Consider the following 144,179-nt stretch of genomic DNA (forward strand, 5'->3'; position numbering starts at 1 on the left):
ATAGACTCTTCCATGTCGTTTTTGGGATGTGTGGTTTTGTTTTGCTCATAGACTCTTCCATGTCATTTTGGGATGTGTGGTTTTGTTTTGCTCATAAACTCTTCCATGTCGTTTTTGGGATGTGTGGTTTTGTTTTGCTCATAGACTCTTCCATGTCATTTTGGAATGTTTTCCCTTTTTTTGCTCATAAACTCTTCCATGTCGTTTTTGGGATGTGTGCTCTTGTTTTTCTCATAGACACTTCCATGTCGTTTTTGGGATGTGTGCTCTTGTTTTGCTCATAGACACTTCCATGTCGTTTTTGGGATGTGTGGTCTTGTTTTGCTCATAGACTCTTCCATGTCATTTTTGGGATGTGTGCTCTTGTTTTGCTCATAGACTCTTCCATGTCGTTTTTGGGATGTGTGCTCTTGTTTTGCTCATAGACTCTTCCATGTCGTTTTTGGGATGTGTGCTCTTGTTTCTTCTTTCGGAGCAGGTTCTTGTAGTGCTGTACGCTACAGTAGCTAAGGCGTAGTTCCTGATTGCGGGGCTCATGGTGCTTTCTGTTAGATAGCTGTCTGAGGTCCTTTCTGGCAGCCGCACATTGATTATCAAACCAGATTTCATTTTGTTTTGTTTTTGTGTTTGTACCTTTTGTATTGAACATTTTTATTATAGTTTTATTTTTTACTATAATTTCTAATATTTCATTTATTTTTTGATTGCCACATTTAATCCAGTTTTATTAAGCTCAGATTCTGTAGACTGTGTAGATTGTGCTGTGTTTCAGCATCTCAGCATTGATGCTGTCAGGCCCACTTGCTTTTCTTGATTTGAGAGCCTTGAGTTTATCATTCAGCTCCTCTGTCGTGATTGGGTGTCTAGGGGGTTCTGATTGTCCTTAATACAGGATTCTACATTTTTTTGTTTTTCGCAACTGGAATTTTGAGTTTTTTGTTCTTTGTTTTGTATTTCTCTGTAAAGGTTTTCAAAATGTTTTTTCAAAATGTTTCCATTTTGGATGGCCAATTCTTCAATTTTTCTAAACATGTTTTTCAAATCTTTTACAGCGAATGTTACTCCTATGTTTGTGTGTTAATACTGTATGTTTTGAAATGTGAGTATTAGGGTTTCGATTTCATTGGCGCCATTTGCTTCTATGTATATTTCTGTTTGGAGCCCATCTGTAAGAATGATTTTGTACAGCTTACAGGGCTGTTTCTGTGTGTTGTTGATCTTCTCTGTTCTTTCTATGAACACAGTGATTTTGGATGTGATCTGATAGGGGGTTCGTGGTCTCTCTCTCTCTCTCTCTCCTCTCTCTCTCTCTCTCTCTCTCTCTCTCTCCTCTCTCTCTCTCTCTCTCTCTCTCTCTCTCTCTCTCTATATATATATATATATATATATATATATATATATATATGTGTTGTGTGTGTGTATGAGAGCAGATGCAGCTTTGCTGCAGGAATCTCAATGTTGTTTTTTTCTGGCACAGACCACCTTGCCTCTCGTGCAGTATTTGTATGCACCATTTTCTAAAGTGATTAAGTTGAATTGAGTTTCGCTCTGTGGTTTTTGCTTATGCAAACCAATACCAGGTGACATGCAATCTCAGTGTACCGCTCTTTATCACAGGATCACCTAGTTCCTTGACAGATCTTACCTCCTTTGAAGCACACTGACTGTTTTATTTATTGAAGTGTCATGAAGTCTTGAGCCTGAAATAAAATTAGTTCACTTGTCTCATGCCTCTCTCTCTCTCTCTCTCTCTCTCTCTCTCTCTCTCTCTCTCTCTCTCTCTCTCTCTATCACACACTCCTCTCTCACTCCCTTCCTCCCCACTCCCCAGCTGGACTCTGCTGATACCGTGTCCTGCTTTTGAGTTCTTGGGACCCTGTAAGAAAGTGTGAATACTGGTGGTCAGGGGAAGCACAGATTTGCATCCTGGCTGTGTGAAGTTGCTGGTCTTCGCTGGGGATCCCAGAGGGAGCGTTGCATGGGCTCCAGTGCTCCCTCTGGTTAGGGAGGTAAAGCTGCTCTGAGGGAACATCATTGGGATGCTTCATTTAATGTCCAGTTACCAAAGAGGCCTTGATTTTACTTCAGACATTCTGTTCTTTTCTCATATTAGGTAGTTACACTATCTGCTGATAGTCAGGTGCTGGGTTTACAGGGTTCAGCATAATGTTCAATCTCTTATTACAGTCTGCAGCCACAGCTTCAGAGCCTAGTCTGTCACAACAGTCTTCAGTATGATTGGTAGATTTCTTATAAGTAATTTATGATGAGTTTTGAAGTTGTCCCATGCTTTTTTCCATGTTTTATGTCATGCATTTACTTGCCATGTTTTTTTAATATGCTTTACATTCCCTTTTTACCGTGTTTACCTATGCATTACCATACTTTTAGAAATACTAAAACAAACTTAAATGCAATGACAAACTGAAGTTACTTTTAGCATCTCTAAATTCAGCACTATTAAGTGCTTAACAGTTCTGGATGATTTGGCACTCTTTGTTTTTAATCATTTCTTGGACCAAAGTTGTGCAACAGACCTGTGTTGGGCCAGAGCCTGTAAACCAGGCTTTCTGTCTTTGAATGGGGTGATGTGGAAGCTGGAAAAAGTCACGCTCCACTTCATCAATAATGAACGGGTTTACTGACACAAGTAATGGATACCTCAGACATTGCAAATTCTTGTATACAGTTTTGTTTCATTCAAATGGCTATACTGGTCTTTCGTTGATAGTATGTCACATACTTTGTTTGCACAAGAGAACATTGTAAGTTCATTCTGCTGGTGTGCGTGTGTGTGTGTGTGTGTGTGTGTGTGTGTGTTTGTATAATAGCCACACGCTTCTTAACTCTATGGTGTAATTAACACCTTGTCATTCCTTTTTACTGTTACAAATTATTTATTTATTAATATTCTTTAAATATTTTGAGATATATGGGTCTATTCACATAGCTTTAACAAATTCATGAAGAAAAAAGGTTTGATATTTCTGAAACTGTTCTTCGTTGTTGTTAATGGGCCCACCATTTGTCCAGAACATTTCAGGAATATCAGACTTCATGTATCAGATTTTATTCATAAAAACGGGCTTTGAAAAAATCTTATTTTAATGACTCCTGAGTTTTAAACCTTTGTGTATAGTCTGCCATAGCTTTTTCACAGGTTGCTGAATTAAAAACACACAACGCTCCTAGTAATGTAGAAATGTGTTACTATGTGACATAACTCTACATCTCACGAGTGTTGCTCCCTTATGGGTGAGTTAATGTCATTAATGTCACCAAGTACAATAAAGACACATTGAGAAGTGCTCTGCTTCAGATGAGGTTTACAGTTTGAAAGGGCAATGCTATCTAGATCTATCATCATTTTATTGATTACAATAAGAAATACCAAAAGAAACTTCAATTCAGACAAACTTTCCAACTAGAAGTCTAGAAGATACTGATAAAAACTTCTTGTCAAAACGTTTGTCATTGATTTAAATAAACCCAAATGTCTGAAAAGTGATGTGCTTTAACACAAAAAGCATTTTGCAGGGTGCTTTTCCCCTGTACAGCGCTATAAGGTAAATCAGTGTAGAGCATCGCATTCACACAAGAGAATTCCCATAGGCAAGGAATCTCCACTTTTGTTCTTTTGCTTCAAGGTACTATCACACGGCAATTCAAAAAGCACTACAAGACCGGGAAGAGGTTTAATTATTTATTGAATAACCAATCAAGCAGAAAACCTCTAGGGGGGTGAAGGGTGATATATGCCCCAGGCCTCTAGAATATGCTAAGGTCTGGGGGCAAGAGAATGGGAAGTAAAGGAAGAAAGAGCAGATTGTACAGGAACCAAGGAAGGGAATTGGGAGGATGGTGTTGTCATGGTGACATTGTGAACCACAGTAACACAGAAGTGGCGACCCAGGATTCAGCTTCACTGCGAGACCATGCCCAGCCTCCTTTAAATGACTTGGAGAATATGAATGTGGAAGCTCTGCGCTCCTGTCTCGTTTGGAGTGCTCCTCATGTGACACAATAGCTATGACAAGTGCCTGCCTGAATGCAGTGTTAAACACAATGAGGTTAGAAGCCTGTGATGTTCCAATGGAAGATAATACCAGACATGCACAGCTGATGGTCTGTGGAGGACCTTTTCTTGGCCTTTCGTTTTATGAATCACTAAAAAACTAGGACAGACTTACCAATGTTTGCACTGATTTTTTGTAAGTTTAATTTAACTTGCAACTTTAGACTTAATTCCTTAGCCTTTTAAAGAGTTTCCCAGACCTGTAAGGTTATTTTGGAACCAGTTTTTCACTCAGAACCTCATTCTTTTTAAGGGAAATAATACACCCCGTGTTCCCAGGTAAAAATGGCAGGGTTAGCTGAGGACAAATGACCTAAAATTACTCTTTAGGCATTAAGCTTTCAAATGATGTATGTATGCCCCTATTAGTACTTATGGAGCACTGTCCTTGCTGCTAGTCTACTAATATATGAATGTGAACGAGAGTGTGTGTCTGTGTGTGTGTTCGCGCGTGTGCATGTGTGTGAGTGTGTGCGTTATTGATTGGTGATAAGTAACTGTGTAGATGAGGGCAAGCTAGTGAAAGCTTTGTTACAGGCTTTATTTATTTACTTTATTAACAATTATTTGTATTAATTCACGATTTTCTCCAAATTTTGGAATGTCCAATTATTTTTCAACCTGGCTCACCACTGCAACACCCGCACTAACGCGTCCTCGAAATGAGTGCCATCAGCCATCCACTTTTTTCGCTCTATAAGTCCGTCGTGTAGCCATATCCAGAACTTAGAGCGTCGGAGGACCACGCAGTTCTGAATTGCATACAGACTGGCCTGCAGGTGCCTGGCCAGTCACAGGGGTCACTGGTGTGCTGTGATCCAGGGACTCCCCAGCCTACCTAACCCCTCCCTGCCCGGGCAGCACTTGGCCAATTGTGTGCTGGACCCTGGGAACTCCCGTCCATGGTCAGCAGTGGCATAGTTTGAATTCAAACAGGCGATCTCCAAGCTATAGGGCGCATCCTGCACTCCGGGCAGAGTGCTTTTACCGGAAGCGCCACTCGGGAGCCTTATGTTACAGGCTTTATTACATTTGAATGTGTACCTTACAATTTAAAATATGCTAAAGGGAAAAGCTTAAGGCCTGCACAGGCCTACTAGATACATTGTTAATATTCCATATCCTCCTTTCTCACTCCTCCTCCGTGCTTCCTGTCTCTGTCTGCCTCTCTCCTTCCTCTCTGTTTCATTTCCCCCTTTCCCTCTCTCTAGCTCCTCCCTGCTTTAGTCCCTCTCTCTGTCTCCCTCAGCTCCTCTACTCTCTCACCCTCTCTCTCTCTCTCGCTTGCTGGCCTGCTGTAACCCAGCAGAGTCGATAGCTGCCTGTCCTGACTCGCTAACGTAGGGCCAACTGGATCTGTGCCTACATGCCGCAGCCCCCACCTGCTGGAGACAGATTTATATTGCCAACGGGATGCCTTTCAACTCAAAAGGTCATCGACACATCATGGGCCACTTTAGTTTCCACTGCAACCATTTGGCCAAACAGATATGTAGCAGAACAGAAGCAGTGACATCCCATATCCCAACTAAAACAGAGGTCAGAGAACCACTGGTAAACTCAGACCACAACATGGTCTCATTTGAATTGATTTTTAAAACCCCAAAAGAAATGACTAAAGCTAAGGTTTACAATTTTAGAAAAGCAAAATATGAAGGTATGAAACAGAGACTAACAGAAGTAGATTGGAGTAAAATAGAGAAAACACCCACAGAAGAAGGATGGCTGTTCTTCAAAAATGTAGTGCTAGAGGCGCAAAACAATTACATCCCTAAAGTAGACAAATCTAAATGTAACACTAAATTGCCAAAATCGTTTAATAGATCAAGTAAAATATTCAGCGAGAAAAGACACTTTACAGAGCATTTAAAGGGGACCAAAAACAAAGTACACAGAAAGAGTGCACGGAACTGCAAACGCAAATCAAAAAGGAAGTTAGAAAGGCCAAGAGAGAAATAGAAATGAACATTGCTAAGGGGGCTAAAACCAATTCCAAAAAGTTTTTCCAATATTACAACAGCAAGAGAACATTCACAGAGAAGGTAAAATGTCTAAGAGATACAAATGGCAAAATCATAGACGAATAAAAAAAAAATAGCAAATATATTAAATGATTACTTTTCACAGGTTTTTTATAAAGGAGGATACGGACAACATGCCCCACATGTCATCCAGTTCCTATCCAGTTTTAAATAACTTTAGCATAACCGGGCAGAAGTGTTAAAGGGACTAGGAGCTCTTAAAAAAAACAAATCCCCTGGGCCAGATGAGATCCTCCCAATAGTACTCAAAGAAATGAAAGAAGTTATTTACAAACCGCTAACCAAAATCATGCAACAATCTCTTGACACAGGGGTTGTACCGACAGATGGGAAAATTGCAAACGTAATACCGATCCACAAAAAGGGAAACAAAACTGAACCAGGTAACTATAGACCAATAAGCTTGACTTCTATTATATGCAAACTTATGGAAACTATAATAAGATCCAAAATGGAAAATTATTAGGGGTTGTGGACGTGGGGGGTACCTTTGGGGGGGTGGTCACCACCACCTCACCCCCCAACCAACCACCACCTCACTCCCCAACCACCACCACACCACCCCCCAACCACCACCACCTCACCCCCCAACCACCACCACCTCACACTCCAACCATCACCTCACTCCCCAACCATCACCTCACTCCCCAACCACCACCTCACTCCCCAACCACCACCTCACTCCCCAACCACCACCACCTCACTCCCCAACCACAACCACCTCACCCTCCAACCATCACCTCACTCCCCAACCACCACCACCTCACCCCCCAACCATCACCACCTCACCCCCCAACCACCAACACCTCACTCCCCAAACACAAGCACCTCACCCTCCAACCATCACCTTACTCCCCAACCATCACCTCACTGCACAACCACCTCCACCTCACTCCTCCACAACCATCACCTCACTCCCCAACCACCACCACCTCACCCTCCAAACACCACCTCCCTCCAGAACCACCAGCACTCACTCCCAAACCACCAGCAGCACCTCACTCCCCAACCACCACCACCTCACCCTCAACAAACACCACCTCCCTCCAGAACCACCACCTCACCTTACAACCATTACCTCACTCCCCAACCACCACCTCACTCCCCAAACACCACCACCTCACTCCCCAACCACCACCACCTCACTCCCCAACCACCACCACCTCACTCCCCAACCACCCACCTCACTCCCCAACCACCACCACCTCACCCTCCAACCATCACCTTACTCCCCAACCAACAGCACCTCACTCCCCAACCACCACCTCACTCCCCAACCACCAGCACCTCACTCCCCAACCACCACCACCTCACCCTCCAACCACCATCTTCTCACCCTCCAACCACCTCCACTTCACTCCCCAACCACCACCTCACTCCCCAACCACCACCTCCACTCCCCAACCACCAGCACCTCACTCCCAAACCACCCAGCACCTCACTCCCCAACCATAACCACCTCACTCCCCAACCACCACCACCTCACTCCCCAACTACCAGCACCTCACCCTCCAAACACCACCTCCCTCCAGAACCACCAGCACTCACTTCCAAACCACCACCAGCACCTCACTCCCCAACCACCACCACCTCACCCTCCAAACACCACCTCCCTCCAGAACCACCTCCTCACCTTACAACCATTACCTCACTCCCCAACCACCACAACCTCACCCTCCAAACACCACCAGCAACTCACTCCCCAAACACCACCACCTCACTCCCCAACCATCACCTCACTCCCCAACCACCACCTCATATCCAACCACCACCACCTCACCCTCCAACCATCACCTTACTCCCCAACCAACAGCACCTCACTCCCCAACCACCACCTCACTCCCCAACCACCACTCACCACCTCACTCATATCCAACCACCACCACCTCACCCTCCAACCACCACCTCACCCACCAACCACTCCCCAACCACCACCTCACTCCCCAACCACCACCACCTCACTCCCCAACCACCACCACCTCACTCCCCAACCACCACCTCACTCCCCAACCACCAGCACCTCACTCCCCAACCACCAGCACCTCACCCTCCAACCACCACCACCTCCCTCCCCAACCACCACCTCCTCACTCCCCAACCACCACCACCTCACTCCCCAACCACCACCAGCACCTCACTCCCCAACCACCACCACCTCACTCCCCAACCACCAGCACCTCACTCCCCAACCACCACCACCTCACTCCCCAACCACCAGCACTTCACTCACCAACCATCACCTCACTCCCCAACCACCACCACCTCACTCCCCAACCACCACCACCTCACTCCCCAACCACCACCTCACTCCTCAACCACCAGCACCTCACTCCCCAACCACCACCACTTCACTCCCCAACCACCACCACCTCACTCCCCAACCACCACCACCTCACTCCCCAACCACCACCACTCACCACCCCAACCACCAGCACCTCACTCCCCAACCACCAGCACTTCACTCCCCAACCACCACCTCACTCCTCAACCACCACCACCTCACTCCCCAACCACCAGCACCTCACTCCCCAACCACCAGCACCTCACTCCCCAACCACCTCCTCACTCCTCAACCACCAGCACCTCACTCCCCAACCACCAGCACCTCACTCCCCAACCACCTCCTCACTCCTCAACCACCAGCACCTCACTCCCCAACCACCAGCACCTCACTCCCCAACCACCTCCACCTCACTCCTCAACCACCAGCACCTCACTCCCCAACCACCACCACTTCACTCCCCAACCACCACCTCATGCTAATGTCTTTGTAATTGTTAACTTGTTTGAAGTGCTTTGAACCTTGCGGCATGAAAGGTGCTGTATAAATAAAGTATTATATTATTCAGAAACAAAGCACATCCAAACACAGTACAGGATGCAATCACAGGATAATACTGTAGGAAAGGTTACAGGTTTCAGCAGGTGAAATCTGAGCACCAAAGCTACAGGTCTCAACAGGTTCGAGCCGCACTCTGGCCTCAAGATGCTGTCTGAGCTGCCAACATGATGTCGATGCTATGTCTGCATCACAAGGTTTGTTTCTGAGTGGCCTCAGTGTAGATGTAGATTCTGAGCCCAGAAACATTAGTTACAGACATTAATACACTCTAATATACTGAGCAGATTACATTCCACTGGAGAGCAGCATGCTCTCTCCATGACTTGAATGTTGGCTGTGAGTGAGTTCTGCATGCAGATACATACAAGCATACTGTATATCATTTTGGAACAAGAGGTACGGCTGTCTTGCTAGAAAAAAGATTGAAAAGAGAGTATTTATAATAACGGTGGCATCACTGGGTGGGGGGCAACAATGGCAAGGAGAAAGGAGACATGCCTGGAAAACAATGTGCTGATTGGAGATGCAAAAGACTGTTTAAAAAGTGCAATCAAAGGTGGGTGCGTACTATTGAAGATATGTTAATCAAGCAATCACCACCTTGAGGCAATGACTGTGAGATCACCCTCGCATCTCTCCCAGGAACCACATTATGCCGGTTCATAAAATACAGTCTGGCTACATGACTGCAAGAATAGTCTATAATAATTCAAACAGTACAAAGATATCCTTACACTATTAACAGTAAACAAAGTATAAGTCATTTAGTTTATGGCTGTATAATACACCATTATCCCAACCTAACTGCACACACAGAGAGAGTTAAATAATAGGACTTGTTTATGCTGAAGTTCAAAAGGACCAGCATGAGTTTTCTATGTCAACAAAAGCAGCATGCAGCTCCGCTCATGGTCCTAATCTGATCGTCTGACAAACATCCAGACCAGCCTATGTCACCTTTCAACACATCCACAATACAGCAGCCCCAGGGTACATCTACAGCAATGTAAATGTGATGGAAAATGGATTTAATTGCTCCCCTTTTCATAGCTTAGTGGAACTGTAGCAGGGCAAAAGCCCTGCCAGTGTATGGTGTGTATGTGTGTGTGTGTGTGTGTGTGTGTGTGTGTGTGTGTGTGTGTGCGCGTGTGTGTGCGTGTGCGTGCTCGTGTTCGTATGTGTGTGCATGTGCGTGTGTGAGGAGAAATCAATGTGGCTGGGATTTTTTATTTGCTAATGTGTTTTGTTTGTTCCTGTATTGTACTTTAAACTTGTGCAACAGCGCTTCAAACCTTGTAGCTTCTTGGTCCTGAGTTTCTCTTACTGCCAGTAAATGATAAGCTTTCACAGGACCCTTTCTTTGTTAAAGGTGGTGGTGCTAAGAGTTTAAAATCAATGTTCTTACCTCTGCCATTGTCACTACTCTCATTTTCATTGAATGGTACCCTGCTCATCACATTACAGTATCTATGTGAAAGCCTAGCCTGAATGCAACTGAGTCATGGGTGGTATGGCATTACCTGTCTTTTGTGGCTTCAAGCTTAAACCATAACTATTTTTCTTAACAATTTTTTTTTTTTTTCAATGAATTCTAATGATTTTTCATGGGTTTGGTCTTAATAGCCAATCTGATTGATACCAGGCGCGGGGGTGTTAGTGGTGAGCTGAGCCTGAAATAATACAATTGGCTGTTTCAAATTGGGAGAAAAATGGGGTAAAAATCAATTGGCAACTACTAAATAAAAAAATTTAAAAAATTAAAAATCACAGGACAACGGAACTCATACTGTTGCCATGGTTACCTAAAGTGCTGTTAAAAAGTAATGCTATTGAGGACTCAGCCTTGTCCAGTAATGCACACTTCTCTTTTAAAAATATATTAATAGTTTCTTTCTTCTCAGACAGTGTTAATGCAGATACCAGTGGAGATTAAGACCTATCAAAATATGACACACTGTCGCACAGCCGATAGTCTGGGCTGATTCCACATGCAGAGTGCTCAATTTGGACCTACTCTGCAGTAGGTTTATAGGGACAATCTGTCTTGTAGAAATTAGCAAAATAAAGACGCGGTCACCAGCACTTGACATACAGTAAGAAGATTTTCAGCCAGCCTGCATCTCCATGTGAAATTGATATATAAGAACAGTCTCATATAGTATTCAGTGCAAAGGATGCTGCACACATCCCCACTGACAGGGCTGTTTATGCAAGGAGGCTGCAGCTTTTTTCCTTTATCTACAAACCCACTTATCCTATTGGGATGAAACTTGCTAATGTTGAGCTGAGATTAAAAGCTCTAGAACCACAAATGTAAATGAACCCATCTCTTCTGCACAGTGGTTAAGGCGCTTGCTTGCAGTGGCAGAGTCGCTGGTTCAAGCCCAGCCTCCACCCATCTCTTCTGCACAGTGGTTAAGGCGCTTGCTTGCAGTGGCAGAGTCGCTGGTTCAAGCCCAGCCTCCACCCATCTCTTCTGCACAGTGGTTAAGGCGCTCGCTTGCAGTGGCAGAGTCGCTGGTTCAAGCCCAGCCTCCACCCATCTCTTCTGCACAGTGGTTAAGGTGCTCGCTTGCAGTGGCAGAGTCACTGGTTCAAGCCCAGCCTCCACCCATCTCTTCTGCACAGTGGTTAAGGCGCTTGCTTGCAGTGGCAGAGTCACTGGTTCAAGCCCAGCCTCCACCCATCTCTTCTGCACAGTGGTTAAGGCGCTTGCTTGCAGTGGCAGAGTCGCTGGTTCAAGCCCAGCCTCCACCCATCTCTTCTGCACAGTGGTTAAGGCGCTTGCTTGCAGTGGCAGAGTCGCTGGTTCAAGCCCAGCCTGCACCCATCTCTTCTGCACAGTGGTTAAGGCGCTCGCTTGCAGTGGCAGAGTCGCTGGTTCAAGCCCAGCCTCCACCCATCTCTTCTGCACAGTGGTTAAGTCCCTCGCTTGCAGTGGCAGAGTCGCTGGTTCAAGCCCAGCCTCCACCCATCTCTTCTGCACAGTGGTTAAGTCCCTCGCTTGCAGTGGCAGAGTCGCTGGTTCTTCTCTTCTGCTTTAAGTCCCAGAGTCACTGGTTCAAGCCCAGCCTCCACCCATCTCTTCTGCAGTGGCAGAGTCGCTGGTTCAAGCCCAGCCTCCACCCATCTCTTCTGCACAGTGGTTGAGGCGCTTGCTTGCAGTGGCAGAGTCGTTGGTTCAAGCCCAGCCTCCACCCATCTCTTCTGCACAGTGGTTAAGGTGCTCGCTTGCAGTAGCAGAGTCGCTGGTTCAAGCCCAGCCTCCACCCATCTCTTCTGCACTGTGGTTAAGGTGCTTGCTTGCAGTAGCAGAGTCGCTGGTTCAAGCCCAGCCTCCACCCATCTCTTCTGCACAGTGGTTGAGGCGCTTGGTTGCAGTGGCAGAGTCGTTGGTTCAAGCCCAGCCTCCACCCATCTCTTCTGCACAGTGGTTAAGGCGCTCGCTTGCAGTGGCAGAGTCGCTGGTTCATGCTCAGCCTCCACCCATCTCTTCTGCACAGTGGTTAAGGCGCTTGCTTGTAGTGGCAGAGTCGCTGGTTCAAGCCCAGCCTCCACCCATCTCTTCTGCACTGTGGTTAAGGCGCTTGGTTGCAGTAGCAGAGTCGCTGGTTCAAGCCCAGCCTGGTTCACCCATCTCTTCTGCACAGTGGTTAAGTCCCTTGCTTGCAGTGGCAGAGTCGCTGGCCTCCACCCATCTCTTCTGTTGCAGTCAAGCCCAGCCAGCCACCCATCTCTTCTGCACAGTGGTTAAGGCCGCTTGCAGTGGCAGAGTCGTTGGTTCACGCCCAGCCTCCACCCTGTTAAGGACATCTTTAAGTCACTGTTAGTCTAGTAGGATATGGAAGCTGTCAGCCTGCATGTCAATTATACCTAAAGAACTTCTTGTCCAATTCAGATGAAACTTGTTAAGGATATTTTTTTGGACAAGTATCAGAATCTTGGGGTGTATGGAGGCATCTGTCAGTGTTTCTGTGTGTGAAATGTACCTTTTTAAGCTGTGTATACAGTGGATGTATGGCATGGTGATTTACTTTTTCATGCTATCGACAGCTCTAACTCCAATTGCGCTCTAGATCTTGAAGCGGTCTTGAAGCCTTCTCCAAGCTATGACAGCTTCCTGTCAATCTGGCAAGCAGTCCCACCTGTCATGTCGTTCTTACATAAACTGATGAGAATGGTGTTAATGGAAAGCATGCTCAGTCAAACAGCCGCTCCGCAGTCATCATAAAAGACAACATGTGAGCTGTGATCAAAACTGGGAAGCTATCTGCCACATTCACAGTTAGAAATGTGTCTTTGAAATGGCAGACTGATATTATAGACATTGAAGGGAATGGTCAGGCAGGAGGTTCGTTCTGGTGGTTTGCAAGGGAATTGGAATTGTTTTAGCAGCTAAAGGTGTCGTCTGTTTAAACTTGTGTTTTTTGGGGGTTTTTTTGTGGTATAGATATTGCTGAGTGAGGTTAATCTCTCCTGTTGCTATTGTGGATTAGCCTGATGCTTTCAAGCCTTTGTGTGGCAGGGTGTAAGTGCCTTGTGTAAATCAGACAACACAGGGTTTCAAATCTCAAATCAGCATTTTCACAAAGGACAGTAGACAAACAAATGGATTACAGAGTGCTCTATTTAAATCTCACTCCTATTGTTCAGGTGACCATGAATAGGCACAGCCTTCGTTCCAGGGGAAAAGGGCTGATCAGAACACATTCAAATGAAGCGCAATGCAAGATAGAGCAGAAAAAAAGCAGCATTGCAATTTACGATAACCAAGTTCTTACCATGACTATATTATGATATATAGTGCCTATAGAAAGTCTACACCCTCTTGAACTTTTTTCACATTTTGTTGTGTCAGTGCCTCAGAGTTTCATGCATTTAAATGAGGATTTTTTTCCACTTATCTACACATCATACTCCACACTGTTAAGGGGAAAAAAGTTTTTATTGAGAAAGAAATCATATACTAAAAATACAAAACAGAAAGTCTCCACCCCTTGAGTTAATACTTAGTGGAAGCACCTTTGGCAGCAATTACAGCTATGAGTTTTTTGGGACAGGTCTCTACCAACTTTGCACACCAAGATTTGGCAATATTTGACCATACTTCTTTGCAAAATTGTTCAAGCCCTGTCAAGTTCCTTGGGAAGCAGTGATGGACAGCAATCTTCAAGTCATGCCACAAATTTTCGATTGGATTTAGGTCGGGCTCTGACTGGGCCACTCAAGGACATTTATCTTTTTGTTCCTTAGCCACTCCAGTGTAGCTTTGTCTGTGTGCTTTGGGTCATTGGCTTGTTGAAAGGTGAACTTCTGTCCCAGTTTCAGCTTTCTTGCAGAGGGAAGCAGGTTTTCCTCAAGGACTTCTCTGTACTTTGCTCCATTCATTTTCCCTTCTATACTGACAAGTGCCCCAGTCCCTGCCAATGAGAAACATCCCCATAACATGATGCTGCCACCACCATGCTTCACAGTAGGGATGGAGTTCTTTGGGTGATGCGCTGTGTTGGGTTTGCGCCAAATATAAAGCTTTGCATTTAGGCCAAAAAGTTTCGTCAGACCACAAAACTTTTCGCCACATGGCTACAGAATCTCCTGAGTTCTTTTTTGCATACTTTAAATGGGATTCAAGGTGGGCTTTCTTGAGAAATGGCTTCCTTCTTGCCACCCTACCATACAGGCCAGATTATTGGAGTGCTTGGGATATTGTTGTCACATGCACACTTTGACCAGTCTTGGCCATAAAAGATGTAGCTCTTGTAAAGTTGCCATTTACCTCTTGGTAGCCTCTCTGATCGGTCTCCTTCTTGCTCGGTCATCCAGTTTGGAGGGGCGGACTGATCTAGGCAGGGTCTTGGTGGTGCCATACACGCCCACTTCTTAATAATCATCTTGACCGTGCTCCAAGGGATATTCAAGGCCTTTGAATTTTTTTTATACCCGTCCCCTGATCTGTGCCGTTCAACAACTTTGTCCTGGAGTTCTTTTGAAAGCTCCTTGGTGCTCATGGTTGAGTCTTTGCTTTGAAATGCACTACCCAGCAGAGGTAACCTACAGGAACTGCTGAATTTATCCTGAAATCATGTGAATCACTACAATTTAACACAGGTGGAGGCTGCTTAACTTGGTGTGTGATTTTGAAGATGATTGGTTACACCTGAGCTAATTGAGGATTGCTATTACAAGGGGGTTGAACACTTATCCAACCAAGCTATTTCAGTTTTTATTTTTAATTAATTTTCTACAAAATTCAAGATTTTTTTTTTTCACTTGGAAGTTATGGGATAGGATGTGTAGATAAATGAATATATATATATATATATATATATATATATATATATATATATATATATATATATATATATAGATATATATATATATATATATATAATGCTTTTTTATTCCAGGCTATAAGGTAACAAAAGGTGAACATTTTGAAAGGGGGTGTAGACTTTCTATAGGCACTATGCAGTCTTTTGACACCTGGTTAAGCAGTGAATGAGCACCTTCACTGTTAATGTTATAAAAGTAAAAATTGCACAGTCATTTTGTAGTTTCCCGTGCTTTCTCCATGTTCATGCTACAAATGTATTGACGATGACCGTGCTGTAATGAATTGGGATCTCAGCCCGTTGAACTGGATGGAAAGGCAAGGGCTGGACGAGAAGCGCAGACCATGCGGTTCAAAGACGAGTGCTTGACATTCAGCTAAACAGCACGCTCTGTAGTGGAGAGGTCAGTACGGCTCTTACACTGATGTCAGTATTATTATTAGCTCCTCCGCCACTAGGAGGAGATGCATTACAGTGCACACCTCAGGTGAGTGTCTCAACCACTGTATTAAACGTTTCTTTACATGAGCAGGTATAGAGCTTTTAATGCCATCTCACCAGCAGGGGTCAGGATCCACACCTTCAATGCATCACACAACCCCGCACCATGCTCTTTTCTCTTGTGATTGACCATGGTGCTGTGCTTTACCTGGCCTTCACTATGCTATGGTACAAACCTTGCTATAAATATCACTGTGGCAGTAAATCATTTCAAGGAGCCCTTGCTATCCTCAAGACTGAAAAACACAGAAGCCGCCGCTGATTAAATGCCAACTTTTGTTTTAGAAGTGACTAAGGTAGTCAGCATCAAATATTCATTACAATTGTGCATAAAAATTGAGCAATACATATTTCTGAAGCTTTGTTCTTGTGGTTTCTGGTATCACAAGACCTCCCCTATGAATTGCTCTTCCTTGTAGTTCACTGCAGCCCAGTCTCTTGTTCTATCAAGCCAATGTGTTGCTTGCATAAACCAAAAGAAGAAATTAACTGAACCAGGTTTGGGAAATGTGTAAAGCTGCCCATTTGTCAAATGCATTTGTTTTTATAGCTACAGTACAATACCAGTGTAGACTAGTGTACAATATGAAAAACTCCTTTTCAGTGTAGGCTAATGGCTTTAAGAGTGAATGGGCAGTCCTCGTACAGCTGTGGGCGTGTCTGTGCGAAGAGTTATGAATGACTGGTGTTGCGAACTGGGGTGATTGACACATAGGGGCGGCTGTCGTCAGCGCGTTTCAGGCGGTGTTGAGTTTAGTAACTGGGCTACACAGAAAGCTCAAGAGGGTTGCAAGCAGATGGAAAACAGAGAAAGCAACAGGGAGGGAAGTAGCTGTAGATACACGCAGATCGCTGGGGAATATCTGAATCTCCGAGCACAGCAACAAAGACGACGAAACAAAATCAACGCATGGGCGTATGGAAAGGACCGGCAGCGCGAAACGACGGACTGTGTTGATTCGTCTCTGACTGTGTTGACAATGAATTTACAGTTATAATAATAATAATAATAATAATAATAATAATAATAATAATAATAATAATAATAATAATAATAATAATAATAATAACAACATACTGACACCAGTACCGTTATAATAAATGCACAAGGAAATATCAGTTTCTGTAGTGTCAGGGCAAGCTCTGCCTCTCTAAGGTATACAATAATAAACGTCACTTCTTCTTCACACTCGGGGTTGGGTTGCTGTTGCAGCCCTGTCTTGTATGTAATTTAAATGATGCATCCCATCAGGATACTGTGACACAGATACAACAACCTGCTTCTCATTGTGACACCTCGGAGCGCCGAGATCGGGTGCGTTCAGCAGCAGGACTGGCGTGCTGACTGTATAGGCGGGCGGGGATGTTGATCGGAGTTCGTATTTTTTTTCTTCCAAAGCAGGATCTGAAAGATTAAGTCTAGTTGTAATACATACCAGTGCAAAAGAAAGAAAGAAAGAAAGAAAGAAAGAAAGAAAGAAAGAAAGAAAGAAAGAAAGAACAGTTTGCAGATTTGGAACTAAACGGACCAAGAACTAAACCAACAAGCTGAGCTTGAAAACAACTGAAGGTAAGTTTACTATGTAGTAGCGCAGGCTGCTGTGTATTCTAGGGAGCACAAACTGGAGCTGGCTATCACTTAACCTGTAGGCGTTTATATCAATCTAAGGATATGCAGCGCACAGTTCAGTATAGTGTAGTCTTCCCTGCACAAACTTGTCTGTTTTGATTATGGGCCACCCGATGACAACCCTACCCGAACATTACTAGCGCGCTGCCTGTCCACAGCGAGCGAGTCAGCTGAGTTTGTGAAGTTCTGCGATTGCATCTCAAGCGCCGGGAGCCGTTCTCTTGTCGGGGACTGCTGTGTTTATTTGAAGAATTTCCTGTGGTACTGGAATTAGGTGAGTCTCCACACCTTGTGGTGTATTTTCTATCACAGCAGCATACCAGAATACTTTTAAAAAGCGCTTTGGGTAACCTTTATAAACGTTTACCTTAGTGACAGCATAGCAAAGTGAATTAAAATACATTGAAAGCATGGTGAAGCTCGGGTATGCACTGTAAAGTGCAGAGAGGCATGCTAAAGCATATTATAAAAAACAAACAAACGTGGCAAACTATGGCACACTCTGTTAAATGCATAGTACTGTACAACCATGTGGGAAGTGTAGTTGCAAATGTATTGTGGTAAACAGCAACAACAGAGGCGTTGCTTACATTGTGTTTCTATCAGAATTGTGCACCCCGCCAGCTATATAATGTGTCTTGTTGATGGTGGAGGGTATTCGCTAAAGTTTTGTTTATGACAGCCTCCTGATAGAATGAAAAGCAACACCTGTATCGTAGCAACCTGTATCCTCAGTTCATTGTCTTCCACAGCTGTAATATTTACAGCTCTGTGAGTTAAATGACCTACAATGGTCTTTTTAAATTGCAAAATATGAAACGTTTTCTTTTACCATTAATGAACACATACTCGATGTTTTACAGGCTGGAGAAGAGACACTTTAAAATGAACGCGTTGTGCGCCCTCTGTTCCATACCAGTTCTCCGTGTGTGTACATGCTACTGGTAGATACGATGACAACATGCGCGTTCCTTCTGAAACATACACTCCTTTGATGTTTAAAAATGTCAGTGTATTAGGAAACATTATTACTCCCTTTGTCTGCTGATTTAGTGCAGCAATAACCCGCCCTCGGAATAAATCTAAATCCGGGCGGCTCCATAGCGAGAAGCCCCTGAAAACTCCGCGTCAGTTTTAAAGGTTATCAATTCAATAATTAAGGGACTAATATCATTACAGAAGTTTAGTTGGTTCAGTTAGGTAAGGGGTTCGTGGTAATAAATGTCTCGGATGTAATTGTCCTCGCCTCACAGTGTATATAGCTATGGCGATATAAACTTTAAGTTTTTATTATTATTATTATTATTATTATTATTATTATTATTATTATTATTATTATTATTATTCATGGCACCTCCTTCACATTAGCTGTGTGTTTTGCTGCGGTAGATCAAGAACAGATGCATCATGTTTGTCTAACTAAAGTCTGTGAAAGCTACGTGACTTTTATATTTCTGTGCTAGAAAGGGCTTCGTAGTTACACTGTACGTCAATCCGATCACGGGCGTAGTTCAGTTGTTAAATCGGATTTATTATAGTATAGTATGTTCAGAATCAGTGTCAGAAGCAAGTCGGAATTACGAGGTTGAACTTGCTTAGTTATAGTACAGCCCCCCGGTTCTCAAACCTCACCGCACTGCAACCCCTTTCTGCATCAAAAATAACTACGCGACCCCCCACAGCCCCGTGTTACTGCAAAGTAGTTAGTATTGATATGTAAAACATGCATTGTAAGGCAATATCAACAAAATAAATATAATCATTGGCTATTTTTAATTCATAATACAAATCGTTGTTTTTGTTTTTGTTTTTGTTTTTTACAGCCAACAGTAAAAATAAAATAAAACGACATCACAACTTAATGGGAGGGGTGAGCTTGCATGAATAAACACGGACAAGGCAGGAGTGCTTTCAGAGCTGCAGGTGACAGCTCTTGGTATTCTTGTCGCACAGAAATCCAAAAATAAGCAATAGGTTTTTGAAAAAAACATGAGCTTCAGGTCTAGTCACAAGAAAGGTCCATTAATTCCTATTCCAATGTAAGTGACAAATTAGCAGTTGCAGTCGCTTCGGCAATAAAGTGGGTTCTGATCCACCCCTCTGCTTTCCGAACTTTTCGAGGGAAATGCTCTCGAAACTCAACCTGAAGGCTGTCCAGCTGGCTGCCGATAACAGGTTGCAAGTCACTCATTGGCAAGGCATTCTCATCTAGAAAGTTACCTCGTAAATAGAATGATTCCAGGTGCCAGCTTACGCGATCGTACTACATGGGCAGCTTTCTGACACAGCTTTCGATTCATTCACAGGAATGACCCGTGTGGTGGACACTTAGTGCTGGAAGGCCAGTTAAATTGTTTATTTTTCTAAAACAAATGATACGAATTCACGTTTTATTTGTACTTTGAACTCGAGATAGCATGTAATAGGTAATGAATGCATGCGACTTTTAGGCTGCTCCCCCTTCAGGCTTCAGAGAGTGCTGCCAGATGGGCGGTTTTCCAGACAAACGTGTCTTGTTTTGAAAGCGTCTAGTAAATGCTCAGTTATTTTTTATTCGTCACAAATTTAACTATATCAGTACAATTAGAATTGTTTTTTTTAATGTATTTTTAAATACTATCTGTTCTTCTGGACTATTACATTTTACACTACATTCTGAATACTGCATCATTTTTTTTTTTTTTCCTGGACCTACTGCATCTCATTTAGATAAAAACAAAAAAACAAAACAACTGCGGTTCTAAGATCGTGACATTATATACTATATATATATATATATAGATATATAGATATATATATATATATATATATATATATATATATATATATATATATCTTAATTCACAAGTAAACTCAGTCGTTCAATCTAAACCCAGGGTCTACTTTGGACAAGAAGCAGTTTCAGAGTTTATGGCCACAGACTGTCAGGATGCACTTTTGCGGTCTTCTTAAAGTATTAGCCTTCTTAAAGTAGTTCTCGTTCGTAGTTTCTGCAGAATATTTGCGTGACTCTTGACTGCAAACATTTAAAATAACTGCCGGTTATCTGGGACTGCGATTCGGGGTGTACCATCAAAACTGGTAGTAGGAATCGGACACTAATTTTCTTGTTCCTAGTGCGCCTATTCAATGAAAGTGAAACTGATTTCCTAACTGAAAATAGGCATCGAAATTAGACCGCTTTGGCGCCAATTGCTTATTTTCATAACACATTGGTAAAGATTATGAAGTTAATTCGTAAGTCAAGGTTTTACCTATAGAAACAAGTACCGGAACTGAGTTCCGGCGCGTTCCTGCTGGACTGCACTGGAAAGGGCTAGTGTGTCTCGTCCTTGGAGTGGCGTCTTAACAATATTTAAGCAATCAAAATATCTGCCAGGTAAGCGAGCAAAGCAAGCCATGTAGCACTTCTTTTGCTGCAGTGCCACTCGATTCCTCACTGTTCTTCGGAAAACTGTCATTTTTAGATATTTGTAAAGAACCTTTCTGAACTCCCCAGTGGTGTAGCTGGGCTCCAACTTAGGGTGGATGGGCAATGACCAAAGGTCTGACGTCACACGAAATAGTTTACATTGTAAAAATTATTTAAATCCCTTAAAACCGTCAGTACATCAAATATGTCCTTGAAAATACATTTAAAATGTTTGAAGTAGTAAAAAAATACATTTGAATGCACTTTAAAAAGCCAAACATGTAGCATCACCAGACCAGCGAAAACACAGTAATAGTACACTGAAAGCAATTATTAAATATAATGAAAGCTAGTGAATTACTTAACATTGCCTAGTTTGTATCCTCTCGTCTCTGCTCCAGCTTACAGGGTAAGGTGTCGGGGCTTGCTGCTGAATATTGCAATTGTAGAGTCACACTCCAGGGGTTCGACAGGTCTCTTTCATGTTCAAGCGGCTTGTCAGCACTAAGGCTGCTCACGGTGTAGGAGAGCTAAAAGTGTGTGCATATTTGGAAAGATAATCACATGGTAATCATCTCAGACTTGAATTCGTGTTGGATCACGTTTCCTTACAGTCAAGAAATATGATTGTGTAATGGCTGGTGGGGGCAGGTGGTCACATGATGTTTTGGGTCAGTTACCATGACACCCGGCCCAACAGTAGCCCATACTAATGTAGGTATTTTATTTAATATAATGTAACCAACGACTACAAAATGATATCTACTTAAGTCTACCTAAAGCCATAATAGTAGTACAGTATTTCATTTTAAATTTTAAAATGTCACAGTTTTTCTTTTTTTGTCAGTTTTTCGTTAAGTATATGGAAATCTACAAAGCGATTCATAATTCAATATGTTAATGTAAGATTATTCAGCAGGTTTCATTCGACTTTATGAAGCAATATTAGTTAATTCTACAGGGTGATGTCAAACCTTTGGCCATAGCTGTACATACATATATATGGGCCTATCATGTTACACTGACACGTAGGCTCTGTCACCAGATATATCAATCCAAATTATTTGATGCTTGTCCTCCCATTCAGTGGAGGCTGTAATATGATTTTGTACCATGGGTGCAGCTCAGTTGAAATATTATTCTCTTTGTTGTCAAGAGAAGCCGCCCGGTCTCCCCTGCACGTGTGAGTATATACAAAAAGAAAGAAAGAAAGAATACAACATCCAGACCCTAATAACACTTTCATGTACCACTGTGTTGTTATGGTTTTGTAGATGCTACGGATTTGATGAGACGTTCTGTGTTTCCACAGCTCCTGGCTGCCCTTTATCACCCCCTTGCATTTGTGTTTGGGTGATTGTCACAAAGACGGCCGGAGTGGGTGACGTCCGACCAGAAACAGAAAAATAAACAGAGAGAGAGGTGAAGTTTGGTGGAGCTGAGCGAATGCTTTTGCTCAGCATTTAATAAATAAACAGAACAGACAGAAAATAAACGGTTGTAACAATACAAAAACAGGACACGGCACATTCGCCAAAACAAAAGAGACAAACAAAACGAACTATAAAAACAAACACAGTGAGCTGATTTAATGATTATTCTTATTCTTATTCTTATTCTTATTCTTATTCTTATTAATACCTCCGTCTCCAATCCCGTTCTCCACTCACCAAACACACAACCCCGAGTGAGTGAAAACATGCTGCTTTTATGCAGCTGTACCGAGACTCGATTGCTAATCAGTCATTCAATTGGAGTCACGGTACAACTGCATGCGAATTAATAAAGTGCATTCCCCGTGCTCACATATTACTATGTTTTACTTGCACGTGAAGTGTTGTGCAATCCTCGTGCCTAAATACAAATATACATTTTAAACACTCGTGTTACACAGACCTGTTTATATCCCGTGTACCAATGACTATACACCAACATTAACACAACAGATAACATAAAATACACACAGGGGCGGGCACTTTGCCACAGTGATACAGAAGTGTTGTACAGCAGTCAGTGACAGGACCTGTTCCTTTCAGACATTCTGTTTTCTAAACAGTGTGCACCTGACTGTCTCGTGTTGATGCAGATGCTTCCAGGCAGCCTGGTCATTAGAGGAGCTCAAGCAGCAAGGCTGCAGATTGTCAGAGCGTTATTCAATAAAGAATTATATAATCATTACCACGTCAAAGGTGTCAGACGCCTGTAAGAAAAGTAGTGTTTCAGTAATGTGAAGCATTTTTAACAACCTTCAGATTTTTATATTGTAAATGTGGATGACAGGTTTAAAAAAAAGAAAACCTGACTACATTACAGTTACAAAACAGTTAAGTTTTTTTTTTTTTTTTTTTTTATGAATTACAACTGAGGCTGCCACTTTTAAATATATAAAAGCCTCAGTTTAGTTTACTGGTAAGAAACATTAAGAAAATCCATAAACTATAAACTAACATGAAGCAGCAGACGTGCCTGTGTCTTTTTTCTTCATGCAAAGACTGGCTGTAGTTGTATGTCTCTTTACATACTCGCGTGCCAGCACTAAGTAGCTTGTTAAGAAACTTCAATCCACAGGTCAACTGACCGGACTCAACTTCCTGCCAAATGAATACTCAGAGGCTGGCCTGTGGAGCGAAGTGGAAATTGCTTTGCTTGTTTATCATGATGCAGTGACAACATTTTTTTTATAATTTTCCTCTCTGTGTGGGACAGGAGACAGCATAGAAAAAGACTAGCGAATATCAAATTAGAGTTTTAAATGAGTATATCCTAACCTCTCATACGATTGCTAACAATTAAATAACATACAAGGTTATTTGTATTCCTAGTTTGCTTGTGTTAGCTACCTGTAAATTTGCAGATTGCGTAATAAAAGTGAAACAGCAGCTGGCGTGTGCTTAAGATTGTGCTTAATTAGCCTTGAGGTTTTCCCAATGCTCTGTGATCACCTGAAGAAGACATGGGAGCTCAACGCTCAAGAACACGATTAATGCTCTAAACAGAACACTGCAGAGTAGAGGCCTAGTCCCTAAGTATTTCTGTAGCTTGTACTGACGCCTCCTTGACTAGCATCAGACATCCTATCCTGACCCAACCTACGTGTGCATCCCAATAACAATGCCAGCTCAGTTCAGCAGTGGCCCATACTACAAGTTTGATGGATCCTCGTTCTGAACTCTACCACTCTGCTGGTGCTGGGCTTGTTTTTACTTTCCTAGCAGGAACACGGGGAATGGGGAGCTGATTTTTAAACAAGCACAGCAAACTTTAAGCACATTATTCCTCCTGTATGCTCTCCTTTTGGGAAATAGAAAATCCAATTCATGGTTATTGATGAAGAATTATAAATGGAAGGATATTGTAACCTCAGTCCTAGGAGACCGCTTCAACACAGAACTCACAAAGAGGCGCGCTTTTTCTGTGGAAGAGGAGACACCTGGTTGGTTCTGTTGAACACAAGCTGTCAGGGAAATAAAAGCCTAAGACAACTGATGTGAGTGCAGTTTTTCAACCGGAGAACAGCAGATTTTGCAATTTTCTGATCTATGAAAATACAGCATGAGGTAAAACACATTTTAATTGTTGGCAAAGCACTACGTAGTTCGCTGTAGGCGGAACACCTGCAATAAACAAATAAAAAAACAGCTCACAAGTTGTAGCTTCAGCCGTCACATGTTCAGGCTGCTCATCCGTCATGCGCAGGGTTTCTTATTGTATAAGGCTGTCATCTCGTATGTTGACTGTGAGAGATTTTGCTTTTGCGTTACAAATAAATCTAATTTAAACAAATGTACTACTGCCTGGGCGTTGAACACAAGGAAGACAAAAGCCAGGCCTAGTTTAAATCACAGAGTGCATTAATTGATTTGGAAAACAGGCAAGGTAAACATTAGAGCACAACAAGGAGCTCAGAACCCCGTCCTGCCAGAGCAAATCTTCCTACTGCTGCCGAGTGAGGCCAGCTGCAAGAACACGAAGGAAACTCTCTGGAAGAGCAGCAGCCTCCAGGGTCTATATACTGGAAGCAGGCTTGCTCCTTTTCAACATCTATTATTCTACCAAAACATCTTAATAAATCACTCACCTTTGTATTTGACTGGGGTTATTCTCCATGAAACATGTGCATTTTACAACAGGCTTTGCCACTTTGACAGTCTTTTCTGACCAGCTGAGCTGATGACACACTGTGATTGAGTGGGGCAGAGATACTGGGATCCAAAGTCAACAATAGGAAAGCGTCAGGTACGACTGACACCCGTTTCATTTGCCGTGATTTTCCTAGCACGGATATCTCCAAGCAAAGTACTTCATTGAGGGGTTTTAGTGTCATACCTAATATCACAAATAAAGGCCAGTATATTAATGGCTGTTTAAAGCAAACATATTTGTAGAAATGTAATTTTCAGTTCAGAGATTGAGGCACAGCATTGACAGATGCAGTATGAAATGCAGTGTGGGATGATTAGACTGATTGGCCCAGGATCTTGCCTTTGGGTCCAGAAGGAGCTGCCCTCAATCAAGAGTTAACCTCCTGCTTGATGTGGTTGCTTGATGTGGGAAATCCGAGAAAACCCAGCGGAGCTAAACCAAGTGTGCATAAAGTGCCGCGCGATCCAGGATTTGCATAAACTAGTAAGTATGCTAGAAATGGAGCTGGAAGAAGTGAGACAGCAACAGGATCTTGATGAACTGGCACACCCACAATTCATGGAAGTCTGCATCACCCCTAACAGACTGAAAGCCACCAGGGAGATAGAAGGTCAGAACAGCTGGGTTCAGGTAGGCAGAAGCAGGGAAAAAAAGAAACTTCGTCAAACACCACCACCAGAAATCAAAACAACCAACAGATTTGAGTCACTTCAGAATTTTGATGAGCAGAACCAACAACATGAGAATGAAAGGAACAACATCCAGGACCCTATTGACAGTGGTGACCAGACAGCAAAAAGAAGGGAGGTCATGATTGTTGGGGACTCCATATTGAGAAACACAGCAAGTTCAGTTCGCAGTTTGGACCCCCTTACTACAACAGTGTGCTGCCTTCCGGGAGCCTCGGTCAAGCACATCACTGAGAACGTGGACAGGCTCCTAGAACGAACAGGAGACGACCCGGTAGTAGTCGTCCACATCGGTACAAACAACATTGGAAGAGACAGACCAAAATCCCTGCAAAACAAATTCAGAGAGCTAGGAAGGAAATTAAAAGAGAAAACCAAAACTGTGGTATTTTCTGGTATACTACCCGCACCTTGCAAAGGACCATATGGACAGCTGGAAATAATTAATCAAAACGAATGGCTGAAGACGTGGTGCACACGGGAAGGCTTCACCTATCTTGATCATTGGACCACATTCTACAACGAGGACTATCTGTATAGACGGGATGGACTGCATTTAAATAACAAGGGAACTAGTCTACTCGGAGAAAAGATCCTCGAGCAGGTTCGGAAGCATTTAAACTAGAAAGGAAGGGGGGAGAAATCAACAAAAAAACAGAAGGGAGACCGCATCAAAACAAGAACAACAACTCAGGTAAGACAACCATTAAATGTATTTATCTAAATGCTAGAAGTATCAGAAACAAAATTCTAGAACTTGAAGCTACTGCACTAACAGGTAACTATGATGTGATAGGTGTTACAGAAACGTGGTTGTCTGAGAGTGATGGGGACGAATATAATATTTGTGGGTATACACTGTATAGGAAAGACAGGCAGGACAGAAGAGGAGGAGGGGTAGCGCTATACATAAGAAACAGTCTTGAAGCCCAGGTGTTAAACCTGGACAAAGAAAATAAAACCGAATCAATATGGGTCAGAATAACAGACAAAAATTCAAAAGGCATAATAATAGGAGCATGCTATAGACCGCCAGATTCAGACGGTGAGCAAAATAATCTGTTATACAATGACATTAGAAATGTGTGTAGCAAAGGAGAAGCCATACTAATGGGGGATTTCAACTTCCCCCAAATAAAATGGGAAAACCCGGTGGGTAGCGCGAAGGATGAAATAGAAATGGTGGAAATGACAAATGACTGCTTCCTAACACAATTTGTGAAGGCACCCACTAGAGGGGAGGCATGCCTTGATTTAGTCTTTTCAAATAACGAAGACAGAATAACTAAAACAGAGGTCAGAGAACCACTGGCAAACTCAGACCACAACATGGTCTCATTTGAAGTGTTTTTTAAATCCCCAAAAGTAATGACTAAAGCTAAGGTTTACAATTTTAGAAAAGCAAACTATGAAGGTATGAAACAGAGACTAACAGAAGTAGATTGGAGTAAAATAGAGAAAACACCCACAGAAGAAGGATGGTTGTTCTTCAAAAATGTAGTACTAGAGGCGCAAAACAATTATATCCCTAAAGTAGACAAATCTAAATGTAAAACTAAATTGCCAAAATGGTTTAATAGATCAATTAAAAAAAAATATTCAGCGAAAAAAGGCACTTTACAGAGCATTAAAAAAGGACCAAAAAGAAAGTACGCAGAAAGAGTACACAGAACTGCAAACGCAAGTCAAAAAGGAAGTTAGAAAGGCCAAGAGAGAAATAGAAATGAACATTGCTAAGGGAGCTAAAACCAATTCCAAAATGTTTTTCCAATATTACAACAGCAAGAGAACATTCAAAGAGGAGATTAAATGTTTAAGAGATACAAATGGCAAAATCGTAGAGGAAGAAAAAAAAATAGCAAATATGTTAAATGATTACTTTTCACAAGTTTTTACAAAGGAAGATACTGACAACATGCCCCACATGTCATCCAGTTCCTATCCAGTTTTAAATAACTTTAGCATAACTGAGGCAGAAGTGTTAAAGGGACTAGGAGCTCTTAAAATAAACAAATCCCCTGGGCCGGATGAGATCCTCCCAGTAGTACTCAAAGAAATGAAAGAAGTAATTTACAAACCGCTAACCAAGATCATGCAGCAGTCTCTTGACACAGGGGTGGTACCGACAGACTGGAAAATTGCAAACATAATACCGATCCACAAAAAGGGAAACAAAACTGAACCAGGTAACTACAGACCAGTAAGCCTGACTTCTATTATATGCAAACTTATGGAAACTATAATAAGATCCAAAATGGAAAATTACCTATATGGTAACAGGGTACTGGGAGACAGTCAACATGGTTTTAGGAAAGGGAGATCGTGTCTAACTAACTTGCTTGATTTTTTTGAGGATGCAACATCGATAATGGATAATTGCAAAGCATATGACATGGTTTATTTAGATTTCCAGAAAGCTTTTGACAAAGTCCCGCACAAAAGATTAATTCTCAAACTGAACGCAGTAGGGATTCAAGGAAACACATGTACATGGATTAGGGAGTGGTTAACATGTAGAAAACAGAAAGTACTGATTAGAGGAAAAACCTCAGAATGGAGTGTGGTAACCAGCGGTGTACCACAGGGATCAGTATTAGGTCCTCTGCTATTCCTAATCTACATTAATGATTTAGATTCTGGTATAGTAAGCAAACTTGTTAAATTTGCAGACGACACAAAAGTAGGAGGAGTGGCAAACACTGTTGCAGCAGCAAAGGTCATTCAAAATGATCTAGACAAGATTCAGAACTGGGCAGACACATGGCAAATGACATTTAATAGAGAAAAGTGTAAGGTACTGCACGCAGGAAATAAAAATGTACATTATAAATATCATATGGGAGATATTGAAATTGGAGAAGGAATCTATGAAAAAGACCTAGGAGTTTTTGTTGACTCAGAAATGTCTTCATCTAGGCAATGTGGGGAAGCTATAAAAAAGGCTAACAAGATGCTCGGATACATTGTGAAAAGTGTTGAATTTAAATCAAGGGAAGTAATGTTAAAACTGTACAATGCACTAGTAAGACCTCATCTCGAATATTGTGTGCAGTTCTGGTCACCTCGCTATAAAAAAGATATTGCTGCTCTAGAAAGAGTGCAAAGAAGAGCGACCAGAATTATTCCGGGCTTAAAAGGCATGTCATATGCAGACAGGCTAAAAGAATTGAATCTGTTCAGTCTTGAACAAAGAAGACTACGTGGCGACCTAATTCAAGCATTCAAAATTCTAAAAGGTATTGACAGTGTCGACCCAAGGGACTTTTCAGCCTGAAAAAAGAAACAAGGACCAGGGGTCACAAATGGAGTTTAGAAAAAGGGGCATTCAGAACAGAAAATAGGAGACACTTTTTTACACAGAGAATTGTGAGGGTCTGGAATCAACTCCCCAGTAATGTTGTTGAAGCTGACACCCTGGGATCCTTCAAGAAGCTGCTTGATGAGATTTTGGGATCAATAAGCTACTAACAACCAAACGAGCAAGATGGGCCGAATGGCCTCCTCTCGTTTGTAAACTTTCTTATGTTCTTATGTTCTTATGTTCTTATGTTCTTAAGATGTGACCTCCAATGAGGTCAGGGGTCAGCCAAGGCCGGGAGATAAAGATCCAGCTGCAAAGGAGGCGGGGGAGAGAAAGACTTACAGAACACTTACTTAAAGGTAGGCTTGGTCTATATAGTATTGGGAAGCCAATTGGGTTAGCATAGTGGGCTGAGCCTCACCCCGAGAATTACGGTAAGCCACCAATGAATTAGTGGCTGATGAATGAAGCAGTAATAATAGCAGCAGCTATGTGGTGAGGCACTTTAAAGATGTCTCCTTCCTTTTATTTTTCACAGAATGGATTTCTGAATTACTATTGCAAGTGCTTTACATGGTCTCTAACTGAAACCGAGTGGTTTGAGAAGCTCAGCTCAAGGCTAGCTGTCACTGGGGTAAAGTTCAGAATAATTCGTTTTTTTTACGTTTTTTGTTTAATGAGCATCGCCAAAATCGATCAAGTCTCGGTTTGTAGGTCTTGTTTTTTTTGGATTTGTGCTTCTGCTGCATAGAGATGGGTTTTGCAAGTTAAAATGTCTTGTTTTATATGAATAACCCTTAGGCTGATTTGTCATTATGAAACACATTTGTAACCCTTTTGGAAATGCAGGAACACTGAATGCTGTTTTCAAGGATACTGTGCACATTAACCCGGTGTCTTACTTTCATGCTGCATTGCCTTTTTATAAGCAAACACAGGCCTAGTTCAGTAACGCAGCTTTAGTGGAACATCAGCCACGATTTAAAGGTTAGCAAGGCTTTCATAAATCCTACCGATTTGCAATGGATTGTAAAGCTCAAGGGAGCTTTTGGTTCAGCAATGTAAAGCAGATATCCCAGTGCTTAGCCTGGCAATTAATAGACTCAATCAAGTATATAACCAGCCGTGAATCTACCTTAACAGGACAAGCACTGTGAATCTGGAGGAACTCTCTGGACAGCTAACTGGATATGGTCGCAGCAAATCTATTGGCTGCTTTCTTGGATCATGAATTTTATAAGGATGATTGATAAAGCTATCTTTGCTTCCCGTTGTTAAGTCCCTGTGTAATGCAGTGAACAGGTCTCTGTTTACAGAGCAGTAGCTATATTATATCCATAGTTTTAATCCCAGCAATGTAGCTTCCTGTTGCAGCTTCAGCCATCATGAGTCCAGCTGCAGTCAATTATTCCAGTGCTCCTGTGTCATCGTTTGAGTCAACAGCTGCGTTGAACCACGGCTAGCTCCTACTTCTACTGTATTGGTTGCAAAACCTTTTGTCAGGGTCTGTAGGAGGGTACAGGGTAAGGGGACCCTTTCTGTTTACAGCAAACACAGTCTTCTCAACGTCTCAGTGCTTCTGTATGTTGACTTTTACGTTCCTGCTGAGTGCAGTCGGTCCGATGCCATGTTTTCTGCACAGGGTTGATTGACAGGGCTGTCACAATCGCCTCTTTTAGTTTGTCCATGTTGGCTGTGCAGTGGACTTTGTGCCTGTATCTGTTTTATATATTTACATAGACTGAAATGCTCTAGCTTGTAATCTGAGTGGAACAGTGAACCTCAAAACAATAAATACAAAAAAAGCTACGAAGCGCAATTTGCATCTTAGGGATTTATTTTTAAATATATACAGTATCTGAGATATTGAGCTTCTTCAGTCAGTAGAATGGAGTTGCAGAGTCCATAGACCCCACAGTAATCTTTGAAGTGAGATGATCGTGAATTACAATGTAATGTGGTTGTTGTCCAGCAGGTGGCTGGGATACGGGTGTAACATGCTTAGCAGAAGCGAAGGCTTCTTTCAACTGGTTTTCTATTGAGACACATGTTGTTAAGATGTAGAGTGGATGGTATTAAGATGAGGGCCCTGCCAGGTTGATATCGACTGTGTCAGTGACTTCACATTATGTCAGAGTAGCCACTATCTGGAGAAATTACTGTTAAGAAATGATAATGATTAAATAAAGCTTAGTGAGGCCACTGCAGCACCTCATGCTAGAATCTCTTCTTCTCATTGCCGCTTTTCCTACGATTCCTTCATCTGATCTCAGCAAAAAAATGTAATAATAATAAATCCTCATCTACTCTGTCACAGGTCTATTATCTCTGTGCTGTAGATTAGACAGCACTGGTAAGGTACAGATAGTTTCCAAGGCTTTATTTTCCCTATGTAATGCTAATAAGAGGTAGGAATGTTTTTTTTTAAGCCATGGCTTTTACCAACTCAAAGCCCTGTGACTGTATTCTCAGGGCTGCAGGAGGTTTTGATGTCCGTTTCCCCTTAAACCAGTACTCAATGTCTCAGTGTCCCATCATGAGTTGAGTTGCTGTTGTGGTCGTCATTCAGGTCAGGTATTATACGCTGGGTCCCTGTTTATTTTGTGGACATATCCCATATGTGAACAGAGCCAGGATATCAACACTGTTGAAATTATTCTTGCCGCCTGACAACATTTTCCTTTGTTTATCAATCGGATTTCTGAAATGTTTCTGAAAATATACTCGCATTACAGACTGCCCCAGAGATTTTGCCCTATGGCTGAGTCAATCTTTTCCAGGCACTGAACCCACAGTTTTTTACATGGAAGAGGACCCTATGTTGACACAAGGTTCACTCATTTGGTCGATTTAGCAGCTCTAAGCTAATTGGCAGCTTGGCCTCACTCCAGTGTTTGCTTTGAGAATGGAGGAGTGATGCCATGAGCAAACAGACGTGTGCCTGGTTTCTGAGCAAACAGCAGCGGGTCTCGGAGGCACAGAGCTGCGTCTGTGAGGCACAGGGCAAGCGTCACAAGCCCCCAACCAGCCTGCCTGAGTCTGAGCCTGCCCGGAAAACAGACTGCTCCCTCCCTGAACGCCTGGTAGCAGAAACTAGCTGGGGACTCGAAGATCATGCCCAAACCTGTCAAGAACTGAGCAGGAGTTAAAGGGATGCTTTCTACACCATCTGCATTTTCCCTTGTTACATTGGGGTAAAATTTGCTATACTGTAATTACTTTTCAGTTTTTCGTAAAAACATTTTTTACTTTATTTTCTTGCATCTTTTTTAAACAAATAATGAATTGTACTTTTCCCAAAAATCAGCAATTCGTATCAGATGGATTATTCATTCTGCTTTCCAACCAAACAATATTTGAACAAGCTGCGTTCGCAGAACTGGAAATACCTGCATATTTAAAAAAAACAAAAAAAAAAACACCTAACAATTGTATTATATATCTTTCTACTTTGGAGAAAAAACAGTCCCTCAAACAAGGTTCCATTTGTTGTAAACATTAAACTGGAGGTTTTCAACGTTTCCATTGATTGTGATTAATTAAAATGAATGAAGCCTCCGCTCTGGTCTCTATCTCTCTGTAAACAGAGCTAATATAACCTGCAATGTTTGCCTTGTTAGTGACCAAGCATTTAAAAATGCCAATTGTGTTTTTGTTGATAATGAAGATATAGAATAGGAAGCAAAGACAAAGTTCGCTATCTACGCATTACAACAATACATTATTGACGCTAACAGGCTATCATTGCGGATTATGTCAGTACTGTTTACAGAGCGATTGAGACCAGCACAGAGACTAACATAACAACATTGAGTAGCCTACTCTTGACCAGTCGAATTACGCACTGAAGCATATAATCAGTTTTTTTTTCCCTCTGTAAATTCGTTATGAAAAGTAAACTAGAACCATTCTTTAAAACATTACAACAAAGAAAGGTAAGTCTATTATAGTGATTTTTTTTTTAATGTGCTTATTTTTCAGTAAGCTATACTTTTTATTGTGTGGTCCGCCGAGATAAAAAAACAGTTTGAGAACCAGTGCACTCAGGGAAACGCCTCCCGGGTCTTTGTTCCAACCATGTTCATAAAACTTCCACCCAGCTCTTAAAGCAGGTTCATTATTGGATTATACCTGTTATAGCAGGTGTAGAGTGGTCTTCCAGGACCAGAGATGCTGACCCCTGTCCTAGTGATTATTCTGAGGTGATATCTCTTTAATTCCTGGATTGATGTATATGACACACTGGTAACCCATACTGTTTGAACTGGAGGCTTACAGTAATTCTAGGGCTGAGGCTCAGCCCACTGCGCTAAACCTATTGTCTACCCAATACTGCATAGACCAAGCTAACATTTCACTAAAGGTTCTGCAAGTCTTTCTTCCCCTCCTCCCTCATGCCTCCTTTACAACTGGATCTCCCTTCTGGGGGGTCGGTGGCCCTCCACCACCCAGCCTTGGCGGACCTTGACCGACGTCGAAGGTCACACCTCAGTTGAGGGCAGCTCCTGCTGGACCAGCAAGTGAGATGCTGCCCAAACAGTCTAATCACCTCACAGGACATTTCATACTGCAGCTGTCAAAGCTATGCCTCCATCTTTGAGTGGTAGTTGGAAAATGGACGAATACATGGATTTTAACTATGCTATTATATTAGCATTTCAGTACAATGTGTAGTAAAATAAGAAATCTCAAACTGGTGCTCTGTAATCAGATCATTAATCTTGCGCAGTTATCGTCATTAAAATATTTGTTGCTTGCAAAGGTAACATCAGTTGATCGGCCTCTAATCTGATACGAATCAAAGTTTAAAAATGCATGAAACAAAACAAACATTGGACAGCAGAATCAATTTCAGCCATCACAAAGGGCTCCAGATACCCCTAGATGGCTCTGGCAGCGCTGGCAGTAGCTGTTATAAATACTGACTACATTCCTGGGATAACACCCATGCTCCATGTGAACTATCTGCTGTATTACAATGGGCGATAAGAACCTCACTGAGCCGACTGTGCACAAAGCCTGAAGTCACTGCAGCACCCCTGGACTGGAGGCTCCACAGGTCCAATACCCAACACTACCCAGCTTCAGACAGAGCCAGTCCGTATTCTCATTGTCCATTAACACAGTTGTAACGCAGTAAATTTGCAATGTACATTTTGCAATTTGCCATGCTTGTCCCATACTTTTAATATGCTTTAGCACACTTTACTATGCTTTGACCATCACATACCTGCTATACTTTTTCTGGCTTCGCTAAGTTATTCATTCTAATAACAAACCATCTTGCAATCGGGTAGCGGGACCCTCAGTACGCTGCACAGATATTGTCAATCTGTCATAACTGATGGAAAACTCACCAGCTTCCTGGGCCAGGAAAAATCGATCTGTTTCTAACAGGTATGGGCGATGGGGTTTCATAAAATGGGGTATTATGTTATAAGGATTTAAGATTCTGGGGAAAAAAAAAGAATTGCTTGCACAAATTATGCTGACTGTCGTCTGAGCCTTGCAGACCCAACCCAGGCATTTATTCTGTAAGAATGTCTCTGGACAGCACCCAGCTCAGACAGCCAGACTGGGCAGCACTGCAGTCACTTCATTCTCATCACAATTGGATTGAAGCTGTTTGGTCGGCGCTGAATCAGCCTGGTATGCAAACAGTGCTAGAGGGTTAAAGCTCAGGATGTTCACAGGCTTCAGAAATGCAGATTACAAGAAGAGTGAGTTTAGTATTCCCCTCATCCTGCTTCTTAGTAGACAGTGTGGGGTTCTTTAGGACGCTTGTATAGTAAACCCCCTGCCTCCCTCAGACAGGCACAGTTAGTTAGTGCTGAAAGTAAGCTCTCTAAGATGATTATACTGTATTCACAATTTGAGACCAGCAGTAACAGTGCACAGAGGCCTGTGATTAATGTACAGCAGGGATTTGGTGGTCTCACGGTTAATTGTTGAACCCCACAAAAGTAATCTTTCAGTAAGCATGAATAAAGTGCCAGTAAATTATTTATGACTACCCTCCTGGCTGGGGTACGGAGAGCTGTTGGGTTTGTAAACCCCCAATTTGCTTGCTCTCGTTCATTAGCACATGGATTAAAATGCTGGTTTAAGAATAATCAATATGTAAGGCCAAAGCACGTTGGATAAATGCTATTTGATAACTGTCCACTGTCCTGCAGTTAATAAAGCATCTATTTTGGATATCTGCAGTTGCTCGAATCCCACATAAAGTAACTGCTAAACAAGTCTGACTGCTGTGTGTTTCACGAACATTCCTTTCAGTCCCTGGAGTCCCAGATGAATCGCTCTCCGCTGCCAGAAATACCAGCTAGTTTAGGAGTATTTTCCCCTCTCTGCTGCCAAAGCCTCAGTGATTTAGCATGGGCATTTAAAACACAAAGCCGTTCCAAAGAGGCTCTTTATTATGTGAAATGAAATGCTGCAGCTGCAGTGTTTTAATTTCTTTGCAAGGGCAGGACAACAGCCCAGTTCACTCACTGGGGTTTTCAATCTGAACATGCTGGTGGATCTCAATACACCCACTTGTTTAAATTAAGACAGTGCTGAGACAAAGACAGGAATATTCGAACAAATGCTGCTTGAAATGTATTTGGTGGCAAACATGACTGTGTTCGTAATCTATCATATAACTGAATTTATAAACAACTGTATCCAAAATATACCATACAAAAGAAAGCAATGGATGGGTGATGTCTGGAATAAAGAATCCACATTCTAATGCATGGGTGATGTCTGGAATAAATAACCCACATTCTGATGCATGGGTGAGGTCTGGAATAAAGAACCCACATTCTGATGTATGGGTGAGGTCTGGAATAAAGCATCCACATTCTAAAGCATGGATGAGGTCTGGAATAAAGAACCCACAGTCTACTGTACAGAAGAGTGTTTCCCCTTTCTCAGGTCATCAGCACTGGTTTAAACAACTAACAAAAGGCTGAAGTTTATGAACATCAAACACTGAGCAGGGCATGTTTGTGTGTTTCGTTGACACATGTCGTTAAAAATATGAAAAAAAGCCCTCAAACTGTTTTGAAAGAAACACATTACTATACCGTTGCTGTATCCTGTGTTCTCCGTATCACAGTGCTATATCTTCACCACAATTGTGATTATTTTGATATTTGTATTCACTCTTCATTGGTAAATGAACTTGGGAATTACAGTTGGTTTATGAGCCCTGATTTGATACAGACAACAGGACACAGGAAAGGTCAGCATGGGCCTCAGACTGAACAATATCCCAGCACTGACATGACTGTTTTGCAGCTTCCCGGGATTATATTACCGCGTGTATTCCCTTTGCTTTCCCTTTGCTGTGCTCTGGGATAGTAGGGTACTGAAACCAGACAAGTATGTCTTGAAGCAGGAAGCTGATTTAAACACAACAGAGACTTGACCTTACAGCTGTGTTGTTTTTGGAACTGGTTGTTTTGTGTCCTAGATATTTTTAGTGTTTGGCATAAACATGATAGCTACAGAAACACATAAATAAAATATTATATAAAACTGTGTAATATAATACAGTGGCAAGTGAAAAAGGAGCACCTTAGGAACGGTAGGATGGTATTATGTCACAATTTACCTTTGCTTCAATTATTAAATGGACATTAATTTTATTAATTTATTTAATTGTGGCTGTCTGGTGATGGAAATTGTGTTTATTTGAGTGATTGGAAAAGGAATGTGGCCAGGTGGGAATGGAATGATTGGTTGCTAATTACCCCTGGTCACGCCCTATAAAAGAACAAAGGAATGAATGCGTGGGGAGGGTTGTGTAGGAGAGTTAGTGTGCTGAGAGTAAAAAGTGTCCAGCAGCAGAAACAGCAACCCAGACACGGGAACTGTAGATCATTGCTTTCTGCACACCTTTAATAAGCATAAAACGCAGGAACAAAATAACAGCTTGAACAAAAACACTCCTAAACACCCAAGCATAGGTATCCTGGTGTTCCTACTCACAGCACACTTCTTCTCTGCTCCTAAATCTCCTACACAACCATCCACAAACATTCATTCCCTTGTTCTTTTATAGGGCGTGACCAGGGGTATCCATTACACCCACGTGCACACAGGTTTTTTTTTTTTTATGTGTTTGATCTGCTTTTATTGTGCCTGAAAAACACAAGCCAAGTTAGTATAAACAATTGGGGCAGCCTTGACCCCACCGCTTTTACAGTTGTGCCTATTTGCTTGGTGCTTGCCAAGCTTGCCCCAATGAGTTCTTGAAACTTGGCTTGTGTTTTTGATATCTCTACTTTGAATGGCTGGGCACTTTTGATAACTTGGGGCATTTTTTCACATTTCCATTGTGTTTTTGTTTCAGATATCAATTCTTTTTTTCACTTTATAACACACACACACACACAGACACACATTACAGGAAGAGTACATTTGTTCAACCTACATTGAGGCAATGTATTGCCGTTTGGAAAGTGTAAATGTAAATAGTAGCCTAGTCTGTTGAAAGGGTTAAGATGTGAATCTGTGTAGCACAGCGGTTATGTAGTTGGACTAGTTAGGGCACAAATCCTGCGTTTATCTCTCTCTCTCTCTCTCTCTCTCTCTCTCTCTCTCTCTCTCTCTCTCTCTATATATATATATATATATTGTAAGGTACCAGGGAGGGGGTTAAAATCCTTCCCTGCTAAAAACCTTGTGAGAATGCACATTTGGGTATTATGGGGTTTAATTGTGTAATTGTTTAGTAATCCCCTGCACCTGATGGCAGTTGTAAATTAGAGCCAGGTGCAGGGTATTTAAGAGAGGCAGCCAGCCTGTTCCAGGCTGCTGAGAGAAGAGCCCGACTGTGTGAGTGAGCAGTCGTATCGAAGGTGAAGTATGGAGTGAAGCCCGTGTGAGTTTGTATTTGGTGTTGGTGTCAGGTAAACGGCTTAGCCGTCCTGAATGTTTAGTTAGGTTCCCGTTAATGTTAGTTAGAGCTCCTAGAGAGAGCTAGGTGTTTGTTTCTGTTTTGTTTGTTTTGTTTAATTTATTTGATTGGTGTTTATTAAAAGTGCGCATCAGCGCTAAAGCAATTCCATTTCTGTGTCATGGGTCTGGTCTTAAAGGGGCAACAAACTCCGTGAGTGTGAGGATCGTTTTACTATCTATCTATCTATCTATCTATCTATCTATCTATCTATCTGAGATAGCAAGGAGGGGGTTAAAATACTTCCCTGCTAAAAACCTTGTGAGAATGCACATTTGGGTGTTATGGGGTTTAATTGTGTAATTGTTTAGTAATCCCCTGCACCTGGTGGTAATTGTAAATTAGAGCCAGGTGCAGGGTATTTAAGAGAGGCAGCCAGTCTGTTCCAGGCTGCTGCTGAGAGAAGAGCCCGACTGTGTGAGTGAGCAGTCGTATCGAGGTATTGTGTGAGGGTGTGTTTTTTGAATGTTTGTGGCAGGTAAACGGTTTAGCCGTCCTGCGTGATAGTTAAGTTCCTGTTTATGTTTAGTGAGTGCTCCAAATAGGAGCTAGGTGTTTGTTTTGTTTTTCATTTTGTGTTTATTAAAAGTGCGCGTGAGCGCTGTTTCAGTGCAATCCTGTGTTGGGTCATGATTCAGAAGGGAGAAGAACCCGTGAGAGCCTGTGTGGCGAGCAAAAAGGTGACATATATATATATATACACACACACACATTGTATACTGCTGCACAATGAAAACACAAGTCTAAGTTTTACATCAATAGCTCATTGGGCACATACGTAATGTTGTTTGCAGTTTAAATAGTGAGCAGGTAGGCTTGATTTTCTCTGAGTAGTATTGGTCCTTGGGATAACAAAATACTGAGCTCAAGTCGTGTGATTTCATAAAAATGCCAGGTGCTCAGTGTTTGTTATGAGTTAAAATTGCCAAAATGAGTTTAAGAATCTGTATAACTAGCCATTCGAAAAGACATGATTTTAATTAACACAAGAACAGTGAAAGATATGACCGTGCCCTGCTATTGGCATGATTGAAGACAGCCTGATCTGTATTTTTAGTTGCACCTGCCAACCGGCATGATTGAAGACGACGTTGTTCTCTGCAGTGATGATTGCCTGGAGACTAGTGTTCTGGGCTTTACCTCTTGCAGGACGGCAGTGACAAGAAACCATTCAACAGAACATCTTGGAAGGCAGGACGGGCCACATCTTGGAAGGCAGAGGGTCACCACACCGCCCCAGGACCATTATGCTGACTTGCGTTGTTCAAGCTAACTGGTGGGGCGACCAGTCAACCTTCACCAGCTGGATGCAGCTGCGCAGGAAGAGCGGCGGAACATCCCACAGGACTCATTCCAGAGGCTGATCAGGTCTATGCATCAACGCTGCCAGGATTGTATTAATGCTCAGGGAGGTCAAACCCAATACAAACTTTAACGTTTTCATTTTGACAGTGTGCCATGTTTAGACTGAAAACTAATCATGATTCTTTGATCTGTATTTTTGTTCACATATTCTTGTTTCCTGGGACTGCTGCCCCCCTCCACACAGCGGGGCATAGGCTAGCTAGTACAGTCCCAACAGCAATCTTGGAGCTTGGCTGCTGTTTGGCCAGAGCAGGGTGCTGCAGTCACGGTGTGGGGCACTCTCTCTAGGGCGGCAATGCTGGGCTCTCTCTGGGGCTCTCTCTCTGGGGCTCTGTTGGTGCGGAGCTCTCTCTCTGGGGCTCTCTCTCTCTGGGGCTCTGGTAGTGCGGGGCTCGCTCTCTGGGGTTCTGGTGCTGCGGGGCTCGCTCTCTGGGGCTCTCTCTCTCAGGGGCTCTGGCTCCCTCTCTGGGGCTCTGGCAGCACTAGGTACTTTCTCTCTCTGGTAGCGCAGGACAGTCTCTTCGTGGCGGTGGAAGGTACTCTTTAGCTGGTGTCGCTGTGCAGTCTCTCACTAGCGGTGGCACGGTGTGCTCTCACTGGCAGTGTGGGGCACTTTCTCTTGGGCAGTGCAGGACACTCTTTGATGGCAGTTGGTGGAGCGGAGCTCTTTCACAACATTTGCAAGTAGTATTGCACTTATGTTACAATTTTTAACAAGATTTTGTAAATAATGATTACGTATTATCCCAATTGTATTGAAAGTTGTCATCCAATTTTGCAAACTGTCATAATAAGCTTGATCTGTTCATTTAGTATATTGTAACAAGATCATGTTTAGGAAGTAGTACTCAGACCAAAGCCGGACATATTTCTCAGTCAGCCTTGGTCTATCAACCTTACAGTATACTGTAATACAGTTTAACACAATTACGCAGGCTGGTGATTCCCAGTTCTTACATAAAAAATACCTTTACCGTTAACAGAATGCATCATTGTGAGTCTATTTAACAAAAGATGTTAAGCGTTTATATATGAACAGCATAGAAATAGTTTATTTCATACTAGTACTGTATTTGTAACAAACTATTGAAAATGTGTTTTTTCTTAATAACATGTACCGGTAAGTAAAAGGAAAAAATAGTCTTGTTCAAATCACATCAAAATGTGCTCACTCACCAGTGGTGCACAGTAGAGGTCACAAATTCCAAGTACCTGGCACATCATTTAAATGATATCTTTCTAATTCCTGTGACTGGAGGTGAGACGTGTGCTCTGTGGTTGCAAATACCGACAGTATGTAGCCTGCTGGGGTCGGGTGCCTGAAACCTCTCAATTGGATTGTTTACATCACGTGGGTCTGTTCATTGTATTCAGCATTATTCAAATGCTGCAAACAAAGTAGAATGTACAGATCAGTACTAAACAGTATATTTCTAATAAGATAGTGGAAATCGTTTAAGCAACTAATGTATGTCAAAGAAAATGTTATAGGAAGGTTGCTGTTTCTTATGCGTTTCTCTTACAAACCGGACATCAGGGCTTCCGGGCTTGTTAATGCCTGCCACACAGACACAGATGCCAATTACCGGACTGTCAGGTTAAACCCAGATAGGTGATAACCCTAACTCAGGGAGACGGTGTGAATTCTCAAGCGCTCTGCAACCCCCGTCCCGTTCCCCTTACAATTGATTTCCTTTTTGTCCAGCGGGGACTACAAATAGTGTTACTCTCATGAACCAGTATAGACAGAGGAAACCTTATGTCCTCGTGCCAGTAGGGACCACAGCACTCACAAGAAACCAAGCATTTTAAGAGCTCAGGATGAACATCTCAGAATGAGGTTGATGAAGGTGAATGGTGGCTCCAAAATTCTAAAAAATATAACAAAGTCTGGAGAATTCTCAGATAGCTGACTTAATGTTTCAAATTACTGCTTGTCTCAACTAATCGTGGAGCAGTGACAGTTATAACACAACATGCTTCAAACTGTGTTAAAGGTATCACCATGGTTCTGTCAGGACACTGCACTCTGATTGCATTGGTATTTCACTTATTTCCTTTAATATGTGTGGGGATGAAAATCCACATAACTGGTACAACACCAACTTTGAGTGAAGACAGCAGTCCATCGGAAAAAAATAAAAATAAGTGCACCAGCAAAAACAGACCCAACAGCTGATGAGGGACAAAGATTGAAAAAAAAAAAACTACAGCATGGGCTGGTTAATGTACTTAAAGAAAAATATGGACATTCATTTTATGGAAATAAATCCAAAAAAATCTCATCATAAGGGAATTTTATGCCAGTGCAAGAAGTTAAACTGAGGACCAGTATTCAGGCTCCAGTTTTATAACGCTGAGCTGGACTAAACACATATTTTAACAGTAGAAGAACATCTCTGCTGACAGTGAGTTTAAAACCAGCAGTAATGTATTCATGTCATTCAGGAAAACTCTTAAAAAAGCAGGTAACGACAAGGCCAGACACAACCCCCCGAATTACCGGCCTGGATTTTAAACATCTGCTGAAATTGGTGTACTGTCCCTTGACACCACGGTCGGATTGGTGCGTAAAGTCTGGTTCGATCGTCAACTTAATCTGGCACGACTTGGACACGAGGGTGTCTGACAAATAACAAAAACATATTTTGAGATCCAAAAGAATGAAAATGTACTAGAATATGTGTAAACTTTATAGTAAATGTTTGCATGAATCGAGTTCACAAACTCACTTCAAGATCCGGCTTCAGTCTTTAACGCAGCTGCTCTCCTGACTTCCTTAGTGTAATTTGAAACTCCGGCCATCGTCCAGTTTGTGCTCAGCCCTCTAGTTTCTAGCGAGGTGGCACTTTCGATGCAGAAATTCACAATAAACGAACATGTGCAATTTATTTTTAATAAGCGAACAATGAATTAGATAGAATTTGGGATTGTATTACACTGCGGATATATACACAGTAAAAGTTTCTGGTTTTGTCTTAATTTAAATGTGTTTTAATTATTTGTTGTTATTTTTCTTCCCACAAATGACAGGTAGCTATGTTATAAGCAGTACAAACCACTTTGGGCTGTGCGTCTCTGATGACATATACCACTTCTGGTATATTTCATGGGAACCGCACAGCCCGTCGTGATTTATACTTTACATACAGAATGATAGATGGACTTCAGTGAGTTACAGCTAAATAATTCCATGAAGGGTTTCTGTGATGTCATAAATTATAATTTATGAACTGTGTTTTAAAATCCCAGGCTTGTAACCAGAAGGTCACCAGTTCAAGTCCCACCTCTGCCCCTGACCTGACTCACTGTGTGACCCTGAGCAAGTCACTGAACCTCCTTGCGCGCCATACTGCGGATGAGATGTTAAATCAACGTCCTGTTGTAAGTGACTCTGTATATAATGCACAGGTCACAGCCTACCTCTGTAAAGCAGTTTGTGATGGTGAACCACTATGAAAGGCACTATATAAAAATAGATATTATTATTACATCATTTAAACGTATTCTCATTTTGTTGATTATTAATGAACATTTCTGTACTGTAACAACAAGACATTTTATGTTTGAATTTAAAGTGATGGTTTTGAGGAATCAAGTGGGTCAAACTTCAAGTATATTTTCCTCCAGAGGAATTACCACTTTTTGACGTCACCTTTTCGAATGGCTCAGGATGCAAATATAGTCTTCATCCATCCATCCATCCATCCATATATATATATATATATATATATATATATATATATATATATATATATATATATATATATAGTAAAACTGACTGCAACTCACACCGGTTTGTTGCCCCTTAACACAGGACCCAGGAATTTGAATTTTGTAGCGGTGACGCACTATTTTTAATAAACACAATACACAACAAAACAGAAACAAAACCTAACTCTGTTTTGGAGCGCTGACTACACACCAACAGGCCCCTGACTAACACGCAGGATGGCTGAGCCATTTACCTGTCATAAAACACTCGCACAAGACTACAGTTTTTCTATGTCCAGGCTCACACACTTACCCAGACAGGCTGTTTACACAGCAGCCCTGAACAGACTGGCTGCTCTCTTTAAATACCCTGCACCTGGCTCTAATTTACAATACACACCAGGTGCAGGGGCTAACTAATAACATTATGTAACACAATTTTGTTCCTGGGTAGTAAGTGTTATTTCCTAATTGCTTATGCCTCAAAAGTATAGAAAATGGCTATTATTCCCCACAAACTTTGCTTTTGTGACCAGGACAGTGATATTTCAAAATATCACTATTTCCAATGGGAAAACGGGCAAATTTGTGTCTTCGTTCACATAAAGTCAGAAAAAAACAACATATGAATCCAAATTAACATGTATTTATACTAAAGTAATACAAAAATGACTACAAAAGATTTAGAAGTGAGTAGTTTTTCGAGATTTACGATTATACTATAAATCACTTTCACGAATCAGCCTCCAAATGTAGTCTTCCATCATGTTCTCGTTATACTGTCCTTGGTAGCAGCGTTCAAAGTCCAGTATATCCTGGTGGAAGCGCTCGCCTTGCTCCTTCGATTACGCTCCCATGTTCTCCTTGAATTTATCAAGATGAGTATCAAGAATATGGACTTTGAGGGACATCCTACAGCCCATTGTGCCGTAGTTCTTCACCAGTCTCAACTAGCTCCACATAGTTTTCGACCTTGTGATTGCCCAGGAAGCCCCGAACCACTGCGACAAAGCTGGAGGAATGGCACCATTTTGAAGTCTCCTATGACCTCCCAGCCGTACTCATCATACTTCAAGGCATCCAGCAAGGTCTTGATGCTGTTGTAATCCTCTTTGAGGTGCACCAAGTGAGCCAGGGGAAGAGACGGGTACTTGTTACCATTATGGAGCAGCACGGCTTTGAGGCTCCTGGATGAGCTGTCAATGAAGAGGCGCCACTCATTCTGGTTACAGGCGATTCCGATTGCCTCGAACAGACTGGTCACATTGTGGCAGAAGCAGAGCCCATCTTGACGGGTGAAGAAGCTGGAAACATTTTCAAATTAAAAACTTTTACAATTTAAAAAATTTTAACAAATTTTATAACATAAAATTCCAAGCAACAATTGTCCTTTTTACCTTCCAGAGTTTTTTTGCAGTGCTCACAGGTGAAATGAGGTGCCTTGTAGGCCTCACACATCTTAGCAGATGCTTCCACGGAGTACTTTTTCGCTCTTGTCTTGATAAATTGGCCACAGACATAGCAAAATGCGTCTGCTGGATGCTTGCAGCCTCTTGATGCCATCTCAGAAAAATGCAGATATGTATCCACTTAGGCAGCTGGAACTAAACTGAACTGGTGGGCTTAAGGCCCCTGTATTTATACTACTATTTATATTACTGGAAAGTTCTAGAAAGTTCTAGAAGTTACTCCAAGTTTACTCAGCACTGAATCTATCTGGAATGTTCTGGAAAATAGGTAAATTTCAAAATATCACTGTCCTGGTCACAAAAGCAACGTTTGTGGGGAATAATAGCCATTTTCTATACTTTTGAGGCATAAGCAATTAGGAAATAACACTTACTACCCAGGAACAAAAAAAAAAAAATTGTTACACAATGTAATTAAACAATTAAAACAAATACACCAATCGTGCATTCTCACATGGTTTTTGGGCAGATAAAACTTAACCCATTCCCTGCCGTATTACTATATATAAGCGCCAGACGTGCTATCACACAATAAAGATAGTGCTGAGGGTCAGGGGCGCGGTACTATCTTTTCCAGGGCGGAGTTAAGGGGGAGGGGCAACTGATTGGCTCCCTTTATGGAGGCTGGGGTTGAGATGACACCCCCTTTTCTGGGTTGGCCGGGGATAGTTTTGGTCTGTCTGTTTCCTCGTTTGCCGATCAGCTGGTAACAATATAACACAGGCAGCAGAGAAGCAGATTGCTATGCTGGCACACGCTGGCTGGACTACAGGAAAGAATTAAGAGTGCAGAAATATCGAGAGAACACGCCAACCCTCGTTCTTAAAGGGGCAGAGCTTTCTGTCCTGAATGAAGATACTGCTGCTCAGACAAAAGCTGGTAGCTCTTTTAGCTGCGTCGGGAGCGCTGAAAAGTTTGCATTGGCTGTAAGACAGGATGCAGTGAGATGTTTAGTAAGGGGTTCAAGCACCACAAATACAACTCAAGGGAGAGTAGTGCCCAAGAAGGGGATATATGTGAGCTGGATGAAGGGAGCACTGGGGGATGTGGCTGAGCTCTCTGGCAATCACAAGGTAGGAACACTGGAGTCGTGTGTGCTTAATCACTCGGTGTGCGGAGTGATTAGAAAGTAAAAGTATGCGTGTCTCTGTCAGTGTGCGTGGATAGGGGGTGGAGGGTAGGACGGAGCATGTTGTTTTATGCATCTGCTGAAAACCCTTGTGTGTTGTGACAACCCCCGTAATGTTTTATACATAAGAAATGTTTGAGAACGTTCTGCCCATGGATGCTCGTTTGCCCAGCTAAGAATCGAGTTCCAGATTTTTTTTTGACTGATCCTAGTGTTTTACTGTCACTTTCTACCTGTTAACTTTTCAGCGTTTCATAGCCTCTGTAGTAGCATTATCCCTGGCCTACCTAATTCTACCTTTAGGTAAGGTAGACCACAGTTCGTGCTCATCAGCCCTCTGTGTAGTTGTTTGCTGAAATTACATTAAGCATAGATCAAATATCTGGATGCTGTAAACGATACAGTTTTGCTTTCATTTTTTATAATTTAGATTAGATTTCTAAATAATGAACGAAGCAAAACATCTGTGTTGTTTAAATTCTATTTTTCAAATCCAAATGGACAACGGTCTCAATTTGATAGATGACATAATAAATCACGTATGAGAAATCAACTGGTCACTATAAAGGGTAATAGGTTTGCCCTGTGTACAGGTGTTATTTCGTGCAAAGCCTATTGTCAATTGAGTTTCATTAATAACAATAAAACAAAGCTACTTTTTTAAAACATGCACTATAGCAAAAACAAAGCAAATTGTAGTAAAGCACAGTGAAAGCACAATAAAACATAGGAAGGCATTGTAAAGCTGTGAGAGTTACAGTATATGAAAAAAAACATGGCAAACTGATAAATGCATAGTATAACCATGAGAAAAAGCATGGGAAAAGTGCTAAATTACTGTCTATATTTACTGTGGTAAACATTTATAAAATGTGTGAAAATATGTCTTATTCTCAACTCCAAGACTGTGCACCATTGTTATCACTGTCTGCTTTTTCATTTGGTCTTATCAAAGTGTGTAACAGCTCATTCAAGGCTAGCAGAGAGACATTACACTATGCAACACAATTTTTGTTCCTGGGTAGTAAGTGTTATTTCCTAATTGCTTCTGCCTCAAAAGTATAGAAAATGGCTATTATTCCCCACAAACTTTGCTTTTGTGACCAGGACAGTGATATTTCAAAATATCACTATTTCCAATGGGAAAACGGGCAAATGTGTGTCTTTTCGTTCACATAAAGTCAGAAAAAAACAACATATAAATCCAAATTAACATGTATTTATACTAAAGTAATGCAAAAATGACTACAAAAGATTTAGAAGTGAGTAGTTTTTACAGTATATGTATTTACAGTATAATCGTAAATCTCGAAAAACTACGCACTTCAAAATCTTTTGTAGTCATTTTTGTATTACTTTAGTATAAATACATGTTAATTTGGATTCATGTGTTGTTTTTTTATGACTTTATGTGAACGAAAAGACACACATTTGCCCGTTTTCCCATTGGAAATAGTGATATTTTGAAATATCACTGTCCTGGTCACAAAAGCAAAGTTTGTGGGGAATAATAGCCATTTTCTATACTTTTGAGGCAGAAGCAATTAGGAAATAACACTTACTACACAGGAATAAAAAAATAAAAATTGTTACACAGTGTTATAATTATGTACGATTTAACATTGTATAACACTGATTGTTTCTGCAAGTTAGTATTGCGTGGAAATTGTATTTCATGGGTAAAGGAAATCGCTGGAAGCCTGGAAGCAGTGTCTTGTGTCGGGAGGCTGTTAGTGTAGGAATTATTGTGCTGCTGCTGCTGTGCTGTTCCTGCACATGGGAGGAGGTTGCCAGCTGTGTGACACAGCTCCTCCAGTATTGTACAGTGATTGCATCTGCCTGCTGGGGCTTCGGTTTCATTCTCCTACACTGTCTTGCACTGCTGTGCCTGTTATATAATAGTGCAACAAAATGAAAACACACCGAGAGCTTGGGCTGCTGGGAAATCTCTCCCCGCACATGCAGGAGCACGAGCTGAGCAGAGGAGCTCACCTGTCCCCATCTCAGTCAGACACAGGGAGCCTCTCACCCCTGTCGCTCCCCCTCCTCCTCCTCCTCCTCTGGATATGGGCAGCTCGGGGGCTGCTGCACTGTGAACTGGCCAGAGGGAAGGTACTGTACTTATAACTTGCCTTTTCCACAGGAGAAGGAGTCGGGGGACAAGTCCAGGCCTGTCCAATAAAGCACTAAGCTTTTAGGGATCAGGAGCTTTGAGAGAAGAAAGCAGAGACTTCAGTTTAATCTATGATTTCTGCAGGAATAAATACTGGTCCTGCATTTAGTCTGAAGCAGTGATGAATATACAGTCTAAAAAAACACACCTTGGAAGTAGCATCTTTAGACTTTAATGAGATTGCTATTGAAAATAGTTTTATCTGAGGTTGAGTTTCTGTGAAATGGTGATAATGGGACCAGGTTCTTCTGTGATAGTCATAAAGCACAGCACTGGACACAGTGGAGTGGAGTGCACTGTTTAAAACACAGTAGTAAACACAGTGGGGTGGAGTGCACTGTTTAAAACACAGCAGTAGACACAGTGGAGTGGAGTGGAGTACACTGTTTAGCCTGAGGGACTGGAAGTCTGTGGGTTTCATTCTTGTCCAAATGGTTTTCAGTGGCAATGCAGATAGACAGTGGTAATGTCAACTCATGGCTGCATTGGTACCACAGTGGTCTGACCAATGGTGGCATCACAATATCGTGCACTGAACCAACACCCATTGCAATGCCATATCCATACCATAACATTATGTGTATACAGCTGATGCATAACTTACTTGATATGCATTCTGGTGAAACATCATTGAAGATCAGAGTTGGAATAGGGTTTATTTTAATTGTGTTGGTAAACACACTGCCTTTGCTGCTTGCATATTTTGGAATCCACATCTTAAAATCCAAACGTTTCTATTGTAATCCCTGACTTTGATGTAGGGAGCCTGAGGTTGGGCTGTATGACTGCGAGTGAAGCACTCAGTGGGTAGAACACTCACAGATTCGATCTCCCTTGTCGGTGAGATGACACAAGCTTAAAAGCTCTATAACCATGAATGAAGACCAGCCTGACTCTGCACAGTGGTTATGACCTGCGCTTCTTGTGTAGCACAGCGGAGGCTGAGCGTGAACCAGCCTCCTAGCACACCACAAGCAAGTGCCTTAACCGCTATGCAAAAGAGTCAGGCTTGTGCATTGTTGGTAGCTCGGATCCGTAGCACTTGCAGCATAGTGACCTCTATACTAACACCATCATCGGGCTTTGTTTGAGCACACGCTCAGATGGAAGAGTGCCCCCTATCAGGCCTGATTTTCTGCAGATCTAACCTGGCCTGTTACAGTACCACTGACTGCCCTGCCCCATCCTTGCTTAGATTCTTATATAGCTGATGAGATCGGACTGCAGGTTCTGTGAACTCTGATCTCCTTGATGAAAGAATAAAGAATGTGTTATTCATGAAATCTGCGCATAAAAAATCTAATGGCTGGATTCTTGAACTGTTTGGATATTGTTGGAAAACATGGATCAAGAATTGATTAGGAGTTTGCTACGCATGTGGAGTGGCAGAGCTATACTGGTGTTCTTTTCTGAAAAGAGACTAATATTGCAGATAGCAGACTGTTTGGTTCAAATTGCATGTACTGCTAACCATTGATAGAGACGCTGCGTCTACAAACTGCCCAACAATGACTGCAAGCTAATGAGATAACAATGCTGTGGACTAGAAGGGAACAGGTTCTAAAGACTTCAGAGAGATCAAAAGAGATAATCCCACTTGCATCAAAGGGGGTCGCAAGGAGATAACAAAAGGCAGATGTATGGACCTTTTGTCTCCAGGAGTGTGAAGAATGCACTGAGTTCAGAGGTTGTCACACTAGACTACACACACAGACACACACACATTAACACTCACACAATAAATTAAATTACCTTGACCATTGGTTAAGTGTCAGAGAAAGGGGAGGTGGACCATCTATACAGAAGGGTATTTAATGTCATGCAAACATTGTAATGATGAGTATTGTGTTTGTCCTGTACCTGGGACCAGACTCCCCTCATATTTCAATAAACCTGGCAACTGATTGAAGAAAAGGACTCTGTGCATTTTCTTGAATCTACTTAATCACCATCATTTTTTGTAAGTTACTTCAGATATCTCTATCCACTGATTGGTTAGATTTCTTATTCATGTGATCTCCATAGTTATTGTTTTTTTTTTTTTTTTTACAAAGAATGCTCCTGCCAGTTGGCACTATTTGACAGGTTTCAGGGTGCTCCTTAATCATAACTATTGCCAGGAATTGTAAAGGGTGTAAAACTGAACGTGGAGAGATTTGGAATAAGTGTGGTTTATTCTTTTTATAACTCCCCACTTTCTGAATGAGTCTGGTTGATCTGTACTCTTCTGTTAAAGGGAAAGACTCATTTGAGCCGCACTCCTCTGCTGTTCTTTGATTTGTAACCTTGACTGATCTTGGTTCACAAGTACTACCAAGAGGATTCATTAAAGACTGGCCCCAAGTACCCAAATAATCAGATATGTTCTCTGTGTAAAGTTGAATGGAAATACAAACTAGCGCTTTAGCCTTCTGTTTTTAAGGTTAAGCCATGTTCTATATGGGGTAGTTAAGGATGGGAGATTGTTGAAGTCTCCTGAAATACCCGTGGATAAATGTCAAGTGGGATAATGCTTATTTAAGTGTGTGGTCTTTAAAACTCTCAGAGCACTACATTCTGACAAATCACTGTGCCGTTTGCCAGTCCTTGAAAAGATGTTGATAGATTGAGAAAGGGATCTTTTACAGCTCTGCAGGTTGTATATCTGCACTACAAACAAATCTTATTCAGGTAAACTACTGCAGTAAACCTGATAATATTGCTGTTGTTCAGGTTGCACTGCCTGACAGTTAGGCAAGAATCCAACAAGAAGAGGTTATATACAGTGCAGTGGAAGTGTGTTCGGAGGTGATTATGAAGTTATGTAAATTGTAGCTCTAAAATGAGTGTTTTTGCATTCCTTGTCCTAGTTATAATTAGCTCTAATTAGCTGCATTGCTAATTGGACCCTGCTTTCAGATCCTGTCACGTTGATGCCAGCACACTCGTTGCTTGCAGAGGCGTGTCTGCGTCTCTAAAGCAGTAGTTCTAAAACTGCTGTCGGGGACCCCGGGGGGACCCCAGGACGATCTGGGTACTTCTCTCTTTTTAAAACAACATGTCTTTCATTTACAGTAAACGTTTAGTCCTCTGTTGTGATGAGATGTTATTCTTCAGGACAGTATATACAGCATCTGCATTACTTCCTTTTCCTCAGTTTTCACTTGGATGCTACGTAGTTTTTTTCTGCCAAGTTTCTAGATCTTGGCCAATGCTATGGCTGTTATAAGCTTGTTGTATACGTTCAGATGTTGTAAGTGTATTTTATTATGTGGAAAAACATTTATTTTCATCCAGTTTGGGCAAGTGAATCATGAGGTGGAGCTAAGAGGTTTTGAGTGGTCAAACCATACTGAACATATTAACTTCTTATAAATCCCAAAGATTTATTAAACAGTATTTTATTTGTAAAGGATTTATAATGTATACCAGTGTGGGACATATATTCAGACCTCTTATTCTATTCCTAACCCTGACCTTAAAAAGGGTGGGGAAGAGGGGGCAGGACAACATAAATATATAATGACCCAGGGGAGAATTCGGAGGTGACAGTGCAGTTAATTTTCAGAACAACCAGAAATCTGCAGTTTACCCAAGAAGTTTAGTGCAAAAGCAAATCCACGTGGAGGCTGCAGGGGGCTGTAGTTCTAATTATTGCCTTAGGGATAGGGTGCAGGTTAGGCTCTGCCAGGATGGAAGGGTTAAACATGCTCCAACCACTAAAGGGAAAAGAGCCAGCACTGAGTGAATGGGGTTCAAATTCACCCTGGCAAAAGCTTTTCATCATTGCTGTGTTAAGAGGTAAAGGCCAGCCTGAGCCCACACTCTGGAATATGGTGTGTTAGCACATACCTTACAGATCCAGGGTTGTAAAACAGAAAAGCACTGTCAGAAAACGTCGAGACTTGGGCGCAGTATATTAGCGAGGCAAAGAAGCCTGCTTCTCTTTTTTTCAAGGCTGAGGCAGTCTCTACTGGCCGTTCATTGAACTTACTCAGTTTCCTTTAGTACTTGTACCGTATGTTTAGCTTTATTGAGTGTTTAATATTAATGGTTGACCATTTAGACTAGCAGAGACTTCAAAAACACTGTACTGTTCTCTCTTAAAATATAGTTTTGTAAATCTGTAGAAAGATGCCAGATAAGGTATTACTAGCCAAAGTCTCCTTGAGAAAAGTTTTGCTAGATTGGCCGTTAGGCTCCAGTCATCTAGTGATTCCTGTTTGGGATGCTATGTGGTTCAGAGTGTGTCTCTCTTGCTAACAGACAGTCTCTCGATCTCAGTCTCAATCTCAATCTCAATCTCAATCTCTCTCTCCCTCCCTCCCCAGGGTCCTCTCCATGGATATCGACACAGACTATGAGCGGCCGAATGTCGAGACGATAAAGTGTGTGGTGGTGGGTGACAACGCGGCAGGGAAGACGCGACTGATCTGCGCCAGGGCCTGCAATGCCACGCTCACGCAGTACCAGCTTCTCGCCACGCACGTGCCAACTGTCTGGGCCATCGACCAGTACAGGGTGTGCCAGGAGGTAAGGGGACAGCAACTGGAGGCTCTAGATAACTAACTTTACATTGTCAAGAACTGTACGCGGGTTGAAATAGTTGAAAATAGTCAATCTGTTTTATCTGTTGGTTTTGATCAGCAAGCACAAGACAATCTCAGTGCAACTTTGCAAATATGACAGAGTCAGAGAGAATACAAATGTTTTGTCAATGCAGCTCTGCATTTATTGGAGACAGAATGCACTGTGCAGTGTGCCAGAGTACTGGACTGCTCACTAGCTCTCCCTCTCGTGTGCACTTTAATCCTGTTCAGGACAAGTAGCGAGTTCTATTAGTAATCAGTTTGGTTACTGTGTGTGTGTATTAAAACCTGCACTAAAACCACTGCAGTAAGTTGAAAGATTAGGAATTGGGTGCACAGTACCTAGGCTGACTTGTCTCAGATGTTGTGACTTTCATATGATAGACACAGGAAATAAAAAGTTCACAAAGTCGGCTTGCCGTAAACAACAGGAAACGACTTTTGTGAAAGAACTATCCAGTATCAGCTTTGTGCTTTTCATTTGATTTCACACTGGGTCATTGTAGATTTTTCAGCAATTTCTGTCTTGATCTACTACAGTATGTTCTTGAAATATTATGGGTAAAAACAGGACAATATGTCATTTTATTTTTGACCTTTTCTTGTAGGCAATTTCTCCATATTGTAGTCCCTTGCCCTTAAAGCCAGCATAGTTTGAAGGGGCGCTGTCCTATTGGATCAGCCAGTCAACCAATCAATTCCAATCAATGAAATGTAACCAGACGGTGCAATCTGAGAACAGCTTCTCTGGAGCAGGGAGAGGGGAGGCTAGTTGTTTTTTTTTCTTTACTGATATGAAGAGTGTGCCTATGTGTTAAACCACGGCTGTCAGATATCTGTGTTGTGTGCAGGTTCTGGAGCGCTCTCGTGATGTGGTGGATGAGGTCAGCGTGTCTCTGCGGCTCTGGGACACCTTTGGAGATCATCACAAGGATCGCCGCTTCGCTTACGGCAGGTATGCACTCGCTCTTAACCCTCTAGAGTTTGTCACAAAACTTTACAGACAATTTTTCCTAGGAAGTGGTGGGCCGTGTGTTCAAAGCTATTCCTCCATTCTTTAATTCCTCATTTTTGAAAGGAGAACAATTCATCTTAATGCTACAAAGCGAGAATCAAACCCCTGGAAATGCTTAACAGAACTTGAAATATATAACTGTGCTTTGTTTGTTTTGTGTTTTTTATAATGTGACTGCAACAGGGCAACCGATGGTCAGACAGACAAGCAGGAATCACAGAAACAGAAGACCAAGGCTGTGCTGTTATTGATAATCAACTAAACAATGCTCACATTTTAAAGAAGTAAAAACACTGTGGAGCAGCACTTTAAAGCCACAGGCACACACACACACACACACACACACACACACACACACACACACACACACACACACACACAGTGCCTTGCAAAAGTATTCAGACACCTGACAAATTCTCTCATATTACTGAATTACAAATGGTATACTGAAATTTCGTTCTGTTCGATATTTTATTTTAAAACACTTAAACTCAAAATCATTTATTGTAAGGTGACATTGGTTTTATGTTGGGAAATATTTTTAAGAAAAATAAAAAACTGAAATATCTTGCTTGCATAAGTATTCAACTCCCACACATTAATATTTGGTAGAGCCACCTTTCGCTGCAATAACAGCTTTAAGTCTTTTGGGGTATGTATGTACCAGCTTTGCACACAGTGTCGGAGTGATTTTGGTGCATTCTTCTTGGCAGATTTGCTCCAGGTTGTTCAGGTTGGTTGGACAACGCTTGTGGACTGCAATTTTCAAATAGTGCAGCAGATTTTCAATGGGATTGAGATCAGGACTTTGACTGGGCCACTGTAGGACATTCACCTTTTTGTTCTTGAGCCACTCCAATGTTGCTTTGGCCTTGTGCTTGGGATCATTGTCCTGCTGAAAGTGTGATGCAGCTTCCACTTCCTGATTATTGATCCAACTGTGCTCACTGGGATATCCAAACACTTGGATATTATTTTGTACCTTTTCCCTAATCTATGCATTTGTATTACTTTATCTCTAACTTTTGTAGAATGCTCTTTGGTCTTCATTTTCCTTCAGATTCACAACCTTACCAATGATCCTTCAACAGTGTGGTTTTTATCCAGAAAATGTGACAGCAACTTTAATGGTTCACAGGTGGAGGCCAATGGTAAGGTAACTGTATCCTCGTTAGGGCAATTTCTTTCATCGTTGCAAACTGGGAGCTTCCTCAGCCCCGGGGTTGAATACTTATGCAAGCAAGATATTTCAGTTTTTTATTTTTCTTCAAAATATTTCCCAACATAAAACCAATGTCACCTTACAATAATTGATTCTGAGTTTCAGTGTTTAAAAATAAAATGTCAAACAGAACGAAATTTCAATGTACCATTTGTAAATCGGTAATATGAGAGAATTGGTCAGGGGTCTGAATACTTTTGCAAGGCACTGTGTGTGTGTGTGTGTGTGTGTGTGTGTGTGTGTGTGTGTGTGTATATCTATATATATATATATATATATATATATATATATATATATATATATATATATATTCCATATATTACTTTTACACATTACTTAAGATAATTACCTGCTTACTTGATTTAAAAATGAATGTTGGAACTGAATTGCTATGAATTACTTCCAAATAAATAATTATTTCCTGAATGTGCAAATTCTTTTTTTTTTTTTCATGAAATTAAATCTTTTCTCGGGGTGAAATTCTGCTGGGTCTTATTTTAATGCCAGTACTGGGTACTGTGATTTATTTCATCTGCTTTTCATCCAGCACGCTTGCATTCCGTTCATTCACACTAGCGCAATGTTTCTCAAATGCTCTTTCATTCAGCACGGGTCATGCTGCTAGCATTCTGTTTCCTCATACTGCCTGTCTCTTAGCTGCTATTGGTCACAAATAAAGTCAGTATAATCACTGCATGTTGATTGGCCGAGATTTTCGTGGACTGTAAATGTACAATGCCCTCTTTTCTACAGTTTAAGTTCAGTTTGAGTTTGCACTTGCGTGTCAAGGCATACGTGAACCACAGTAATGATATTACTTTATGAACATGTGTAATTTGTCACTTTGGTATTGTGTAGGAACCACAATGCCAGGGATTTAAAAAAACCAAAACAACCCTGATGTCTACTTTTATACTGTTTCTGTCTGAAATATACTAATCTTTTTCTGGAATAGATCATGGCATAATTCATCTACACAGAAAAACAAGAGCAAAGCACACAGAATATACTGTATGATAAGTAATGGGTAATAAATGAAATAAATAAATACCAGGGATCTCTGTTCTAATCCAAGGTTATCAGTGTGGCATGGTCAGGTCCTGTAGGTGAGCACCAAGGGTCTGGAAAGTACAGGGAGGATTTCAGAGAATGAAATGGAGATTGAAATGGCTGAGTCATTTAAGAGTAGTGCCTGGCACATAAAAAAATAAAGTATATTTCAGCTCGTATTACTTATCGTTTCACTTTTTGTTCATAGCTCTGTTGTTTTCTTTATACACATTTTGTTTAACATCCCCCTTTTTTAGGATATCTTAAGACAAAACTCTCTCTACAGCAGTTACTGCAGTGTAATATTTCTTAATGCTTGTCGTTTAAATTTTAACTTGTGTGATATTACAGTAAGTGACTGAGTGATATATGCAGTGTGTACAAAGCTTTCAGTATTTTCAGCTTCTTTGTTTATGATGAATTGGTTATGTTTTATCAGCTATTTTTTAAGGCTTATTTTGTATTCATAAATGTGTTGTGTGCCGGCTGTGCCTACGAGTACATGCAGCGCCTCTGGAAAGCCGCTAGATATTTAGCAGCATTCTGAATATCCAGCTGGTCCTTCTAAAGTTACTGAGTTTTGTGAAATGGATAGAAGCATGTTAATGAGTTAGACCCTGCCAGATGCTTAAACACTTTGTTGAGTCAGCTGGGTGTGCCGCCGCCAGTCCCAGCGGCTCTGTTTTAGAACACACGGAGTGTTCCTAGCGACTAAACTGTCTGCCACAAGTCGTCCAACAAGCTGCTACCTCTCTACCCAATCACCTCGCAAAGCTGAAATGAGGTGGCTGTGAACAAGAGCTCTTTAAAATCCCTTAATCCTCCCTTAAAATGAACAAAATAATCTGATCTTCTCATTGAAGAGGATCATGAGTAAACCATGCCGGAGGGAGGGACATGGGGAGAGGGTGAGAGGCATGGACAGAGAGAGAGTCTAGGCAGTGGCTGAGAGTGTAGAAGAATGAAGCAAAGGGAAGTGGATGTGTGCCGATAGCATAATTACACTGCAGGCTGATTGCAGCGATCCAGGATTCACACCACAATGCAGCCATCTTCGGTCCAGCAAAGGAGATTACTCTCCCTTACAGTGCAGCCGTACCATGGCATACTGGCGATGCCTTTAAAAACTGGGGCTTTTTCAAAGTGAACTAGCCTACTAAGTTTTTTCCTAATGATCTCCAGTGATGGAGCTGTTGTTCTGTGCTGAGAAGTAAAACTACAGTGGTACAAGCTATTTGGTGGAATCGTGGCTCGGCACCACATCTTCGTAATTCCACATAGCAATAGTATACATGGGTAACCCATTGGAGTTCCATACCAGTACCGGACAGTGCGCTACTGTATTAAGACCATTGTGCAGTGTTTCCATTGCTTGTAATGCTGTGGTCTGTGACTGGTTGCACTAGGGCTCCTTCAGTGTATTTCACTGCGATTAGAACAGGATCTGAATTAAACTTTTGTTTTCAAAATGTTCTGTTCCTGCCTCTGTGTAACAACCACCTGTAGCGTAGACTTCCACACACCTCTCCAGATCACACCTGGATGATTTGTGCGTGCGCTACAGACTTCCACACACCTTAGCAGATCACACCTGGATGATGTGTGCATTCTACAGACTTCCACACACCTCACCAGATCACACCTGGATGATGTGTGTGCCCTACAGACTTCCACACACCTCACCAGATCACACCTGGATGATGTGTGCACTCTACAGACTTCCACACAGCTCACCAGATCACACCTGGATGATGTGTGTGCCCTACCATCTCCCACACACCTCACCAGATCACAGCATGAGAAGCAGTTCTTTCACACAGGCTAATGTAGCTGGGGAAGCTGCATGGGCCTGTCTGTTGATAACTGGTTCCAAGTCTGAATTAATGTACAGTTATGGCTAAAAGTTGTGCATCACCTAGATTTGTAGGATTGAGACATAATAAAAAAAAGTATTGTATTCAACATCATGTAATCAAAAAAGCTACAAAATGATATCACAATAGCGAAAACCATAATAGTAGTACAGTATTTCATGTTAAATTTCGAAATGTCACATTTTTGTGATTCAGTGTTAATGTAACATTATTCAGCAGCTTACAGCAGACTTTGAAGCCAAATTAGTTAATTATATAAGGTGATGCATAACATAATATTTTTGTTTACTAAATTAGTTGAATTTACAAATGGTTCAAATATCCCAAATGTCTTTGTGAAAATTATTCTTATTAAGATAAATCATTTAATTACTAATGTTTATTAAATAAGAATTATTTCCTAAAATACAAGTTATTCTATTATGTTAAAGTAACTACAGTATGTTCATTATTATAAGTCATATATATAGTTTATTAAAACAAACTCGGAAGTCACACATAACACATCCTGTTTAAATACTGCAGGTAAAATGATGGTTTTTGTGTCAAGTGTGTTTGCATGGTGTATTATAAATAATTCACAGTAGATATTAAATATTTAAACCGGGACAGTATTCAGAGTTTCAGCAGCCTGTCTACTGTAATTCACAATTCCCCGTGACTTGATCCACTCCTATTTAGGCTTGTCATTCCATGGCTTTATAATCCAGTGTGCAGCGGTATTGTAACCACGTTACCAGAGCATTGCTCCAGATATGCAAACAGCTGCAGAGCTATATACAAAAGTCACTTGACCAGCAGACAGATATTCTGGGTAAAAGTATGTGGTTCAGAGTAGAGCTCCGCCTTATTGTGCTAGATCAGTAAACATGTTCGAATGTTTGTCAAATTAGATTGAGTACCATCTAAAATAGCTTAAACGTATACTCTGCTGCAGCAAGATTTCAGATTTGCTTGGGTTCCTGGCTTGGACAGACTTTAGTAATGTTGTTTTTGTGTTGTTGTTTTCTTGTAGTTGTGGGGGCTGGAGTCCAGCAGGGCTCCTAGTGGTCATCTTGAATTGTGAGTCGCAGGGCTCTGTCTTGTTCAATCACTCATGGTTAGTGACAGGCAGTGAGCAGTCTAAAGATAGCCAGCCAGAGTGTTCTGTGCTTTAGCACACGGTAAACTCTCATAAAAAGGGAACAGCTTTTGGTTTGCTGGAACAGTTGTTTTTCTTTCTTTTCTTTCTTTAAGTTCTGTTCATAGCCTCTTTCAGTGATGTGTCTGCCTTCCTGCTGCTTGTCTCAGTGGAGCATACTAACACACTCACTCTGTATCTCGTTCTAATCCTGCTGCTGTTTAGATGATGTTATTAAGGCTCAACCACTAGAAAAGTTATCCATAGTAAAATCATGGGGAATGTAATAAAGCACAGAGAGGCGTGGTTAAAGCATGGGGAATGTAATAAAGCACAGAGGGGTGTGGTAAAAGCATGGGGAATGTAATAAAGCACAGAGGGGTGTGGTTAAAGCATGGGGAATGTAATAAAGCACAGAGAGGCTAGGTAAAAGCATGGGGAATGTAATAAAGCACAGAGAGGCGTGGTTAAAGCATGGGGAATGTAATAAAGCACAGAGGGGTGTGGTAAAATCATGGGGAATGTAATAAAGCACAGAGGGGTGTGGTAAAAGCATGGGGAATGTAATAAAGCACAGAGGGGTGTGGTAAAAGCATGGGGAATGTAATAAAGCACAGAGAGGCTAGGTAAAAGCATGGGGAATGTAATAAAGCACAGAGGCTGGTAAAATCATGGGGAATGTAATAAAGCACAGAGGGGTGTGGTAAAAGCATGGGGAATGTAATAAAGCACAGAGGGGTGTGGTTAAAGCATGGGGAATGTAATAAAGCACAGAGGGGTGTGGTTAAAGCATGGGGAATGTAATAAAGCACAGAGGGGTGTGGTAAAAGCATGGGGAATGTAATAAAGCACAGAGAGGCTAGGTAAAAGCATGGGGAATGTAAAAAGCATGGGGAATGTAATAAAGCACAGAGGGGTGTGGTAAAAGCATGGGGAATGTAATAAAGCACAGAGGGGTGTGGTTAAAGCATGGGGAATGTAATAAAGCACAGAGGGGTGTGGTTAAAGCATGGGGAATGTAATAAAGCACAGAGGGGTGTGGTAAAAGCATGGGGAATGTAATAAAGCACAGAGAGGCTAGGTAAAAGCATGGGGAATGTAATAAAGCACAGAGGGGTGTGGTAAAAGCATGGGGAATGTAATAAAGCACAGAGGGGTGTGGTAAAAGCATGGGGAATGTAATAAAGCACAGAGGGGTGTGGTAAAAGCATGGGGAATGTAATAAAGCACAGAGGGGTGTGGTAAAAGCATGGGGAATGTAATAAAGCACAGAGAGGCGTGGTAAAAGCATGGGGAATGTAATAAAGCACCGAGGGGTGTGGTTAAAGCATGGCAAAAAGAAGATTGCCAACTGTGATAAACAGTGGTAACCATGGGAAAACCACAGGGAAACCTCCAAAATGCTATTTTTCGCTAATAAAGGAAAACCTTGATGATAAAGTCTGAGCCATACAAAGTTAAATATCTATTTCAGCTTGTCAGTAGAACAGCAGAGATTGAAATACTAAGCTGGAAAAACTAAACAATGGTCTCTCTTCTATCGTTAGGAGAGGCTCCTGTGAAATCACCCTCAGACCAGGCTTGATAAATATCACAGGCATTGACCTGTGCTGCCTGCTAATAGCTACTGAAACTAACTACTGCAGCTGAGAGCTCCTGCTTTACCATTGAACACCATAGGATCTCAGGAGAGACTATATGGAAATCTAGGATATCTGGCAGATATTCCTCCAGCTATCCCATTCTCTTTCTCTGTCCGTGGCAGGTCAGACGTGGTGGTCCTGTGTTTCTCCCTCGCCAACCCCAACTCTCTGCGCCACGTGAGGTCCATGTGGTTCCCGGAGATCAAGCACTTCTGTCCTCGTACTCCCATCATCCTGGTGGGCTGCCAGCTGGACCTGCGCTATGCCGACCTCGACGCAGTCAACCGTGCCCGCCGACCACTCGCCAAGTAAGGAGCGCCTTCACACTCCGCGTCTCCCAGCTGGCTCAGCTCAGCTCCCCTACCAGAACCCCGCTCTAACTACTGGACACACTGCTTCCATCACAGTCCCTCAGCTCCCCTACCAGCCTTCCACTCGAACTACTGGATCACACTGCTTCCATCACAGTCCCTCAGCTCCCCTACCAGCCTTCCACTTGAACTACTGGACACACTGCTTCCATCACAGTCCCTCAGCTCCCCTACCAGCCTTCCACTGGGACACACTGCTTCCATCACTGTCCCTCAGCTCCCCTACCAGCCTTCCACTCGAACTACTGGACCACACTGCTTCCATCACAGTCCCTCAGCTCCCCTACCAGCCTTCCACTCGAACTACTGGATCACACTGCTTCCATCACAGTCCCTCAGCTCCCCTACCAGCCTTCCACTCGAACTACTGGATCACACTGCTTCCATCACAGTCCCTCAGCTCCCCTACCAGAACCCCGCTCTAACTACTGGACACACTGCTTCCATCACAGTCCCTCAGCTCCCCTACCAGCCTTCCACTTGAACTACTGGACCACACTGCTTCCATCACAGTCCCTCAGCTCCCCTACCAGCCTTCCACTCGAACTACTGGACACACTGCTTCCATCACTGTCCCTCTGCTCCCCTACCAGAACTCCACTTGAACTACTGGACCACACTGCTTCTGTCACATGCAGTCTGACCAGCTATGTGTATATATATATAGCATATCGTTCTGTTAATCAACAAGGACACTTTTAACGGTACATACACAGGTCAACATGTAGGGACAGATCTGTAGCTATGTTCAGGGATCATTAACACAATGAAAATATGTAAACAACTATTTCTTACAGAAAATAAACAAAACAAATAAATATTAATTGTTATTTTGTCATAGCGAAAGGTTAAAAATAACAGGTAATCAATAAACAACGATCAGGATCAACAACATGTCGAGAGAGAGAGAGAGAGAGAGAGAGAGAGAGAGAGAGAGAGAGCGGTATATATCATATCCAGGTAAACATGTGGTGAGGGTGAAGGCAGTGAGGAAAAAGTAGCTCAGTGATCCTTGTCACATTGTCTGAGCTTGGGCCACTCGAAGGTAAATATTCTTCACTGATATTTTCACTAACACCTGATACAGTAGAAGAATTTATATCGGCATTCAATATAATTTCTAGTACTTCTTTCCCACAGAGCATTTCTCGCCGTTATCCAGACATTGTGTGACTAGGTTTGTTGTGCGTAATTCTGTAAATATCTGGCAGATGGCGCAAGAGACCACTACAAGGTGTTACAGACACCTAGTGTTACAATATCAGATTATCAGCAGTTTTGTAGCCGCAGTAATTCAATTTGAAAGCTCAAAATTTGCATAATGTACCAGTACTTTGGTACTCCCTGGGGACCATTAATTTAATGATGTACCGGTATGTTTGTACTACTCAAAGGGTTAATGTTCAGGAAAATGTATTAATTCACTTGGTGTTCTTAGTGTTTGTAGTCTAACGCTTGCCCATGGAGCATGCCACATATATTAAACTTATAAAATGCTGTTATGTTTTGTCCCATTCAGGCCTATCAAACCGACAGACATCCTGCCCCCAGAGAAGGGTCACGAGGTGGCGAAGGAGCTGGGGGTGCCATACTATGAGACCAGCGTGGTGGCGCAGTTTGGAGTGAAGGACGTCTTTGACAACGCCATCCGTGCCGCCCTCATCTCCCGCCGCCACCTGCAGTTCTGGAAGTCCCACCTGAAGAAGGTGCAGCGCCCTCTGCTGCAAGCCCCCTTCCTTCCGCCGCGGCCCCCTCCTCCTATCATTGTCATCCCCGAGCCGCCCCCCTGTGACGGGGAGGGGCCAGCCACCCTCTTCTCAGTGCCCCTCTGCGCTGACGTCCTCTTCCTTTTGCAGGGTGGCACCACGCACGTCTTCGCTCACAAGGCCTACCTGGCCACTTCCTGCTCCAAATTCTATGACCTCTTCATCATGGAGCGCGACTGGGAGGGAAGGGAGGAAGAGGAGTGGGAGGAGGAGTGGCAGCAGCAGGAGGAGGAGGAGGAGGGACAGGAAGAAGAAAAGGAGGAGCTGGAGGAGGAGCGCAGGGGAGGGAAGGAGAAGGCCGGCCGCACTAAGAGCCTGAACATCGACAAGGACCCTCTGGAGGGAGGAGGCAGTCACCACTTTGTTAAGAGGCATCTCTCACACCAGGGCACCCTGACAGCTTGCAAGAGCGACAATCCCCTCCCGGAGAGGGCCCAGGAGCCGAGCGGGGTGGGTGTCGGCCGGACTCTCTCTGGCTGGGGCCGGGGCTTCCTCAAGATGTACTTGGAGCGGGTGGAAGACCCGGTGACCAAGCGAGAGAGGGTGATGACAGTAGTGTCCATAGACTGCTTAATCCAGCCCCGCCCCTTCCAGGCCGTGCTGAACTACCTGTACACCGGCAGCCTGGACGAGAGCCGGGGGGACCTCATGCAGGTGGCTTCCATCGCCGAGCTGCTCGAGGTGTTTGACCTGCGCATGATGGTGGCCAACATCCTCAACAAGGAGAGCTTCATGAACCAGGAGATCACCAAGGCCTTCCATGTGCGCCGTGCCAACCGCATCAAGGAGTGCCTGGTCAAGGGCACCTTTGCAGGTCAGGGCTGCCCGTCTGTATGTCTAATCTGTCTATCAACCTATATTACCTGTCTGTTTATATCAGTGTTCATCCATCACCCTTAAGTACTGTCCAGAATATGGTTTCAACCAGCTAATTAGCATTGCTTTTCAATGCTAGTTAATATATAGTGTGCAAACAGTAATACCACAATTACAGAAAGAGCAGTCTATTAATGATTTGCACAGTAGCATATCTTAATGCTGTATTATGGGCCTCTCCACTCCAGTATTTTTATTGTATTCCGTCATACCTGTACAATAGAATAAAAAAACAAGGTAAAAACAAAACAAAGAACATTAAGATCTTTGTATAGTTTATATGGGGGCAGTAGTAGTGTGACTAGTGCTAATAAGAGGTAAGAAGATAAAGCCTTGGTTATCAGTCCTTTTAAAAGCAGCTTACTGCTTGATCAAAGAGATCCAGTAGCGCAGGGCTAAGCAGAACAGTTCCTTCCTCGCCCCCTTATGATGTTTTACAGTAAAGGTCATTTTCAGACAGAGCTGCTGAGTAGAGCAGATTGGCTTTACAGTGAGGTGATTTAACTGAAAGAAGTCTGAAGGGCTCTAAACAGACCACCCTGGGAGAATAGGCCATGCTCAGCGCACTGGACACAAAGAACCGAGGGGGTTGGAAGAGCACTTGAGTGGGTTATTTGTTAATGTAATTGCTAGCTAATTCTGTTTTTATAGATACAATACAATACACATGTAGCCTTTTACAGTGCTCTTCATGTCAAGGGATCCTGGGGATCTCATAGCTAATTAAGAAGCTCCAGCGATGTGAAGTGATGCTTGAAACAAATATCTGTGTCCGTCTGCCGGTCTAGCTGTCTGACTCTGTCTGTCTGTCTGTCTGTCTGTCTGTCTGTAGTGTCCACACTCGATGACACATGTGGAGATAGTTTTCCCTGTTATTTTAGATGTTGTCTTCCGATTGGATGATGGTCAGTTGCCCGCCCACAAGCCCTTGCTGATCTCCAGCTGTGATTGGATGGCAGCTATGTTCCGGGGTTCCTTTTTGGAAAGCTACGTTGAGGAGGTGGGTGTCGTTCACGCAGGGCTTGGGGGCTTCACTGTACCCGTTAGGGTTGGTGTCCTCTTTATATTATTAATAATTTTGTTAAATCATATTATCGTATTAGCCAAAAAGGATAAGCACCACTGAAGTCTGTCCATGAAGAGATGCTGGCAGAGGGGGGGAAGACTGTTTAGTGCCATGCATTTAAACTGGGCATCAAAAAATGACTTGAAAAATAGAGCTATTGGAGACGCGTGTACGGTTTGTACATCAGACTTCATAGTTTTACACATACCTAGAGAACCGCTTCTCCAATTGGTGAGACTTGGTTAGGACATTCTCCTGCAAGTTATTGAGAGAATCCGAATCTCACGGTTTATGGACACAGCCTGTCCATCAGTCTGTATGTCACATGTATATACTTGCCCATAATGCATGCATCAAGTATGCTGCTACTACACCTGCTGTTGCAATCTACAGTAGGTGTAACTTCACAAATGCTGCTTCCTTTGTAAACTGTACCATATATAGTGTGCAGCTGCAGTGCTCCAAAGGCTTGTGTTCTAGCTGTACAAAGGTAAAGAGTTATTCTGAGGCGAGGAACCCGGCCCTCTCAGTTTGTGCTGAGGTCTTGGCTCTGGGGAAATCTCTCTGTATAGTGTTACGTGTTCAATCCATGTTGGTGAGCTCACTCAAGAAATAGGACGCCCGTGGATGTAGTTGCAGGACCGTGGTTTTTCATATTGCTGAGCTGTGTAGAAACAGCCCATGAAAGATCAGCTCCCTGACGGTGCAACACACAGGCAATCATTAATAATTGATTTGTTTTTAGCTGGTGATTTTGAAATTGAGGAACGGTCCAAGCAGTCCGGCGGAGGTTTGACTCATTCAGTGCGAATGCCAGGCAATGTTAAACCGGTGCGTTACATAGTGTTTTATAAGCACCTGCCCGTTCTCCAAAACAGATACATGGATTGCTTTCACTGCACTGCAGTATTGTGGTATTACAAATCTCTGGAATTGGAACCCATTTGCTTTTTTATCCTGGTAGCTTCTTTGATGTGTTGTCTCCTTCAAATTGCAGTAAATATTTAAAGGCTTGCTAATCATCTGCCTGTGAGATGTATATTCTTGATGACAGAGAAGTTACCCTATAATATATAAGTCAGAATATCTCACAACACAGTATAAGTTGGTTTTGAGCTGTAATGCACAAGTGTCGCAGCCACGTCTGCATTGCGGCTCTAAACCAACTTGAGATATTTTTATGTGGTAATGTGTTCTGACCCACATTATTATTTTATAAGTTCTATGTTTCTTAAACCTGACATAGTGATTAGAACATCAGTATTTATTGATTGATTCATTGATTTTTCACCTGTTTTATAAATCTCATTGAGAAACAATAAATGCAACATGTTTTATTGTTTATTTCCATGGTTTCTATTATTGTTTAGTAATGACATTAATAAACTGATTAAATGATGCGCATTTCCTTAAGCTGCTTGTACGGCTGGTTCCCTTTATCTTTTATTCTTAAGGGGTTTCTGTTTGGCTGGGTGTGACCGAGTGCAGGGTGCAGATTACCTAAATATCAGACTCGGGAGACGGTCATTGCACTTCACGATGACAAAAACAAATCTTATCTTCTTACGAAGAGCCTAACTAAACTAACTAAACTGTTGACACATGTTTCCCTAACTAAATGTCAGGACTTTGTGAGTGTGTTGGCAGTCTGGTGGTCTATTTATAAAAGGGTTATTTGTAGCGTTTCTTGTTGTGGTCTGTTAGGCAGTCCGTGTAGTTGCTGTTCTGTCTCGATGGCAGTGCGCTGTGTTTATTCATTTTAGAAAGGGCAACAGTGATGCAGTGTGTTTGCAGTTTTTAATATGACAGTGTAGGTGCTGTGAAACTCAGGAAAGAACAAAAATGCAGCACTGTGATTTGCTGAAACACCTTCCAGCATGGTGATGCAGAGTTTTTATCGGCATGAGAAGGGATGTTTGTGTGGTTCAGTTGTGCGTCCCGTGTGAAAGAGTTCTGGGGGCGCACCTGTACATGGGTACGTTCACAGATAGAGAGACAGATAAACAGATGTACTGGCAATTCTTTTTTAAAACTAGCTGAATTAATTGGGTGAAACCTTTGCATTGCATTTATTACATTAGCAATAACCCTGCGTAATGCTGTAATCCTGCAGTAGTTTGGGGTCTGTGTAAAGAAGCACGTCCCTCCCTGTGTTAATGTAACTCTTACTGTAGAGGGTTCCATCCCCTGCAAGGGTTAATGTCTCTGTGACGAGGAGGCACCCATCATTGTATCTTGAGAATCGCTCATTTAATTGTAATGGTGGAATTTGGTGCAGTTCTTGGTTATGTTAGAATATAGGCCATGGTGACCTGCTTTTGCTAGAGCGCTAATTGGTTTGGATAAAAAGAAAAAAACACTTGCCACATACACCACTTGTGGTGTATTAAACTGCAAGTCTTAATACAGTACTGCACGCACGTGAACTATCAGGGCAAGCCTGCCATCCACAACCCCCCCCCTGCTGTACACAAGAACATGAAGTTAAAAAATGGGTAGACCATTCAGGAATGGTCTTAAAGGATCCTAGTGACTCAGCATCAATATCAGGGCAGAGTAACCCATTCCATGCCCTCACTGCACCCTGTGCACTGAAGAAGCATCTCCTGTCACCTGTCCTAGTCTGCATCCACTTTATTTCCAACTGTGTGTCCTCTGATGTACTGATTTAAACAGCTGCAAATCCTAGGAACAGCACCTATAAACCTTCTCTAACATGGAACCTTGGGTGCTGTATCTAGTGCTGTTAGTAAGGAGGTCAGTAAATCACTAGCATGATTTAAAATAGATTCCACACTCTCAGGTGAATACTGATCCAGTTCTCTCCTCTTCCCGACACACACACACACACACACACATGCAGTGAGTGCCTGGCTTTGTAGCCTATCAGATACCAGAGTGCTCAGAATTCTGTACATTCCTACACCCATGTGTGTGTCTGTGCCAGACAAACAGGGGACTCAGCTGAAATGTCCTAGTCTCATCTGACCCAAATAGTAGACAGATAGTTAGATAGATAGAAGGCAGACATGTAGATAAATAGATAGATGGATAGATAGATGGATGGATGGATGGATTTTACATCTGCATAGCATCACCTAGGGCTGCACTATTCAGTCCTGCCGTCAGACTGCAGATTCTACTCCCATCAAGGATTCTATCATTCAAACATGAAGCAGAAAAGCTGAAAAATGTTTTGGCTATTGTTTTTTTTTTCCATTTTCTTGAACATTAATTGAAAGACAAGGTTGACAGCATCACAGGTGACTTTCGTAACATTTAGACTGGACCAGCCTCTGTTTGCATTGGCCTGAGAGATTAGTCAAACTGACAGGGAACCAGTAGGTCAGAAATGTATGAAGGGCTGTGACCCTAGTTAGCCTTGTAGGTTAAAAATGTAAATTTCAAATCGCTGGCCTGACCTGGTTTTCGATGGCCTGACCTTTTGAACGATAATTGGGGGCCTTGTCGAACTTGACATTCTACTAATTGGCCCAAACTGCTGAGGCAGAGCATGGACACCTGTCAAGGTCCCCTGCTGATGCCCCCGCAGAGGGTAAACAGCCCCTGCAGGCGAGTGATCTTTATTGAGGCTGCTACCCTGCGGACCAGGGAGGTTAAGAGTTTTATTATCCTTCAAGAGAAGCAGAAATTAAAAAGATAAGCGCTCTCTGTCATATTGCTGTTCAAATTTAAGACACAACTTAAGTAAAATATTAAATTTAAAAACATTTTAAAAAACCACTGTGTGACAGGGTAGCTGTGTGCCATGTGGGGGCGTGCATTCGCTGTTGAGTGACAAGCAGGAGATCGAGACGGAAGTTGAACTTGAACAGGTGAACAGATTCTGTTTATGTAGACCAGGAGTGTGTAATCCGTAGCTTGCGAGCCACATGTTGCTTGTGAGAGCCCACTAAAGACTCAGGCTAAAATGTGTAGTTTGGCACTGACAATTTAATCACTGATCTTAAAATACGCATCACGTAAGCATCAGCTTGGCAACCCCCCCCCCCCCCCCAAAAAAAAAAAATACTTCCGCGCGCCATGTTCCTGCTGTGTGAGCTCATCCTTCACATGCGTATATCTATGAAGATCACACTAGGAGTTTACAGTAACATACGACCTGAGTTCAGAATTTCAACAGCTGATTAGCAGGTAGAAAGCAAGTGATCTAACAGTTTTATAATTCTAAAGACAGTCGTCATTGTGCTTGTGTGTCTGTGTGTCACATGGGAAGGCACTTCACTTTCAACAGTGAAGACGAAGGCCTGCACTAAAGAAAGACTGCTGTACAGTGCGGTAAAGACACCTCTCGAAACGGCACACTAACCAGATGGATGCATCATACATATTCATACCATTCCCATTTTTATACTTTTGTTTTCTGCAAAAGACACAGAACCTTTATTTTGTTTTCATGAGATAGTATTTATATTACAGTGGTTCATGCTGAAAGACACACACATTGCACTTATGTGTTTGTTGTAGTGTTTTTATAGCTCTTATGTTTTGTTTCCATCTCTGGCTGTGTTGTGCTGAGTGTTTGTTTGTCGGGTGTGTGAGTGACAGCGTGGGTGTTGTGCTGAGTGTTTGTTTGCTGGGTGTGTGAGTGACAGCGTGGGTGTTGTGCTGAGTGTTTGTTTGCTGGGTGTGTGAGTGACAGCGTGGGTGTTGTGCTGAGTGTTTGTTTGTTGGGTGTGTGAGTGACAGCGTGGTTGTTGTGCTGAGTGTTTGTTTGCTGGGTGTGTGAGTGACAGCGTGGGTGTTGTGCTGAGTGTTTGTTTGCTGGGTGTGTGAGTGACAGCGTGGGTGTTGTGCTGAGTGTTTGTTTGCTGGGTGTGTGAGTGACAGCGTGGGTGTTGTGCTGAGTGTTTGTTTGCCGGGTGTGGGAGTGACAGCGTGGGTGTTGTGCTGAGTGTTTGTTTGCCGGGTGTGGGAGTGACAGCGTGGGTGTTGTGCTGAGTGTTTGTTTGCTGGGTGTGTGAGTGACAGCGTGGGTGTTGTGCTGAGTGTTTGTTTGCCGGGTGTGGGAGTGACAGCGTGGGTGTTGTGCTGAGTGTTTGTTTGCTGGGTGTGGGAGTGACAGCGTGGGTGTTGTGCTGAGTGTTTGTTTGCCGGGTGTGTGAGTGACAGCGTGGGTGTTGTGCTGAGTGTTTGTTTGCTGGGTGTGGGAGTGACAGCGTGGGTATTGTGCTGAGTGTTTGTTTGTCGGGTGTGTGAGTGACTGAGTGTTTGTTTGCTGGGTGTGTGAGTGACAGCGTGGGTGTTGTGCTGAGTGTTTGTTTGCTGGGTGTGCGAGTGACAGCGTGGGTGTTGTGCTGAGTGTTGACTGGTGTTCTGCCTGCTCAGTAAACACTCTGTGAAAGAGCTGTTTGGTGTCTGCCTGACTCCTTTGCTTGATAGACCCGACACAGCACCTGTAAGCGCTACAATACCGCCTTCACCTGCTTGGGAACCGCACATACACAGAGCCGCTGATGCAATACGTTGAGTTAACTATTGACTGTATGTGGCAGCATAAGAAGGGGATGTTGGGCTATTTGTTTTAGCAGGGTGCTTTAGTGAAAAACAAATACAATATTAAAACCTTCATGAACTTGCATCACCGAGAGTTGAACATGTGTTGAAAGTGCCTGAGCTGGCTGCATAGTACTCATGCTGTTCTTAGTGTCCACCAGGTCACTCCGTTTCTCTCACTAGCCTGCTGTGTTGTTGTTATGGTGCATCCTGAATATGGCTAAATATGGGTATGGTACAAGCCTCACAGTGAAATCTTTTGTTGTGGTTCATGCCCAAGAAAAGGGTGGACACCCCTGACAGACGGACTCAGACAGCTCACACAACACTACCAGCAGTGGTAGCACACAGAGTCCATAGAACACAGTGTAGGAAATGCAAAATAAAGCCCTGGACAAAAAAAAAAACAATCAAATAAAAGGTGCAGTGAAAACAGTGTTCGCTACACATGGGTCCCGCTCATACATCTCGCTATACTGTGTGGGGATCTACCACCCCTGAACTAATCTTTATTCTTGTATAGACACAAACTCGACTCTGGCTATACATCCGGCTGTGGTTTTGGCTTCTTCTTTTGGCTCCGATTCCGGTTCACCGTCACGGCGATCGGTGGATTTCATCAAAGTATTTCATTCTCTGTGTCCGGGTAGCATGGATGATCTTCAGCCCATCGCTTATGGCTTTGCAGCCTCCATGAGATTAATAAATGGGACCTTTTTATACCTGATGCCCTCGCTGGAACACACCTACCTTCTGATTAGATTCCACACTTGGTAGTCACACACAGCAGGCAGGTTCTCCCAGGAGCATCAGGTACTTCATAATTTATTTACAGTAAATGTACACACATTTTACAAAACACTTTTTCCAATATTTACACACAAAACCCCATCCATGTCCAAGGCTCCTGGCCTGCCACACACTGGCATCAACATGGGGAGAAGATTGCAGAGCAGCAAAACAAAACCACTGGAAATTAACGCCCATCAGTCCTCTGAGTCCTCTGCCAGAAGGGATATCAACTCTGCGTCATGCCCCCGTGCCACTTTCAGTAATGCTGGATGGCACAGCGTGTGTTACTGTAGCTATTAATGGAAACAGACTTTCTACTGCTGTTCAGCAAAGAAGCCAGTGTACTTACTCTCTCTATGTACAGACCAACATGAGAGACCTGCTCTAGAGTTGCACCTAGACATTTCGGGACAATGTAATGGGCAGTGTTGTGTGAAATACTGCTGTTATGGATTATTTCCCCTGCCGGTGAGATGAGATGAGGTTAGTCGCTCTAAAACCATGAAGCAAGGGAAGCAAGTGATTTCACCCGTGGACAATTTGGGGAGCGGAGACAATTTCACCCACAGACTGAAATAACCAAGGAAGTGCAACACTATCTGAAAGCACAACTTGCAAACAGAGATGTTTTTAACATGGTGTGGTACAGATATCCTGTTTTAAAATGGAAAATTCCTTTTCTTCATGTTTCTTTCAAATCTGCACATTTGAGACGTATATATTGAATGGAGTTGCACGACAGGTAAGATTTCTGAAATGATTTAGTTAGCTGCCATTACTCTAAATAAGCAGTCTCTTTTAATCTAACATGCTGTGGTAGCTGAGTGGCCAATGTGTTGCCTTGTGTTTATATATCAGCTCTACAATGAGAGAGAAGGAGGCCGGAGGAACAGAGGCTGTGTTGTGTTCAGGAAAGCCGGTGGGAGAGAGAGAGAGGGGGGATGGAGGAATAACTGTGGCGCAATCTGAAGCGGCAGCACTTTCCATTCCCTTCTTAATGAACTTTTTAATCCTTCACATAACGTGTTTGGCTTGAACAGCAAGCATGCTGTTTACATCTTTGTTGTAGTAGTATTTTTTTTAGAACTATTAGTGGCAAATTTTTGGTAGGAAGCGGGGCTGGAAAGGAGGGCAGTTGGTAAGTAAAACAAATCAGTCTTAAGGGCAAGGTTTAAAGACTGTCCCAGCAGGGTATTCCAGAGAGTAGGAGCACAGCAGTTAGAAGCCCTCCTGATCCTCCTCTCCAGGGCAGAGAGATGCGATGAGGTTAAAAGCTGTATATCCATGATTGCAGAGGAGCCTGGTTCTTTGGCACAGTGATTAAGATGCTTGTCTGTGCTGTGTGGGGTCGCCGGTTCACACACAGCCTCTGCCCTGTTACAGGTGCATCACGTTCAGCTCGGGACACCCAACTGTGTTCACACTCAGTTATCTAGCTGGAATGACCAGCGGATGTAGATGCTTCAGTACAGAACCATTGCATTGTCGATAAAGTGGCGCTGCATTGCCGTGGAGGACCATGTGGTTGGAGGGGATGCTGTCCTAGGTATCGGGGAGCTTTGATGTTTATTTTCCAGCAGCTCTTTCATCTGAAGAGGCTCAGCTCTTTGAAACCTGATCTTTCCAGTGCGCTGTTGCATCTCTGAGTGTCGGGACACCCACTGGGAGGGGTACCTTAAGACAGATCAAAGCTTTAAAAACGTTAAGTTAAATCCGGGCTCGTCAACAGTGTGAATCAGTAGGATGCTGTGGACTGACTGAAAGTGCAGCGCATCAATGCAGCAATATCATGTTGTTGGCCAGCTCTATACAGTACCTGCGCTGCAACCCTAGAGCTACCACACAAGAACCACAGCTAAACAGCATGCCATTTTACAGTTGAGTTTGTTGGTTACTCACATTTTCTCTATTTTACTGCAGGTTTATCATGGTATTTTTGCAGTTTCCCCTGGTTTGCCATGTTTATTAATATGCTTTGCCATGTCTCCTTATTCCTTAACCTTTGCTTTACCTTGCTTTCATAATGCTTTATTACACTTTGCTGCGATTTTAATTTTTTTCCATTTCCCTCCCTGACTTGAGATCCAGTCCTGGAGAGGCAGTGCTTGGAGAGGTGTGATTAGACTGCAGATGGAAGTGGTTTGTAATGTTTACTCTCTCTTCCCCAGGTCTCCATTCCCAACACTAACTGTGCCTGCATGCGCGCCGTGCTGGAGTACCTGTACACTGGCCTGCTGACCCCGACCCCTGACCTGGACGCCATGGAGCTGGTCATGCTGGCCAACCGGCTGTGCCTGCCGCGCCTCGTCGCACTCACAGGTCAGAGCGGGGCCAGTGTGTGCGAGTGCGGTGGGGAGGGGTCCTGACATTGTGTAGATCATACACAAAACATCCACAATAATTTTCCCTAGTGGCTCTTAATGTTTCTTGTGCAGTGTTTCTTCATCTTCATCTTCATGTTCTTCATCTTCATGTTCTTCTGTAGCTGAGAAAAAAATATTTAGCACCCTCAACCACTGAGAGCTAACAAGGATGGATATTTAACTAAATAAAACGAAAAACTAATTCAGAAAGGGTCTATGAATGAAATGTTCAGGTGTGAAAGAAGTAGTTCTATTCTAGTTCTAGTCCTATTTTAAATAGCTGTGTGAAGGAATGCACCAGCTGATACTGATTAGGCTGTCCAGCTGTCCCCTGACCAAACTTGTTTCAGACAGAATAATAATACATTCAGAACAGCTGCATTATTCAGTAGACAGGGAGAATTTAGCAAGAGAGTGACATACATTCACGTGGGAAGAGGTGTGAGCATCTGCAATCCTTGATGCATCGTGGACTCAGGGGACCGTCTAAGACAGTGCTTGAAACAACTCGCCACCTGAAACACAGACGCTGTTTCTTGATTCTTTTGAGTAAGCTGTCCTCTCTGATTTTGTCTGTCTCTCTCTTTTCATCCTTGACCTGGCCAAATTCAGTTTGTTGTTTTGTTAGTACCCCTCTCGTGGTTTACATACACCGTATTTGATGATTATCATACAGTAGGTTGTACTGTGTTAAAAATCCCTGAGATTAAAATCCCCAAGTCGGGGTGTTTTTGCGCACGATTGACAGTCTAGTTCTTCTTCGTTGCTGGTTCATGCAGGGTTACCTGTATGCTATTCGCAGCGAGCTGTGCCTCAGAGTCTGTCTCCAGCTGTCTGCCACGGCTACTGAGAAGCGAGACAGAGAGCGTCTCTCCCAAGTGAGCTGACATCCTGAATTAGCATGTTGCCGTGGCAACCACTTGCCCTAACTAAAGAGAATAAAGTCTGTTTGTATCTCAAGGGCTGTCTGTTACTCTCTCCTAAGCTTTATCTTATGTTGAAGTGCTCATCCAATTGGTATTGAGTTTGATATTTCTTGGCTCTTGATGGTGTCAAAGTCTAGGTCATAGAGGAGTAGCTCTGGCCTTTGATTCGCTGGACTTAAACGATATATCTTTGAAATCCCTTGCCTGAAATTGATGAAAGCTGGTCAATGGTCAAGAAGTTACTTGACATGCTGTAAATGCAGATGAGGTGATTGCAGGTGATCAGGGTATTGACAGGTGAGCTGAGCTGAGCTGTAGTGAGCCTCCCCCTTGTGTTCCTCCCCAACAGAACAGCACGCGGTGGACGAGCTGCAGAAAGCTGGAGAGGATGCCGACCAGAAGGTGCTGCTGTATCTGGAGATGGCTCAGGTAAGCTCCCTTATAAAAGCTTACCACAGTAGTTTTGCACAGTATTTTTGCGCTTTTCCCATGGTTATACTATGCATTTACCATAGTTTGCTATATTTGTTAATATGCTTTAATTGACCTCCCTATTTATTTATTTATTTTTTACAATACTTACCTATGCTTTCACTGTTTGGGACCTTTTATACTGGGGTGAACAGTACAAATAAGAACTGTATGAATATGTTCTTGTTTATCACTGTTTTCCATAGGAGGTTAAGATGAATGTCTTAGTAACTTTTTTCTCCTACCAGCTTTATTAATAGTATTACCCCTTTTATTGTGCAGAGAATCTTGCCTTACCGTGGTCATTTTACATGAATTCAGGACCTATTTAAAATACAAACGCAAACTTTTACATGACCTGCTGCATCCTGGTACCTGTGCTGTTGGTCACATGGTCTGATTGCTGCTTTACAATTGGATTGAGGTTGAACTGTAGCACAGGAAGTGACTGGGTACCGATAAGCATCTTTTGATCTATAGCCTTGTCTTTGAAATACCTGCATGTTCCAAATTGTAGTATAACATACAAGCAAATAACTGCAGATCAAGGAGTACCAGTGATAAGAGAGGTAAGTAAATGGAGTAAATGAAGTTTAAAGCCATGGTTAGCGCCAGTTCAGTGACTGTCTACAGGGGAACGGCAGATTTTGGAAAGTAGGAAGTAGCAGCAGTGCGTTCTGAGAAGGGCTACCCTGTATGAAAACCGTACCTTGAGTCTCCCCTCTTATTTCATTTCAGTTTCATAACGCAAAACAGCTGGCCACGTGGTGCCTGCATCACATCTGCACAAACTACAACAGCATCTGCCGCAGGTTTCGCAAGGAGATGAAAGCCATGTCTGCAGGTGAGAGCCCTGCACCCCTCACCTCCTGACTGTGCACTCCTCACACCCCCTCACCTCCTGACTGTGCACCCCTCACACCCCCTCACCTCCTGACTGTGCATCCCCTCACCTCCTGACTGTGCCCCCCTCACCTCCTGACTGTGCACCCCTCACCCCTCACCTCCTGACTGTGCACCCCTCACCCCTCACCTCCTGACTGTGCACCCCCTCACCTCCTGACTGTGCACCCCCTCACTTCCTGATTGCCCTGGTTTGAAGAAAAAGGAAAATCAGTAACGTGGTGTAAAAGTAATGCTGGAATAAAAACAGCGAGAATAAAAACTCCAGGAAGGAGCAGCTCAGTGGTTGTTCTCTTGTTTCTTGGTAGTTTTTATTCCTGCCTTTGTGTTTGAACTAGCTTCCAACCACAGCACTGCGTGACTGACAATAATTAAAAAGTACAATTGGGAAACCCAATCAGAACCACTAGCAGGTTTGGAACACATATTTGAGAGTGGTCCAGTTGCCAAACTGGCTCTGAGATTTTGATTTTGTTTACAGTGAAATCCATTAGGCCAACGTGCCTGTGTCTTTCCTGACATTAGATTGTTAATTCAATTTGATTCAATAGACGGAAATGCTTTTGGAAGCAGACATTAGGGGTAGTGTATTCATGTCGGCTACTAGATTGTTTTCCTGTGACGGTGGTTTGCACTGTAAAAACACCAGGCTTCCTCTCAACAGCTCCAGTCACTGTGGTTTTATCAGATAAAAAATGCCATGCAGTTCGAAGAATATTACAGTGACTGGAAATCATTTTGGGTCATGCAACATTCCTTGACTATACAAAGATTAATGTGAAGGTTAAGCAAAATGCTTTTCAGTTCAAACCGTGCACTGGTTTTGCATTTAATAAAAAGAGAGGTTGAGTCCTGTTATTGATGTTGCATTCCCCTCTGAAAACATGCACCTGCTTCTAAAGAGTGTGACGTGAAGGAGCTGAGCTGAGACACTGCTCTTTTGTTCTCCTGTGCCACTGGTCTACGTTTCTGCTTCCTTTCTTTATCTTTATTGTGTGTTTTGAATTAGCTGCTGCATCATCTAATTTTTCACCTCATGTATGTTCACACATCCTTTCTCCTATAAAATGCCTTGCAATACAGGCCAGGAATACTGCAAAATCCTGTAGTCAGCTCGCTATAGCAAGCATGCTTGAGCGTAGGACAGTTTCACAAACCTTTATCACTAACAATATCCCTTTAGAAATGTGACTGAGCAGTGCAGCCCACACTGAATATCAGCTGAGCAAAGGTCAGAGAAATACTGATTGTAGTAGTAGCTGGGACTGAAAAGATACGTCTTGGTTTATAATGTATTCAATTAAAAGACTACGATAAAACATGTTTGCATGCATGAAGTGTTCATGTTTATTAAACATCTGAAAAACAAGTTGAAAAATGTGTGTAACTATCACAGTTTATTTACAGTATTCAGTACACTTTATATAACCATGTGTTACCATAACTGTTAAACCTTCATTAGGGCTACATTTAGAAACCTTAAAAGAAACTTAAGTTCAATGTCAAACGTTTCAACAATAAGTCTTTTTCAGTGTCTTCAATATTATTTTCCCTCAGGGTGACATTGAAAAAGTCATTGAAGTGTATTACTATTTCTAAATTTAGCCCAGTTAAGTGTTTAATATTCATAGTATTTCTAAAGGTTTGCTCCCCCAGACACCCCCAGAACACCCAGACGCATCCCGTTTTCCAGTTGATGCAGGTTCCGTGCTTTTGGGACAGTACGAATGTAATGCGTGTCTCGTTGGAGAGAGAATCCTCATGGCTTTCTCACATTTTGTCTCTGCAGAGAACCAGAGGCACTTTGAGAAGCAGCGCTGGCCGCCAGTCTGGTACCTGAAGGAGGAGGACAGCTACCTGCGCTCCCGGAAGGAGAGGGAGAGGGAGGAGGAGATCCTTCGCAAGCAGCACATCAAGCACGGCTGGTGCTTCTGGCGCCACTCCTCCTCCTCCTCCTCCTCCTCACCCCATGTCTCCTGAGCCACTCAAATCCCCCTCCGAAACCCACCGGGGAGGGCTGTCCTCTGGGGACAAAACAGACAAGCAGCCCAGGGTCCCATCCACCTCCCGTTCCTGTCCAAACTGGCTACCCGGTGACGTCACACAAGATAAAATGATGAGAATGGCTGGCTGTGGTGTCTGATTGGTCCTAACTTGGCCTGTGCTTTGTGTGTTTGAGGCTTCAATGAAAGTGTGTGTTTGGAGGGATGTGGATGGTTGGAGGGGGTGGCCTGTTTGGTGTGGCCACAAAGGCATGGGGAAATGGAGCACTTAGTCTTCTTAGACATTCCATGAAAAGACAGCTGATTTTTATGTTTATATTTTTGACTGATAAGCCACAGAAGGTAAGCTAAATTAAATAAGCTGTGAACACTACAAACATGGAAAGTAAAAATATGACTCGCCCAGGGGTCTGGATACCGTGAAAGGACAAAAGATAGATTTCCACGGAATACATGCCTATAAACTTCAGGGACAGGGAGGTGCAGACAACAAGCTTTGGAAATTGAATTAGTGGATTTAAAAGGGTGTTTGATACCACCCTTTCTGAACCTCTGTCCTGCAGCTGATTCCCACTCCGACAGCAGGGAGCTAGAGTGGCTTCTTCTGAGACAGGAACCCTTCTTCACTGCGTGACTGGGCAGACAGGATCTAGAGGTGGGCTCAGGGAGAAAATATGGAACTGGTACCTACCTTTTACAATGGGCTGGTACCACGGTTCTTGGGTACCTGTGCTTACCTCAACTGGAAACTAGAGGTCCCTCATCTTCCTACCTTAGATTAGACTTGGGGTGAATACAACCAGTCATGCAATCTTTCTGCCTCGTGATGCCCGACTCAAAAAACCCTCCTTCAGGCGTCTCCTAGACTAGCAAGTCTTGCATTCAAGTGGAGTGGTGAAGAATCTTAATCAAGCACAATATTACTCCTGACATCCACAGGACAGTAGAAGATGTACAACGTAATGATGACTTGGGAAAAAAATATGCTAAAAATATTAAAATAACTTCAGCTGTAATATGACAGAAATAATAGCTTTACTAAGTGTAGCGTCTCTATATGTGTATGCATATATAGAACCCCTGTTGGAATTTTAAGGGCTAACCCTATGTTATTGCTGTACTTACTGATTAGCAACCAGCAGTTCAAATATTAAGTTTACATGTATTAGTTACTCTCCTTGACCTACAGTTGCACTGCACTGTAAATTGTGGTGATTTTACTGCAAGTAGCACATAACATAATACAGATTGATTTATTTTTTACAGATTTTTGCTCTAAATAAATGAATAATATATGGATGAAGGCTATATTTGCATTGCATACCACAGTAGTGACGTCAAAAAGTGATAATTCCTCTAGAGGAAAATATACTTGAACTTTGACCCATTCGACTCCTCAAGACCATCACTTTCAATTCAAACACAAAATGTCTGGACAGCATCCACAGTACAGAAATGTTTATTAATGATCAACAAAAAGAGAATACGTTTTTAAAAATAAAGAAAGAAAAAACTGTAAAACTGGTACATTCGTACCTCAGAGAAACGGATAACGACATAGAACGTCTGTACAGCACTGAAACATTTAAAAAAAAAAACTATTGCTGAACCTCGTCTTCTTTAATATTAGCATCACAAGGGTATCCATGTATTATGTAAAATAATAGATGGGCCTCTTCAGTGAGTAATTTATGATGTCACAGAAACGCTGGATGGAATTATTTTCCTGTAACTCACTGAAGCCTGTCTATTTATATATATATATATATATATTAGTACAAAGTCTTCCTTATAAAAGTTTAGTACAGTAATAGAGCACAAAGAAACAATGCTACTGCATACTTGTCCCCATGTATTTACTGTAGTATTGTAAAGAAAAGCAAGGATTGATAAAGCATATTAACACACATGGCAAACCAAGGTAAACTATGCTAAAATCACAGGGAAAGGGCACAGATAGCATGGTAAACTTTTTATAAGGGTCTTTGTGGAGCTGGTTTCAAGGAGCCTGCTGATTCGAGAGCTGGGTTGAGTTCAAACCGTGTTGTGGTTGCAGTACAGGGTGTGGGTTTAAGAGAGCAGAGTAGCTGGGCTGCACCAAAAGACAGTGCAGTGCAGTGCTCAGTCTAAACTGTTATTACTACTAGAAATACACATTTTCTTCTGCTAAAAATATGTCCAGCTGGTTGAAAATGGGTTCTCTAGGAAGCAAAAGCATGAATTTTCACTGCAAATATTTTTTTACAGAGTTTAAACAGGACAAAGCAGAATTAACTTCAGAACTGATCCCTCAACATTGATTTTTTGAATGCAGAATTAGCCATACATAAGCAGAATGCAGCATTCTATAATGCAAAATTAGCCATACAGAAGCTGAATGCAGCATTCTAGAATGCAGTATTAGCCATACAGAACGTATGCGCATTGGAATGAAACAGGATAGAGTCCCCTGGACTTAGAGTGTAGGACTAGGAGTTAGGAGTGGGTCAGTGTTAGGTGTGATGGACTGAGCTGGGGTTAGGGTTAGTGTTAAAGTGAGGTTCAAGTGAAGAGCTGTTTTTTTAGGGGGTTACAGACTGGTCCAGGTGGTTAGGGTTAGGATATGAGCTGTGATTTAGGATCCCAGGACAGCATCATTGCTGTTGTCATTTCTTTGCTGTTAACATGCCCTGCCACCATTTAGTTTGAGATGTTTTGGTGACATTGTAGTTTTCTTGCAGTTGATTTGCTTCGGCTGGTGGTGATGCAATCTGCTTAACGTTGACGCTTTACTTTCCTTCTCTTGATTTGCACTAACTTTTTAAAGGAAGTGACGGTGTTTTGATACCTTTTTTTATTGTGGTGGAATTTTTGCTAAGGAAAGAAGCTGCAGTGACTTACAGTTCCAGACCGAGGGGGCAGTGAAGGCTCTAGAAGGGAATGTTTTGCTTAGTCACAGTATTGTTATTATTACTGTTATTGTCACTGGTATTGTTGCTATTATGAATATTATTATTATATTGCTAATACTAGTCTAGGTACAGTATAGGTTTACCGGTTACATCATGCTTTAGATGCAAGACTCAAGCATTTCACTTTTCTTTCCCCTCAAGCGGTTTTGTTTGTGTAACGGACAGTTTTTGCGAGTGTTTGTTTTTTGCGTGTGTTTTGATGGGGTTTTAAGAGCACTTTATATAATCTCTTCAGTGTGTGAGATGTATCTTGAGACAAGCATCTTGTTCCTGCAGGTGTACAGCCTGGCCATGCCTAGTTTACACACTTATAGATCACAGGCAGCCCCATTCAATGAGCAATCCAATCACTGAACTGCTGTTTCATACCCATTCAAATGACATTACATGTAAAGGGGTAATAACAAGGTTTTAGACATTTTCACAAGTCACTTAGATTGCTTAGTTCAGCAGGTCCAGTGGCTTAACCTGTTTTCAAAGTGAAAATCCAATCTTGAAAACTATAAAAGATCTACAGGAAAATGCTAAGTGAAGGACACACCTGCCACGAAGTTGTCATGCTAGCAAGAAGTGCAAATTTCTTTTGTAAAGACTTGGTTATTACAATGAGCTATTCATTGTCTTAACACTGCTAGCTTACCTGAGTAACAGTGCAGTGCTTTTGAAATGGCTCATGAGTTCAGTCCTTGTGAGTAAACACATGGATATGAAATATAAAGTATAAACAAGAAATGTCTGGAATTACTTTTTTACAGCAACAAATGTTTACGTATATTATTTAAAGTATACATATACTGGACATAAACTCAATATAGTAATTATGCAAAATCTGTGCCATGTACATTTTGCAGATTTTGCTAATTTCAAGTCTTACAGTATAAAAATCTATATATAAAAATTACATATTACAATATGCATCTATTGTAATCCACAGTATTTTATAAAACAACCCTTATATACATTTCTGAAAGTATATGACATGCATTTGAAATACAAGCACTTCCCTTACATATATATATATATATATATATATATATATATATATATATATATATCTATATATATATATATATATATATATATAACTTGAAATACTCTTGTAATTGTATAAGAAACTATGATTTAGGAAATAACGTGTATGTTTAATGCAAATAGTATTGTATTTAAGGTTTTACTAAGCGGCCCACGGACAGTGTTAATATCTGATTTACTTGGCAATAGGGCGGTGATCTTGATTCTTGCTCAGTAATCAGTCCTGAATTGTAGATTTCTTAGCAGTATTAATCCTGTGCCCTAAAGCAGGGACGCAGGGTCACAGGGACAGGCACTATAAGCTAGCAATAGGAAAGCACTAGTCTTTGCTGATCTGTATGAAGCTTTCTTGGCAGTTGTTACACAAGTTTACTATTTTTAATTTTAGTAAAGCAGTAGTTTTGAAACCCTTGAGTTTTAAACTGGTAGCTCTTTTCTGCCTTTATTAGGATGCGATCAGTTTGCGCATGAGACTGTCATGAAGTGTACATAATAATAATAAAGTTAGGAAAACCCACAGATCCTGAGCCTTCCACTTCCATACTATGGGATTCACAACCGGAGAAGCAGAACTGTTTAGTTAGAAAAGAGATACTATATGTCCCGGTGCCCATCTCTGTGTCTCTCAGCGAAGGGAGATCGAACTCCCTCCCCACTGTCGTATATGACGTTACTTGTGCCTTCTCACACACTGTTGCCTGTTTTCTTGTAATCCACCCTTGTTCAGCCCGATAGACGATGGGACAGTGAAGAGACCGAGCATGTTGGTGTGAGCACGGTGATCTCGTGGCTCTCACACACTGACACAAAAAGAGAAATCACTACTAATAGCTGAGACAGGGTTTAAAAACCTGAGCTCTTATAATTGCAAAAACTATTTATCATAGCAGTTCACTTAGCGTGGCTTGCTTTTCAAATAGCAGAAGGTAGTATAGATTCTGCTCTGGCATAAGAGGTCTTTCCCCACGTATCTATCATGCATACAGTATGGTATTTATTTTATAATCCTCGGTTTTACTTTTTCTTGTAAAGGCAATGGGAGAACAGTTCTAACCCTATGGAGTTGTTCACAGCTGTTCTTTGTCACTTGTTTTTTTTTTAAATACATATTAGCCTTAGCTATGTCAGGCCCCTGTTTGATACTGCTTGCCACTGTATACAGCTCGCATGAAACCCATGTTCTCATAACTAGCCCTGTCCTGACCATGTGTTTCCTTTCATGAATGTCTGGGTTCTGTTCTTCTATGCTGTTTCGTACTGTCGATGTGACAATTAAGTAAACTCTTGCACTTTTTAAAAAATTTAATAATTTAGAGCTTCTCTGTGCATAATAATAATAAAAAAAAATGTAACAACAACAAAACACTTTAAAGGGCTTTTTGTTTTTTAACAATCAATGTTTTGCTGCTGTAAAAATAAATAAATTAAAAAAAAAAATCTTTGTAATAATTTTTTGAACCACTGCGATTTGTATAAAAAAACAAGTTTGCCGTTTTCAGTATTTTTATGTTTGACTTGACTTATTAAAACTTTGCTAAAATATGGACTTTGTGTGCATGTGTTTTATTGGAATATAAATGAATAGCAACATTTCTGTTTTTATTATGTTGAGATTCCAGCCCTGTCACTGACCTCCTCATTGCCATTGTAAAAGTGAAGGTTTTTAAAGACTCTGTACTGAATCTCCTGCTAGCGGCTGCTGAGATAATAACACACATCCGCATGGGACCTGTACGTGCCGCTGCACCACACGGCTTGCTCTTCAGTTTAATGGTAAGGCGTTAGTCTTTGAACCGGGCTGAGATGCCAAACTCATTACAACTTCACCCCAACATGAAAATGCTGGGAATGTTTTTCTTTTTTTTTTTTTTCTCCTGGCTACCACAGCTTGTGTTTAGAATACATGATGCAGCAGATGCTGGGGTGTAAAATCAGGCTGCTGCACACATTATATTCTCACATACTGTGCGCAGGGTTCGACAGTCACACTAGTCCCACACCCAGTCACTCAATCAAATGTTTTTTATATACAGCACATTCAGAACTGACCTTTTATTCCGGAATTGGAAACAGACATCCTGGCTCTGGTTAACACATGGCTGAAACAGGCCGAGACTGTCTGTCCGGTTTCTCCTTCTACCAGAAGGCGCGTAAACAAGGCCGGGGTGGTGGCATTGCTACTATTTTTGGTGAAGAACTCTGTTTTTACCTAGAGAATGCTGATGGTTATACATCTTTCAAACTACTTATGCGTCTGTAAAAAAAAAAAAAAAAAACTCAGTCTATCTACATCATAGTAATCTACCGACCATCCAGACCAAATTCTCTTTTTGTCTCTGAATTTGCTGAATTATTATCTACAATGACGGTTAAGCTTGATAGAATTTTAATGTTGAGTGATTTTAATATACATATTGATGTACCTCTAGATCCCTTTGCTAGGACTTTTAGGTCACTGATAGATTAATTTGGGTTTTCCCAACATGTTATTGGTCCCACCCATATTCATGGTCATACTTTAGATTTAATTCTCACTTGTGGTGTAAATATTCAAAATCTAATAATTTTAGATCTTGCACTCTCTGACCACTCAGCCATTCTTTTTGAATTATCACTGCCTAGCTCTATTAAAAAATCAGTGTGCTTTGTTAAAGTGCGCCCTCATAACTCACAAATTACTGATTTATTTCTGGGAGCACTGCCTACTCAAGCGCCCATCCAGGCAGAATCAGGGGATATGCTGGTGGGTTTCTAAAATACCACTTTGAGCACTATTTTTATACTATAGCCCCTATTAAAACCAAAAGAATTACTGTGACGAAGATTTTCTTCATGGTTCAATGAAATTACACGTCACTTAAACGTGCATGCAGAAAACTAGAACGCAAATAGAAAGATACCAAACTACAAGTCATTCTTCTCACTTGGAAAGATAATATTCTGAAATACAAGGCACCCTTGTCTTCAGCAAGATCATCTTATTACTCAAACCTAATTGAAGCAAATAGAAAATCCCAGTTTCCTATTCAAGACAATAGCCAAACTAACCAATCAACAGACAGAACGCTCTCTGGGTGCACCACCTTCAGCTAGCAGCAATGATTTTATTAACCATTTCAACAAAAACAAAAAAAACAATGATATAAGAAATCAGATTTCTAATAGTATTGACAACTCAAACCAGCCACTCAGCAGTAAAGACACAGTGATTTGCCCGGGTTCTGCTTTATCAGACCACACCTTTGAGTCTTTCATTTTAATCAATCAATCAGATCTTACTGACCCAATTGGTAAGACTAAAACCACCACAAGCAATTCGGATTCCATTCCTATTAAATTGCTCAAGGATATTTTTTTCTAAAATAAATAACACCATCTTAAATATAATTAATAGCTCTCTCTCATCTGGCACTGTTCCTGAGTCTTTCAAGGTTGCTGTAGTACGACCACTGCTTAAAAAACCTACCCTTGATCCGCAAACACTGATCAATCACAACAGAGGGGCAGTGCAAGTAAGACCGGCTTCATGTAAGGACCATATCAGTGGAACATGACCATTGTTTTTTATAAAACGTAGAGCAAGTCTACATAAAACATAAGCTCTATAAACCACCAAAGAGACTGCATTTAGGGTTTTAGTAGAGAGACCATCATATTGTCTCCTAATTGAAAGAGACCAACAGGGAGTGTTGATGAGCAAGTCTTTCTAATGAGCAGGCTAAAGGAAAGGAGTTTGCTCATACAAGGATACAAATTGCAAATTAAATATCTCCACTGCAGCTAATCCTACAGTACCAAGACCATTGTACAACATATCGAAATGTTGGGCAGCTGGCTCTTTGAGCAAATATATATATATATATATATATATATATATATATATATATATATATATATATATATATATATATAAAGATGGTTATGTTTAAACATTATATGGGCATGTACAATGTCCTCATAAGGTAGGTTTTATCAGATCTTCCCAACTTTGACCCCATAAGCAATATAAATGAAGACACACACACACACACACACACACACACACACACACACACACACACACACACACACACAAACTGTGATGGTAGCAGATGCTCCTGTCTTGATCTCTGTGTTGTGGGTTCGTGCTCCTTCCTCACTCACAGGCCCTACACCAGAGTGAAGCGGATGATCTCGCACAGGTCGTATCCGGTGAGAGCGAAGGCGCTCCCCTCAGGGTCACAAAACTTTGCTCCACAGATCTGGATGTCGGTGACACACTCGGTGTGCTGGTGCTCGATGTGCAGGAAGGGATAACAAAAAAAAACAACTTTTCTACAAGCTCTCCAAAATGACTTCAGAAACTACACTGGCTTGTACTCCAATGCTTCACATGAACCGCTAATAACACCCTGTTCATTGGAATTTGGGAGTTCTGTTTAGCCCGCTGATGTGTCCCCTAATTCCTTCTTGTGGGTCGCTCCCACTATCACAATATGACATGCTTACAGGGGAAGGCAATCAGGTAAGAGCTTAAAGTGATTGTAGCTAACAAAATAGTCCCATAAATGTCCCTTGCCACACACATCCATTCATTATATACTGTAGGTCTCAAATGTGCAGCTTTGAAAGAAGCCCACATTTTAGCAGTACCAGATACCATGTTTTAAAATGAAAATACATGTGTGCTATAACGTGCGCTTCTTTCAAAACTGCACATTGAGCGAACTAATGGAAGTACAAAACAGGTAAGATTTGTGGCAGAAGTTCAAGATGTTTTCAAACAATAACCCATTAATCCCTTAGTCAAGTCCCTTGATCATGTGTGCAGTCCTACCACATGTCTGGTGCAGCCAGTGCAATAACAAGAACAGTGTTTCACAGGAGATGCAGCAGAACGTTACCTCAACAGAGTGCGACTCAGGGGACTTGCTCAGCTTCCAGATTCGTACCAGCGAGTCCTCTGCTCCGGACAGCAGCTACGTGTGAGAGTTACAGAGTGATTGTCACAGGGGAAGGGATCAGTTAGCTGCAGAAGGGTTGATAACCAAGCCTTTATAAGAAGTAAGTCGCAATACTAAAAATGAACCGACAAACATTTAGACTATTGAGTGTTTTTGATAAGAATGGATAATGGCAGAATGCAATAAACAGACAGCAAAGTATTACAGCTCCAGTTTTCAATCACTGCTCACTGTGCTGGATTTTGCTGTTCTGGACAGACTGAGATAACGGAGCACGCAGTCTGCCTACCTTGTCCGAGTCCGGTGTGATATCCAGTGCGTAGATCCAGCGCGCGTGTGCGTTCACCTCCACGTGCACCACGCCTGACAGGGCATCGTAGAGTCGGATCTGCCCACTGCCGTACCCCGCAATAACAATCCCAGACCACAGCTTTATCGAGGAGCAGGAGCACCTGGACACAGAGAGAGAAGAGGCGGATCAGTTAACTGTTGGCACCGTCTGTTTTACTATTCTAGTTTTACTTGTTATACAAAAGTGCATTTGTCAGATATTTATATGATGCTATAGTCCTGTTGTAACTATCAGAACAGACACAGACTTAGTGTCTCGTTGACAGCTTAGAGCACAGTCTGATGATGTCAACACTCTCAAGTAAATGTAATACCACCAGAAAGCAACTATACATTCAAAGTTAAGATCTAAACCAGCTCTGGACATTCCCTAATAAACCAATACAGTAACCAGTGTTTCCCTTACCAATGCAATTTCAATACTGTGAGAATGCTTAAAACTAGACTGAAATTCTTAATGGGTCCAGCAACTTATTCATAAACACTCGTTCCAAGATTTTATACATGTGAAATTTGACTGGGGTGTCCTGGTCCACATAGAAGATTTACAATAAATGTTTTAGGAGGGTGAAGAGGCTGTACAGCTCTCTTCTCCACAGGAGAAGTGGAAGTCCAAACTTTACTGGAACCCAGGTGACACAAATTGACTGAATACTGAGAGCAAGGGGATCTGTCTCACCCATAAGCAGGGATCTTGTTCAGCAGTTTAAAATCTTCTCCTGCTTTCCAGATACAAAGCAAGCCGGAGTCGTCTGCACTGACCATGTCAGCAATATATTCCTGGGGACGCAGAGAGACACATGCAGATCAGTGCCACAGCCCACATTGGGACACATGTGTGAGATTGGGATCTTCAGAGAAAAACAACAAGTACACTGCACACAATATCATAAAATCCATTGCTTATATTCATGTTCAATTGCTTATATTCTTTTTCATGTTATATTGATAATAATGATTTTTTATTTTATTATTATAATTTAAATCATGGGATATTCCAAAGACTTTGAACAGACTCTCAGGTTCCCCTTACAAAAGCTCACCAAGGTAAATTTGCTTGGTAATTGAACACTTTTCCCATTGCTATAATTTTTCATTTACTGAAGTTTATCCTGGTTTGCCATGCTTTCTTAATATGCTTTACCATAACTCTCTGGGCTTGACAATGCTCACCTATGCTTTACCACAATTCAACTTTGTTGTGCTTTTACTATGATAACTAGTGGGGGCAGCTATAATAAAAATACAAATAGGTCTGCTCAATGACCTTGCTGCGGGAGGTCTCTGTGGTGATGTCTGTGATGGGATCCCTGTGCTCCTCCAGCACCTCGGATAGGATGATGTTGGCCCCCTTGTCTGGTATTTTAAACACCAGGACAGAGCCAGAGGAGGTGCCTGAGGAGAGACACACAGCATGAGAGAGTGAGACTGACTGTAGATAGGGCAATGCAATGCGTGTACCACTGAGCTGAAAGCAAAACTAAACTACAAACTAAGATCCAAAGCAGAAGCCTTTGAAATAAAGAAATAAACATCTCCCTTTAACACCAGAATCGAACAAAGTTAACCAAAACTAAATATAATGATTCAGGGAACAGTCACAAGATCACATGTAAGTTTTCTTTTGAAATAACTCACCCACACAGATGTAGTGTCCGAGCATAGTGGCTGCTACATTTCCACGAGCAAACACTGCCTCGGCTACAAAGTAAAGGGAAATCAGGGATTAATTTCTTCCTTATTCGTATTCTTATTCTTATTTAGTAGTAGTAGTATTTTATATTAATTGCAAAGAAAGATACAGGACAAGCACAGCTGTTACAGACAGGCATGGTGATGACGCACGTCACTCTTGACCTGAACTCAACCTGCCATTTAGTTGCAGGCTTCTTAAAAGCAGACAATAAAGAATGGTAGGTAGCAATGTAGCCATGCTGGGGTCGGGAAGTAGAGACAAACAGAGACACAGCAGAGTGATTTTAAACTCTTTAATAACCCCTTTACAACTGTCCCCTTGTGACTTGTGCGTCCTCCCTTACAGTTCTAGGACACAGATCAGAAGGGTAAATGTCGCTGTCCATGCTAATCAGAAAGTGGTGTCCCTAGTGACAGTACAGTACCTGAAGGGGTCTCAGGGATGTCCAGGGCATGCCAATACACCATGATGAAGCCATCGGACTCGTACATCTTCAAAAGACAAGTAGATCTATTTAATAGTTCCAGTCAATGCAACATTACCTGCAGCTGTTTAAATCTCCAATGTGAAGAATACAATCTTATTTACCCATATAAGAGTTTACCATGGTAAATTATTTAGTTATCCTGTGGTTATACGATGCAGTTTACATAGTTTTTGCATACAATGTTTACCTGTGCTTTAGCATGCTCTCACTGTGCTTCATTCCACTTCGTAATGCTATGCTTTTACTACTATACCATATTTTTCATGAGAGTATGGTAAAAGCAAAAATGTGTAGTCTAGTCTTGGCCTCCTGAAGTAAGTGGTAATGCTGTCTATTCCCATTGTGTTATAGCAGTTATGAGTAAACACTGACCAGAAACCTGAAGATGTTAACTCCAGGTTACATTGGGCTCTATTTTAACGATCTAAACAGGCCGCCACTCTTTAACTTTATATTAACCCACCAGGGCTTTTCCCCAGGGGTGATCTATAGACCAATAAAAAAGTTAATGAGGATGCAAAAATAAGGTGTTTAGATCATTAAAACACAGCCCTGTTTTTGCAGGTCTTGAAGGGTTTGAGAGTTTAACATCAGTAACAGGGGCTTCTCTCTGGCCAACCCAGTCTGCCTAATAATACAGTAGGACTTTGTTCAGCAGCAAAGGTCCCTCACCTGGATTCCCTTCTGTGACGTGAGAACCAGCAGAACTCGAGACGGCAGCACACACCAGGACGCCTAGAACACAGAAACACTTTTTGTTTTATTCCACTGCGGAAAAAAAAAAAAAACTTAACTTAAAACTTTTAACTGGTACAAAAACCTTTACAAAAGTGACCAGTTCTCTATACCAGTAGAATTTTGGCTTTTCACAAACGCAGCTTGGTACTTAGTGACATGAACGTCTTTTTTTATTTGGTACGGAGAGCCAAGAAAAATCTCATTCCTATGAACCAAAGCCAGGAGTGTTATTTTAAGGGGGCTCTGTATTGTTCTGCCTTCTTCATGAAAACCCCTAAGCGCTTATCCAAAAAAAGAGACCTGTGTATTAAGCCAAAACAGCTTGGCTAACCCCCCCACCCTTCCATTAATGAGAGACCCCATTACAGCAGCACCTGTATGATGAGGAAAGAGCTGCCCTCTTTCCATTAATGAGACCCCAGTACAGCAGCACCTGTATGAGGGAGGAGCTGCCCTCTTTCCATTAATGAGAGACCCCAGTACAGCAGCACCTGTATGATGAGGAGAGAGCTGCCCTCTTTCCATTAATAAGAGACCCCAGTACAGCAGCACCTGTATGATGAGGAGAGAGCTGCCCTCTTTCCACTAATAAGAGACCCCAGTACAGCAGCACCTGTATGATGAGGAGAGAGCTGCCCTCTTTCCATTAATGAGACCCCAGTACAGCAGCACCTGTATGAGGGAGGAGCTGCCCTCTTTCCATTAATGAGAGACCCCAGTACAGCAGCACCTGTATGATGAGGAGAGAGCTGCCCTCTTTCCATTAATGAGACCCCAGTACAGCAGCACCTGTATGAGGGAGGAGCTGCCCTCTTTCCATTAATAAGAGACCCCAGTACAGCAGCACCTGTATGAAGGAGGAGCTGCCCTCTTTCCATTACTAAGAGACCCCAGTTCAGCAGCACCTGTATGATGAGGAAAGAGCTGCCCTCTTTCCATTAATAAGAGACCCCATTACAGCAGCACCTGCATGAAGGAGGAGCTGCCCTCTTTCCATTAATGAGAGACCCCAGTACAGCAGCACCTATACGAAGGAGGAGCTGCCCTCTTTCCATTAATGAGAAACCCCAGTACAGCAGCACCTGTATGATAAGGGAAGAGCTGGCGGCAATGCTGCCCTCCTTGGACTGCAGCTGGCGGTGTGAAAAGTTGAGTCCGTCCCCCGAGGCGCTCACCATGTTCACCACGTTGCAGTGCACCACTGTGAAGTAGGTGAGGCACTTCTCTGCGATGGGCAGCACGCTCAGGTTGTTGAGGAGCGCCGAGGCACTGCTCTTCATTTGTATGCTCTTCTCCCTGCAATACATGCTGCAGCAGCAGCAGGGCTGGGCAGACACACAAGGGTTAGAGGGCAGGGGAGGGTGTATACGGCACTTAACCCTTGCAGGGCAAGTCTCTGGGATTTATTGATTTATTTATTAACAGTAATATGGCCCAAACACTGAAACCAACATATGGGATATGTTGCAGTAGCATAAAAAAAGAATGTTGCCTGGAAACAGTTTTTGACAGTACAGGGTTTCATCGCAATTTTTTTTTTTTTTTTTTTTTTTTTTGCATACAACTGCTTAGTAATGAATCGAAGGCAACACTTTAAGCATCTCTGTGTGATGGTTTTAAGAGCCGTCACTTTCTACATAATGAAAACAGACCCCCGTTATTCCATGACAGTTTTGGGTCAAGAAAACAAGAAGCAGCAGAGTGTATGATCGAAACCTGAGCCTTGGTTGGGCGGCTAGCTTTACAGTAGAGCAAGCAGTAGGTCTCTTCTACTAGCAGCATACACTCATTCTCGTGTGATGTGATATACGTTCCTTATACATAGGTATTGTTCCTGAGGCTGTAGCAAAATGACAACACGGAATACCATCTGAACAGCAAAGATTCTGTGCAGCCAAGTACAAATCCGCATCCAGGCTCGCTCTCGCTCTCTCTCGCTCTCTCTCTCTCTCTCTCTCTCTCTCTCTCTCTCTCTCTCTCTCTCTCTATATATATATATATATACTTATATATATATACAGTGGCTTGCAAAAGTATTCAGATCCCTGACCAATTCTCTCATATTACTGAATTATAAATGGTACATTGAAATTTCGTTCTTTTCGATATTTGATTTTAAAACACTTAAACTCAAAATCAATTATTGTAAGGTGACATTGGTTTTATGTTGGGAAATATTTTTAAGAAAAATAAAAAATTGAAATATCTTGCATAAGTATTCAACCCCCACACATTAATATTTGGTAGAGCCACCTTTCGCTGCAATAACAGCTTTAAGTCTTTTGGGGTAAGTACGTACCAGCTTTGCACACAGTGTCGGAGTGATATTGGTCCAGTCTTCTTGGCAGATTTGCTCCAGGTTGTTCAGGTTGGTTGGACGACGCTTGTGGACTGCAATTTTCAAATAGTGTCACAGATTCTCAATGGGATTGAGATCAGGACTTTGACTGGGCCACTGTAGGACATTCACCTTTTTGTTCTTGAGCCACTCCAGTATTGCTTTGTCCTTGTGCTTGGGATCATTGTCCTGCTGAAAGGTGAATTTCCTCCCAAGCTTCAGTTTTTTAGCAGACTGAAGCAGATTCTCTTGCAGTATTTTCCTGTATTTTGCTCCATCCATTCTTCCTTCAATTGTAACAAGATGCCCAGTCCATGCTGATGAGAAGCATCCCCACAGCATGATGCTGCCACCACCATACTTCACTGTAGGGATGGTGTGTCTTGAGGCATGGGCAGTGTTAGGTTTGCGCCACACATAGCACTTTGAGTTTTGGCCAAAAAGCTCTATCTTGGTCTCATCTGACCACAAAACCTTTTCCCACATCGCAGCTGGGTCACTCTCATGCTTTCTGGCAAACTCCAGACGTGCTTTCAGATGGTACTTTTTGAGTAACAGCTTCTTTCTTGCCACCCTCCCATACAGGCCAGTGTTATGCAGAGCTCTCGATATGGTTGACTGGTGCATCATTACTCCACTCCCAGCCACTGAACACTGTAGCTCCTTCAAAGTGATTGTTGGCCTCTCTGTGGCTTCTCTCACAAGTCTCTTTCTTGTTTGAGTGTTGAGTTTTGAGGGACAGCCTTTTCTTGGCAGTGCCTGGGTGGTGTGATGCAGCTTCCACTTCCTGATTATTGATCCAACTGAGCTCACTGGGATATCCAAACACTTGGATATTATTTTGTACCCATTCCCTAATCTATGCGTTTGTATTACTTTATCTCTAACTTCTGCAGAATGCTCTTTGGTCTTCATTTTCCTTCAGATTCACAGCCTTACCAATGATCCTTCAACAGTGGGGTTTTTATCCAGAAAATGTGACAGCAACTTTAATGGTTCACAGGTGGAGGCCAATGGTAAGGTAATTGTGTCCTTGTTAGGGCAATTTCTTTCATTGGTGCAAACTGGGAGCTTCCACAGCACAGGGGTTGAATACTTATGCAAGCAAGATATTTCAGTTTTTTATTTTTCTTCAAAATATTTCCCAACATAAAACCAATGTCACCTTATAATAATTGATTCTGAGTTTGAGTGTTTAAAAATAAAATATCAAACAGAACGAAATTTCAATGTACCATTTGTAATACAGTAATATGAGAGAATTGGTCAGGGGTCTGAATACTTTTGCAAGCCACTCTATCTATCTATCTCTCTCTCTCTCTCTCTCTCTCTCTCTCTCTCTCTCTCTATATATATATATATATATATATATATATATATATATATATATATATATATATATCAGTACGCAACTCTGACATATAAATGCATCTGGTTAACTTACCTTTTACCAGCAGTCTATAGTGTTGCTTTACTCGACAGGTTACCTAATCAAGGTACAGCAAACACCCTTCTATAAATCAATCAGCCGTGTCTTTCACTGCGATAGTAATTGCTGTTTCTGTAATTGCGTGTGTTTAAGTATGTTGTATTCCTTCTTCATCTGCAAATACATTTGGCATCGTCTGCAGCCATAGCGACAGCACAGCTTTCGACGACGTCACCAAAAACAAAGTGCTAAACGTCATTACTAGGCGTGCGTTTGATGAGTTGCTATGCAACCATTGACAACAACCCCCGTCCGTCTCTGCACTTAAATTGTAACCAGAACAGCGAAGCGTTGAAACAGATACAAATACATTGAAAAAAAAAAACAGAGGATATTTGACACTGTTAAGCACCTGGAATTGGAGTGGGAATTCTCTTGGAAACAATATTTAGGTACGTTAAATGCAGTAACTGTAGTTTGGTTGGGTATTTATTTCCAATACATATAATTCGATTCTTTATATCACTAAATGATACAACACAAATGTTTTTTCATTCATTTTTAACATTGTCAAATACTTTTTTTCCTTATAAAACACATTATACCAAGGGGAATGTATTGTTATTGTAAACAGTTTTTCGATAAATGTTTAGCAATGTTTTCTAAGATATATTCTAATTCAAAGGAAAGGCTAATGGAGACGTCTGCTTTATTTGTCAGAGCTATCCCTCCGGTTTGGCTTGTTTTCCAGACAGCTACACATCATGTCCCGCTCAGCGACGTCCAAATCCCGGGCGGAGAAATCCCGTACCACCTCTGTGTCTGTTTCCCAGGCTGTTGGTCAAACAGCGCCCCCTGATGTTGTCCAGGGGCGACTCACCGAGGCCGACTGGGTCACCATGGTGGCGCAGGAGGAGGGGGAGGAAGCGGTTGCGGAGATCTTTGATGTCTTGATGGCCCGAGTGATGGAGGAGTGTTACAGAGCCTACCTAAAGAAGCAAGTGAGCAGGCACACATTTAATTACTGTCTGATACACAATGCAGCTGCGATACCTGCTTACCGACTGTAATGTGAAATTCTAAATGTGCCTCACTCTTTTCTTCTTCCCTCCAGCTGATACCCTTCACGGTGATGCAGGCAAGAGATGCAATGGTTCAGATTGTGGAGTGGCGCTTCCTGGCCCGAGATAAGGGGGAAGAGTCTGTGCAGTGTGACCCCACCTGGGAGGAAGATGAGGAGCCCTCGCCGTGTGGCACGGATTCCTGGGCACAGGGGTCCGTTCCTGTTGTGCACACAGGACTGACACCACGTGGGACAGACAAACAGGTGCACTGCTCTTCATTTCTTAACTGTAGTTATTACAGTAGTGCAAGGCCTAACCTTGTTGATTACATTATTTGACAATATCCTTATTTCTGTTCATATAAGATATAACAACTTTGTAAGATCTCTGCAAGCTATTGGAATAGAACTGACATTTATATAGCACATTCCCACACAGCCAAAAATGTATTTTACAGAACACAATTGTACAGCTGGTTTATGTAGCCACTACTTAAGTGCAGTCTCTGTAGAGTGTAAAGCAGTAGTCATTTTGTGCTTGCGTGCTACACAACAGTTTCTTTATCTTCGTTCAGAACTGTTATTGTTGTTAGTTATTCCAAAAAGTGATAGGGTATACCTGTTAATGAATTTACAAAGTAAGGGTATACTTACAGAGAATTTACAAATAAATTTAAACCTTGAAAACTAAACAATTGTCATTATACTGGTGTTGAGCTGTAAATTAAAATGAAACATCATCTAACCTTCTCTGTAGAAGCTGACTGAGCCTCCTGCTAAAGAGAACACACAACCTATGCAACACCAGCCAGAAACTGACACACAGCAGGAACAGAGTAAATCCAGACAGAAAGAAATCAAGGATTCGGATCTGACTCAAAGAAAACAGACCTCTGAGATCAAAAGGGAGAAAAAAGAACAACCTGCACCCAAAAAAACAAATCTCCCCCATAACCCCACTCCACCTCCCAAAGAGCAGAAGGCAAAAAGGAAGTACAAGCCCCACCGTGGGGCTCTGCCGTCGGCCGGCCTACGTAACGTCACCAAACCTCTGGAGCACTCTGAGAGGGATCTGCTGATCCAGCAACTCTCCCAATCTCTCCCCTCTGAGCAAGACTCACCCAAACTGATCCCTGCTGCCTTTCACAACCTTCTGAAGATCCAGGCGAGCCGGCCGGCACAGAGTAATAACATTACCTACGATGAGGCCGGCAACGTCACCGCAGTGCGCAGGCTGGAGCCAGCACGGCTACCCAGGCACCTTGTGAGGCCGAGGGTCGAGCTGGTGGACCCTGAGGTGGAGGCCGAGCAAATAAGGCTAGCAGCTATCAAAGCTGGGTGGGGTGCGCTGCGCAGGACCGTTCGGGGGAAAGACAAATCCGAGGCACAGAGAGCCAGAGAAGCTGGGGCGCGACCAGATCGGACAGTGACCAAAAGCACCAGAAAGCAAATTTCCCTCTGTGGGTTGGCTGAGCCCCAGGCCTCTAAGTCTTTATATAAGGAAGAACGGCAGGTTCCACATGGCCACTTGTCCACAATGGCCAGTCTGCTCTTAGAGAGCATGGAGCTGTCCCCGGGAGTGATGCTTCGAGAGCCCAATGGTGCCAGACGAGGTTCGTGGAAAGGGTCCACACAGGAAGGCAGAGATGACCAAGCAAATGTTCTGAGGCCCATCCTCCCCAATGTGCCTCGACCCTTAATCTCTGTGGACCAGCTGTTGGAAGGCCACAGTCTTCAAGTGATCCACACTGTCCCCCGTCATTCACTTCAGACTCCACTCGTGGGGCGCTAGAATTGTATGGAGTTTTTCTGTATAATATTTGGTAAAATAAAAATCACAGTTGTTTTTTTCTTAAAGCATGTACAGTAGAACCAAAAATAATAAGTGATTTAAAAGAGAAAAATGTAACTGTGTTAGAAGTGTGGTCAGCAGTGTTGGGGTGATTCACCTGCATTTGTTGGTATGTAACTTTTATAACATGCTCTCAGCTTTAGATGCTGATGTTCGTTTGGTGACTATTGTCCCTCTGGTCAAACACATGGAACTCTGTGTCCAACTGTAATGCAGAAATGCCCACTGCATCCTGTTGCAAAATACAAAAATATGCAATTTTAGGAAGAAGATAAAGCCATTAGGCTCAACATACTTCCTTCTTACATACAGTACTTTTCTCTTGAACTGTTTATACACTTAATGTAAATGTTAAATGATCACATACAGTAAGTTTATTACCCTCTCTGTCTTAATATTCTTTGCACAACACTGGAGGAAGCAAGTACTCCGGTTCAAGCTCCTGTTAAATCTGCTATAAAACATTTTATTTGTCTTAGAAATTTGCCCTTGTCTTGCATTTGCTTCAAAATAAAATCCCATACATTTAATGATGAGGTCTTTTTACCCTGTTCACAAAATTTAGAGCGGCAATGCAATAGACATCGAACTGACACAACACAGATTCAGCATTGAGTCTGGTTGTGCAGTTTGCTGGGTTTTAACACCTACAGTACAGGAAGTGAGCATGGACAGGGAGCCAGGTGGTTACCGTTAACTAATAGTTCTGTGCCAGGCAAAACAGCTTTCAGAGTCAACATGAAAATAAAGTCTGGAACATGAAAAGATAAAGCTCTATTGTGAATGTTGTTATGCTCATGATTGAGATTTCCATTACATGAGAGTAGATGTTGAACTTCATGCGTATTTGATCTCAGCTCTCATCAAGATAAGCACCAACTAAGACGTAGCTTTGCAGTAAACTAATGTAATCCATCTGCATCTCCATCAATTTGCGTTGTTTTCCATCTCATTATTTAGATATCCTTCTGTCTGGTGTCGATTGCTGAAGTGTAATGCCTCCTCCAGGGATCAGCTCATTTAGCCTCTCCAGCGCATCAGCACACACAATGGCTGCGATGCTGGCTCCGGGGATCAACCCAGTGCGGTCTCCCCAGTGCATCAGCATGACAATTGTCTGGATTGTGCTAAGTAGGGTACATTTTGGGGTCTTCAAGTGGGTACCTTCCATCCTCTGTGTTTCGTTGACTAGCCCACGACACCTCTAGAGGGCTCAACAGTGATTCTGGTGTCCCAGCATCACCCCCCTCCATCCCCCACTCAGCTCAGCCCAGCTTACTTACCTGTACATCAGCGTTGCTTTCTTTATATTGTGCTTGAGATCCCCATCCAGAATCTTTCCGTCTCAACCACAGCCAGTTGCTTCTCCATTCTGCTGCTTCAGATAAGTTCTTCACTGTGTGACGCAACTCTTGACCACTGAACCTGACGTATGAACTGATTAAAGCTTCCAGCTTCTCAACTGTTGTCAAGGAAACCTCGTACACAGTCAGTGGCAACAGCAGTCTTGGCAGTAGACCAAACTGAAAGCACCAGAGTTTCAGTTTGCCTGGTAAAGTGCCGCTGTCTATGCTCTTCAACCCTTCCACTGCTTGTTGTCTAACTTCTCCCACACGAACTGTGTCCTTTAGATCCCCGTCGTACCATCTCCCTAGACTTTTCACTGGCTTCTTGGACACTGTTGATATTGCCTCACCATTAATGTAGAACCTTGTATCTACTACTTTGCCTTTAATTATATATATGCTCATTGATTTAGTGGGCTTGAATTGCATTCATGCCCATTCAATGTTATTGGTTAATTTGCCCAATAACCGATTAGTGCAGGCTACGGTTGTAGTCATTGTTGTCATGTCATCCATGTATGCTCGAATTTGTGGTAGTCGCATTCCAGAAGCCAAGCGCTCTCCTCCCACTACCCATTTTGATGCCCTAATAATTACTTTCATTGCCATGGTAAAAGCCAGTGGAGAAATGGTATACCCTGCCATTATTCCAACTTCAGGCATTGCCATGTAGTGCTGAATTCTGAAGTTGAAAAACTAAATTGCAACTCTCCAAAGTAGGCTTTCACTAAATTTGTTATTGTCATCGGTACGCTGAAAAAATCAAATGCTGCCCAAAGAAGTTCATGTGGCACTGAACTATATGCATTAGCCACATCCAGGAATGTTAATCTTGATTGAATTAGTTTATTTTATATTCACATCCAATCCTGGGATAATTGCAGTGTATTTCTATATTGCACTGAGAATCTATGTACAATCCATGCAGTGTAAATAAAGTTCAAGAAGTGTGCTGTACTGTGCCTATTTTTGTCTTGATTCTGTACCATGACACAGGGACTGCCCTGTGACACTGGATTTATAACCACTGCATTGCAATGGCATTAGCCTGGAGACCATCAGGTTCCACAAAGGCAGAAAGAACAACAGCACAGCTGCATGGCCAAATAACCAGTGCACCAAAGCACATGATGGAGGGGAGAGTCAGCAGCTTTCTGTCTATGCAATTGTGTTTGATTGTTCTTATTTGGCATTCCCCAGGTCCTTTTAGAAATTGCTCATGATTCTGTGTCTGAATGCCACCTCACAATAAAATGCATAAATGCACGTCCATGTGCTAAATCTCTCACCAGCAGCATGTGTTAAAGTGTTTTCCCTAAGTAAGAGCCATCACCAAGAACAGAGCTGCTGTGTATTGCCAGTAAAACACAGGGAAACATGAGCCAAAGTGGTAGATCACTCTTGCTTCCATAAAGACGCTTCGGCTGATCTAGTGCAACGTTACTTTGCAGGCAATTATAACTTCACAGAACTCGATTAGTGCTAGTCCTACCTAAAATAACACAATAATCCGGGTCTGTGAAACCAGCCAATAGTGACTCAAGCACCTTAATACAGACTTATCACAGGCCATCACTGAAAAGCACAGTATGTGAGTGATTGAAACAAACACCCAGAATGCCTGTATGCATATGGTGCATCATAAAAACTCAAGGGACAGTCAGAATAAATCCAAATAAAATGTGACAATGACTTTGAATTTCAAGTTGACCGGGAAACAGCTCATTTAACAAGCTGTAGTCAATGAGCTTTGATCCTCCTCGTGCTTTTTGTTTCCTCATGCTTTACCGTATCTTTTAGTGTTTTATCACTGTGATTTGCCATGCCATGTGTTGCACACACGCTCGCTACTTCACTATACTGTATTTTGTTATGTTTTTGTCGCATTATGCCAGTCTTGTACAATACGTTGTTCTGGAGACTAAATTGTTGACAAAACGTTTCATTTATATATTTTTTGTTGTTGTTTTTGTTTTTATCAGAATCTTGCAAATGCTGTACATTAAAGCACAACCCGAACTCCCTATACCCTGAAACGCTGCCCAGCCCAGAAGGCAGTTACTTTTCCAAACACAAAATTGTACCAGTCAAAATAAACAACACAAATGACCACTCTGTCTCCCATCCTTCCAAAACAAAAAACTGCAATGAACCGACCACATTATTGGCTGACGATGTTCCAAAGGAGGGTTTCATTGGGCAACCTCCTCGTCAATCTTTTGGGAGGGGGGTTAGCGTGTAGTTTGTTTTACGGAAAGAGAGACAGATAACTGTGTTTAGTTGTATGTAGGCAGCGTTTCAGGTTCAGTTATTTTCTGTGCTTTTACTTTGTTCATATATTTATTTGGCTGAAAAGTCGTATACAGTCTTGAGACAGGTGGAAAGCACGACGCGAAGATAAACGAAAAGTAAAGCGACAAAGCCGAGGCGAGTACAGGTAAGGAACATGCACGGTAACGTCAAGCACAGTTCAGTGGTGCTGATTCAGACACGGCTGGAGTTGCACAGAATCGTATGTTTGTCTTATTTGTGTACTGCATAGTACTGTTACGATAACCAGGACACCACTTAAACTGTGATGGGTCGAATGGCCTCCTCGTAACCTTTCTTATATGACGTGTCAAAGAACCCACTGTAATTATGTTATCGATTTTAATGGCGATGTATGTGTAGGTGTATGTTGATGCTGTTACTATATATTCCAAAATGAATGTTGCTGTATCTACAGTGTCTACAAGCTTACTGTGCATTTAAGAAACTGCGAAATAAACTCCCTACACCCTTTGTCAACTTGTTTTCTCAAAACAAGTTTTTGACATGTTTCGTTGTAATGTCACCTGCTTCAGAAACCTGCCTGGCCTTTTAATGATGTTAATATATGAATCCACAGTATGTTATTAGTACCACACTTAAATGTTAGTGTTCACTGAAGTGCGTTTTTCTTATGCAGTCCTCAGAATCAACAAAAAGTGTGGTTTCAGAATATCACCTTATAAGTCTTATATTTTTCCCAAACCAAAACACCTTGACTTGTCTCTTGTAGTAATGTCACACATGTACTGTACTCCCTCAACAGGGTGTCCCAATACATGCAGCAGGGTAGTGTGCATTAAAGGAACAAGTTCCCACTGTGTGTTTTCCCAGTTGTAAGAATGTCTTATTTATCCTCACACAGTTTCTGAACAGGGAATGTTTTAGCATTGCGTGAAGGACGTTTCTGAGATGGAATCTTTTTTAATCAAACGAGTCAGGCGAGCCGCTATCCGCACCCTTGAAGTGTGTTGTCTCAGAGGACTGGAGTGTTCAGGTCAAGGAGGAGGTGACAGGAGTGGCCGACAGTCCTGGGTACATAATAACAGAGAGCCCTGGAGACGACGAAGGCGATACTAAACAAGAGGAAACGCCACTGACCAATAGCACTGTGACGCGTAAGTAAAAGGACGTGAGCCTTATTGGGATTCAAATCTCTTTAAATATATACAAAGTGCTGTGCAGGGTTCTCAGCATGAATTGTTCACAGCGTGGTGGTGGGAGGAGCAGGGGGCGGAGCAGGAGCGGGGCCAGACGGGGAAAGAAACAGAGATCCTCACAACCCCCTGCAGTGTGAGGCAGGACAAGCCATGCACATGCCTGTGCTTTGTGGAAGTACTTGTCCGCATATATAATATTCTGTATCTGTGGTTGTCAGTGAGTAGATTCGAAGTCTGTGTTACTGGATGAGATCACACTGGCCGGTAGAGATCACAGTTTGGCCGGTAGTTATGAAGCGCCACAGGCCGACTGGGCCGGTTACATTTAACTAGTATAGTATATATAGAGCATATGGCTTCCGTTTCATGGACCAGTGTGCCAAAAAGCTGAACATTAATTTACAAACCATTTTTTAAAAACAAAACTATGAACTAATCCCAACTTTCCTGCCGCACATCATATTTGTTGTATAGTCAGAATCTGAGACTGGGTACCAAAGTGCTGTGTTGGTACTCGTTCCCGCGACATGGCAAATCTTTTACAAATCGGGTTTTCTACAAATAATCAAACAATAAGCCAAAAGGAAAGCGCTGAAATCAATAAATCATAAAGAAGTAATTATGGAAAAAAATGAAGATGAACATTTAGAGTGGAGGCTTCATTATGACCGTGAAAAAAAGTAATGTACTACTTTGTTTGGCGTCAGTTTCCCAGACTTGCAGATAAAATAGCAGCTTTATTTGTTTGGCTTCATTTTCCCAGACTTGCAGATAAAACTGCAGCTTTATTTGTTGTGAATTCAATATTTCGCTTTCCAGTCTCACAGTAAGATGTCCCGATCGCAGTCCAATTCTCTACCTTCTTGATTTGAGATCTGACATGTCAAAAATGCCATTCACAATCTTGATATCTCTCGGCAAGACTAGCGCTGACTTGGTAGAGGCTACACTGGCAACAACGTTCTGAGAAGGATTGTTATTATTTTGCATTATGAATATTTTTTTAATAGTGTTTATTATTAGGATTACGGATGGAAATTGTGAAGTTTCCTATTTGAATACATGGTGCAACATTTTTGCATCTTCAATTACCCGAACTCTGGTCCCTTACGCTCCCAAGAATAAAAAGCAAATGCGTGTGTACAAGCAGATATCATAACAGTGTAAGCTGGTAAGGTTTAGCCGGGTTCACAAAGTGTTTAAACAGTTGCTAAGACGAGATTTCTTCGTTCAGTACCCTATTTTCTTAGGCAGAAGTTTTTCCTTTTGTTTACTGAATTAAAATACAGAACTCAATGAACAGCAACGTCACAGTGTGTATCTCTTCCAGTTAAAGCAACAGTAGCATAATATTGCGCAAACCACCAAATAATATTTTTTTGCTGTCTTGTATTCAGAATAAAATAACACCTATCATATAGCAACCTAAATATTCTAAATTTGTTTAATTCTAACAACTAATATTAATAAAATACTTTTAATAGTGTAAATATTGTAACCTGGCCAAAACAATAAAAAATAAATTCCAACATTACAATAGTTTAACATTACTAATTACAACTAGCCATCAAGTGCTGACATCAGATGAATTTAAGTCAAGTTACTTTGTTTTTTTAATAACCTGTAAATAATTCAAAACAAGGATACCTGGTTATACTTTTAATGATCATTGCAAATGTTGACGTTACTCCATTCATTCACAGAAACTCCTTTCCAACTCCCAAATATCTTGCCTTTTCTTATTAGTCACTGCGTTGTTCTGCTTAACATTTATAATGTCTTTATATTCATCATAACGTTAAATTACATTTCAGTGTTACCCAAGTTTGGATTACTTCTTTGAGCACTTGCCATGCTCTTGGAAGCTGTTTCTCGACTGGCTAGCAACAGCTGCAGAAGCTGCCGTGTACAGTCATTACAGAGGAGCTCAAGCAGGGATCTCTTAACATTAGCTAAAAACAAGGCAATAGAATTGGCAACAATTTCAAACAGAATGTGATTACTGTAGAATGTTGCTGTTACAAGCATTGCATAATTAATTACGGTCCTTACGTTTAATATGCAAATGACAACGGGTTTAAGTGTCAGCATTAAAAAAAATAAATAAAAGAAAGACGCGTTTCTACTAGCAGCTAGATAAAATTGCACCGGGCCAGTAAAAACAGTAGCTCAGTGGGCCAGTAGTTAAAAATCTAAACGTAGCGCCCTGTACTGTTCTTCGTCTGAACGATTTGTTTATTTAACCCAGCTTGTTATGGTGTAATAGTAAAGATCTGCAACGCTGTTGCTTGTTACAGCGCTGTGTTTCAGGGGTGCACCCAGGATCTAGTCTCCTCTGTCAACAGGGGGGATTGTGCTAATAAAGTTCAGTGAAATTCAATCTCGTCTCTGTGTCGCATACATTACACGCACTAAACTAAAGAACATGCTGTCACAACCAACCTATTCAAGAGTATTGAGAGCTGAAACAAGTATTCTAAGCAAAACTGTTTCTCACATAAAGGAATAATCAACAATGTTTCACAGGATTATTATCATTTTTTGGCCGTTACGCAACTGAAAACACAGCGTAGCAGCCTGAATACAACGTCATTTTTCCAGGCAACACATACTTAACCCGTTGCGGTCCTATGTCGTACCAGATCCAACATTACAATTTTCCCTTTCCAGTCTAATGTCAGACCCCGTCCAACATCATCAAAAAGACGTAAAGCACAGGTCTCTAGTATTTTTTTCTCTAGAAAAAGCCAAGAAAACCTTACAATGGCCGAGTGAGACCGATAGGAGTCTAATGAAGCCGTTCAAAAAAAAAGGATGTATCTGATAGACCCACGTACAACAGAGAGAACACGGACATAACAAAGGAGGTAGCTGCTAATGCATCCAGCTCTCAAAGAATATCACGGACATTTGCAAAGTTTTTTGAATTGTTATAGTAATAAAATAATGACTTGGATTGCATTATTGAGGAGTTTGGTGATAAAATGAGTGATCAGGAGAGGATTTATTAGTATGCACGTCTATAAAGAGGTATGTGAAAAATACAGTGAACAAGGGGTGGGGCTTCCTAGAGATACAGTACTGAATGTACTTTTGCGATTCAATGCCTTTTAAACCCGTTTTACTCTGAAAAAAAAAAATGTAAACAGCGCATGTAAAATAAACAGTGCCTGTGAAAATAAATTGGACCTGACGCGCCTGACAAGTGCTAAATAAATGGACTGCTGAGGGTTAAAATGTAACTATTCAGAATATCCAAACAGGAATGGAAACAGATTGATCCATTCCTGGTTTTATAAGACAAGCCAGAGCTTTGTTACCTATGCACTGTGCCAACCAGGCCAATTTTAAAACTTGGAATGGGGGAAACTGCTCTACAAGAGTATTCTGTAAGGATTAAATGTTGGTTATTGATTTTAACATTGGGCATATCCAGTGTAAATGTGAGCTAAACTGAGTGAAATGTGCTGTAACATATTTATTTTTCTATCTCTGTTTCTCTGTCTATCATCTGTCCTGAAGTGGATGTTAAACCAGAGCATGGCTCGCATCCCTGCCCTCACTGCAACTTCTCTTTTACTGGTGCCCAGTATCTGGAGAAGCGCACACAGATGGCACACAGAGAAGAATACGTGAAGATACTGAGAAACCAGGCCTCTTTGCACAGTACTGAATTTGGTAAGATTTTTCAATGACTTGGAAAGCGTGAAGAAAAACAAGAGGTTGTGCTTAGGAGGACCACCCTGTTACTGTATTGAATGCGGGAATAGTTTCAGTCAATTGGGAACCCTTAAAATACACCAGCGAATTCACACAGGAGAAGCCCTTTTCCTGTGTACCGAATGTGGGAAAAGCTTCAAGGCGTCAGGAGAACTGAAAGTTCACCAGCGAATTCACACAGGAGAGACGCCGTATCACTGTGCTGACTGCAGGAAAAGGTTCAGCCAGCTAGGGAGCTTCAGAAGCCACCAGAGGACTCACACAGGAGAAGCTCCGTATTATTGTTACGATTGTGGGAAGAGTTTCAGGCAGCCAGGAAATCTTAAAAAACACCAGCGAACCCACACAGGAGAGAGGCCGTATCACAGTATTCAGTGTGGGAAAGGTTTCAAGCAGTCGGGAGACCTGAAAATACACCAGAGAATTCACACAGGCGAGAGCCTGTACTGGTATGCTGAATGTGGGTAAAGATACAAGGCCTCCAGGGACCTGATAGTGCACCAGCGCGTTCACGCAGGAGAGAAACCTTATCACTGCTCTGAATGTGGAAAGAACTTCAGTCGGTGTAGGAGCCTTAAACTTCATCATCGAATTCACACCAGAGAAAACCCATATGACTGTAATGATTGCAGGAAGAGTTTCCGAGTTTACATGCAACTGAAGAAACACCAACGATGTCACACAGGAGAGACGAAAACCATATGACTGCTGTGAATGTGGGAGCAGCTTTAAGCAGTCCCAACCCCTTAAAGCACACTGGAGGGGACACACAGAAGAAAATGTGTACATCTGTACTGAACGCAGGACAATTTAAGGCAGCTAAGATCCTTTTAAAGGACATCAGAAAACTCACAAAGGAGATAATCTCTAAACATATACACTGTATGGCAGTGGTACTCAATTATGGCCCTTGAGATCCATTCCAGTCCAGGTTAATACTCCAAGAAGTTTGTAAAATAGTTAATTGATCCTTCTAAGAGGCAATTATCTAATTTAGGACTCTGGAATTGGATGGATCTCGATGGGCAGATTTGAGTACCACTGCTGTATGGAATACTTCTGCACCCTATAAATAATTTTATTTTAAAAATAGATATGCATGGAGAAAGTATTCTGTATATGTGAATAGACATTTAAAAGTGTGTGAAACACTTCATATATTAACGTCTGGTTTCACAGACCGCAAATACACTTGTCTTGTGGCTTATATAAGGTGCTATCCGAGACTAGTACTGTGTAGTTAGAGATAGATTAATTTTGATTGTATTTATGTTTGTATTGTTTTAAATGATTATTCTTACTGGAAACACTAAATAAATTGGAATTATTGCATCAAAAACACAAAGCCATTAGGCAGTAATCCACTTTATTATAACATTCAAATAAGTGACAAACCAAACGTGCCATCACAGTAAATATTACAACAAATGCCCACTCACAGGTTGTTTAACCTATTGCAGTGTTTCATTTAAACCAACATACAATATACCATTCTTACTGTTCCTTCATAAGAAACTTGATTTAAAGATAAATTACGTGTGTGTTTGTGTGTGTGTGCGCGCGCGCTAACTTCGCTATAACGAACCTCCCTGGGACCTGGAGAAATGTTTGGTATCAGGGTGTTCACTATAATAAGGTTTGGCATTTTTCTGTATCAGAATAATGACAATATGGCAGATTTGAATTGATCATCAATATATAGTTTTATGAAGATTCCTTCACATTGATTAACATTTAAATGGTATAGTGACAAGGTACTCGTGTCACATGTGTGGGTTACCGCATTGCAAGACAGAGGCGTGCAGGATTTATTAAACACAAAACAGAAAGTATACAAATGGGTCATGTGATGCTACCAACCATGGTCACACACAGAGGACACGTACAAGACAGGCAGGCAGCAAGTATCAATCGAGCGACCGTCTGTAAACAATCATTTGATCAAACATCAACTCCGAAAAGCACACAAAACAAACCCTTTTCCATATATACAGTGCCGAGAAAATGTTTGTGAACCCCTTAGGAGTTTCACATATTTCACATATTTCAAACCTAAATGTTATTGGATCTTAATCTAAGTCCTAAAAATAGATAAAGATAACCTGATTAAACAAATGACACAAAAACATGATACTTTTTCAGCATTTATTTGTACACAAATGATTCAACATTCAATATGCATGTGTGAAAAAGTATGTGAACCTTTAGATTCAGTAGCTGAATTATTTGGAGGTAGTGTGGTCCAGTGGTTAAAGTCCAGGGCTTGTAAGCAGAAGGTCACAGGTTCACATTCCACTTTTGCCACTGACTGGCCCTGAGCAAGTCACATCACTTCTTTATGCTCCATCCTGCGGATGAGATGTTAAATCAATTTCAATTTAAGTGACTCTGCATATAATGCACAGTTCACAGCCTACCTCTGTAAAGGCTATGAAAGGCGCTATATACAAATACAGATATTATTATTATTTATTATTATTATTATTTATTATTATTATTATTATTTTTATTATTAACTGGTGGCACTCCTTGAGCAGCAATGACTTCAACTAAGCGTTTCCTGTAACTGTTAGTCAGTCTCTCACATCGGTTTTGAGGAATTTTGGCCCATTCCTCCTTACAGAACTGCTTCAACTCGGTGACATGTGAGGGCGTCCTTGCGTGTGAAGATGACTGCTCATAAACTGAAGTGGTGTGTTCTTTTATTGCCTCTATTCTATTGCCTCCCCTCATTACCTGTATGCTGACAGTGAGGAGTGATGTGCTCTTTTATTGCCTCCCCACATTACCTGTATGCTGACAGTGAAGTGGTGTGTTCTTTTATTGCCTCCCCACATTACCTGTATGCTGACAGTGAAGAGTGATGTGTTCTTTTATTGCCTCCCCTCATTACCTGTATGCTGACAGTGAAGAGTGATGTGTTCTTTTATTGCCTCCCCTTATTACGTGTATGCTGACAGTGAGGAGTGATGTGCTCTTTTATTGCCTCCCCTCATTACCTGTATGCTGACAGTAGAGTGGTGTGCTCTTTTATTGCCTCCCCTCATTACCTGTATGCTGACAGTGAAGAGTGATGTGCTCTTTTATTGCCTCCCCTCATTACCTGTATGCTGACAGTAGAGTGATGTGCTCTTTTATTGCCTCCCCTCATTACCTGTATGCTGACAGTGCTCTTTTATTGCCTCCCCTCATTACATGTATGCTGACAGTGAGTGATGTGCTCTTTTATTGCCTCCCCTCATTACCTGTATGCTGACAGTGAGGAGTGATGTGCTCTTTTATTGCCTCCCCTCATTACCTGTATGCTGACAGTGAAGAGTGATGTGCTCTTTTATTGCCTCCCCTCATTACCTGTATGCTGACAGTGAGAGTGATGTGCTCTTTTATTGCCTCCCCTCATTACCTGTATGCTGACAGTGAGAGTGATGTGCTCTTTTATTGCCTCCCCTCATTACCTGTATGCTGACAGTGAGAGTGATGTGCTCTTTTATTGCCTCCCCTCATTACCTGTATGCTGACAGTGAGAGTGATGTGCTCTTTTATTGCCTCCCCTCATTACCTGTATGCTGACAGTGAGAGTGATGTGCTCTTTTATTGCCTCCCCTCATTACCTGTATGCTGACAGTGAAGAGTGATGTGCTCTTTTATTGCCTCCCCTCATTACCTGTATGCTGACAGTGAGTGATGTGCTCTTTTATTGCCTCCCCTCATTACATGCTGACAGTGAGAGTGATGTGCTCTTTTATTGCCTCCCCTCATTACATGTATGCTGACAGTGAGGAGTGATGTGCTCTTTTATTGCCTCCCCTCATTACCTGTATGCTGACAGTGAAGAGTGATGTGCTCTTTTATTGCCTCCCCTCATTACATGTATGCTGACAGTGAAGAGTGATGTGCTCTTTTATTGCCTCCCCTCATTACCTGTATGCTGACAGTGAGAGTGATGTGCTCTTTTATTGTCTCCCCTCATTACATGTATGCTGACAGTGAAGAGTGATGTGCTCTTTTATTGCCTCCCCTCATTACCTGTATGCTGACAGTGAGAGTGGTGTGTTCTTTTATTGCCTCCCCTCATTACCTGTATGCTGACAGTAGAGTGATGTGCTCTTTTATTGCCTCCCCTCATTACATGTATGCTGACAGTGAAGAGTGATGTGCTCTTTTATTGCCTCCCCTCATTACCTGTATGCTGACAGTAGAGTGGTGTGCTCTTTTATTGCCTCCCCTCATTACCTGTATGCTGACAGTGAAGAGTGATGTGCTCTTTTATTGCCTCCCCTCATTACATGTATGCTGACAGTGAGGAGTGATGTGCTCTTTTATTGCCTCCCCTCATTACCTGTATGCTGACAGTGAAGAGTGATGTGCTCTTTTATTGCCTCCCCTCATTACATGTATGCTGACAGTGAAGAGTGATGTGCTCTTTTATTGCCTCCCCTCATTACCTGTATGCTGACAGTAGAGTGGTGTGCTCTTTTATTGCCTCCCCTCATTACATGTATGCTGACAGTGAAGAGTGATGTGCTCTTTTATTGCCTCCCCTCATTACCTGTATGCTGACAGTAGAGTGGTGTGCTCTTTTATTGCCTCCCCTCATTACCTGTATGCTGACAGTAGAGTGATGTGCTCTTTTATTGCCTCCCCTCATTACCTGTATGCTGACAGTAGAGTGGTGTGCTCTTTTATTGCCTCCCCTCATTACCTGTATGCTGACAGTGAAGAGTGATGTGCTCTTTTATTGCCTCCCCTCATTACCTGTATGCTGACAGTGAAGAGTGATGTGCTCTTTTATTGCCTCCCCTCATTACCTGTATGCTGACAGTGAGGAGTGATGTGCTCTTTTATTGCCTCCCCTCATTACCTGTATGCTGACAGTGAAGAGTGATGTGCTCTTTTATTGCCTCCCCTCATTACCTGTATGCTGACAGTGAAGAGTGATGTGTTCTTTTATTGCCTCCCCTCATTACATGTATGCTGACAGTGAGGAGTGATGTGCTCTTTTATTGCCTCCCCTCATTACATGTATGCTGACAGTGAGGAGTGATGTGCTATTTTATTTCCTCCCCTCATTACCTGTATGCTGACAGTGAAGAGTGATGTGTTCTTTTATTGCCTCCCCTCATTACCTGTATGCTGACAGTGAGGCGTGATGTGCTCTTTTATTGTCTCCCCTCATTACCTGTATGCTGACAGTGAGGAGTGATGTGCTCTTTTATTGCCTCCCCTCATTACCTGTATGCTGACAGTGAAGAGTGATGTGTTCTTTTATTGCCTCCCCTCATTACCTGTATGCTGACAGTGGTGAGTATGCAAGCATGCCTTCTTAGCTTCATAATTCCAAAGGCAACAAGCACTGAATGCTAATTTGTATTTACTGATTTAATTGAAATAGATAGCACCTGGGATGTTGTGTTGAGAAGTTAGAGTGCACAGCTGACCACGCCTCTCTTATGGTGTAAGAGTTTCTTCTCATGAGCGCTTTGGATTGGCAAAAGGACAGCGATCAGAAAAGTGGGAAGAGAAAAGACTCTTATACTATAGAACACTGTAGATATCACCTTATTATAAATCATGTTTAATTAAAACAATGTAACATGATAATCCTGAAGTAGGTATCTGATGTTAGCTGGCCTTTATTAGTTTATAAAGAGGTCACTTACTATATATTAACTCAATCTATACACCAAAACATTATATTAAAAAAAATTAATTAAAAATAAAACTTCCTACCAGACAAACTAAGTAGGTGTCCCACTAAAATAAATTTTAATCTGAGTTATAACAATTGGTCTCAGCTCTGTTGATATAGTTTGTCTCTGCAATAACACTGCAGTTTTATTCATATTAGACCACTGCCATTTCTGGGAATCTGCAGGCCATCCACTAGATGGTGCTAAAGCCACACACATGAGCCTAAGCACGTGAAGATAGTTACATCCTGGGTACATGGCACTGCTCCGCGAAGCATTCCAGAACAAAGAGGTCCTCTTAAAGTCTAATTTTCTATGCCGTCAAGTTCTTAAAGTGGAAGTGCAAAATATAGTGTAAATCTTAACCATTCAAGATCATATTCCTGCTTGCCTTGACCTATTCTTTCAGTTGGCAGTAGTTTCTCTCTCTTACACGCGTGTGGTACACACACACACACACACACACACACACACACACACACTGGAAGTGCATAGTATTTTTATTTATTTGTTTATTTACACAGGAAATTAACCCATTGAGGCTGAGGCCTCATTTAAAAGGGGGTCCTGTTATACACAGACACAATCATACATAAAACAACACAATATTTGTGTGGTCCAGCCTTAGACAATAACAACAAATAAACAAAGGAGCAGTAATACAGCGTTATTTGTTTATTTTATTTTCATGTGGATTAAAAGAAATACAATGGCAAGGAGTTATAAGCCAATCCCGGATATGCTATTTATAACCAAAACATGAGAGGCTATCAAGCTCCATTGTTAAACCATGGGGAAAAGGGTTCCAGGTTTCTGGGAGTCGATAAGAAAAAGCCAATTCTCCTGATCGTGTCCTTATCCTTGGGACTACCAAACTACTGTAATCATGAGATCGCAAACTAAAGCCAGGATCGACCTTTCTGACCAAAGCACTAAGATAATAAGGAGCCATCATACCTTTAATGCCTTTAGAAACGAAGCAATACCAGTGATGAAGCCTTCGATTTGTCAAAGAGAGCCACCCTAGTGTTGTATACATCTGACAATGATATGTCAAAAAAGGACACTCTAAAACACAACGGCAGCTTGAATTATATATTGCATCCAATTTTTGGTTGGTTACATCCAGTGACTGCTTGGAAGCAAACTGATAAAATCACCATAGTCCAAAACAGGTAGGATAATAACAATCACTAACTTTAATCTGCTAGCCTGAGGAAAAAAACAAAAAACAATTTCTTATTCCTAAAAGGGAAACCTAGTTTAGGTCCTAATTTTGAAAGCAGTTTATCAATGTGATAATTAAATGCAAGAAACTCATCGATCAATATATCTAAATATTTATAGAAGGAAACTTTCTTAAGTGATTCACCATACCCAGTAGTAATAGCCGAGGTCTGATTTCTAATTTTCTTCCAGTTAGAACAAAATAGCATGGTTTGAGTCTTAGTCACATTCAGCAGTAATCTATCTTGGAGTAGTGGTTTTTGCTCAATATCAAATGCTCTCTGCAAGTCTCTCTGAAGAGCCTGTATGGAATATCCAGTTGTATATAGAATAGTGTCATCCACATATAGATGTATGCTTGAATTTGTAGTACCCAATTTACATCCCAGATCATATATATACAAAGTAAATAGTAATGGTCCAAGTACTGAACCCTGAGGAACCCCTTTGCACAGACATAAAAAGGTTGAAATATTCCCATCAGCTCTTATTGCTTGTGTTCAATTTGTTAAGTAGTCCTTAAACCAATCCACAGCCCTGTCACTAATTCCCAGGCAACCTAATTTTCTACAGAGAACAATATGATTAACTGAATCCAAAGCCTTGGATAAATCTAGTAATAAAGCACCAGCATATTTCCCATTATCATAAGTGATTGATATATCATTGATAACTTGAAGAACAACAATATGGGCGCTGTGTTCTTGCCAAGATATTATTCTGTGTTAAACTGTTAAATTGCACTTAATAACCAAATATTTTAGCAGTAACTGGTAGGACAGATACAGGTCTATAATTGTTATGATCTGAGTGTTCACCTCCCTTAAAAACAAGGGCAACATGTGCCAATTTCCACATTGATGGAATTCAGTTGGCTAGTAGAGAAAGATTTAATAGTTTAGTTAGTGGTTGAGCAATAATCTTAGCTGTTGTCTTTAAGAAATATGGCTCCAGATTATCTGGTCCAGCAGACTTATTTGATCAAGGTTCATTAGTAATTTAACTACCTCTGTTTTTATAGTTTGAAAATAAAATGTAGCTTGTAGTCTTATCCTCCCTTAGTTTGTCTAAGTTAGAATCAATGTGTGACTGAGTATTGGCATCAAGCAAATCCCTTGACAAATGTGTTACAAAGTTTTACAAAGCCCTAATAAAATGCTTATTAAAACAATCAATAATATCTTTTCTCCCAGTATAACTGCAGTCATTACATGTAACCTGATGAGGGAGAGCTGATCGTAATGCAGTGTATGTTTTTCACAAGTTTCCAGAATTTACATGGGTCATTCATATTAGCAGTAATTAGTCTCAAGAACTAGTCACATTTAGTTTACTTGATTCAATTCATACACTTATTTCTCAACATACAAAACTGTTGCCAATCATGTTCAGATGTTGTTTTCGGTGCTCTAGCCCAACACCCAGTTTTGGTCCGGAGCTTATAACAAGCCTTTTATTTCACTAGTGAATCAGGGACAATTATATATTTTAATGGAGCATGATTATTGATAACTGTACCAAATTCATTAAAAAAATACTCCCAAGTGGGATCCCAAGTGGCACATCCAGTAAAGGCGCTCTGCGTGAGTGCAGGAAGCACCCTATAGCCTGGACGTCACCGGTTCGAGTCCGGGCTATTCCACAGCCGACCGTGGATGGGAGTTCCCAGGAGACGGCATTCAATTGGCTGAGTGTCGCCGGGGGTGGGGAGGTCTAGGTTGGCCAGGGTGTCCTCGGCTCACCGCACACCAGTGACCCCTGTAGTCTGGCCGGGCGCCTGCGGACTTGCCTGTTTGCTGCCCGGGCGCTGCGTTGTCCTTCCACGCTGTAGCTCCTGGGTGGCTGCATGGTGAATCCGCAGTGTGTAAAGAAGCAGTTGGCTGACGGCCCACGTTTCAGAGGACAGCGTGTGTTCGTCTTCGCCGCTCCCGAGTCAGCGCAGGGGCGGTAGCAGTGAGCTGAGCCTAAATAATAATTGGCCATTTCAAATTGGGAGAAAATAAAAAATAATTGGCAACAACTAAATAAAAAAAATTAAAAATTAATACTCCCAAGCAATATCAACTTGTGGGAAACATGACATTACTGTTCCATCAATATGATCATCCATCAAAATGAATCTTTAATGTTTGTACAGTGTCTTTTGAAGAGGATTTTCAGTTTAAGTTTAGGGATATGCACATCTCTGACACAATAAATTCTATTATAAGAACAAAAGAACATAAGAAAGTTTACAAACGAGAGGAGGCCATTTGGCCCATCTTGCTCGTTTGGTTGTTAGTAGCTTATTGATCCCAGAATCTCATCAAGCAGCTTCTTGAAGGATCCCAGGGTGTCAGCTTCAACAACATTACTGGGGAGTTGATTCCAGACCCTCACAATTCTCTGTGTAAAAAAGTGTCTCCTATTTTCTGTTCTGAATGCCCCTTTTTCTAAACTCCATTTGTGACCCCTGGTCCTTGTTTCTTTTTTCAGGCTGAAAAAGTCCCTTGGGTTGACACTGTCAATACCTTTTAGAATTTTGAATGCTTGAATTAGGTCACCACGTAGTCTTCTTTGTTCAAGACTGAACAGATTCAATTCTTTTAGCCTGTCTGCATATGACATGCCTTTTTAGCCCGGAATAATTCTGGTCGCTCTTCTTTGCACTCTTTCCAGAGCAGCAATATCTTTTTTATAGCGAGGTGACCAGAACTGCACACAATATTCAGATGAGGTCTTACTAGTGCATTGTACAGTTTTAACATTACTTCCCTTGATTTAAATTCAACACTTTTCACAATGTATCCGAGCATCTTGTTAGCCTTTTTTATAGCTTCCCCACATTGTCTAGATGAAGACATTTCTGAGTCAACAAAAACTCCTAGGTCTTTTTCATAGATTCCTTCTCCAATTTCAATATCTCCCATATGATATTTATAATGTACATTTTTATTTCCTGCGTGCAGTACCTTACACTTTTCTCTATTAAATGTCATTTGCCATGTGTCTGCCCAGTTCTGAATCTTGTCTAGATCATTTTGAATGACCTTTGCTGCTGCAACAGTGTTTGCCACTCCTCCTACTTTTGTGTCGTCTGCAAATTTAACAAGTTTGCTTACTATACCAGAATCTAAATCATTAATGTAGATTAGGAATAGCAGAGGACCTAATACTGATCCCTGTGGTACACCGCTGGTTACCACACTCCATTCTGAGGTTTTTCCTCTAATCAGTACTTTCTGTTTTCTACATGTTAACCACTCCCTAATCCATGTACATGTGTTTCCTTGAATCCCAACTGCGTTCAGTTTGAGAATTAATCTTTTGTGCGGGACTTTGTCAAAAGCTTTCTGGAAATCTAAATAAACCATGTCATATGCTTTGCAATTATCCATTATCGATGTTGCATCCTCAAAAAAATCAAGCAAGTTAGTTAGACACGATCTCCCTTTCCTAAAACCATGTTGACTGTCTCCCAGTACCCTGTTACCATATAGGTAATTTTCCATTTTGGATCTTATTATAGTTTCCATAAGTTTGCATATAATAGAAGTCAGGCTTACTGGTCTGTAGTTACCTGGTTCAGTTTTGTTTCCCTTTTTGTGGATCGGTATTACTTTTGCAATTTTCCAGTCTGTCGGTACCACCCCTGTGTCAAGAGACTGCTGCATGATCTTGGTTAGCAGTTTGTAAATTACTTCTTTCATTTCTTTGAGTACTACTGGGAGGATCTCATCCGGCCCAGGGGATTTGTTTATTTTAAGAGCTCCTAGTCCCTTTAACACTTCTGCCTCAGTTATGCTAAAGTTATTTAAAACTGGATAGGAACTGGATGACATGTGGGGCATGTTGTCAGTATCTTCCTTTGTAAAAACTTGTGAAAAGTAATCATTTAATATATTTGCTATTTTTTTTTCTTCATCTACGATTTTGCCATTTGTATCTCTTAAACATTTAATCTCCTCTTTGAATGTTCTCTTGCTGTTGTAATATTGGAAAAACATTTTGGAATTGGTTTTAGCTCCCTTAGCAATGTTCATTTCTATTTCTCTCTTGGCCTTTCTAACTTCCTTTTTGACTTGCGTTTGCAGTTCTGTGTACTCTTTCTGCGTACTTTCTTTTTGGTCCTTTTTTAATGCTCTGTAAAGTGCCTTTTTTCGCTGAATATTTTTTTTAATTGATCTATTAAACCATTTTGGCAATTTAGTTTTACATTTAGATTTGTCTACTTTAGGGATGTAATTGTTTTGCGCCTCTAGTACTACATTTTTGAAGAACAACCATCCTTCTTCTGTGGGTGTTTTCTCTATTTTACTCCAATCTACTTCTGTTAGTCTCTGTTTCATACCTTCATAGTTTGCTTTTCTAAAATTGTAAACCTTAGCTTTAGTCATTACTTTTGGGGTTTTAAAAAACACTTCAAATGAGACCATGTTGTGGTCTGAGTTTGCCAGTGGTTCTCTGACCTCTGTTTTAGTTATTCTATCTTCGTTATTTGAAAAGACTAAATCAAGGCATGCCTCCCCTCTAGTCAGTGTCTTGACAAATTGTGTTAGGAAGCAGTCATTTGTCATTTCCACCATTTCTATTTCATCCTTCGCGCTACCCACCGGGTTTTCCCATTTTATTTGGGGGAAGTTGAAATCCCCCATTAGTATGGCTTCTCCTTTGCTACACACATTTCTAATGTCATTGTATAACTGATTATTGTGCTCACCGTCTGAATCTGGCGGTCTATAGCACGCTCCTATTATTATGCCCTTTGAATTTTTGTCCGTTATTCTGACCCATATTGATTCGGTTTTATTTTCTTTGTCCAGGTTTAACACCTGGGCTTCAAGACTGTTTCTTATGTATAGCGCTACCCCTCCTCCTCTTCTGTCCTGCCTGTCTTTCCTATACAGTGTATACCCACAAATATTATATTCGTCCCCATCACTCTCAGACAACCACGTTTCTGTAACACCTATCACATCATAGTTACCTGTTAGTGCAGTAGCTTCAAGTTCTAGAATTTTGTTTCTGATACTTCTAGCATTTAGATAAATACATTTAATGGTTGTCTTACCTGAGTTGTTGTTCTTGTTTTGATGCAGTCTCCATTCTGTTTTTTTGTTGATTTCTCCCCCCTTCCTTTCTAGTTTAAATGCTTCTGAACCTGCTTGAGGTTTGAGGTTATGATCGCTAAAAGCATTATAAAAAGTTCCTGCCTCTTTGTACCTATTAGGATAGTTTGTAAAGCATAGACCAATTAAAGACGATCTAGTCCTTGTGATTAGTGATTAAAGGCTGTTTTATATGAAGACATGCTGATTACTCCAGGCGTTGTGATGTGCATGGGTATTACAACAGCTGGTGGTGGTGGCCTGTGGCTTCAGGACTCATAACCCCCTCTGCCATTTTGGAATTTCAGCACCTCAATCCACCCTGTCTTACTATAATGCTTAAAAAACATGTGTGTTGTGATAGTGTGTTATTATCACTAATAATAATCTACAGCTGTAATTATACATGTTTACACATCAGGGCTGGCATTAGGGGGGTTCCAGGGGGCCTGGCCCTCCCAAATTTCCGTCTGGCTCGCCCAGATCCACTTTCTTAAACAGCTTCTAAGAGAGTGAAGTTGGGTGTGACAAATGCATATATTATCTTCCATTTCATTGTCTGATTTCATCCGTGCATTTTACATTTTCTGTTTGACTCATATGCTTGAATATAGATAAAGTACTTGCAAAGCACATCACATTTATATATATATATATATATATATATATATATATATATATATATATATATATATATATATATATATATATATATATATATATATATATATATATATTTAGGCCCCTCTCAGTGTAAGCTCACATCCGGTTTAGGAAGCCATTAAAATTAAGAGAGTGTGTGTGAGAGTTGTAAGTACTGTAGACAGTTAAGAAAAGTTAACAGACAGATTATAAAAAGGTTAGTACATTTTTTATTTTTGCCATCCATTCATTTTATTTAGTTATTATTTGCATACATTAAGTTAGTTTTATTTACTTCTGGGCTTCCTTACCATAGTTCTGCTGCATCACAATGGATTGGTTTCTTATTCAACAAAATAAACATGTGCCTCACACTACAACTAGTAGCACTGATAATAAGAGCCTGTGCCTCACACTACAACTAGCAGCACTGATAATAAAAGAGCCTGTGCCTCACACTACAACTAGCAGCACCGATAATAAGAGCCTGTGCCTCACACTACAACTAGCAGCACTGATAATAAAAGAGCCTGTGCCTCACACTACAACTAGTAACACTGATAATAAAAGAGCCTGTGCCTCACACTACAACTAGTAACACTGATACTAAGAGCCTGTGCCTCACACTACAACTATCAGCACTGATAATGAAAGAGACTGTTTCTCACATTACAACTAGTAACACTGATAATAAAAGAGCCTGTGTACAACTAGCAGCACTGATAATAAGAGCCTGTGCCTCACACTACAACTAGCAGCACTGATAATAAGAGCCTGTACACTACAACTAGTTGATAATATTGTGCCTCACATTACAACTAGTTTTACTGATAATGAAAGAGCCTGTGCCTCACACTACAACTATAGCACTGATAATGAAAGAGGCTGCACACTACAACTAATGATAATAAGAGCCTGACACTACAACTAGCAGCACTGATAATCTGTGCCTTCACTACAACTAGCAGCACTGATAATAAAAGAGCCTGTGCCTCACACTACAACTAGTAGCACTGATAATAAGAGCCTGTGCCTCACACTACAACTAGCAGCACTGATAATAAAAGAGCCTGTGCCTCACACTACAACTAGCAGCACTGATAATAAGAGCCTGTGCCTCACACTACAACTAGCAGCACTGATAATAAGAGCCTGTGCCTCACACTACAACTAACAGCACTGATAGTAAAAGTACAACAGAGGAAAGTAACAAAATCTGCCATTGCTTCTTGTTCTTCTAGTGCAACAGCTGATGATCTTAACAGATACTCCTAGCCAGCCTGTTTTAAATTCTTATCCACGCGGAGGTATGTTTGGTCAGTGATAAAAGCTTTAAAACAACTTGGTTTAAAACGCAACCCCAGGCTCGAGTATTCTGTAACAAAAGATACCTGCTTTTGTTTTCCTTGTCGCATTTCTGGATAGTAAATGACAAGGATACCGTGTTTACAGTACGCAGGTTTAACAATTGGAAATCTGCGCTTGCATGTGAAAAGGGTTTTCACAAACATGCCACGGGTCAAGCTCATTTACAAGCTGTTGCTGCTTGGAGTGAGTTTAAACACAGACAGGCAGCGGGAGAAACCATTGATTCTCTGTTAGGCCCCAAACAAGCGGAAAAAAAGTTACTATGTGAAAAGCATTGGAGAGAGAGTATGTTTTCTTGTAGTCAATGAACTCCCCCTTCGTGCGAATAGTGATAAAATAGATGATGTGGACCGTTTACAACTGGGCTTTTCAGAAAGCTATTTGAATACACTACAGAAAGATCCCAAATTAGCAGAGATAGTAAAGACTATACCACAAAATGCAAAGTATACATCAAAAGATATACAAAATGAAGTGGTAGAGACATTAAGTATAATGATTCTTAATCAAATTAAAGAGAAATATATGCTTTCTGATTCTAGTGGGTACTGTATCTAAAGTGATGGGACACGAGATAAATGCAATGTAGAAAAGCTGTCCATCATGGTAAGATTTGTTACTGACTCAATACCTGAGGAGCATCTGATTGGCTTGCTTGAACTGCATCAGTTGGATGCAGAATGCATTACAACTCCAATACTGCAACACCTCTGTGGAGTAGGGTTTATCAGCTGTGCTACGATGGGGCATCAGTGATGAGTGGGGTTAATGGAGGTGTGCAGGCTTTGCTGCAAAGAAAACTAGGAAGGCACATTCCATAAATACATTGTTACAACCATCAGCTGCACTTAGTAATAGTGCATGCAATTGAAAGTGAACCATGTGCAAAGAGATTTTTTGATCTTTGTAGTTCTCTGTATGCATTCTTTCATCTGCATTACATTACTCAAAAGTACAATGGCCCTTCACTAAAGAGATTGCTAGAAATTCACTGGAGAAGCCATTTTGAAGAGACCAAAAGTGTTGTTGATAATCAGGCTCTTGCTCTTGATATACTGTCAGAAGTATAATATTGCTTCCATGGATTTGTGTACAGAAGCATCCTGACTCTCAGTTGAAGAGACAGAGCTCCTTTGTTGGAAAGTTCCTTGTTCATATTCTTGGTATTTTAAAGCCAGCCAATGCTGCTCTTCAGTCACAATCTGTTGATCTGTGCTGTGAGGTGATAAATGCATCAGTAGATGGATTAAAAAATCTGTCAAGATGAAGATTTCTGGAATAAGCACTGTAGTGTAGTGTAGTGTAGATGTGCATGCTACAAAGAGACAGAGAGCCATGAGTAAGCAGCTAGACTCTGGAAGTACTAAGTCTGACTGCAGGCTGACATTAAAGAGACCTGTGATAAACATTCTAGACAGAGCAGTGTCAGAGATGGAACACAAATTTTCCCAGAAAAATCTGGATTAATGGAGTCTCTGTCTTGCCTTGTATCCCAATCCAGTACATTTCCTGATGCTACCATGCTAGAGCCTCTTCAGGTGATAGCTGTTGTTGACAAAAATGACAAATTACTATCATCAAATTACTATAAAACTATTTGACAAACGTTTGATGAGAAGTCTCTGGCAACACTATAGATAGACATTGACAAAGACTTAAATCGTTCAATTGTTTGTCTAAAAGCAATGCTATGATGTTTCATGATGTTTCAATTTGACATTGTTGGGCTTTTTTATTTCTTTAAAATTAGTTGAAGAAGGCCTCTAACACATAGCTTGGGTGTAACAGCTCCCCTGCAACCTGCAGAAGTGATTGGCTGTAGGTCGGCAGCTGGTGCTGCCTAATGCCATTTTGATTGGGTGCACTGTCAAATGTACCCTTCTGATTGGCTGAATGGACTATAGGAATTCACCATACAGTATGTGGGTAGGAGTTAGGACTTCCTCGAACCTGTGGAGTAGATGAGATGTTACACAATCATGGAACCTGATAGGGTGGGATATTATGACACCATTTAAAAATACATATATTTAAAAATGATATGTAAATCATTGGCGCACAACCATTTGATTGCTATCAATATGTTTATTTTTTTGTGAACTGCAAAACATATCAGACAGGAAACAGACATGCTGTGCATCTATTTCCAGGGATTAGAATCCCTCGCTCGCAGTTCTCTTTGAACGCTGCTGGTTCCGGTGCAGTAATCTGCATTCCTCTGGTTTTGTTTGTGTCTTCAGAGTGCTGTTAGCCTTTCCTGTGCATCGTTTTGTCAAATAGATTTCCTGTCATGGGGGGTGTGGAAAGCTTCCTTGAATTGTCTTTCAAATTGTTCTCATTACAGCTCTTTGGCTTCAGTGGGATTGATTGTGTTGCCTGTCGATGTTCTACATCTCCGCTTCTCATACTTCATGGATGTTTTATTATTACCCTTGTATGCAGCACCAGTATTTCTGGCACTGCAATAATCGTACATCCACACTCATCAGTTATCACTGAGTTATGGGGAGACATTTCTGAAGATGTGGAAGATGAATACAATGTATTATTATTTTTATTTCTTTACTGCATCTGATAAATCCACTGTTACTTATGAGTTTTGTGTCAGCTGGTGCTATATGCTTATCTCTCTTGCCTATTTCCTCAAAAATAAACTTTGTTTATTAACCATTAGGTTTTATTGAATTATTTTAGAAATATTTAAAGAAACTTAATAAGTTTAAGGTCAAACATTTCGTCTGGAAGTCTTAATGTCTTGGATGTAATTGAATTCTTGAAAGTGTTTTTATTGAGTTTCTCTTTCAGCAGTTTTTAGGTTTCTCAGTATGCTTTGATAAGTTCAGGGCGCACTGAGTTAGTAACTAGGAAGCTGGATGACTGTGTATTTGTATTAAGGCACTTGAGCTGATCCCTGCACGTTCTGTTTAGTTCTCCTCCGAGAGGCAGGCTTACCAGCTCAGAGAGAATGTGGCCTGTAAGGATTAGGCAAAAGCAACCAGGAACTCAGGCAGCCATTGAAATAGTAATGCTGTTGAGTGCTTTTATTCAACAAACATAAAGCAAAACAAATGATTTTTAACAAATGATAACAGGTTTTAACATGTGGTGCTTTTAGCATCAACCCACTACACTCCTTCCTAGGCCCCGGCCTCTACAAGCCTGCACATACAGGCCACGTGCAGCCTTTTATACACACCTGCATCAGTTAAACCAAATCAAATAGTTCATCAATTGATCAGACCACTAACCAAGGCCTGTATGTTTCTCTATTCCACCCCATTCCTTTCTACAGCATGGACTCAGGGTTTAGTTCATGATACAAACGTAACCCATTCCTGTGTTCAGTTAATCTACAGCATGGACTCAGGGTTTAATTCATGATACAAACTTAACCCATTCCTGTGTTCAGTTAATCTACAGCTATGGCCAAATGTTTTGCATCACCTAGAATTTTAGGTTTGAGACATAATAATAATAAAAAAATCAACATAATTTTGTTATATTTATGTTTATTTAACATCCTGTAATCAAAGCAACTACAAAATGATATCCTAAAAGTCAACCTAAACCCATAATAGTGGTACAGTATTTCAAATTATATTTTACATTTTTTACATTTTTGTCAGTTTTTCGTTAAGTACAAAGCAGCATTTAATTCAATATATTTACGTAATATTATTCAATAAGTTTCATTTGACTTTGGCTATAGCTGTACACATTTAACAACACAATTAATATTATTGAACATTCATATAAATAAAGTAAAACACATTTAAATAGGAGTATAGACAATACTGTTATTGTTGTAATTGGTGGAAAAATTATGCTATAAATTAATTACATAAATCACAAAAATAAACCCTATTTTACAAGTGATATGTTTTCAAGCGTCAAATGGCCGAGCTGGATGAAGTCTGACCTGACTGGAGAGGAACTGGAAGACCACGTGTGAAACTGTACTGGATATAAGTAGGGTACTCCTCATGTCAGGAGTCAAGAAAAGTAGGTGCCACGCTGCGTTTTTAAGTAGTGGGTAGCAGGTATGTCACTAGAACAAGCTTCTACTCTTTGTATTATTCACAGTGCACAACGTGAAGTCTTGGGTTGTACATCAGTGGGAATAAGTGAAGACTTTGTGTGAAAACTGCTTTAAGAACGTCCAGTTTGATGAATTAACCTGAGGCAGAGCGGCAGAGCGGCAGAGCGGCATAGCGGCAGTGCGGCAGAGCGGCAGTGCGGCAGAGCGGCAGACTGTTGCACCTGTGTCTGTGTTGGTGTGGGGAATAATAGACTGGCAGGGAGGGGGTTAAATTAATCCCTATAAAAACGTGTGGGAATGTGGCTGGAGCCGTTAATTGAATACATGATTAAATAATTAATTAAAGCCACAGCTGTATTAAAAGGGTGATCATGGCTGTTGGGAATAATGATTGAGAGTTGATGTTGTTGAGAGGTAGAGGTTTTGTCTTGTCCTGTCTATTTGTTTACATTTCCGTGAGTGTTTTGTAGACCTTTTGTTTACGGCTGTTATTTTGTTAATGCGTTTTGTTAGTGTTTGTTTCTGTGTTTTATTTTGTATTAAACATGCACTTTAGTGCTTCACTGCAACTGGTCCTAACAGCCTGGCCAGTGAGGCTCTCTTGACACAGGTGGTGTCACAGTGGGACAGGACCCCTGAGAACGGTAGTGCAAGTTTGAAAAAAAAAAGAAAGAAAAGAAAATTAAGAAAAGGGGGAAGAATGGCCAGTCCCTGAGGCAAGCGAGGGAGGTGCTGCCCACCTGAGTGCCAGAGGAGGAGGGCAGCGGGGACACCTATATCAGTGCTTTTGAGGCCTCAGGATGGTGCCTTATATGGCGGGAGTGGTGGCACTACTCAACTGCCCCCTTCCAGAGGAGGAAGAGGAGGAGGAATATCTACTGGTCATTTCTGAAGGGGAGCAAAGCAGCCAGTATCAGCTCCAGAGCCACAGTTACCACTACTGGAATACCCCACACCCTTGCCAGCTACACTGCAGGAAGGCAGCTGGGATGCCTACCTCAGCGCTCTCGAGGTCTCCAGTTGGTGCCTTGCCTGCGGGGAGTGGGGGCACTTCTCAGTCAACTGCCCCCTCCAGGAGGAGGTGAAGGAGAAACAGCTGCCAGAGTGCCTTGTGCTGATGTCAGCATTGCCCCTGCCAGCGCCACCACTGCCAGAGTGCACAGCGCCACTGCCACTGTTGGAGGGCCCCGTGCTGCTATCAGCATTGCTGCTCTCAGCACCACTACTGCCAGAGTGCCCAGCCCTGCTCTCCAGAGAAACCCCTCTGTCTCCAGCGCCACAGAGAGAAACCCCTCTGTCTCCAGCTTCGAAGGGAGAAACCCCTCTGTCTCCAGCTCCTCAGGGAGAAACCCCTCTGTCTCCAGCGCCACAGAGAGAAACCCTGCTGTCTCCAGCTCCGCAGGGAGAAACCCCTCTGTCTCCAGCTCTGCAGGGATAAACCCTACTGTCTCCAGCTCCAAAGGGATAAACCCTACTGTCTCCAGCGCCACAGAGAGAAGCGCTGTGATTCATGTAGTAAAAATACGACATATTAGAATATTCAAAACCTCCAGGAGTTTTGCTTTTTATCACTCCACTCATCAGGAATGAACTTTTACAACTTCACTGCACACAGTGTGTCTCGGTTATAGGGCTTTAAGTTGACATGGTTGCAGTTTTTTTTGTTGTTATTTTTGTTATTATTTTAAACAGTGTTTAAACAGATTGCACATGATGCTCAGAGTATAACATTGTCTCCACGACTACAATCTATGCAGCTTTCAAAAGTAATGTGACAACACTAATCTGACTGGCTGTAGATGGGCTCACAAGACTTTGCTGACTCATGCTGCTGTTATTGGATGCGACTCTCCTGCATAGCACTGATTGTCTGAACAGACTTTTGTATTTCAATATAGTGTGTGTGTAGAGGATTAGGACTCGTCACCAACCTCAGACTTGTAGTGCTGGCTTTCCGCACTGCAACATTCATTGAAAAATGTAATCTGTAATCTCTACTATTTAAATATTACCTAGGGATTGAATGATTGTTTCTGATTCTCGCCTGTCTCCTTTATCTACTTCATTATTTGGTTACCTTTATTTGTCCTTTACCTGTCAGGCCTGTGACAGTGAGTTATGGCACCTCAGTGTGTGAGCCTGGTGAAATGAGTCACTGACAGACAGCTGGGGGGGACGCTGTATCTTCACAGGACCTGACAGGTGATCTGAGATCCAATCATATCGAGATGAGTCCACTTTCCTTGCACCCTGATGATGAAAACTCCAGCAAAAATGTAATCTTTCAACCTCTGAGTCTGCTTCTGAAAAGACCAGTAATTTGACTATTGTTGCACCCAAACTGCAAAATGCCCAAAAACCTGTCAAGGTCAGGACGTTCTTTACCTTTGTGTTTACAAATTAAATCCTGTATACTGTCCATTTCCCATCGTTTACCCTGGTTGTACTATCCATTTCTCATAGTTTACCCAGATTTTCAGTGTTTATAAAAATGCTTTACCATACCTCACTATCCTTTACAATGTTCACCTTTAGTATGCTTTTACTATGTTTTATTACACTTTGATATATTTTTACTATGGGAAACTTTTATAAGGGATAAAAATACCTGTTCCAAATTATAACATTTTCTATCAAGTGGTGAGTAACCACTTACACATCAGGTACTCACTTTCCTTACAGGAGGCTGTGTGTAACAGTGGTTAAAGAAAAGGGCTTGTAACCATGAGGTCCCCTGTTTAAATCCCGGCTCAGCCCGACTCACTGTGTAAACTTGAGTAAGTCTCTTAACCTCCTTGTGCTCTGTCTTACAGGTGAGAGGTTGTTGTAAGTAGCTTATGCATAGTTCATACACCCTAGTCTCTGCAAGTCGCCTTGGATAGGCGTCTGTTAAATAGATCAATAATAATACATCTTTTTGCACAATATAACCCTAACCCTTTTCTGATAGAATTGTGTACTTACTATACGTAAATTGTGCAAAAAGTTTTACACATTAAGTACGTTGTAACTAGAGATAATGTAAAATGTTACCCTCTTGTTAACTCTAATTCACAAATTCACTTTTTTCCCGTGACATGAGGCTGTGCTTAGTTAATAGTTAACAGTTTCACTTTGTCACACTTATCTAGCAGGATCGTTAACTCCTATTCACGCCCTTTCCCATCTGCTGTTGTCAGGTACTCGATTAAAAATGAGGCCTCATTCAGGGTTCCATGACATTTATCCTAACTGAGCCATCCTCCTTCATTCAACCTTAGCCCTCCCTCCCACCCTCTGTACCCCTCCGCTGCCAAGATCCAACACTGTCCAAGGATTTACACTGCTCATAATGTCTAACCCTGTAGATCCACACCCTCAAGAGGATTTACACTGCTCATAATGTCTCCCTGTAGATCCACACCCTCAAGAGGATTTACACTGCTCATAATGTCTGACCCTGTAGATCCACATCCTCAAGAGGATTTACACTGCTCATAATGTCTAACCCTGTAGATCCACACCCTCAAGAGGATTTACACTGCTCATAATGTCTAACCCTGTAGATCCACATCTTCAAGATGATTTACACTGCTCATAATGTCTGACCCTGTAGAGCCACACCCTCAAGAGGATTTACACTGCTCATAATGTCTGACCCTGTAGATCCACACCCTCAAGTGGATTTACACTGCTCATAATGTCTGACCTCATAGATCCACACCCTCAAGAGGATTTACACTGCTCATAATGTCTGACCCTGTAGATCCACACCCTCAAGAGGATTTACACTGCTCATAATGTCTGACCCTGTAGATCCACACCCTCAAGAGGATTTACACTGCTCATAATGTCTGACCCTATAGATCCACACCCTCAAGTGGATTTACACTGCTCATAATGTCTGACCTCATAGATCCATACCCTCAAGAGGATTTACACTGCTCATAATGTCTGACCCTTTAGATTCACACCCTCAAGAGGATTTACACTGCTCATAATGTCTGACCCTGTAGAGCCACACCCTCAAGAGGATTTACACTGCTCATAATGTCTGGCCCTATAGATCCACACCCTCAAGTGGATTTACACTGCTCATAATGTCTGACCCTTTAGATCCACACCCTCAAGTGGATTTACACTGCTCATAATGTCTGACCTCATAGATCCACACCCTCAAGAGGATTTACACTGCTCATAATGTCTGACCCTTTAGATCCACACCCTCAAGAGGATTTACACTGCTCATAATGTCTGACCCTGTAGATCCACACCCTTAAGAGGATTTACACTGCTCATAATGTCTGACTCTGTAGATCCACACCCTTAAGAGGATTTACACTGCTCATAATGTCTGACTCTGTAGATCCACACCCTTAAGAGGATTTACACTGCTCATAATGTCTAACCCTGTTGATCCACACCCCTAAGTGGATTTACACTGCTCATAATGTCTGACTCTGTAGATCCACACCCTTAAGAGGATTTACACTGCTCATAATGTCTGACTCTGTAGATCCACACCCTTAAGAGGATTTACACTGCTCATAATGTCTGACTCTGTAGATCCACACCCTTAAGATGATTTACACTGCTCATAATGTTTGACCCTGTAGATCCACACCCTCAAGAGGATTTACACTGCTCATAATGTTTGACCTTGCTGCCTCCACTGATCTCCAAGGAACACCTTTGTAAATTAATTCATTTCAATGCTGTTTTTTTTACAGGTTAAATATTTTAAATAAATACATTTCTATACAACCTGAAGAGCACTGTTGACTGCTACCTCTGGTACAGGGCAGACAAGAACCACAAAATCAATCCTGCTTAGTGATTGGATAATTGTCCCCCATTCAAACAATTAGATGTGGTGCCAAACATGCAATGAATGTTTTATAAGTGTAAGCATGTATATTTGTTTAGAACTGTTCTCTGCTTTTGAAAGTAATCCTAGTGAGGATCCAGGAGTGTTGTTGGAAACATCCCTTTGTAGTGGATTTCTAAGTGTGAGGCAAGCTGAAAGATTTCACACACCAGGTTTCCAGCTCTCCTTCACAATGTGTTGTTCTTATTTAAAATTATTTATTGAGTTTCTGTTTTAAAGCTTGTTCTATAAGTTATCGTGATATACTGATTTTTATCCACGATAATGGGCACTTATGAGTCCTTTCAAAAAAAGATAGAAGGTGGTAGAAGAAATGCATAAAGGTAGAAGGTAAAATAAATCAATAAAGTGGGGGTTCAGATTTAAAATGCCTGAATTAGACAGTGGATCACTTCAGATAACCTGATGACCTCATGTGACAGGGAGTACCCTGTCACTGGTTCTTGAGTGCATGTAGACCTTTATGGTACCGGCTGGGACGCACAACAGAAGACACGTTGCTGAACAACTAATTGAGCATGTATGGTCTCCCGGTGCTGAGTTGATCGGGAGGTCTTGATTGTCTAAGGGGCGTGCCAGGGGAGGCTGTGCTGAGTTGATCGGGAGGTCTTGATTGTCTAAGAGGCGTGCCAGGGGAGGCTGTGCTGAGTTGATCGGGTCATCCTGATAGGCTAAGGGGCGTGCCAGGGGAGTCTGTGCACTGCTGAAAAGGCATCTGCGCCACAGTTCGAGGCTACTGCATGGCCATAACCATACAGACGGATGCTTAGCGAAAACTTGCTGTTTTGACATCGAGGAGGAGAGTGTCTGCTCCATGGAGAGAAGTACTACATGAAACCCTTCCACTGCAAGAAGGTGCTTGTGGAGGCACTGCCCAGCCGAGGCTGTGTGAAGAGGCTGTTTGAAGAAACCAGAGTTGCCGTGAGGATGCCGGGACTCCGGGAGTCCAGAAGTAGGTCAGTTTAGGGGATGTTGATCCCAAACAATATAGAGAGGGTTTGCATAGTGTAGTGGGAGCGGGACATTCCTTTTAGTGAGACTAGCATTCGCCCTGTCTGGCAAACATTTATTTTTAACCTTGTTTTGTTTTGCTTTTTAAATCTGACACTAGGACTACCATTGCTGGTACCTTACTGGCTGCGCCTGTGTTCTTATTAAATCTGCGCTCCTGTGCGGCGAGTGTTATTCAGTGATGACCTATGTATGTAACATCACCCTGTTACACCTCACAATAGATTCACACACATGGGAGGTCTTATTTCAGACAGGGCATGTTTATGATTGGGTCACTATATCTCACAGAAAAAAGTACAGGGAATAAAGTAAAAATGAAAGGGTTACAGCACACCCACATTCCTTTGCCTTCCATATCATAAGAACATAAGAAAGGTTACAAACGAGAGGACGCCATTTGGCCCATCTTGCTCGTTTGGTTGTTAGTAGCTTATTGATCCCCAAATCTCATCAAGCAGCTTCTTGAAGGATCCCAGGGTGTCAGCTTCAACAACATTACTGGGGAGTTGATTCCAGACCCTCACGATTCTCTGTGTAAAAAAGTGCCTCCTATTTTCTGTTCTGAATGCCCCTTTGTCTAATCTCCATTTGTGACCCCTAGTCCTTGTTTCTTTTTTCAGGTCGAAAAAGTCCCTTGGGTCAACTTTGTCAATACCTTTTAGTATTTTGAATGCTTGAATTAGGTCGTCGCATAGTCTTCTTTGTTCAAGACTGAACAGATTCAATTCTTTTAGCCTGTCTGCATATGACATGCCTTTTAAACCCGGAATAATTCTGGTGGCTATTCTTTGTACTCTTTCTAGAGCAGCAATATCTTTTTTATAGCGAGGTGACCAGAACTGCACACAATATTCAAGATGAGGTCTTACTAGTGCATTGTACAGTTTTAACATTGCATAACAGTTTTAACATTACTTCCCTTGATTTAAATTCAACACTTTTCACAATGTATTCGAGCATACAACAATGTATCCAAGCATATCGCATCAATATATTGTTCAACATAAAACCCACTTATAGTTTTGGTATTTTTTTCACATATCATCAGCTGGAAATACATTTCTCCGTCTTTTATGTGGGAGGCTTTTTTTAGGAGAAATCTGAGCATCATAGTGTATTAAGATCACGCTCCCTCATGCGTTTCTTGCAAACGATGATCTGTAACCCAAATGCTGGAATTTACATTCTATTTGTGCATGTACTGCATAGTCTGAAAAAGGTTCAATAAATCATCCACACTGTCACAAAAAGAAAGAAAGAAAGAAAAAATCAAGCAAAAATAAGTAGCCTTCTGAAACTTTGTATTCATTTTTAAACAAAGAAATGCTTGCAAGAATGAATGGAACTAAACACCCCATCATTCATCCAGGAAACTTACTCCGTCTTTGTGATTCATTTTCCATCTCAACAATTCATAATGTTTATTCAGTAATGATTGCTACAGTACAGAGGCACATCATTTTTCTCCCTGTGGGCACATACAGTAAATGTAAATGTTTTTGCATCCTTTTCAGTGTATATGGTATAAATCAAAACTGGGTTACAAAGTACAGTTAAATTAGAAAGGGGTGGGGAAGTCATATCATTAAACAGTAGACTGCAAACTTATCGTCAGCTAGCATGGCAGTAAATTTAGAAATAATGAAAAAACTAATACAAGCAAAACTATCTAAAATTCAATGATAAATCTTTCAAAATATTTGTCACTGAATTATAATGTATCTTGCTTGGCTGCGAGCAGGGCTGTCACCTTTAGCTTTTCTGTCAGATAACACGTGCCATCCATTTTGATGAGGATCAAACAATTCAATATTTTTGAGGCTTTAAAGCAGGATAAAATGCTTCTACGTCTACTAACTTGAACAATGGGGTTCCTTATTGCTCTTCAGTTTGAAACCCTGGCCCACGGTGTTGATTGGCTGATCTTGCACTCCTTGTTCCAGGAATCCATGGAGTGATGTCAACGCTTTGCGAATGTGCCAATGCTATGCCAAGACCCAATTCTATCTGTGATAGCAGTAATTCAATATCAAGAAAACTATTTTTCTGTCACATTTCTTACGTCAGAAATAGATGGTTGATATCAAAACCAGAATTGTTTATTTCAACAACTATTAAACAGCATAGCTATTGTTTACATTTTGATCTGATCAGGCCCAGGTTTAGCAAGGCGCAGGTTTCAGGAATTGATAAACTGAGCTGCCTAAATAGAGGACACTGTGAACATGCATGATTACTTAGTCATTCCAAGAAAGAGGAAGGCCCAGTAATTGTTGAGGCTCCGAAGGGATAGAGTGGGTTGTTTCTGGCCATCTCCATGAGTAAAACAAGCACTCCATCAATAGAACTCTGTCAACGGTCATGGTGCACTTTGTTTATATAAGTACAATGCATAGAAAAGGCATGCTTAAACCTGAATTAAACAGCTGCATTCAGAGAATTACTTTCCTGAGACCAGACAGTGGAACAGTGCATTGGAGTTTAATGAAAGCAAGCTAGACTCTGAAACGGGGTCCGGTAAAAAAACAACAAAAAAAGATTCTACAGCGTAGTGATTCACAAATGGTGTACTAAGACTTGATGAAAAGCATGACTGTCTATAGTGAGACACAGTAAATCTATAGTATGAGAATATAGATAGCACGGTAAACCTGTAAACCACAGAACTCGTTTATATGGATCAGACACAATACTGGAGGGTCAGCAGTTCATGTTGTTACTATAGAAACCTTGGGAGTCATTGTTGTTTTTCAAATGATTGACCCTTTCACGGCTTTGGCTTTGAGTCTTTTTTCAAAGTGGGATATTGATGAAAGTGTTGTGAGTTTCAGTCTAGGAAAATTTAGCAGCTTTTCAAACCATATTTTATTCATTAACTCTATAACTCAATAGTTTAAGCTTTGTGAATATGTCCCTGCATACATATGATATTGACAGCTGCTAATGACAGAGTTAAACATGGGACTGTTTAAGCCTTAAATACTGCTATAAACAATTTTAGTCAATTGTGCTCTTGTCAAGTTGATAATAAAGGCCAATTGAGTTTATTCATCATTATGCATCAATGGTTCAGGAATTTTCAAGCCATTACGAAACAGGCAAGGCTGCTGTTGTGTAACTTACCTCATTTTGAAAATGAAGTTTACCCCGTTGACCTATACACTGCATCACGGTAATCCATAACTGAGAGAGGCATCTGATTTACAATATGCAATTTGTCTGCTAAGACAATACGTTCAGTTGTATAAAATCAACAATTGAACTAAGACTTGACATATTACATTTTCAATGTGTGCTGAATATTAGAGAGGAATCAAAAATAACCATGAAAACTTGAGAGTGTTTCCAGCTCCCACACTCATTAGAAATTAAAGTGATTTTGAGAATCTCTCAAGGTAAAGAATAAACCTGGCTGGTGTTTTTTTTAATAACTTTACTTCAGCAGAAATCAAGGTCTAAGTGCCAGATAAAAGTAAATTGTGACATTGTTTCAATTATTCAAAAATGTGGACTTTATGATAAACAACTTATCTGCCTGTTTGTAAGGGTTTACAGAGTTTATTTGTATCTTTAAAAGCATGTAAAATGGCAGGTTAGTTCCTATTTTTAATATTTAAACAGGGCCAGCAGAACATAAGCACATATCAGAACAAAAGGCGGCTATTTCGCCCTCCTAAGCGCATCCGGATCCTCACCGCTGATTGATCTCAAAACCTTGTCAAGTTGGTAATTCAACAATGTGTCTATAAAACCCATTCCATACTCTCACCACTCTGTGTGAAGATGAGTCTCCTACCCACAGTCCTCCTGAGTCTATCTCCACTTAGTTTTACTACAGAGTTCAAAGTAACTTTTTTTTCTAGTTATTGAATGCTGGTGTCTCACTGTCTTTCAACAGATAGATTATGTTTTGCAGGTGGTGTTAGAAAGCTGTCTTTATGGGTGCCAGGCTTGCTCCAAGCCTACATTTCAGTAAACCATCAAATAAGAGCAAAGCCCTTTGATGACATGCTGCCTGGTCCTCTTTGTACAGAACTAGGTGCCATACTGCATCAATAAGAAGTACTGGCTGACAGCTGTTCAGAAGTTCAGAAGCTACTTGTTTCAACTAGTGATTGTGTGTGTGTGTGTGTGTGTGTGTGTGTGTGTGTGTGTGTGTGTGTGTGTGTGTGCGTGTGTGTGTGTGTGTGTGTGTGTGTGTGTGTGTGTGTGTGTGTGTGTGTGTGTGTGTGTGTGTGTGTGTATGTGTACGTGTATTGCCATGGTTTGCCATGTTCTGATCTTTATAATACTTATCTATGCTTTACCATGGTTTCATGGTGCTTTATTACACGTTTCTATGTTTTTACTATGGGAAACTTTTATAAGGGTAAGTCCCAATATAATGTAAAACTATATCTCTGTGTTAATATTGAACTCATCTGAAAATTAATCAACATTCATGCTACTGTAAAATAGTACATCCTTTATTGTTCTTTTTACCTGGCACTGTTCTTTTAATAGGTATAGTAAAAATATATGAAGTTTAATTTTACCATTACTCAAAAACCTTTACAAAGACAACATTGTCATCAGTCCCATAAAACTCAACCCCATCTTGTTCCAGTGTCAAACTGGGGCTGCGTGGTTCCATCTGCAGTCTGCGATCCAACCTGAAACAGGCTGAAAGATCCTTAGCATTTGGATTCCGGTGGAATGTGCATTCTGATCAGCTGAAAGATTCTCAGTCATCTATAATAATGTACTGTATAACAAAAGCTAAATCAAACCAATAATAGCTGAGTCACTCAGTCACTGATGCAATCAACTTCTGGTCTTGAGAAGGCTGGGTACAGAGGGTAGGACACTATCTTTTATGACTTTTCTGTTAATTTAATCACAAATCAGCAGTAATTTGGTTATTAGCATCTAGTAGTACTTTAACTTTCAAATATAAATAGGCCGTTGCTGCTAAATGAGATTAATTTATAACAACTAAACAAGAAAATACTGAATTAATTTTGAGTTAAGTCAATTGAATTGACATTTCTAGAGGATATTTGTGAGGGCACCTTAATCTTAGTTCAGCATGCGACATTAACGCTGATGAGAGCTCTTGGCTTGCATGTGTGTGGGTGAATTCCTCCAAATCCATCAATGCTTAACAGTTCATCACAACTGAGAACATGAATAAAGGAATCAATGTTAATGCGGTGTTGGACATGGAGAATATTCACAAAGCATTTACCACCATGCTGTCGGCCCCTCCTCCTTTACTTGTAAAACCAAAAAGCAAACTTCTGTTGTTAAATAACTGTCAAGAAACAAGGTGCACAGCAGGTTTCATTTTGTTTGATTATACATTGCAAAGCTTTTTTCATTTTATATGATTACACATTGCAAAGCTTTTTCATTTTATATGATTATATGTTGCAAAGCTTTTTCATTTTATATGATTATACGTTGCAAAGTTTTTTCATTTTATATGATTATACATTGCAAAGCTTTTTCATTTTATATGATTATACGTTGCAAAGTTTTTTCATTTTATATGATTATACATTGCAAAGCTTTTTCATTTTATATGATTATACGTTGCAAAGCTTTTTCATTTTATATGATTATACATTACGAAGCGTTTTTCATTTTATATGATTATACATTGCAAAGCTTTTTCATTTTATATGATTATACATTGCAAAGCTTTTTCATTTTATATGATTATACATTGCAAAGCTTTTTCATTTTATATGATTATACATTACGAAGCGTTTTTCATTTTATATGATTATACGTTGCAAAGCTTTTTCATTTTATATGATTATACGTTGCAAAGCTTTTTCATTTTATATGATTATACATTGCAAAGCTTTTTTCATTTTATATGATTATACATTGCAAAGCTTTTTCATTTTATATGATTATACATTACAAAGCGTTTTTCATTTTATATGATTATACGTTGCAAAGCTTTTTCATTTTATATGATTATACATTGCAAAGCTTTTTCATTTTATATGATTATACATTGCAAAGCTTTTTCATTTTATATGATTATACATTACAAAGCGTTTTTCATTTTATATGATTATACGTTGCAAAGCTTTTTCATTTTATATGATTATACGTTGCAAAGCTTTTTCATTTTATATGATTATACATTGCAAAGCTTTTTCATTTTATATGATTATACATTGCAAAGCTTTTTTCATTTTATATGATTATACATTGCAAAGCTTTTTTAAATTAAGATTCTTGTTGGTGTGTGCATAACAGGTTGGCCAAGGCTTTGTGAATATGGCTCTAAATGTGATCGCACTATACCTTAGTACACTAGCTAGCCTTAACAGTGGGCAGGACCATGTAGCTCCCACTGCCTTCTTTGGAAACAGGTGTGGCTTGTCCAGTGTTGAAACTTACAGCATGTCTGTTGCTTGTTACAGTGTGTTTCAGAAGTCTTCAGGTTCAAACTTCGTGCAATCAGAGTTGTGGATTCCCGTTTTGCAAATGTTGCACTTCTGGTGTCAATCAAAACCTCAACACAGACTGCACATGTGGGGGGTGTTTCGAAGCCCACGGCCTTGTGTTTGTCCTGCAGCTTTAAGCATGATAAATGCTTACTCAAAAGATCTTGATTGCTTTGGAAGTGCTGCTGCAAGTCCTCAATCAGCAGTTTAAATATGGAAATGTTATAATTAACTGTGGGTGAAAAGACAACACGTATAATGAGTTTTATGAGCTACACATTCAGCAAGAATTCAGCTTGTTAACTCCAGAGAGACTCATGTTCTCCTCCACCCTGCTGCATCTCTCTTTTCATCCAACATCACTCTCCCCTTCACCCCCCCCCCCCCAAAAAAAAAACTAATTCTGTGATTTCCCTCACTCAAACGTTTATAAAACGTTTGTATAAAGGATGTTTATATGGGATCAATTTATACAAACATTGTGTAACCAAAAGAGTGAGTAGCATTACTAGGAATGTCCCTGCAGTAGATTTGGAGTGGATACTGCGTAATGGTTCTGAAACAGCAACGCACATGACTGATATGTCAGCACTGTAGCGCTAGTCTGTCAGCTCTTGAAGGACCTGTATGACTCAACATGGCATGGTAACCTGTTCCATACATCCACAACAAACTACTGCTTGTCTGACTCCACTCAATTTCCAATGTGTGCTCTGGTACTGGTCTGTGTTGCACTTAATATTTTTGCTGTGTTAACCTTTTCAGCTTCATCATAACCTTTCACTGATTTGTACTGCATGGTTCTGACTTTGTAACTAAACAAGCTGTTTGCCATTGTAGCTGCCTTTACCCATTAGTACAGAACCATTGCATTTCCATTAAAGATCCATTTAGTTTTGCTATCCTTGTGTTGTTCATTTAATGGATATTGGCTCAGTATAGGCTGCAACAACAGGAAATACAATTTCTTAAACACACATACAATTCTGAGAGGATGAGAGAAACCATACAATTCTGATAGGCTGAGAGAACCCACACAGTTCTGAGAGGATGAGAGAGCCCACACAATTCTGAGAGGATGAGAGAAACCATACAATTCTGATAGGCTGAGAGAACCCACACAATTCTGAGAGGATGAGAGAGCCCACACAATTCTGAGAGGATGAGAGAGCCCACACAATTCTGAGGGGCTGAGAGAGCCCACACAATTCTGAGAGGCTGAGAGAGCCCACACAATTCTGAGAGGGTGAGAGAGCCCACACAATTCTGAGAGGATGAGAGAGCCCACACAATTCTGAGAGGCTGAGAGAGCCCACACAATTCTGAGAGGATGAGAGAGCCCACACAATTCTGAGAGAGGATGAGAGAGCCCACACAATTCTGAGAGGCTGAGAGAGCCCACACAATTCTGAGAGGATGAGAGAACCCACACGATTCTGAGAGGCTGAGAGAACCCACACAATTCTGAGAGGATGAGAGAGCCCACACAATTCTGAGAGGCTGAGAGAGCCCACACAATTCTGAGAGGATGAGAGAGCCCACACAATTCTGAGAGGCTGAGAGAGCCCACACAATTCTGAGAGGCTGAGAGAGCCCACACAATTCTGAGAGGATGAGAGAGCCCACACAATTCTGAGAGGCTGAGAGAGCCCACACAATTCTGAGAGGCTGAGAGAGCCCACACAATTCTGAGAGGCTGAGAGAGCCCACACAATTCTGAGAGGCTGAGAGAGCCCACACAATTCTGAGAGGATGAGAGAAACCACACAATTCTGAGAGGCTGAGAGAGCCCACACAATTCTGAGAGGATGAGAGAAACCACACAATTCTGAGAGGCTGAGAGAACCCACACAATTCTGAGAGGATGAGAGAAACCACACAATTCTGAGAGGCTGAGAGAACCCACACAATTCTGAGAGGCTGAGAGAACCCACACAATTCTGAGAGGCTGAGAGAACCCACACAATTCTGAGAGGATGAGAGAGCCCACACAATTCTGAGAGGATGAGAGAACCCACACAATTCTGAGAGGATGAGAGAACCCACACAATTCTGAGAGGCTGAGAGAGCCCACACAATTCTGAGAGGCTGAGAGAGCCCACACAATTCTGAGAGGATGAGAGAGCCCACACAATTCTGAGAGGATGAGAGAGCCCACACTATTCTGAGAGGATGAGAGAACCCACACGATTCTGAGAGGATGAGAGAGCCCACACAATTCTGAGAGGCTGAGAGAGCCCACACAATTCTGAGAGGATGAGAGAGCCCACACAATTCTGAGAGGCTGAGAGAGCCCACACAATTCTGAGAGGCTGAGAGAACCCACACAATTCTGAGAGGCTGAGAGAGCCCACACAATTCTGAGAGGCTGAGAGAGCCCACACAATTCTGAGAGGATGAGAGAGCCCACACAATTCTGAGAGGCTGAGAGAGCCCACACAGTTCTGAGAGGCTGAGAGAGCCCACACAATTCTGAGAGCCTGAGAGAGCCCACACAATTCTAAGAGGCTGAGAGAGCCCACACAATTCTGAGAGGCTGAGAGAGCCCACACAATTCTGAGAGGCTGAGAGAGCCCACACAATTCTGAGAGGCTGAGAGAGCCCACACAATTCTGAGAGGATGAGAGAGCCCACACAATTCTGAGAGGATGAGAGAGCCCACACAATTCTGAGAGGATGAGAGAGCCCACACAATTCTGAGAGGCTGAGAGAACCCACACAATTCTGAGAGGCTGAGAGAGCCCACACAATTCTGAGAGGCTGAGAGAGCCCACACAATTCTGAGAGGATGAGAGAAACCATACAATTCTGATAGGCTGAGAGAACCCACACAGTTCTGAGAGGATGAGAGAGCCCACACAATTCTGAGGGGCTGAGAGAGCCCACACAATTCTGAGAGGCTGAGAGAACCCACACAATTCTGAGAGGCTGAGAGAGCCCACACAATTCTGAGAGGATGAGAGAGCCCACACAATTTTGAGAGGCTGAGGCACAATTCTGGAGCAAAGGCTTTAGCGGGGGGCAAAGCTCCAGAGAAATCTTGCCTGGGATTTTTCAGATCTTTCAAACATACAAGAAACAGGGTCAAGGGGCCTGTGGCAGGCTGGTGAGTGGATAGAGGCCCAGAGACAGTCTGCAGTTCAAAAAAATACTAATTTTATTATAAATGTATTTATCTCAGCTAGGGTAACTTCCAACTAGCAAGGTCAGAGAGATTCAGATCAACCCAAAAGACTATTTGATCAAAGGGATTTTCATCCTCTACCATGATTGTTTCTCCAGCCTTATTTACAAGTCAGATCTATAATGATCTTACAGACTGAGAGACAGGGATGCATTGTGCAGTTGTACAATAGTTTTAATGTTATTGCCCAGACCCCTGCTTTTTGATTGTGTTTTGCTATGCTACTGATTTGTAAAGATCACCAATACATAATGAGTTTTTGTACATTACCTTGGGCAGAATTTTTTTTTCATATGTGGGTATGCGGACATCTGCATTTGTGGGGCAGGGAAGCATAATTTAAAAAGATCGCTTTTCCTTGTGCATAGTCCATTAACCTTTATCAAAATGATAGGAATGAATTATTTTCAGCATGCACCCTTACATCCTGCTGTTGGCCAGTTTGTTTGAACGCATATGGCTTTCTACAGTTGCTTTGTTGTTTATTTGCTTTCTGTATAAAAATGGCCTGATTGAAATCAAGATTAATTGTACCACCATAGCTGCACTTTATTTATATTGACAACCACCCTAATTCTGATTGGGACTGTGTTCCTTAATATAACAAATTAGAAAACAATTCTGTATTATCAGCCAATGCTGCATTTTAGTTCACATCTATTGGACAGTGTGAACAGACAGGAATGGTCTGATGTCAGGCCATGTAGACAGACAAGACTGGTAAGTGATGTCAGGTCAGGAAGTTGACAGGACTGGTGAGTGATGTCAGGTCAGGAAGTAGACAGGACTGGTGAGTGATGTCAGGACAGGAAGTAGACAGACAGGGCTGGTGAGGGATGTCAGGTCAGGAAGTAGACAGACAGGACTGGTGAGTGATGTCAGGACAGGAAGTAGACAGACAGGGCTGGTGAGGGATGTCAGGTCAGGAAGTAGACAGACAGGACTGGTGAGTGATGTCAGGTCAGGAAGTAGACAGGACTGGTGAGTGATGTCAGGACAGGAAGTAGACAGACAGGGCTGGTGAGGGATGTCAGGTCAGGAAGTAGACAGACAGGACTGGTGAGTGATGTCAGGTCAGGAAGTAGACAGGACTGGTGAGTGATGTCAGGTCAGGAAGTAGACAGGACTGGTGAGTGATGTCAGGTCAGGAAGTAGACAGGACTGGTGAGTGATGTCAGGTCAGGAAGTAGACAGGCAGGGCTAGAGGTGATGTCAGGTCAGGAAGTAGACAGACAGGAGTGGTGAGTGATGTCAGGTCAGGTGAGTGAGTGTGCTGTTGCACCACCTTATTATAAACAAACCCTGAGGGAGTGATTTGTGCCTCTATATATACAGCTGTGCCGGGATTCAATTGCTAATTAATCAAATATACATTTTCAACCACCTCTCCTACATGCCCCATTTATATCCTGTGCACCAATATATATGCACCAACAATAACACACCACATACAACAATAACACATCACATACAACATAAAACACAAAAACTACGCACAGGGGTGCAGCACCCCGCCACAGACATAAATACTAAACAAGGACACAGTTGGTCCAAATGACTTTTATTATCCACCAAAACCAGCCAATCAATATTTTGTATAAAAGAAAGCAACCAAATTCTGTCCCTGCAACCAGCTCAGCTGGAGCGCAGACATAGCATCTTCCAACAACAACAAAGTGAGACAAGGACAGTTCAGTAATATTGCTCCATTCAGATATCTGGCACTGTTCAGATAAATGACAAGCAACCCCAACAAGTGAAAAAATTCATTGTTTAATAAGGGTACCCGACATATTCTTTGAAAAAATAATGAGAAAAACTGGTTTCTAATAATGATAGTGCCCTCTTGATAACTGCCGTTGCAGTCAACTAACACAGAGTAGAGCCTTCATCGATCGCTTAAAAACAACAACCACAACATGGCTGTAATTTCCCACGGCAGCTGAAACTATTTTTTTTTTGTGGGGAATCCGTCAAAAAAACAAACAAACAAATCAAAAAGCCCAGATTGCAGAGGAGACATCCACAAAGGCTGGCCTGGATCAGCACAAATAAATAAATCTGTGTGGTTCAAGGTTAATGGATGTGTAAAACAAAACGAACTCCATGTCAAAGCCAGCGTGACAGGTGATTTGATTTGGGGTTGCTGTGCAATCAATCTGTTCTCTGAGGTCCCCAGTGCAAGCCTCTGGCACAGCACACAGCAGTGACACAGGGTGTTGACTAAGGGCTTAACTAGTCACACGCCCCAATCCTCTGCTGCTTGTTACTAACGCAAGTTTGACCTCCACTTGATGATTACATTTAACTTTTTGTTTTGTTTTTTAAAGACTTTTCCTCAGAGTAAGCCAACGAGGTGTGCACAACACCCTCAAATGGCAACAGGATACTGAAATAATAAAAAAAAATAAATACATAAATAAAGAATTAATAATTAGTTTAACAATTAAGTGGGCTTAAGGAGTACGGATAGCAACTATTCTCCAGCACAAATAATAAACACATGAAGTATGCAGGTTCTTTTGTAAACCAAGGGGACAAGTTAAGAAGTTCTTTTCAGATTAACCCGTCTGACTTCATTCAGATGATCATTACAGATCTGCATGGAGGTAACAAGCCACTATCAAAGGGATAGGTGAAACAAATAGAACCAAATGCTAACTACAAACATAAGTGAACTTCATGCAAAATGTATGGTAATGAAGTCAAATAAAAAATGATCTATTCAGTAATAATAACACTGCTGCTACTAATGCTGGTAATGACAGTCATTAGTGCACAAACCGTAGTGATGACTTTCACCCCCTACAATCTCTCTAGCATTGACCTCACTGGTCTCTTTAATTCTGTGTTGCCTGCTGTGAAACCAAAACAGCAACAACACAAAAGTATTAAAACGAGTCAATGCTGAGCTAAATAATGAAAGAGTTTTATCCCACTGGAGTGTCCAGCACCATGAAGTATTAATGTATTGAACGAGAATCAAACAGTATAATGATCAAGTAAAATAAAATTGAAAAATATTGTTATCAATGTTATTATCAACACTGTTTTGCTACACATTAGGAACTGCTTTTCAGAAATCAAGCTGAAATCTTTGCTTCACTCTTGGGGTTTTTTGTTTGGTAATTTATGTTACGTTAATCTCTTTTAAAACTACAGAACAAAAACAAAAACAAATCACAGTTTGTGCACTTTTACCAAAGCTGCATCGCTTCAGAAGACAGAACACATTTTAAAATTAAAATACCAAAGCATGATGAAAAAGGATTCATTTCTCAAACTCCATGTTTAAAACAGCACCTTTATGAGGCTCTTTATATACAAAGCACACCACTCCAAGAAGCACCAGCCCTCTTTTAATATTTTCTTTGATACACTTTGAGTTGCTTAAAAGATTTCCACTACCTTATTATGCGGGGTAGCATAAAAGGGGCCAGAGAAACACTAATCTTTTCCTTCTCTTGGGGTTTGCGCTTTAAACCTGGAAGGACTGAGAGCTGCCGTAGAAACTGCCGAGGAATATTCGCGAGTGTTTGTTTGTTTTGAGTGTCAGTAATTGTCTTGTTTATTGTATCACCAGATGGCTAAACACGTTTCAGAGCTGTCGCTTTTGGGCCAGCACAAGCCGGAACTGCACTTCATGAACTGTCACCAAATATCTTGTTATCACCCACCACGAGCACTAATACACACACCCCGGACTGGTGACTGTGTTTGAGTATTGTGGGGTGGATAGCGATTATTGTTGGGGACTGTAAACCCGTTTGTTTGGCTCCGCGCATTACACACTGTTGTGTGTTGCCGGAGCGATTTTCTTTTTGGTCACCAGACCCGGATTATAATTAAAACCCCGTTTCCTACCGGATTACAATTGTTTGTGATTCCTTTTGTACCGCATCACCTCTACACCTGTTCACAATCACCGGCCAAATTGCCACAATGACAGACAGTGGGAAGTACATAATACATGAAATAGTACAATAAATACAGTGGAGAATGCAGGATACATGAAATAGTAGAATACAGTGGAAAGTGCAGAATACATGTTAGTAACAATAGGTGAAATTGTAGCAACAGCTAATAACAATATCAGGCTTAAGGAGCATGGAATGCAAAAGAGAACAGGTGGGTTTTGAGAGGTGATTTAAAGCGAGCTACAGTGGAAGCATCACTAACCAAAGCTGGGAGAGAGTTCCAGAGAGTCACAGCCATGAAGCTAAATGAGCATTCTCCAAGTGTGGTGCACTTTTGCTTGGGGATAAAAAGCAGGCCAGAGTCGGAGGACCTCAGCTTGCGTGCAACAGGTTGAGGAGGTACTCGGGACCTGTGTCATTGTAGGAGAGCAGGAGAGTTTTGAACATAATCCTGAACTTTACAGGTAGCCAGTGCAGCTGGTCAAGACGGAGGGTGATGTGATCACGTTTTTTACATCTGGCAAGGATCCTGGCAGCAGCATTCTGAACTAGCTGTTCATACCGATGATCAAAACAAAAATACCTGTCAACTCTCCCTTTCTTGCCGGGACTCTCCTGTTTTTTGCACAATTACCCGGCCAATTTCTGCAAAAGTAATGTAGGGTCTGTCAGGGGCATAACCACAGGTGTGGGCAAATTTAGTACCGGTAAATCTATATATTTTTTTTCAAACTGTGCTCCCCGAAGGCGGGAGTTTAAGACAAATAGGCTATAGAGGTAATGTCGCAGGATTAACCGATCAAAGCAGAGTAGTCATTGTGATGCTATGTTGGGGTGGGATCTTCCTCTCGCATAATGAATCACATGCAAGCTGCGCCCTATTACTAATTAGTAATAGGGCGGCAGTCAACATGCCAAAACAAACTAATATTTAATTTTTAAAAGACAACAGACAGACAATGAAGCCACAGAACCAACTCAGATATCATCCCCTTCCTCCGAATCTGCAAATTATTCATTTACATCTACTTCAGCAGTGGAAATGGTAATATGTGCAAATAAATGTCAGAAGAGAGAATGACCAAATGGACTGGATGATTCCTTTGTTACTTCATCTTTGGGAAAGTGAACCAGGGAGCACTCTAATGAAGATTTGAGAGCAATGTGGAATCATATTTTACTAGGTTGTCAACTTTGCGAATTGAACTGCCTCTTTCAAAATGACACGTATGATATAGCCTCATGAAAGCCGTGTCTGTCTGCCTCCCAACATCGGACACATTGGGCAATGGAGAAAGTCTACTACTAGTGTGTACTTTGTTGTACGTTAATGTGGATGAAGCTGAAAAGTGATCCAACATGAATTTGACATGATTACCACATGATTATCTTTCCAAATATGCACACACTTTTAGCTCTCCTACACCATGAGCAGCCTCAGTGCTGACAAGCTGCTTGAACATGAAAGACTCTATAATTGCAATATTCAGCAGCAAGCCCCGACACCTTACCCTGTAAGCTGGAGCAGAGACGAGAGGATACAAACTAGGCAATGTTAAGTAACTCACTAGCTTTCATTATATGTAATAATTGCTTTCAGTGTACTCTTACTGTGTTCTCGCTGGTCTGGTGACGCTACCTGTCTGGTTTTTTAAAGTGCATTCAAATGTATTTTTTTTGTCTACTTCAAACATTTTAAATGGATTTACAGGGAAATATTTGATGTATTCAGGGTTTTAAAGGATTTAAATATTTTTTGCAATGCAAACTATTTCCTGTGACGTCAGACCTTTGGTCAATGCTTGTCCATCCTAAACTGGGACCCACCCACATGTCCAAGCCCAGCTACACCACTGCGGTTTGTGGTCACTTACAGTATATATATATATATATATATATATATATATATATATATATATATATATATATATATATATATATATATCATCATCATCATCATCATCATATT

General features: G+C 41.6%; 3 protein-coding genes and 1 long non-coding RNA gene across 10 annotated transcripts; 3 read left to right on the plus strand and 1 right to left on the minus strand.

The window, feature by feature from the left end:
• The first annotated feature begins 16,802 nt into the window (after positions 1-16,802).
• Positions 16,803-78,636, plus strand: rhobtb4 (Rho related BTB domain containing 4). Of its 4 annotated transcripts, none has more exons than XM_041238917.1 (11): positions 16,803-17,362; positions 17,581-17,696; positions 52,078-52,279; positions 53,187-53,290; positions 60,382-60,567; positions 62,150-63,210; positions 64,154-64,272; positions 72,816-72,966; positions 74,286-74,365; positions 75,146-75,251; positions 77,100-78,636. In XM_041238917.1, exons 3-11 carry the CDS (start codon positions 52,088-52,090, stop codon positions 77,288-77,290), a joined length of 2,190 nt encoding a protein of 729 aa, XP_041094851.1. In that variant the 5' UTR covers positions 16,803-17,362; positions 17,581-17,696; positions 52,078-52,087; the 3' UTR covers positions 77,291-78,636. The 4 variants fall into 4 exon arrangements, with proteins under 4 accessions (XP_041094851.1, XP_041094840.1, XP_041094831.1 ...); XM_041238906.1 differs by lacking the exon at positions 17,581-17,696 and adding an exon at positions 29,224-29,326; XM_041238897.1 differs by lacking the exon at positions 17,581-17,696.
• A 6,568-nt stretch (positions 78,637-85,204) lies between these two features.
• Positions 85,205-93,572, minus strand: LOC121306926 (WD repeat-containing protein 54-like). 2 transcript variants are annotated; one of them, XM_041238962.1, is made up of 9 exons: positions 90,594-91,422; positions 89,446-89,508; positions 88,711-88,777; positions 88,229-88,291; positions 87,858-87,985; positions 87,270-87,370; positions 86,529-86,691; positions 86,180-86,254; positions 85,205-85,570 (listed from the first exon to the last, which is right to left on the minus strand). In XM_041238962.1, the coding sequence occupies exons 1-9, from the start codon at positions 90,816-90,818 to the stop codon at positions 85,445-85,447; spliced, it is 1,011 nt and encodes a 336-aa protein (XP_041094896.1). In that variant the 5' UTR covers positions 90,819-91,422; the 3' UTR covers positions 85,205-85,444. The 2 variants fall into 2 exon arrangements, with proteins under 2 accessions (XP_041094896.1, XP_041094889.1); XM_041238955.1 differs by lacking the exon at positions 85,205-85,570 and adding an exon at positions 93,294-93,572 and having other exon boundaries at positions 85,969-86,254; positions 90,594-90,836.
• A 1-nt stretch (position 93,573) lies between these two features.
• Positions 93,574-97,195, plus strand: LOC121306905 (uncharacterized protein C2orf81 homolog). Of its 3 annotated transcripts, XM_041238936.1 has the most exons (5): positions 93,574-93,730; positions 93,999-94,279; positions 94,393-94,605; positions 95,099-96,137; positions 97,154-97,195. In XM_041238936.1, exons 2-4 carry the CDS (start codon positions 94,043-94,045, stop codon positions 96,131-96,133), a joined length of 1,485 nt encoding a protein of 494 aa, XP_041094870.1. In that variant the 5' UTR covers positions 93,574-93,730; positions 93,999-94,042; the 3' UTR covers positions 96,134-96,137; positions 97,154-97,195. The 3 variants fall into 3 exon arrangements, with proteins under 3 accessions (XP_041094870.1, XP_041094863.1, XP_041094877.1); XM_041238929.1 differs by lacking the exon at positions 97,154-97,195 and having other exon boundaries at positions 95,099-97,061; XM_041238943.1 differs by lacking the exon at positions 97,154-97,195 and having other exon boundaries at positions 94,030-94,279; positions 95,099-97,061.
• A 2,613-nt stretch (positions 97,196-99,808) lies between these two features.
• Positions 99,809-106,142, plus strand: LOC121306944. The gene is made up of 3 exons (XR_005948255.1): positions 99,809-99,976; positions 100,715-100,967; positions 104,532-106,142. It is a non-coding gene; the product is annotated as an uncharacterized LOC121306944 (long non-coding RNA).
• The last annotated feature ends 38,037 nt before the right edge of the window (positions 106,143-144,179 follow it).

This window comes from Polyodon spathula, chromosome 2 (assembly GCF_017654505.1).
Source record: "Polyodon spathula isolate WHYD16114869_AA chromosome 2, ASM1765450v1, whole genome shotgun sequence".
Lineage (NCBI taxonomy): Eukaryota > Metazoa > Chordata > Actinopteri > Acipenseriformes > Polyodontidae > Polyodon > Polyodon spathula.

Bases quoted from the DNA above. Each gene is read 5' to 3' on its own strand.
- LOC121306926 (XM_041238962.1), bottom strand. From the start codon at position 90,818: ATGTATTGCAGGGAGAAGAGCATACAAATGAAGAGCAGTGCCTCGGCG. The intron at 86,692-87,269 runs GTGAGACAGATC...CTCTGTGTCCAG, and splicing joins AACAAGATCCCTGCTTATGG to GTGCTCCTGCTCCTCGATAA. The intron at 85,571-86,179 runs GTAACGTTCTGC...CTGCACATCGAG, and splicing joins CTGAGTCGCACTCTGTTGAG to CACCAGCACACCGAGTGTGT.
- LOC121306905 (XM_041238936.1), top strand. From the start codon at position 94,043: ATGTCCCGCTCAGCGACGTCCAAATCCCGGGCGGAGAAATCCCGTACC. The intron at 94,280-94,392 runs GTGAGCAGGCAC...TCTTCCCTCCAG, and splicing joins GAGCCTACCTAAAGAAGCAA to CTGATACCCTTCACGGTGAT. The intron at 94,606-95,098 runs GTGCACTGCTCT...CCTTCTCTGTAG, and splicing joins CACGTGGGACAGACAAACAG to AAGCTGACTGAGCCTCCTGC.
- rhobtb4 (XM_041238887.1), top strand. From the start codon at position 45,510: ATGTGGCTGAGCTCTCTGGCAATCACAAG. The intron at 45,539-52,077 runs GTAGGAACACTG...CTCCCTCCCCAG, and splicing joins AGCTCTCTGGCAATCACAAG to GGTCCTCTCCATGGATATCG. The intron at 74,366-75,145 runs GTAAGCTCCCTT...ATTTCATTTCAG, and splicing joins TGTATCTGGAGATGGCTCAG to TTTCATAACGCAAAACAGCT.